We start from the raw sequence: 126993 nt of genomic DNA on the forward strand, positions 1-126993 counted from the left end.
AAAACTACGGTGACAACACAGAGCAGAAATCTACGTTCGTGTAAACAGTATCTCTTCTCATCGTGGCGCCGTTAACAATAGGCGAAGTCGTACGAATCCCCCTCCCGATTCGTTGATTGCTACTAAATGGCCTACGAAAAGCAGTATCCACCACCCACTGTAGGCGCCAGTTATTTTAACCAGACAACAGGCACTTACTGTACCCTGGTGGACATACTGGGGATAATCGCTAGCACTTCGAGGTGGGGTTACAGGTACGTACTATTGAACGCTCGTGCCTCTGTTACTGTACATAGCTGTTGTCCTGGTAATTTTTAATATCCTAGGCTCCACGGTGTTTTGCGGACCTATTCGTCCAGCGGCCACTACCACACGCATGTGTTCGGAATTTACATCATCATTCGCGACTTGGGCCGTTGTCTATCGGTTCGGACTATTGGATTCTGGCTGTGTAGCTAAGCTAACAAACGATGCATTCTCATCATTCTATGCCGCTGACCTAGTTGTCGAATGTTGTGAGGTTCGATGCGAAAAGGTGTTCCCTCTGATTGCAGCCGGGTGCAAGGCACTAAAAGTGCCCTATTGGAATTTGCATGGGGATGTTCAGTACTAAGTACTTGATAGCATGGAACAAGCACCAAGGATCAACTACTGTAGGTCAGCCCAGTCTGACTCAGTTGAGCCTCGCAAGCGTACTGGGCTTGACACTGGTCTTTCCTCAACACCACGACGCAGCCCACCATTTACTCTTGCGTAAAGATGGGTATCCTCTCACAGCCAGCCGGACTTTTACTTGAGTTCAGCCGTTTTCGTCAAGTTATTACCACACAGCTTCGACAGGGGATCAAACATTCGGATCAGCAATTGCCCTTGATTTACGAGGGCAAGCATCGGGACCCAGCCAAACGCAAGCCGCCGAACCTGCTAAAGTTCGTGGAAACACAAAACTCTCGTTGGACACCATTATTTCGACTCACCTAGAAAGCTTCCCTTCGAGATGGATTCAGAGATTGTAAAACAGAAGAATGGTAGATGCGTGGTGCATTTCTTACAGGAGCGATGCGACCATCTCCACGCGAACAGCCTTCAGCACCTCCTCGGCGGACTTATATTCATGGCTGAAGATGTCGGTTGCTGGTGTTGATTCCCATTTCATTCGGGGGTCAAAGAAGGGTGTGTCCGGCAAGTGACCGCCATCCAAACCAAGCCCCTCACACGTCGATCCACCAAAATCGCACAACCAAACGCTTAGAGATGAGGTATCGACTTGGTTAATTAAGATGTTCTCTAGCCGAAGATCTAAATGTATCACGCCCATCTTGTGTGTATGTACAATCGCGTCGGCTATTTGCTCGCAGATTCCAAAACGTTGCGAAGGGCTCAATTCTGCGTTGTGAGTGTCGATCAGATGAGCGGAGCTGGCCCGTTGTTGATCCTATCCAAAGCCACAAGGGAGCAGATGTGCTGACTGCCGCCAATGCCATACTTAAGCCTGGGAACTTTTTCCACGAAGGGCCAGAATTGTGACACCACAGCCCATCCTCCGAGATCGTCGGTTCCGGCACGACCCTCAAACTAAGGGAAACATTTGGATACTGCTAAAGCGTCCACGCCGTCCTTGGTCGTTTGGAAAGGCTCCAACGTGTGCGAGATCGCAAAAACTTGGGAGTCTTGTTTCGAAGACATTTCAGGTCCTCCCAGGCGTCACGCATGATCTCCCGTCCGGCATAGCATTAGAGACAGCGATGCATCGAATCGGACTATTGAGAAATTCCCTTGGTGGACGAGTGAAGTGGTCCAATGGAGGGAGGATGTCGGTAATCGTAGTAAAGTCAAGCCTAGACTTAGATCAAGCAAGTGGAAAGGGATTTTACAATTAGTCTCTTCTTATTTGCCGGTGTGCTGCTCAAAGTACTTGTGCTGGTGGATTATGCCCCGTTTTATATCACGTCGAGCTCTAATAATACAGATCTCATTCTCGAATTGTCCTCCGCGAAGGTTTCACCCTTATCTCTCTCACTTTCTAGCTTCTTAGTGGTTTTTCCGCTCGTCCTGCCAAGCCTGCGTTTCCGCTTGTTTGGCACCAACTGCGCTAGAGGAGGTCGAAGCGGTTGGAGCAATGAAGCACGCTCAAAGTCGATCAGCACGACCCCATTCGTCTCGGGATTGAACAACATGTTCGCCCATCGCACATCCTGGTGAACCACCCCCACGTGGTGTATAGCCTGCAGGGCCCGAAGAGCCTTATCTGGGAGGGATTTCTGCCCGTCGTTCACCCCCTGCGGAATACTAAGCCCACCCCAAGATAGAAATGTCATATGCACAACATAGACTCGATGGTCGTAATAATAAATCTTGTTCATGGATCGGAGGTCAATGGCGCCCAGGAACACGGGCACATACATACCTTGGACTGGCCTAAGCCGCTGATAGATGGCGGCCTCGTGCTCGAGGTCCTTGACAAAAGCCTGGATGGTGCCCTTGCTAACAAAGGTGTAGCCATAAGCAAGGAGGGTTACCTTAAAAAGTACACTCCTCGCACCACCATCGCCTAGTGGTGTGATCCCGTCGTCAAGAGACTGCTCTAGCTGCTCCTGGAGGAGGCGAATCCACGTTGCATGATCCACAGGATGACGCTCACAGTCGCTACCATCACCCTTGCGGTGAAGTATCACGTTCGGGCAACGCATATCCAGAAACAGCCCTTGGACCAGCCCCGAAAGGCATCTTTGTGAACAGTATCGCTGCTCCTGCACACCACTCTCCCACCGATACGCCAGACGCTGGCTACGCCGAGCCCCTCCTGTATTTCTCTCGGCAGGAGTGGGAGTATCCGGTGGTTTTGGTGCTGCTTCTTCATCATCGTCGGATGATCCTGACGAATCCTTTCTTGGCTGTTCCTTAGACACTCCATCAGTGGATCGGCGTCTCCTTCGACGGAGAAGGTGCGGTGAGCGATCGACCTTTTCGTAGGTTGTAGGTACATAGCAAGACGAATTTTCTGGCGATGCCGATCGTTCATTTTCTGGAACAGAACGTAGTGTCGTTTCGAAATCCTCAGCCCACTTCTGAAGGCCATTCATCGCTCTCCGGCGCTCCTCCTGCCCGTGCTGCCGACGTTCTCCAGATACCCCGAGCGCTATCAGTGTGAACGCTAAGTATTGACCAACAGCTGAACAGATGTTGGCATTGTTCGGATGAGCCAAAACCTCTGGACCAGGTTCCGCCAGATGATAGTACACGGTTTGGGGTTCGGCCCAATCGACTTTGAGAAACACAATCGTCTCGCCCGTAGTGAGCAGGCCATACTCGAGGCCGCTTTGCATCATGTAATGGTATGTCTGCGTGATGGCCGATGCCACCAACCGCTCAGCGTGGTACTGAAAGCGCGCGTCAGGATCTGCAGAGGTCGGTATTAACTTTCGGTTTACCACTTCCTCGTAGATGCTCATGGCCCGCAGCCCTACACGCAGGTGCGGAGCGGTCAGCTTGTGAGGCGGCTTGTACTCGCAAACATAGACCATGGTGCGTAGTGCCGACGTGGAGCTGTCGTCTCGGTAAACACAGATCTGGTCTGGCCGTAGCTGGTGGAGATCGCGTCGGTGGTTTGGCGTCTGCGGTCGTGATGCTGGAGTTTCCCTTGCCACAACCTCCTCAGCGATATCACTAATAGCGTGAGGGTGGTTCTCGAAAATGATGCCATCCCCAATTTGATAGACGCTGCCGACCTCTTCCACCTTGAGTTGTTCTAGGATGGCCCTGACCGGATCCTCCACGCTATTGTGTAGGAAATATTCGAGGGTCTTCTCGTCCGCGATCGGCCGCCGCGAAACCCTGTTCCCCAGGCCGGCCAGGAAGTTCCGGTTCTCGAAATAACGGCTCTCGGTAGGGAAGGTATCGTAGAGTGTGCCGAAGACGATTCTTTGCTGCTCGAGGAAGTCAGGCCACGGCCTCAGATTTTCCGGGCACCACTTATCGCGTGGATTGGTTATGGCACCCCTCGATGTCAGCTTCGGGTCTGGTTCGATGGCGAATTTAGAGAAGACGGAGGTATGGCAAGCGGCGATGTATTCGTCTAATGTTGTTCGTCGTGTCTGCTCTTCTGAGATATCGGCTCGTTGCTGCTCCCTCTCGGCGTGTTGTCGCTCCTCTTGTAGTTCTCTCTCTGCTTCTTCGGCGCGTTGCTGCTGCCTCTCGGCACGTCGCTGTTCCCTCTCGGCGCGCTGTCGCTCCTCCTGTCGTTCTCTCTCTGCTTCTTCGGCGCGTTGCTGCTGCCTCTCGGCACGTCGCTGTTCCCTCTCGGCGCGCTGTCGCTCCTCCTGTCGTTCTCTCTCTGCTTCTTCGGCGCGTCTTACGGCCTCTCGCAGTAAGTATTCCAGCTCGTTTACATTTCTTTGTCCAGCCATGGTGCGTGAATTGATGTCGTAGTGAACGATGAGTTATTGACTTCTACTTGTGCTGATATTTTGAGTGCGAGCCTAATTAAAATGGGTCCACTGAGCGTTGCGAGGGGTGACGACTATTAGTAATCCATCCTGCTAAGCAATGTGCAGTTACAAGTCTACAGCGCTCTAGTACATTCAGTCTGTGGATTCAGCACACTCCCCTCTAGCCCTCTTCATCCTGTAAGACAGGTATGCGAGGACAGCGTACATAGGCTCGCTTGAGAAGAAGCACATTTTCTTCGGTCCCCTACTGTGCATGTTGCTACATAGCCAGCAGAGAGGCCAAACTTAGTAGCAATACCCCATAAGGTTGCCGCTGAACTGGATGGACTGTTGGGGAAAACGAGGTTTTCATGCACATACTGACTATTTCTGGGCTGTTCAAAAGGGAACTACTTATTGCCTCGATTGGCCGAGATGGGCGTATTCACCCAAGAGCTGACTCCCGCAAGGGAAACACAGGCAGTGGCCTGTGTCGAAGCTTGCAAGGTAAAACAAACCTATTTAATGTTCATCTCTGCGCGACTTACTACGAAGTACATTTAGGCACCGAATTGTAGAGTCAATTTACTATAAAGAGCACCGTAACGTAATCAAGGTGACGTTTCTTATTACCATTAATAGCCAATATCGTTAATAAATGGACCCAGCTACGATTAAGAAGAACTGCCTGGCTATTTCTCATCATCCTGGTTGTGATGGTGGTGGTTCCACGAGGCATGAGTTTATTTTGAATGATTCGTTCATCACTTAAACAGCACCATGGGCATCCGGGTTGCGTGCCACGGTTCTTATATTTCAGGACCCCTCTGGTTGTGAATTATTGAAATCCAGGCCTGTACTATCTAAGTTAGGGCTGCGGGGTAGCTGACAGCCAGGTTGCTATAGTACGGTTTGGCAATGTGAGCTAGAGAGGAGTCACTTGTTTCTGCTAAGCTACACAGGCCGGGCTTTGTACATAAAAAGTTGGAAGGCACCCATCCTTTTCGGATGCTTAACTCGTCTGCGACAAATCGATCGCACTCGTTAACTGCAGCAGCTTCTTCTAGACGGATTGAAATCATTCCATGCTAGTCTCATAGCGCAAGATGACCATAGCCATGTCCCTAATGGCCATCCACTGTACTACGTCGAACATGGTCGGGGCTATGGCACCTTTGAAAGAGGCCAGTAATTAGGTCCAGTTGACGACGTAACTAACATTCCAGGTCGTACGGAGTACAAGACCAAGTTTTGAGGTGCAGCCTATTTAGAGTGGATCCACTGAGCGTTGCGAGGTGACCATAATGGCAGCCTATGCAGGAAGTGAAGAGCAATGGCGCGTGCAAAATTTGCGCAGCTTATTCATTTTCATTGCCGTTGGCAACCGGTAAAGTACAGTAAAATCCAGGTTCAGCGTCCGCCTCTCTGATGTCAAAAATAAGAACCCGAAGTACTGTGGGGCGCCTGCGCTGTGCGTAAGCGATGTGGGAGAAGTACCGGTCATCGCCAAGCAAGATTCTCGTAGGGCTGCATATTTGGTGCTGACATGTACCGCTACCGCTGAGCTCTGTACTCCGTCTGCCTTGGAGCCAACAGTGGATCAGTGTATTACACCTTGGACAGAAAGGCAGCTTTGAGCTGACTGGTCGTACTGTGTGTGCAATTGGACATACAATCGGATCTTCCCAAACCCCCAAGTGTCAAGACCCGTAAAAGGACTCGTGCAAATCTGAGGCATACATATATAGGGTGCACTCTGTTCACTCTTGCATCTGTTTCTAGCTACGATCTTGAATGTTTAGCACCATTTGCTAAATAATCAGGCAACTTCGCGGCTTTTGGGATGTAAACACTTGAAGTAAAGGAATTCCAAGTCACGTGATGTGAGTCATATCCTTTGTTGCGCGTCACCCCACTCATGGATTGTGTTTCTCGTCCGCCCCGAGTCTTCACTGGCCTCCTACGTTTCGCCACCTCCTGGTCGTAACAAGCTACGGTCTAGAATAATTCTAGCATAGCCATGGAAGACACGAACTTTGAGATCCCCTCTTTTCACTTTGAGGATGCTGGTCTTGATTTTAGCACTCCCGTTGTCAGCCCGAGCGGGAGTCTTACTCGCTTTGGCGGGCCGTGGAGGGGTGGACAAACGACCCCCGAGCCTGGTGCAAGTGCGCCTGACTCGATTCCTTTGCTTTACACCATTACGTGGAAGCTACAGCTACGGAAAGGAAGAATCACTAAACTTACTGAAGATACTATAGAGGATATCGAACTTGCGCCCGGTGCGTACTGGAACGAAGTCCTACAGTCCGAACTCGCGATCCTTGTGCAAAGCAAATTACCCGAGCCTCGATACCAACCTGACGAGACGTCGATTACCGTATCCAACTCCAAACGCGGCGAGCGACCATTCCAGAAGCGCTTTAATAAACTGTTAATCGATTGGACGGTTATAGAAAGCAAGCTAAGGTTCTGGAGAAACGAGGGCAACAATCTAAAAGTTGCCATCTCGTTTATCTATAAAGAGGCTCAGGCGGCAAAAGACGGCAAGACAGGACGTGGAGCTACTAAGAAACACACTGCTGCGTTAAACAACCTAGTTGCGCAGCAGGAAGCATCTGGTCATCGTCCCGTCTGGCGGGACGTTTACCAGCTTATGGAATGTGTTAGCGCCGCCTGCACGAATCGAGGGTTCTCTTGCTGGCGTAACAACGAGAAGCATTACAAACTTGACAGTGATATCATGGACCGGCTTGTCGATTTTGCCAAGGAAGGAAATAAGCTGGACACGCATGCCGATGTGCCGCAAAGGATTCGTGACGTGATCTGCACACGTACGGAGGAAGCAGAGGCGCGTAGACTGCGGAAAAGGAAGGCCTCTGATTCGTTGCCCGTCACTGTGCGCGTGCTCTGTCACGGGCACCGTGATGGTGCCTTAGCAGAGTGTTCCGGGGAAGGTCAGTCGGTAGAACTTGATATCACGGTGCCAAAGGACCAGGCCCCAGTTCAGTATAGCCATTGGCTTAGTGCAAGAGTCGACAATCAGAGATGGCGGGATGCATACACGCTAGCTGGCAAGGTTGCTGTGGATAAGGGTTACGATCTTCGTTGGTTGTTTACCCACCAGAAACTCGGCAGGGATATGCTGATCGAGAATGGAGTCTTGGAGGGCATTGCCGCCACGTTTGTAAGTGAGATTTTAGACTGGACAAGAGATTCCTGATAGATCGAGCTACAGTAGTGTGCCTTCTATTCTAATTCATGTAATGTTTCTTCTCGAGGTTGCTCAACATAAAGACCGGCATTCCGAAAATGACCCTCTGCACTGCTCTGTTGACTACCCACGGATTTGGCACATGACTTTACATAGCTTTCAAAGTCCCTCTGAATGAGGCTGCTATTGCCTTTGCGCTGTGACTTAATGCATGCCTTGACCTGCCCAAAGAACTCCTCAATAGGGTTGGTTCGTGGAGTGTATGGCGCGATGAAGTCCGTCTTCACACCGGCGTCGCGGCACATCTGCTGGACTTTTTCGGAATAATGAAACCCAACATTATCCATGATGAGCACCGTCTCAGGCTGCGGCCACTTACCACAGTGACAGAGTAACTGGTCGATGAAGTCTTCAAACGTGGTCTTGTCTACTGACCCGTAGAAGAAGCGGGACAGCTTCAGGCCGTTCTGTGTGTATGCAGCAAGCATTGACAGTCTATTGTCGCGTTGGAATCTGGCCTTCTGTACGGGCGTGATTCCTTTCGGAGCCCACCCCTTCCGCCGGAACATGCCAGGCTTGTCGAAGCCAGACTCATCAATAAACACTAAATGATACGATCGGCATCCCAGCATCTTGAGTCTGTACTGGTAGAAGTGTCGTAGCTCGGGTTTCTGTTGCTGGGCCACGCGGCGCATCACCTTAAGAGTCATTGTACGCTTATCCAAAGCTCGAGAAAGACTTGTCGCAGATACTTCTACATCAAACTCTCTACTAATAAAATCGATCATCTCACGTCGGTCCATATCAGGCTCTTTCGCAAGCTGATGGCAAAGTGCTATCTCCATAGTGGGAGTGATCTTGGGGTCGGGACCAGGACGGGTGGAAGGTACTGTCGTCGTTCCGTATCGTGCGTGCGTCAATCGTGCTCGGCGGACGGCGCGTTCGCTGCAAGGGATATCTTTGACAATTTCGTCATTATCCGATCCTCGAGTAATCATGGAGAGCATCTTCTCGTGCTGAGATTTCGACAGTCGGGGGGCCATATTGATGGTCTTGTTCGGGAGTTTGTTAGGAATCGAAATGTGAAGGGTTGCAGGTTGGAAATAGCGAGACAAGAGCGCCGCAGATAGGCCATTAGTCGAAGTCATGGTGCCTATGGAGCTTTGGTTTCCTCTCGGTTAGTGGCAGCAGGTCTAGCTTTTAGTGGACAACCAACTAGACCACGGGGCCCCATCTGCTAAAATAATGAACAGGGTGCCTGGACAGGGACAGTGCTCTTCACTACTTGGGTTGTCTGGTCGGGCTAAACTCTGTTCTGACGACGTACTCCATATTGAATAACGAAATGTCGAAAGAGAAATTCTCATCCAGCTTGATACCTGTCAGTAGCCAAACTGACTGTTTGACTCGATCACCACGCCCTGTATCCCCTCCTTCGAAGTCGGTCGCAGCACCTACCAGGCCATAATGCTGATTGGACGGAGACGCTCGCAAAGTCGCGCGGGGTTGTCCATCGCCGTCATGTCAGCCGCATCAGGCTGGCGCCTACAGCATCTGGGCCATCTCGAGACTCGACACACCCGACGACTTCACTACCCTAACGGAGACGCCAGAAGCATTGAAAGAATCAACCATTATACCTCTAGACCGACGTTGTACCAGCATAAACCCAATGGATTCGAGCAACATTCCTAGTCCGCCTCTGAGGATCCTTTCGCTCGGTACGTCTCCGGTGTTCGTATATGATGCACTTTCTAACAGTTCAAGATGGCGGCGGCATCCGGGGAAATCCAGCCTCCTGATCCTGGAGAACATTATGGAGCGCATTCGTGAATTGAAAGGCCTCGACCGAGTCCCTAGGCCATGCGAATACTTCGACCTAATCGGCGGCACGAGCACAGGCGGGTATGCTTCCCCTTTGCCCCATCCGCCTCACCTATTAATAACCCGACCAGGATCATTGCGATCATGCTTGGGAGACTAGGAATGACGATCGACGAATGCATACGAGCGTACGGGAATGTCGGCCGGGCCGCCTTCACCCCGAAACGGACACTCCTACCGATTGCCCCGCCGAAAGGTGCCTTCTCTGCTACAGCCCTCGAGGGTGCGATTAAACAGGTCGTTCGAGAACACTGTACGGAACCGACGTGTGTAACACAGCGAAGTCAAGGTCGGCCCACCGCCAACACCTGCCCCCATGACGATCTACGGTTGCGTGACGCAACATGTACAAAGACGTACGCTATTATATTATACTAGGAGGTGGCACTCCAGCAGGCAATGCTAACCTCCCGCAGTGTCGTTCTAGCGATCACGAAGGCGAACGTTGATACGGGCCCCACCCTCTTCACGACATACGACTCGTCTACGACTTTCCAAGACTGTACGATCTGGCAAGTTGCCCGTGCGACCTCGGCCGCGACGACGTTCTTCAAATCTATCGAACTTGGCCGAGACAAGGTCGAATTCATCGACGCCGGTTTCGGGTATAACAACCCATGCGAGGTTCTTGTCGGCGAGGCCAAGAAGCAGTTTCCCGACCGCAGCCAGTTACAAATCTTAAGTATCGGCACAGGGCTTGGGGATGTCCTCGACATCCATGACTCCCGACTGTCCATCCTGAAGGCGCTGCAAAGGATGGCGTCAAGTTCGACAGCAGTGGCAAACAGACTTGGCGACCAATATAGCGATGGAGGACAGTACCACAGATTCAACGTTGAGCGCGGATTGGTCGATGTTGCGTTATCCGATTGGCAACAGACGAGCAAAATATCGGCCCATACATATAACTACCTGCGGGAGAAAGAGCGGGAAATCCGGAGATTCGTACACACCCTTATCGGACCAGAGAACGTATCAAAGCAAACTTCTAGTTCTCCCCGTAAGTGGCTCTATCTCCATCTACTAAAAACAAACCATATTATTTTTGTCTAAGTTAATATTTCTACAGCACGCGTCATTTCCCTCCCATCTATTCGGAATAAGAACTTTACCGGTCGAGTCGCTATACTAGAAGAGCTCCAAGATAAGCTGTTCTTGCTTCGAGCCTGCCAGAAGCTTGCTATAGTCGGGCTCGGCGGTGTCGGGAAAACTCAACTCGCTTTACAGTTTGCGCATTGGGTGCGTGAGAAGTATCCTGACTATTCCATTTGCTGGTTGCCGGTCTTGAGCGTCGAGGGTTTCAATCAGGCCTACCTCGATATAGGGAAGAAGTTCGGCATTCATATCGATAGGGAGAAGGAGAATCCGAACGATACGATACGAAAGCATCTCAGCTCAGAAGAAGCAGGGAAATGGCTTCTGATAGTCGATAATGTGGATGACGCAGGGATGGTTCTCGACGCAGCCGGCGTACACGACTGCCTACCGGAGAGTGAGACTGGCCTTATGATCTTTACGACGCGGTCAACGAAGGTCGGTCTCGCAGTAGCGGGAACCGATCTGATTGAGCTCCACGAGATGAACGAAGCAGAAGCAAGGGATCTATTGGAGAAATCTCTTTTTCGAAAACAACCCAAGGACGAAGGGACAGTGGCCGAGTTTCTGCGTGAACTCGCCTATCTACCTCTGGCCATCACCCAAGCTGCTGCATACTTGAACCGAAACCAACTATCTATCAAGAGGTACCTCGAATTAGTACGTGGTACTGAGCAGGACCTAGTCGATCTAATGAGTAAAGAGTTTAGAGATCATACGCGGTATCGAGGGGCGCAGAACGCAGTGGCGACCACCTGGCTAGTATCTTTCGACCAGATACAGGCTTCCAACAGGACCGCAGCTGCACTGCTATCATTCATTTCGTGCGTCGAGCCGAAATCCATCCCACGCTCGCTCCTTTCAATATCATCTTCAGAGGTCGAAATAACCGAGGCGATCGGCACGTTGTTAGGATATGCATTCCTAGTCGATCGTGGGGATGGTGAGGTGTACGACATGCATAGTCTTATTCACTTAGCCACCAGAATCTGGCTTCAGAAAGATAAGCGCACCGAAGAGACGATACTAAGCGCACTTCAGCATCTCAACGCAATCTTTCCCTCGAGCGATTATACAAACCACCTAACGTGGCAAGCTTACTTGCCACACACCGCCAGGCTACTTGACATAAGTGCTATTTACCAGTTCGAAATCAGAGTGGATCTTCTGTATCAAGCTGGACTTTGTCTCTACACTGACAGACGGTTCAAAGAAGCTATCGAACATCTCCAAGAGGCCTATGTACGGCGGAGAGAAAGTCTACCTGAAATAGACAGCGACCGACTTGCATCAGAACACGCGCTCGCAAGCGCCTACCTCGACGACAGGCGGATACCCAACGCGATCGAGATGTTCGAGCACGTGGTTGAGGTGCGGAAAACAACGCTGGGCGAGAAGGATCACTCTCGACTCAATTCAGAACACGAGCTCGCAAGAGCCTACTCTAACGCCAGGCGGATCCCCGAGGCGATCAAGATACTGGAGCACGTGGTCGAGGTGCGGAAAACGACGCTAGACGAGAAGGATCACTCTCGACTCGCGTCAGAACACGAGCTCGCAAGGGTCTACTTTAACGCCAGACGGATTCCCGAGGCGATCGCGATATTAGAGCACGTTGTCGAGGTACGGAAAACGACGCTGGACGAGAAGGATCACTCTCGACTCAATTCAGAACACGAGCTCGCAAGAGCCTACTCTAGCGCCAGGCGGATCCCCGAGGCGATCAAAATACTGGAGCACGTGGTCCAAGTACGGAATATGACGCTGAACGAGAAGGATTACGAGCGACTCACGTCAGAACACAGCCTCGCAAGCACGTACCTCTCCGTCGGGCGGATTCCCGAGGCGATCGCGATACTGGAGCATGTGGTCGAGGTGTTAAAAGCGACGCTGGACGGAAAAGATCACTCTCGACTCGCGTCAGAGCATAACCTCGCCAGCGCCTACCTTAGCAATAGGCGGATCCCCGAGGCGGTTGAAATCCTGGAGCATGTGGTCGAGGTGCGAAAGACGATACTAGGCGAGAAAGATCACGATCGACTCGCGTCTGAACACGAACTTGCAAGCGCATACCTTAAAAACAAACGGATCCCCGAGGCGATCGCGATATTGGAGCACGTTGTCGAGGTGCGGAAGACGACACTGGACGAGGAGGATCGTGATCGGCTCGATTCGGAACACGAGCTCGCAAGGGTCTACTTTAACGCCAGACGGATCCCCGAGGCGATCGCGATATTGGAGCACGTTGTCGAGGTGCGGAAGGCGACACTGGACGAGGAGGATCGTGATCGGCTCGATTCGGAACACGAGCTCGCAAGGGTCTACTTTAACGCCAGACGGATCCCCGAGGCGATCGCGATATTGGAGCACGTTGTCGAGGTGCGGAAGACGACACTGGACGAGGAGGATCGTGATCGGCTCGATTCGGAACACGAGCTCGCAAGGGTCTACTCTAGCGTCAGGCGGATCCCCGAGGCGATCGAGATACTCGAGCATGTGGTCGAGGTGCGGAAGATGACACTAGGCGAGAAGGATCACGATCGACTCGCGTCTGAACATGAGCTCTCAAATGCTTACCTCGAAGCCGGCTATCAGATCCGAGACGCGGTCGAGGTCTCGGAGCATGTCAAGGCCGTCCATAGGGACCAATTGGTGGAAGATGATACAGACTACGAAAGTCTTGCTGATACTGTCTTCGATTCGGCACCGTCAATTGGAACGTCAGACTCTTCTGTTCAAACAGATGGATTTCGAGTCGCTATTACCCTAGTGACTAATGCTCTCCTCGATGATAGCGAACTACAAGACCTATTGACAACTGCTCATCGAAAAGCCCAGCGTCTAAAATTCAATAGGAAAGTGTCGAAGCTCCTGATTGAATTTGGAAAATCACTCCAAGACGAAAGGAAGGAAGTTTCCCAAAGTCGATTACCGAAGTTCGTAATACGACATGCAGTTGAAATATCTACGGGGCTACGGAATAGTCTAGCCAACAATGTCCCCAGGACCCTCAATCTCCAGGACCTCGGTCTCAACCCAAGTCAGGGGCAGCGCATGGAAAAGTGGGTGATTGACCAATTATCTTTCAGTCGCGCTACATTCAAAGGCGCCAGACACGTTGAACCCCCAGATGATACTTCACATACTGAGCCGTCCCCTGCTGGGCTGATCGATGAAACAACCCACAATTCGCCTGTCCAGAACCAAGATGACGATAATAGTGACACTTTGAGCGACGAATCAAACGTAGATATCCCGGCAGACGAGAGTATTCCGGCGGACGAGGGTTTTCGAGGAACTGATTTCCAGGCTCAAATTAAAGCCTCTAAGGATTTGATGCTTGCCTCAGACGCTACTTCGCAATTGCGTCGAAGCCTTAGGCAATGGCTGTATCCAGAGAATCAAGCCAAGAATAACATAGCCCCGATGATGGCAACCAGCACGACGTCCGTCAAGCACAGCAACCATGATGACAGGCTTTCTATCAATGTCACCCACCCTAACGAGGATCTAGCGCAACGATGCTACGAAAACGACAACTTCGTAGAAGTGCAGTCGCGGCTCGGTGCCGACGTCGAGGAGAGCCGCCCCTTGTTGGGTGTCGACATTGGGGAGAGTCGCGCGTTTCTCAGTAGCGATATTCACGAAAACCAAGTACGACCTCGGTTTTCTAACATCGCGAAAAGGCGAAGGTTTCCGGTTCTGTCTGCAAAAACCCGGGAATTAAGACTAAAGGTTTCTCAGTACATGCTTCCAAGCATGCCAATGTTCTTCGATAGTATTTTTGAATCATTCCCTCGATTTTTGGAATCATCAATTCGGCCCGGCACAACACGCATAAGATGGAAATGTGTAGGTTATTCATCTGTATGTTATCCCACAACCTGCCCTCAATTTCTAATACCGTTCACAGGATTGTGGGAAGTGGCTATCAGACGACATAGTCGAGCTTGAGCCTGGAGCTGCGGAGGGACTTGAACATGATCTCGAACAGCTGAGAAGCAATGTTCCTTCAGGGGATGATGGTCAAGATCAAACCACTTCCCCTAAGCCGCTCCGATCTATACTCAATTTATGCTCTTCGACAGGAGTATGGATTTGGAATCATGTCACCCACCTCTTCGGGAACAAGCAAGGCTTCACGAATATAGATTCCATGCTGCGCAGCGCTCGTCCACCGATGAGTGGTACACATACAATACCTCGAAACAACGAGACAACATTGCAAACTGTGGATACAGGAAGTTCGGATGCACCACTTCTACTACTGTGTGTCGGCCACAGAGCGTCAGCGGTACAATTGCATCATATATCCCTTAAGGACATCAATCATGACAGCAATCTCTTTGATCTTCTCCGCGACAGGTACGGAAGGCTTCACGGAGTCAGATCGTGGTTTACTTTGCGAGGCTTCAAAACAATGCATCTAGCAAAGGTATATTGATTTATACTCTCCTTTCTCTCTCGCTCATCCCTTTGGCTGCCTTTGGGTCTCCCTGTACTTAGCATTCGGACTAATAATGAAACACATAGTTTGAAGTGGATGATAACGGCATATCTTCTATATACCACCACGATGACTGCAGCCGGACAAAATGTGGTTGCCTCCCTCCAGAGGAAATGGTCGGCCCAGATCAAGCCTACCAATGCGAGCCAGCACCTAAGCAGCCACCACGAAGCCTCCCAGCCTTATCATCTGTCCACTTGAGTCACTATTTTCGTCAGAAGCACGCTTTCAAGAAACTGCAGACAAAAGTGTTCCGTCAGGTTCCAAAGCGAGTATCTGGAGAGTTTGAATTGACTTCACCCGATGTCCTAACCGAATATGGCTGGGGTATTTATATAGAGGAGGGTTGGCACTGGCTAACTATTAAGTTGCTTGTTGTTTTAGTGTTCATCGTAGGAAGTCTGCTCTTTGGGGTTACTTGGGCGGTCACTAAAGGGGACATCCAGAGTGGCTTCTCGATCACATCGGCTTGGATAGCAGTGGGAGCTATGCTGCTCGCCTACATGGCGCTGCGCGATGACTGAGGTTTACATCACCCTACGAAAGAGACGGTTTGGTGTTTGAACTGGCCACGAAGAGATTATGTAGTAACGCAGGGTGACTTAGATGAATCAGTCAGGATGTGGTTGGATCAGACGAGGCGAGTCAGCCGAAACAACGGCCTGGATGGCGACATCACGACCATGACTCGTCGTGGTGATTAGACGTGCAACGAGAACTGGTGTATATAGACAGACCAATGGCACCTAGATAGCCTCTTGGGTCCTTGATCAATAGGTAGCTCTAATCTACATGCTGCTACACCCCTCTGTGGTCACGACATATTAATTACATCAGAACCTAATAGAGCATACCATCTCCCAAACCAAGACTTATGGCATCATGTTTATGTACTTGACATTGCGAAGGCTTTTTATTACGAGATTTTATGTTGTGGCTCCAGGCCACCAGTCACCTGTGGCTGCCTGTTTCCCCATGGTAGATTAGCTAGCAAGCCAGAGTGGTTGTAGATAGAGCATGACAACATCATCATTGCATCTCCAGCCTTTTGGTCCCAACACACCACGGACCCAGGTCAATGGTGTCCTCAATGAGTTTCGCAAAGACATATGTGAGCATTCGGTCAGCGTGGTAGGGACTGAGATGGAGGGGGTTCAAAGCCTTGGTTTCAGCATCTATCTACCGGGCCTTTCTCATGTCATATATACAGGTCCTTGGTGCCTGAGCGCATACCAATTCATCCCTTCTGAACACGTGCTTACTATATGGGACGCACAAAACCTTGATGTGCCCTCCATTTCAAACTGGACAATGCTATAGTGTGCTGCCACATCAGATTGGTCGCTCATAACATATCTATTCGCACACTGGTTGCTAACAAGACACTCCTTCATATAACTGATCAATTGTACTATATGCGAAACGCGATACCAGAAGGAATAGGAGTCTGAGAGTAATGTTTTGGAACAAGATATAGTATGGGCGTCCAATTATAGCCGTTATTAGAGCCTTAAGTAATTTCGTTACTTGCCTGGTGGTAGCGGTACATGTAAGCGCCAGAAATGCATCGCTCGAGCGCTTTTGTGGGGCGCTGACGGGTACCTATAACTCACTAGGATACACGGTGCAGGAAGCCCCACAGTACTTTAAACGGATATTCTTCATATATCCATTGCGGACGCTGAACCTGGATTTTACTGTACGACAGAAGAATAAAAATAAGATTATAGGTTCATGCTACATCTTCAAGTCTACGTATCGCTCTCTTCTGGATTCACCCGTCCTGAATTACCTGGGGTCGGCTGTGGCCCACTTCTGTTCGGTATATTTTCTGGCCCGTAAATCAGCGGGGTTGGATACTGCTTGCCCTACGGCCGGCGCAATTAGCTAGGGCCACCTTCATATGCATCATGAGTGCCTACAATTTGACTGCGCTGTGGTGGCCAGCTTGGATTATCGGAAGAGGAATACTCAATCCACCGGGAGTTCATATACATGGCCATGTACATTTCAGCTCCACAGAGTTCATGGAATTCGTCCAGTTTTCTGATTATTGTAAGTCGCCGCCTACGGAGCCTTGCCATGTCCTGTTTGTGTTCTCTTTGCGCGCGCGTCGTCGTCGCTTTAGTAACTCGAATACATGAGTGAGTCTTGGGGTTCATGTTACTATAAGTTGAATGTTGATAATTACAGCAATGCCTTCTTGACAACCGTGTAGTATGTGAGTGGACAGGCGCTGATGAACTGCTTTCAGAGGCCTTGGAGAGAGCTATATACATGCCTCTGTGCGGCAGCAGTTCTGACGGACACTGTAACTATGCAGGATTGCTGCTATCACGTTTCAGGTTACGGTTTCTGGAAATCAGACATTACTAAATCTAGAAACTGGTATATTGTTCCTGGTTCTAAACAATCTACCCTACTTTAACCCAGCCATGTCTGCTCCTTCCATGCAGTCCCCGTGATCATCTCTCATTCCATGTAACTCTAAATTCGAGCGGGCAACTGCGGTAAATGTATTCGATGACGGCTTGGATCGTGAGCTGTGTATTCTCAGATAGCAATGTACCCTGACTTACTAGATGACCGACCTTAGCCTTGAGTTGCTGGAGCTCAGCGTTCGCCACTCGCAACTTTTCCTCTGATTCTGCTAGTCTTACTTGAGTGTCGAGGAGATCGGAGGAGGTAATCTCAGAAGCCACCTTCCATGCCGCACAGCAAACATTGGACTGGCTCAAGAGATATTTGGTGGTATTGTGGAACTCAATCTCATGACTGAGCATCATTGAAAGGACGGCATCACTGTTCGACTCCATGATGTCGGGACTTGTCAAGATAAGGTTGGAATAATTTACAAGATTTCAAGAAGCTATATATCTAAGCTATGCCTTCCGGGCGGCTGAGGTTGTACATGATTGGGTGATCAAAGAAGTAACCGTCTGCACTGCAGTAATGGTTGTGTACAGTGTACTAAGCGCTGAAGCGGCTGGAAGCATTGGTCCCGTGGAAGTGACTTTTGGACCCTCGGGAGATTTGATCGTTGTTTCTGGCGGCACTCGACTCGATGATTGGGTGGTCACGGTACTGAGCGTTGTCATAGACGCGCCGGGCTGGTTCCAAGAGGTGGAGTGAGCGTCTAGGGTGTTAGTTGCCTGGATTTGTGTGTCCAAGAAGGTTGTCGTCAGTGATTGGCGGGTCGAGACTACGGTTTCGACGAAAGTACTGGACCCGGAGATGGATGTGACTAGTGATGTAAGGCGCGATGACACCTCCTGGATGCAGCCGATCTTTCCTTCCTGGTCAGAAGTGATCAACTCAGGACTGTTGGTGCCGTTGGTGATGACTGCCTTCGTGCAGGTGGGGGGCGGGTTGCCCAGCGCACTTCCTGTATCTCGATTAGTGCTACCCTCCCCACAAAGTGTTGGTTTGGAAATGTCACCAAAATAGGTACGCATCCCCATTCGGTGCTTCGGTCGGCACGCCAAATGCTGCTACCTGTGTGCCCATACAGGGAAGCCGGCCGAACGAGAAAACGACGGGGGAGAAAGTTGTCATCAGTAAAGACGAGTCTGGCCTCACACGGCTTGCCGAGAACGTTGTTGATTCTGGGATCTGGTTAGCTCCAGACCATGCCGTTCTACATGACACCTACGAGACTTGCACCGGTGAACCCGCCACCAGTTGCATGGGCGGTTGTTCCAAGCATGCCCTTGGCGTGCTAATATTGGTGAAGCTCATGGCGGAAAGCGGCAAGAAGGTCTTCATGATGATAAGCGCGCGTGTCTAAGGAAAGGCCTCAGTGGTCAGACGCCAGCGTTTCTTGCTGTATATATCTAGTAGCTCCCAAATCCCGGAATCTATTTTGGGAAAACGAGCGGTCGTTTTCCAGAACGACACAGCTAGTTTACAGTAACCTGAAAATACACTTTCAAAGAGCCATAAGAAGCGCGCAAAAGACAGGCACCGAAAATACCCTGGAAGCCCCAACCAGATCGAATTCCAATTCACAGAACAAATCATGTTTTCAGACACGGAGTACAACATGACATTTGGAGAGGACGTTCTCAATACGCAGGAGATATTGGCGGGTCCCACTTCGTCAGAACTGGTGGCCCCGGCTCTTGAGTGCAGCAATTGTAAGATGTAAGTCTACTTTTTCGATGAGCATGCTCCTTACTCAACACTTCTAGCCTGTTCCGACACATCATGCAGAAACTCGAGCATCTAGAGGCCGAGTTGGGGAAAAACAACCACCTTGAGCGGCGGTTCGACCGTGTCGATCAGGAGCTATCTCGGAACAATAGATTAGAACGGATCGAGCGGGATCTGGTGAGAGTCGGGGACTCGACAGTTGCTTTAGCGAATGATCTACGGAACTTTTCCGTGGACGTTCATTCACGACTGAAAGATGGTGCCCACCAAGCATGTTAACAGGGTTGGGGCCCCTCATGTACCTCGTAAATGTAAGATAGCAATCAATTGAATCGATCCCTTGTGGATTGTTCGTCTAGCGCGATGCAGACTTGCAGTAATCTTCCATCACGTGGTGTGGTTTGGGTTACATCGTTCATCGCGGCGACGCCACAAAACAGCCCTCCAAGCAATCATGTGCATAGACCGTGCTAGCTACACTCCGCGGGGTTTGTCAAGGGTGTGTGCATAGCACTTGGGGGTTCTTCGAACCTGTCGCCTGGTTTCCGACAACGAGATCCTAGCCTACGGAACCCGGTATGTGACCCGCTTGGATCGGTCATATAACGGGGGTCTTTTGCTCGTAGAGGTGGAGCATTCTGTCAACATGGCGCCAAGACACGAAAAGGCTCTTCCCCCTACCCCAGACATGCCGGCAGCTGAGCAAGCAGCCGATGCGATGGACTCGGACAAAACTTACAGCCCCGAGACATACATATCATTACTTGAAGAGGAAAATGAGCAGCTTAGGCTCCGGAACCAGGAGCTCGTTCGCCAGCTGAGATCCCTGCAGTATAGGCTTGCTGATGAAACAGAGACCAGGAAGGATGTCAGTGAGAAGGCTGGGCAGTACAAAGCCGGCCTGGAAAAACGTGATGTACTGGTGGGTGACATCGCAAACGCGATCATACGCGAATTCGAACGGTATAAGGATGCCATTTCGGCTAGATCAGAAGAGCAAATTCGTGTATATTACAGAAGCAGTTTTGACCACAACTCGCCCGTGTGAGCATGGGGTAGCGAATGGATAGTTAGGTATGGAAGAGACCGCATAAGCGCGCGCTTCTCCATTTCAACATTTGCCCTATAAGTATGATGATCAAGATCAAATGATTGACAAGTCTGCGCATCCAAGCTATTGTACACCCTTTATCAAGCACAAGAGCACAGTGAGATTGTCATCATGTCCATTATCTGCCAAGTCATCCGCGATGAAGACGTACCCGTCCATGGTATGACTGTCATTCTTCATTGCGCCGATGCTGCGCTCCGTCCTTTTGAGGCCTCGACAGACATAGAGGGGAACGTCTTCCAGTGGCATCCAGCAGGAAGCACGCCGGTGAACGGTACTGGTGTTGTGGAACCCACCAGCGACACACGATGGCGTATGATCTTCGCCACGCACCCGTACATGGGGGCCGAGACTACGTTCCGAGAAATACCCGTCGAGTTCTACGTCACGTCCAGGGAGCATTATCGCATTATCCTCCTGCTCTCAGACGATAGTTACGGCGTTATTCAAGAGAGGAAGCCTATTGAAGCCCCTGAGGCTTTCGTTGATGGACTGCTCTCCCTCTCTCCCCGCCATGCCGAGGATGCACTGGATGCATACGCAGCTACGCAACAGGATGATTCTGAGCCTTGGAAGAAGGAGCCGTCACCCTACAGTCTCTACGAGGAAGTCCGCACTCAAGACAGTCATCGAGCCCAACGCCGACCTAAGGCCGCTGTTACAGAAAGACCACGGCGATCACAGAGAATCAAGATCATGGCGGAGAAGGAGGGATAAGCTTGAACTATCAGATGTACACAACTTGTAATATTATATGGTCTAATTAATCCCACCCTAATTATTGTGACTTGGTTCAATAAACGTTCTGCGAGTGCTCCGGGTTTCTCTGCTGGACGGAGAGATTGACCTTGCCGCATAGTCTGTTACATGCTCCCCATATGTAGGCGCTGGTCTCGGTGTCCAGGTCTCTACAGAGAAGGCTGCGGCGGATGAGTCGGTGTTGAAACTAGTTCTCAGAGCCGAGCTGATGGGTGCGTCACTGATCTGGTATGATATGTCTTGGTTACGATGCTGCCGGGCAGAGGCCCCAGCAGCCATCACCAGGGGGTGCCTATCCACTAGAGATCTTGAAGGCAGCTGCCCAGTCAGTTGCGAATTGAAGCTCGCCTCAGATCGAGATCTTGTCCAGCCCCGATCACCGAGTGACGGCGTCTCCAAGTGCGGGCCCAGATAGGACCTGGTATTACTCGTTCGCACACTTGATCTATCTCTGTCTCTTTCTGGCGGACTAAAATAAGATCTTGCGTCATCCTCATCCGCTAAGAGGCCAACATGGCGACTTGTGATCAGGGTGGAGTGTACTGACCCTGGTGGTTGTCCAGTAGAATAACGGTCAGTAGCTTGGCGATCCTGAGTAGCGCACGTTGTTGTTTGCCTGGCTGTCGGATCAGTGATTGTGAGTGATAAAGCCGAACCACAGCAATCGGGAAACTCGCCCAAAAAGGCCTGAAGTATGTCCTGCTGTACGAAAAGCGTTGTGGGGTGCAACGCATTCACGGCACCTTGAAGCTGTGGAATGAACAGGTGATTAACCATGTGCCGTAACGAGTTTATGAAAGGGCGACCGCAGCGTCTGCTCGGATCCTCCTCATTCTGTTCAGAGCTTTCGATCCTTTGCCCTTCCGCACCGTCCTGTAAAGACGAAAGTCTACAAATTTCAGAATCAATCCTTTCTGAAGTAAATCCTTGCATGCGAGCTCTTCGCAGGAGCTTCATCAAATACCGATCCTTCGACCCGGGAAGTCGCGTAGCCTTGTCTTTTCCACGACGATGCGAATCGTCAGAAAGCCAAGGTGAGTATCGCATTGCGGATATGAAAACCTCTTGATATGACCATCTTATATTTGGACTGGCTTGAATCTCACGAAAGTCATCCTCGCTATATTCGACCTGGCATCTGCTGGGACATCGCCAGATCTCATGCATCGCCTCGTAGAGCGACTGGTGTTTTTTCATTCTCGGAAAAATCGCCGATTTGAGTATGTCGGCACCAATGCTGAAGTATTTCATGTTCTCATGGAATGTTTTGATGCTGGGGATAATCACGTCTAGTCCAAGGATGGCAGACAGAATCCTCTCGCGACGGTCCACGTTGTTGATATCAGGAAAGAGATCTCCCGAATGCATTAGGTCTTTAATCACTTCACGATCTTTTCGGCTTGCGGAAGGAGCGCGCAGTTGCAAATGTTTGACCGTCTGCGGATTTGCGGCCAACCGGATCTCTTCATCTTGTAGCGATATCTTGTCCCACACCGTGAAACCACGCTCCAGGAACCGTTCCATCGACTCCCTACCGCGGGTTGCTAAGTGTTTCTCTACATTCCCAAGTTCAAATCCCTCCCTGTGTCCGGGAAAGGCCATGAGACTGTCGAGCTGTTTGATAAGTTCTAGTGATGATAGGTGGCGACGACCCTTGTGTTTTTCCGGTGCCAGCAGGCGTTTCAGAGCCTTCTGCTTGGATCCCGAAAGCCTGTCGGCCCATTCGGTTTCCAATCCCGTGTTACCATGGATCCGATATTGCCGCATCTTCCAGTATATATGTCCATCCGAATAAGGCGTCTCGTAATGATACTGCTCAGCATGCGTGCGAAGAAGGAGCAGAGGATCGCTGCTCTCGGGAATGCAAAATATCTTCACGGTCCACCATGCCTCTGCACCAAAAGTTCTGATAGCTGCCTCAAGACGCTGCCTCCCATGCACACATTCAATCTTTCGGGACGTTCGTATTCGCTGAAAAGGGGGCTGGGTTCGCATCAGGTCTTCAAGCGAGATGGCAGAGGAGGCTAGTACTTCCATTAATTCACTTGGCCATAATTTAACACTTATCTGATTGACGTTAGTCTCAGGCTCGCAGTGACGTTTAAATACTGCTTGCAACTTCTTAACCGCGCCCTCGTCTTTATCACGGCATAAGTTGACGGAGAGGTTGGCAAGCTGAATCTGGCCTGTGCCAATCAGGAACTCCTCCATAATGCTGTTGCATAGAGTGCATTAATCATTATCACGGCGATTCTGGTTATTTAAGTGAATATTGCTGGTCTATCTAGAAAACAGGATCTAGAAACAGAGAATATGCGGCCAGTAACTTGCATTTGGAAGTAAGAAATTATTTTGTTAGGAAAGGAATAATTACTCCCACCCAATTGCACTTATATCAATCTAAATATATATATTTCAATTTGACCAGTCTCGTCAGAATTAGTTTTATTCTTATAAGCATCATCATAGTAGTGGTAGGCAGGGTGAGAGTGCTACTGGTAGGTAGGGTGAGAATGCTACTGGTAGGTATGAATGCTACTGGTAGGCAGGGTGAGAATGCTACTGGTAGGTAGGGTGAGAATGCTACTGGTAGGTAGGGTGAGAATGCTACTGGTAGGTATAAATGCTACTAGTAGGTATAAATGCTACTAGTAGGCAGGGCATGAATACTACTAGTAGGCAGGGCATGAATGCTACTGGTAGGTATGAATGCTACTGGTAGGCAGGGTGAGAGTGCTACTGGTAGGCAGGGTATGAATGCTACTGGTAGGCAGGGTATGAATGCTACTAGTAGGCAGGGCATGAATGCTACTGGTAGGCAGGGTGAGAATGCTACTGGTAGGTAGGGTGAGAATGCTACTGGTAGGTATGAATGCTACTGGTAGGCAGGGTGAGAGTGCTACTGGTAGGTAGGGTGAGAATGCTACTGGTAGGTATGAATGCTACTGGTAGGCAGGGCATGAATGCTACTAGTAGGCAGGGCATGAATGCTACTGGTAGGTATGAATGCTACTGGTAGGCAGGGTGAGAGTGCTACTGGTAGGTAGGGTGAGAGTGCTACTGGTAGGTATGAATGCTACTGGTAGGCAGGGTGAGAGTGCTACTGGTAGCTATTGGAAAGGCAGCCGAGTTCTTCGAGCGAGATAGTTCACTCAGTCATAACTTAACCTCAATATGATTAATATCTACTCTAGTTCACGATTACGGCATAGACCGACCGAGGGATTCGCGATCTATATTTGGCCCATGACTATCAGAAACTCGTCCATTAGTGCGTAGGTAATTCGCCTCTATCCGTACCTCGACGAGTGCTACTTATCAGAGCTTCTATTATAGGCAAATCCGAGATCCAGAAATGGGAAATTGAGCGTCTGATAGCTCGATCGCGAAACATTACATCAAATCTATTATAAATGGCCAGACCTACGGTAGACAAGACACGCTGAGAGTAAGTAACAAAACGATTCAAAATGAAAGGCTCTCTAAAGATCGGTCTTATCCTTATGAGCATTGTAATGGTGGTGAACTACGTGTAAGAAACTGCAAGGAGAGAAATTGGACTACTGCTAACGTAAGTAGTTCGAAGAAGCACCCAAAACGTACTTCACGATCACATGAACAACGCAGGAGGAACACGAGATAGAGACAATTGTGCTAATAAGGTTGAGTGACTATTTAAATGCCTCTGCGGGGAAGTTCATAGATGTTGGGGTCTTCGGGCTAGGTGGATATGTAGTCTGGATTGATATGAGCTGGATCCTTTGAATACCACGTTCCTAATACTCTTACCATGGGTTTGGAGCCTTCGACTTGCTTCTTTGATAGTTCAGCTAACTGAGCCTGAGACTTCTTGTACATCTTGAACCAATAACCGGCTGCCACACGATACTCCGAGTCAGCTCCTAGAGTAGCTTCGACTGAAGGAGAAGGGGGAGGAAACGGTGGCAGGGTGTTGTTTCTATGCCATGGGGGAACTCCGAAAGAAGACATCGTGGGAGAAAGACCGCTGGTGCAAAGGGGGAAAATCTCGTCACGTGGAGCAGACTGTTGTGGCATTGTGTCTATTGGGACTGCCAGTGAGTGCAGCAATGTATAGCAACAGGAACGAGACAATGTTGATGAGACATGCGGGCTCTTTAAGTACTTGTGGAAGAGTGGGTCTTGAGATACTCTCCATGTCAAACATGGAATCAGGCCGGTATTCTTAGCGAGTCGATGCTCTCGACCTGGTCTTCCTGTCGTGTGTTGTACAGTACCTCTTGGCTGAACTCGCCGATAGAAGCGAGCTGGGAAGTTCTAAGCACCATTGCTTACCGGGCTTATAGAGATAATGATAGTAGTGCTGTAATAATCTAGTATTATAACGCATGTACTGCACGCGATCAACAGCTCTGTTTCTGCTATATAGAAACAGAAAACAAGAAAGTGAGACTTCAGTAATTGATATATATAGCTTTCTATCCTTCACGGAAGGATACGATAGTGGATATTGTATTCTTTTTATCATAAAGGGACTATCATTATGGATTCGTATCTCCTATATGCAATCGTCTCTGCGTCCCTAGCTATTTCCCTGATTACTTATACGAAGTACCACAAGCATCTCTATGCATTGGCGTTGAGATACGGATACTACTTGAAACTGCCATGGGTATTTCTTACTGTGGCTGAGGTACTCGCTATCACCACCTTGATGCTGGAAAACGCCATTCTAACTTTATTCCTACCCCGATTGACTGACGAGAGTCAGGCAATTGTATCGATCAAGCTTTCCTTGGTCCATTTGCTCCCGGTATTCTTGGGAGCAGGTACTCCCTTATTCCACTATGTACTTCCTGACACTCTTCGCATGATTCATACTTGGCTAGGAATCAGTGCAGTCGCACAGACGCTTTTCCACGGAGTTTCATTTGCGTCGGTGGCAAATAGAGAGCAAATCATATCGGGCAGCCTCGCAATATTTTGTTTCTTTGCAAGCTTAATCACTGGGATGAAGTTATGGCCCAGTATACGATACATATCCAAAAATTTACATGGGTTTCTGGCCGTGGCTGCCATGGGGTTTATGCTATGGCACACATGGGAAGTTTCGAGATCTTTTTCCTCAACGGCCTGGATCGCAGTCTTTCTTTGTGGCTTCTCCTTGTTCTTGTCGCAAGCCATAAAGATACGCCCCTTTCGTCGTTCAGCTTCCATTACCAGCGTGGAGGTGCGAGAACATATGGTTTACATGACCGTGGCCATAGGGAAAAAAGCAGAGGCCGGACCAAGCTATATTTTCCTGAATTCTCGAGATCTGCCATTACGACAGTGTTATAGGTCTGAACCAATACATATCTCCTGGTGGGAGGGAAGTCGGCTGGAAACGAACGAATTCGGACTACTCCTGCCGAAATGGATGTTTCACTCGGAAAAACTCACTTTCCAGGCCCAGAGGACAGGACGAGAGCCGATACGGGCATTTATCCGAGGACCGTACCGGGACACCCATAACTTAAGCTGCTATGAAACTGTGCTTCTCACGGCGCAAGGGATTGGCATTGCTGGCGTGTTGCCCTTGATACTGTCCCTGCTAGAGAGGAAGCACAACGATACGAGAAACAAGCGTACTGGATCCCTTACCATGTTAAACAACGATAAACTCCGGAAGCTGGATTTATACTGGCGACTAGACTCTGAGCATCAATACGATTCGGCGGTGGACTTGCTCGATCGTCTAAGCGGGGCCCAAAGCGAATCTTCTCGCTTGCAGGTATGGATAGCTTATAATACACACCGCAATATCAATTTTCCATCAAGAACCGGCTGGTCTAGACTCGAAGAACAGTCATACCTGGAGGAGACATCATCCGCTATCAAACGACAGTCTCAGTCTACCCCAGGGAAGAGCATCGTGATTGGTATGTGATCGCAGACCTTCTTGCAGTGGTTACTAACGAATACAGCCTGTGGTGATCCTAAGTTCTGCGATACGATGAGACAGATCACGCGTGATCATATATCGACCCACAACGTGATTCATTTCCGTGAAATCGTCGGCGCGCAATGTAGTCAAAGTGGGTAGATGAAGAGTTCCACGACATCAGTTACTTTTGGACATGAAGGAAATAATTCTGAGAAGGGGACTATTGGTAGTAGAACAGCTGCGACAGAATACCAAAAGGTCAATGGGTCGTTCAGCTAAACAACAAAGACTGAGATAGAATATTAATAGTACCAATATCATTATTCACGAATTAGGATTGCTCAAACTATTTAATTATGTATGAAGTAACTGATCTGCGGAGAAATCCACCAATAACCTGCGTTATGATAGTACCTCTGCCCAGCATGTTGCAAACAGTTCATCTTATTATCCACCAACACCGGCCGATCCTGTGGTGAACCAGTTATGAGCATGAGCTTGAGAGCGGAGAGAAATATCACGGTTCAGTGAACGGAATAGTCTTGTCTATGCGGAAGCGTCTCAACCCGAGGTAACAAGGATCCAACTGGATTCTTTCCATTTGGATATGGATAGCCACAGGACAACCCCATTCGAAGGCAATTATTACCTGTAATCGTCAGTCACATGAAGCTCACTTCTAATTTGCCCATTCTACTTACACACAGGCTTTCGTTCATCACACTTTTTCCTTCTCCCTCGGCAGGTTAAGCAGCCGGTTTTTGTCCTGTGGAACTTCGAGTTTTTCTTGTGATTCAATTGAGCAGTTAGACCGCCTTCAGGGCACTCGGCTTTGCTGCTGGAAGCTCGAGATGGATGAAAAATTCCCATTGGACGATTGTCTAGAGTTGCACCTTGGCGTAGGGAAGGGTTATAGGTCACACCGGAAGTGGCCGAATCAATACCGTGGTTAGCATGTGATTTTGGACGTAGCAATTCAAAGGCTTGATTCCCCACTGGTCCTGAACGACCCAGAAGCGAACCTGCTTCTTCCCTTAAGAACGCATGGGACGCATCGTTAAGTACATAGTTGAGGCCTGTTTTGGGGTTAACCAAGGCTGGTGATTTTTGTTGCGTTGAAACCCTCTCTAGGACCGTCGCTGCAGTGCGTGCCAGATTGTTTGAGATTCTGGGCTCGTGGTGGTTACTGCTGGATGTGTCATATTGGCCTGTTGCTACTGGTGGCTGCCGGTCAGTACCGAGACCTTCAGGCGCTATCGAAGGGCCCTACCAATAATGCTCTGTTCCACCAGCGAGTTGCGTCTATGGTGGGATCCGGAGATGGTGTTCGGGTTCATGACCATGTTGGGTTGACGAATGCAGCGTAAGTTCATGTTTGTGCAATCCCCATCTTCGCCCTCGCTGTTGTCTCTGGGAGATTCAATAGCAGTATCGGATACGATAGCAAGAACTCCCCCTGCTGAAGTACCGTCATCAGCTGACACGGACTTTTCATGTTCGTGCTCTTCACAAGTCGTATTTCCGCCGGCGAGTTCTCCTGAGGGCAACCCTATGAAGCGTCAGCATAGGCATAGAGTCGGTCAGGGGCAATCCACAAACCCGTTACCCCAGTTAGAGAGCCACCACAGCGAACCGTATGCCGTTGGCTGGCTGCCTTGATTCTTCCAACTTGCTTAGTATATTCAACTGCGCTGTTATAGCCGCGAATTAGATTATTCCCATCAGAAGCACAATCGGCGCTGAACGGCCGAAGATCAGGAGCTGGCAGCCAATTATACCAAGCCGGTGTTGGCATCATTAGGTCCTTGTGTAGAGGGAAGGTTTGGCCGTCATGTATCCACATAACCGGAAACTTGCGCTTGGTGACAAGACGCTCTCCATCGCGGTATCCCTCAGCCCATTGAAAAACAGTGCTATCATGGCGCTCGTAGCATGAAGGTATAGATTTCGCAAGGTCTGTCTCCAGAAAACTACCATGCAGTCCGATCGCATCAAAACTCCCGAGTGGCAGTACGATGAGTGCGTACCAGCCTTGGTCACGCGAACCAGAACGCCAGTATGCACGATATGGTTTCCCCTCGAGCGGATGCATAATCACTTCACGGTCATGCTCTTTTGGCTCCGCTCTGGTAACCAGCCTGGATGCGTCGGTTGCAACCTCTTCTTTCCATAATACTGGTCGGGGTCGAGAAAGGATCTGGGATGTCTCCCTAGGCGCGAACCACTGGTTTGGATCGGGTCTGAGGGGATTATAGCCAGCCTTTAACGCTTGGCTGAACGCCTCGTTATTCTTATGTGCCTTCGTCGTGTCACAGTTCAATACACACGGAGCCCCATCGTCTGAATGACTGAAGACCACCCGGCAGGCCACTCAGACATATCAATATCTAGGTGCCTCTTGGGTCCCTGATGCTCCGTTGATCGTAGGTGGTTCGCAGCCCCACAGAGCGGATTCTGATTGAAATGGAGCCCGTGAACGTCACATCGTAAGATATACCACTGATGACTTCCTGGCGGGTATTGTATGATTGTATGCTTGTGATGTGCGGAACCATCTTGGAACACATCGGTAAAATCGACGGTGTACAGTTCTTGCGCCGTCGCAGTCGTCTTTCTCCTTTTCTGTATATGTCCGGAAACCTCCTCAGGGTCTTCCTCACAGCGTTGCTGATTCCGTTTCGCGCGGCTATTGGTAGGAGCATTATCTGCTATAGTGCGGTGGCCGGGCTGGGATGATAACCGTCTCGCAGCTGCCATTACATTGTTCGTGGAGGCATTAGGCGAAGCACGGGTGGGATTGGTCGCGGGTGGAGTGGGAGAGTATCGAGGTGGGGGTTTGCTTATGCGACCAGTACGTGTTGCAGGCCCTGCTGCTGCATTTTCCTCCACCTCATTGGGCTGGGACTGCCTGGATTGCTGTGAGGGGTCTTGCACGTCTTCCGTCGACTTGTCGTTTGATGTTGGCAAAGAATTGGACGGATGCTGCGAGCTGGGACGACCGGCATTCCCGACAAACTTATGTGCATTAGGCTCAATTCGATCTTGAAACGAGGCGTCATGAAAACAGCGAAAGAAAGAAGGGGTTCAATCTAGGTTGATCGACCTACAATAATCCGCCAAGAGCGCTGAAGATCTGCCTCGTCCGACTCGCAATCCGTGCTGACTTGCGCGAGTTGCGCTTGCCGAGTCTTGCACTTGTCGTCGACAATGGGCCGCTTTTGGGCAATTCTAGCTGCTTCTTTGTCAAGTGCTTCCTTCTCTTCCTCAAGTGCCTCCAACTCTTTCACAAGGTCATCCTTCTTCTCGTACTTCGACTCGAGCGCACGCTTTCGGTTGTAGAGTGCCAATAAATCTGCGCTCCCAGGTACGTCTTGACCACCGCGCTCGGACATTCTTAGGTTGTATTCGAAGAGTTGTAGATCCGTTACGTGGGGTAATTAGACAGCAGGGTTATGAACAAAAATGTAAGCGTGGGGAGCAAGGCAAACTATCTATGCGGATTCTTGAACGCAAAGTGACTGGAATTAATCTAGCAGAAATACGCGCTGGATCTAGAAGGTTTTATAACACACATATTGCTTGATGTGCACGCAATGCAGCATGCCAGAGCCTTATTCGTGATGCCTTGCTGCCACAGACCAACCGTGCCTAGAGGTTAAACCTATCTGTGCCAGCTTCGGCGCGTCGGGGACGGCATAGATTATTCTAGGGAACCCGCATTAGGCGTCTTTCTTCAATGCACAGCTCTTCTTAGTCCGAAGACGTGGGTTACATCCATCAGATGGCATTGATCTTGATATCCTACTTACCACATATAGAGTACAAGACGAGAGGAGGGGCACGAGAGGGAATGGGTGAAGCGGGGCAGTTTAGCTGCTGTGACTGGCAATCCCAGAACTTCAATGCTTGGCCGCAGTCCCGCTAGCTAAAGCAGTCGGTTTCTAGCAGAGTCGCTGTTTCCAGACGCTGTTTGCAGACGTCGTTAAACCCCATCGGCAGGGCTACGACTTCTCTGTCATCGAATCTCTCCTGGAACGGAAGTGTCCCCATTGTGCTCAACCTCTACTGGTCTCAATATATGGATTTATGTATCCTGAGAGACTACTACAGCGGCACGATGGTTTATGTCTTGCGGGCTTTGTTCTTGGGGCAAGCTTTTAGTTGCCCCAGTGAGAATTGTTTCTGTGCTCCTAGGTAGAATGAATAACGCCGTTATCGATATCTCAACGAATCGTGCTCTTTGCTTCTTTCTCCTTGGGCATGTTTGGTTGTCCGACGAATAAGTAACCCAGCCCAAGATGGGCTGAAGGATACCAGGCAGCACGCTGCAGTCAGATCGCCTCTGATTCGCTCTAAGAACGCATCATGTGGTTCGTATGTGCACGTTGATTCACTCGTCGTGATTGGTTTGGTAGGGACAAGTTTTTGGTTTGCTCATGGGGGGCGAAACTACTGTACCAACGTCCTACATTCACTCACCTAAGGTCGCAGCCGCCGCATCACCTTCTTAGCTATTTCCTGTTCTACCTGCAACCCATTCTGCTAACAACCAGCGTCCGTGCCCCGCCCTCACTGTTCCTTCGATTCACTTCTCCTAGCCTTTTTTTCGCAGACCATTTCCGTTGACGTACATCTTTGGCGACCCTTGCTGGGCCCAGTTCTCATCTGATCACCGATTCAAGAAGCAAGCGCGGTGATCGGTAAGCGAGCGCTTGTGTGCTCTATTATGTACACCCGTTGCGCAAAGTGGAGACTGGCCGTACTTCTTTCCCACCCCTCAACTTTGGAGTCTCTTTCTCGATTGCCTCGGATATTTTGGCAGCACGACCATCCCTGAGTTCTCCTCCATCCCTTCTGCGTGCATCACCCCTTTGCCTACATCGATAACGGCGTTATTCATCTTCTGTTGTACTCTTCCACATATTCTTTGACCATTTCTTTCCATCAGTTGCGCTGTCGTCAAGGCCCTGGAACATACCCAGCCCATCTGGCTATAAACCTTGTAGCTCCTGTCGCCATGCTCGCCACTCTTCCTTCTAAGCTGCATGTACTATTGTGGTTTGACTACCCTCCTTTGCTCCACATTTAATCATGCACAATTGGAATCCTCGGTACACAAGTTGTCCCGCTGGCACGCGGTGGTATGTGTGTTCTAACAACAAATTCTCCGGTTGCTGTCCTATCGACCCCTGTGATCAGGAAGCTTGCCCAACGAATGCATTGACGACGACATTGCAAATTTCTTCACACTCGGATATTCTTTCTTCGACGACGACCTCTTCGAGCCATCGAGTTTCCCCAACAGCCACGTCGGATCCTGACAGATCCATAAGTCCGGACCCAGGTAAGACTACGGGTTTGCCTGTGCTTACAGCCGTCGGCCTCGCGCTCGGAGCTTTGGTCATTGGCAAAATACTGGGCATCCTCATGTGGATTCTAATCAGGAAGTATCTCTGGGTTCGTTGGGTACAGAAGCCGGACCTTGCGCCTGGTGGGGCCCATACAAGAGTGCAAGGTAGGTCATCTGATAATCCCGAAGACACTTTATTCCCACTAAAGCTTTCATGGTAGAGCCTGGCACCTCCATCCCGGAGCTAGAAGCCCTTCCATATTCCCAGCCTCCACAAAGCACGGCCTGTGAAATGCCAAACGAACCCCCGCATCCCCACCTCAGTTACTGTCCAGGACGGAGGCTTGCATCACGGACTGGACAAAACTTTGATCCCGATTTATTTCGGGATTATGAATGCGTTCAGCACGTCGCCATTTGCCCAGCCCTGAGATGACAGCGGCAATGACTCAGAGAGCATTTTCCCTTTGTAGACGATCAGTAGTCGAGAGCTTGGCTATAGTGTATTAGTGAGCGCCAACCGTTGCAGCATATGGCATACCATTAGGTCGAGCAGGTGCTCGGACTTTTTCTGATGGCTCTGACCGTGGCCCAACATTGCGCAGGCACTTGTATATCCCGATGCGTACAATCACTTGGGCGGACAACCACAACAATGTCGCGTGTAACTACAACTGGGACGAGGATGTAACAGCCTTGAACTTGCCTTGATGGTGGAGTAGACCCCATTCTGGATGATTGCAATGTGTTGGACAATAGGCGGTCGAGCATCCTGATGTAACTTATACAGTGCATAGCCCATTAAATACATTTCGACGTCGTTACCAAGCTTGGAGCGCGAGAAGACATGCTCGGTTGGGTGCCCATTCCGCGTACTCAACTCATGAGCCTTGCATTAACGTGCAGGGTAGAGGCATCAGGAGTGACCATGCTACGGTGCCATTGGCAGAAATGGTGGGAGGAAACAATGCTACTGCTAGGTGGAGTGGACATGTTACTGGCTACTCGGATTACCGCAATTCCGCTACTTACACCCAGGTGCTCGTCAGTCCCCAACGATGCGTTCTCCAACAGACTCTTTGTCATACGTATGCCACGGAGCGGTCAGGGCTCCAACAAACATTTTCTGTGTACCACGAAGTGCTGCGAACGGCGCAGCATAGACGCGATTTGTCTTAAAAGATCACTTGCATTGAACCTGCTCGTTGCGCACCAAAATGCTGAAATCGCGACGTGCAAATGAGGCTCTTTTATCAAGACGATGAGTTGGCACAGAAGATCTTCAGGGTTTTACATAACATAGTTTCGTCTTTGACTCACATCGGCAAGGAGTATCATATGTGTCAATCTGCTAAGTGCCGCTATATTTTCGTCATTGCAGCTGCACCTGCGCCACAGGCTCAAGTACAAATATGTCTGGTCCATACCAGTGTTTGAACGAAGTTTTGACCATGACGTCACCACAACCACTGATGTTCGGCTGATTTTAACTGTTTACGATCGTTAAGCCCACTCAGTTGCTGATGCAGATGGGGCCCATGATACTCAAGCGAAGACGTGCATGATACGGGCGGAACTAAGGGAGCGTGTTATATGAAACTCAAAATACACGATATGCCTGCATTGGCGACTTGGCGCATATGCCGCCCCTCACCCCGTTACCAGATTGTCTTCCAGCAATTGTGCTGCTTCCAGGCTCAACTCCTGTATCTCCCCGAACCTCTGGTATAAAAGTTCCAGGAACGCTACGAACTTCTCGCCCTTAAGCCTCTCGATCTTGCTCTGACAACCCGTAGGTATGAGAGCAAATGTCCCATTCCCAAATACACTGTCAAGCTTGCACCATACCCGGCCCGCGACAAGTTGCTGCCTGATCCCCGCGTATTTAGATTGGTATTCTTCCGTCGACTTGTTCACCGTTTCTTCGCCATGAATGTCCGGGTAAGCTAATGCCATAATGCGTTTGAGTGATAGTGACCTCAAAACCTTCGTTTTTATTTTGCGACCCGGATTCTCTTGTAGTATCTGAGCTTCGATGCTGCTTCTCAGGGAAACAAGCTGTTTGAGGAAATATCTGCGCAGTACGCCGTGTTTCAATGATTCCACCTCCAATGACTTGATCGCCAGGATCAGCTCAGGAATATTTTGAGGCTGAAGTGCGGGCTCGAGTGCAGGTGCAGAAGCTGCGCACTTATGCTTTACAGGCTGCAAAGCTCGTGATAGGTCGTCCAAGCGCTCCCGTTGAAGTGAGTCGGCTAGCTGCCGCATCGTCTCGTCAAGCTCAAGGCCCTGGCTACCAAGACCAGGCCCATGGTGAGACCCCGAATCGTTGCCAACGAACAAGTTGTCATCTTCTGCGTTAAGGCTCTCAGGGTTCATTTCGTTTGCATCAGGTTCGTTGGATTCGTCGGGTTCGCCATCTGCATCGGGTTCGCTGTGCTCGCTAGGATCGTAGCCTGCATCGGGCTCGCTGTGTTCATCAGACTCATCGCCTGTATCGGCTTCGCTATCTACCTCGACAATTCCTTCATCCGCTCGCGTGAGTCCTGCAGGACGCAGCATCGCCATGGGCATCCGCCCGCCGGTGCTGCTTTCTGGAGAGTCAGAGGGCCTACCGCCATCCATTTCTTCGTCGTCGGATGACTCGGCGAATTGCTGCCCTTGCAGTTGCGTTATTACAGTCGAGAACAAGTCCCCGATTGGTTCCATGTTATTGCTCCCCGTTTGCGAGTGTGACGAGAGGCAATATTGAACGTCCATCATCATCTCAAGACTTTGCAACATCGCGGTCTCCCGTTGAGTTGGTGTGGCCGCTGCCAAAAGCTCGATGAATCGGATCAAAGATGCCTTCATTGCAGCCAGCTCCTGCTCTAGAGACAGACGAGTTGCTTCAGAGCGCTGATCTGTTCTGATGCCGCCCTCCATTTTGACAGGACACGAACAAGTTGACGAAACACATGCAAGTTGGCATTGCGAGATTCCCACGTATTTCTAGGTTGGAAGCTGCCGTGTCTTCCACTGCCCATTGCGCCTGATTGGGTACCGTCCTGCTGGGTCATCACAAGATCTGGCCAAGCCATGATCCTTTGACTGCTGTTGGTTATCGAGGTTGAAAGACAAACGAACTGAGGAGGGGGCTTGAAGAGCAGTACAAACATACATTCGCACCTCCTGGCGGGGGGATTGAGCATATCCCCCGCCTGCATATGTTGCGTGAGGCAGTCTGGGGCTTCAATTCTCTCAAGTCTTTGCGATGTGATTAGCCCGCTGAATTGGTGCTAGTAGCCTGAGGAATCGGATCAAAGGTGCCTTCAATAAAACCACCTCTATCTAATGACATGTTCCATCGTGGCAGACTGGACCGTTGTGCAATTCCCGCGTATTTCCAAGCCAGATGTCGCCATGTCTCCCACTGCCCATTGTAAGTTGCTTGGGTACCTGGGCAGTGGGAGACATCTTCATGTCAGTGCAATCCACCTGTGGTATTCTAGGCATTGATCACTTGACAATACGTTGAACCGATTCAAACAGAGGTTTGCTAACCAACAATGAAGACAATCTGTCTAGCCAATGTGAGGCCGTGGCAGTACTGCGTTGCAGGAGGGAGTGTGGGTGGGAACAAGGAGCGCTGTTTCTCTTCGGACGCTCCGATTGGAGATCGAGCATCTTGGTAAGATCTTGCTCATGCTGGATCTAGCGATGCACCCTTGCATCTTGGTTCACTCTCGCTTCGCTGCAGACGCAATAAAGAACCTCGCCTTTATGGTAAAATGAATCTAATGACGCAACGTTACCATTAATCTATACATATATTTACTTGCTTTTCACTTCTGACCTGTGCAACTATCCCCGATGACACTTGGGTAGACGTTGTCGCGTCGAGCTACTAGTTTAATTGAAAGGATCAAGCTTCACGTAGGGGTGGTAAGACCCTATCACATGTACCAGTTCACCATCAATGGGTAACTTATAGCGGCCCAGCGTTGGCGCTTTTGGGTGGGGTCGGTTTTCAGTGATGCGCTTAGGTACTTTGCCCATCACTGGGGGTAATGCTCGACGCTACTAATGCGTTCGCCTCCTGCTGTATAATTTCCTAGCTGGCTGCACTCTTCAATGTCTTTATTGGGTACCGTCCTGATGGTTCTCACACCACTACTGCAAACAGGTCGCCGTCACGACTCGGGCTTGAGAACACTCACTCCATGCTCTCAAGTGATGCACTCATAGTGTTCATGGGCGGTAAGACAATCATAATCGGTCCTTGATGGAAACGCACTGCCTGGACATATCAGGATCGACGAACGTACCCACACTCCCTGATGCGCTTCAACGTGCCAAAGACACACGGAAGCTCGCACTGCCGCTGCCAGAAAAAAACCCAATCTATGAGACTACGAGGGCGTCGCGTCGAGCTTCTGATTCAATGGAAGAGGTTTGAGGCTTCTCGCGGAGAGTGGAAGCCCGTAAATGACCTCCAGGAATGCAGATCGCTGGTGAGAAAGTTTCTGCAAACTTGAGAATCAAGCGAGAATGATGTAGATAGACGGTGCATGGCGTACATGGTGAACTAGCAAAAGTGTCTGAGACGCCGGAGATGGAGCGCGAGTTCAGGGCATTCGGCCCAAGATGTAGAGGCTAGCACATGCAATGAAGGGCATAGGTAGTCTGTTGGTGGATACAAGTTGACGAGTATGATAATGATTGCTACTTGGCACTGGCCCTTTACCAGTAGCCACCCAACCATGGCCAAGTAGTAGTCGACCCATGTCGCTATCCACTAGCACATCCACCAGTGGCCACAGTACATAGCCCGCACACAGGCTGCATTGGCTGTCTACCAGTTTTCGCGCGACCAAATCTAGTTACCAGTTTGCTCAGCACCTGCCCGAGCCGTCTTATTTAAGCCAAATGGAGGAAGCGTCCAGCTTCCATGTCTTCATCAGAATAATCTGTAACGTACTGGATGCTCTGCAATGCTAGACGTGCACCATAATGGCCGCTGTACATTTTAAGCTCCCCACCTATGCTAAAAGTCGGAGACCACGGCCGATTGTTGTTGATTGTGGTATTCGGGACAGTCATCGTCCACCAACTCCTTATCCACAACTACCTGAACCGCTGCAGGTTGTACATCAACCGCCTCGCCAGCTGAACTATACCACGATACGAGAACGGCATCATCGAGGCAGCCACTGTATTGTCACACGGTCGTATACCCGCCATGAGTTCAGGCACACCAGTGACCCGAACTACACTGCTTATACTCGCCACGACTTCAGACGAACAGTCGAGCGTGAACGCTATGCCACCACGAGTCGAGCCGCACGATACGGTACCAAAAATGTAGGGAAACATGTGATGAGAAATCCCATCATAGAGCGAGAGGTATTTCACGCAGAGGATGAGCTGGCCTTAGAGATCCAAAAGATGAAGCTCGGAAGCCGGAAGTAAGAAATAGCTCCATAGACATGTACAAATATAAACCTGGTGCGTCTCCTGGATTTCCAAAAGTCTCGTGGTCTGAGTCATCATCATCATGGCAATTCCTTATGAAGAAATGGTTCTTGAATCCAATGCGGTGCCTTTAACTCATAATATAGCTGCTGCAACTTGTGCCTGGCTTCTACTCTCTGGGTTCTCCATCTTCCCTGCTACATTCACAGCTCTCCAGCAAACCAATGTCTACTCGCAATATCATGTCCTACTGAGCCACTCACTTCTTCCTTTTGTTGCCGTGTGCACGATGACAGGTGTCATTGGACTTGTATGGCTCTGGTACAAGTGGAAGCATAACTATATATGGCTGTTGAGCCATCTTTTCATGTACGAGTAGTCCGGAACTCTATTTCCTGACTGACCTAAGGAATAGGCCCTCCATGTTCAATTCTGCAAATGGGTTGATCACAGTTCTCATCAACGTTTACACCGCCCAAGGGGGCGTCTGGTCCACTACAGCGAAGGTCGCTTTAGCTTTGACAAGTGTGTTCACGTTTTTAACGATGCTTCTTTCAATATCATATAAGCTTTGGATAGAGGTTCTAAAAATAGGACAGCGGCGATAAGTATGTTGTGGTGGGGTTTTGATCGGGGCACAATATCTTGTTCTAGTTTCCGAATTCTCGAAAGGGGCCGTACCATATAAACGAACAAAATTCAGATTGGAGGCAGAAGAGCCACACTGTTCATGTATGCCCTCTATGCCTTCTTCATTGTGGTTGAATCTCCGCCGCGGGGCTCCAGGACTTGATGGCCCCTTCCTGGAAGAGATGTCTGGCCCATTTCAATGTTTGGATCAAGGACCTGACAAAGAGGTCGACGTGATTACCATCATCAGAGGGCCTCAGACGTGCGAACTACCAGGCCATGTACACATGTTTCACACTGACTCCTCCATCATCCTAGACTGTAGCCTGCACCTCCAGGCCTCTATGCCGGTGATCAAAGCTGGCTGGATCCCTCCCAACATCATTCGACATCCCGTCCAACGTGCACAGTCTTTGACTGGTCCTGAAATTGCACGCCGATTCTACTCGCGAACTCTTTTATCACTGACTAATGCTTGCATCTTCGTAGAAGCAGAGCATGGTGGCATTGTTGAGATTTTGGCGGAATTAGCAAGTTGGGTCTATCTCGCTCCTCCAGTATTGCGCCAAAAACCAGTCATCCTCATATTGACGGAGAGGGAGAGAAGCATGAGAATGTCTCTCAAGGATTTGGAGTGGACACTTACGACTGAGGTTCTAGCAAGGTGCAACGTACTGCGAGAACACAGTTTCAAAACCGCAGAAAATGCATGGCGCGATTGCTTTTCTGGGCTAAGGGTACAGGAAAAGCCAACCGAAAGGCAGACAGCGGTTGACTTCTCCACAGGAGCATATGTGAATGATGGTGCACATAGAGCTTTTACGCGGTCACAAGCCAAGACTTTGCTACGGGCAGCGTGCATACATTTTGCAGAGGCCACCACGGAAACCTTGAGTTTGGTTCGCGCATCACGAGCTACACAGCCTGTACCCGAGCTCTTTCCAAAACACATCGCCGAATTAGTTAAGGTAAGCTCCCGAGATCCTGCCTTAGCAGAATCGACATACCGCTTCATCGCATCCGTGCTTGTGTCCGACGCGTTTCGGAGCAAAATTTGTAGGTACTCGTTGTTCACTAAGTAGACATGGTACAGCTAACTTCCAGATAGGGCTACCACCTGAGCCGGTATTCACAGAAACCTATCGCTCGTTGATTGAGAACATCGAGGACCAGTCGAGGGCTAGTGCTCTCACCGCCGTACTGCAGGATCACTTTGTTAGGCTGGCCAGCCAGATCGTTACCAGCCAGGGCTATACTAGGAAACACATGGAGGTCATTAGGTCCATCCCTCCATCATTACAAGGAACTGGAGACTCCCAAATCTGTCTGGCATGTCTAGCTTGCATGTCCTCAAATACTTTATCGTGTGGGCACGAACTTTGCGATTCGTGCATTTCAAAATACGCGCAGAATAATGCGAATGCTCGTACTGTTCTTCTAGCCACATGTGTGTTTTGTGGACAACCAAACAACGTCACCTGTCGCCTCAAACCACGCAATGCAGGAGTCAGGGTTCTTGTCCTGAAAGGCGACGTGGAGAACGCCCAGTCGATGTCAATATACTTGAAAAGCATCCGCAGCATACTGGAAGCGCCAATGGGGTACTATTTCGATCTTGTGATCGGAAGCAATATCGGAATATTTTTCGTCGTCATGCTCTTCTGTCAAGGGGCTAGCGTTGAAGACTGCATACACCATCTCCGAGGACTTAAATGGGTCAAAATAAACAGAAACGAATTTCAATTTGGCCCAGGACTAAATTTCCCATTTAACGATATTCGTACCAAAGGGCCAAAATTGTGTTTATACTACAAAGGCCGCCTCGTCACAATGGCGGAAAAGCCAACTTCGTCCAGAACGGAAAAATGGCTCCGCAAAAGCTTCCGTCCGCGAACCGTGGATACTGGTTTTCAAGTAAACGCTTTAGTGTCACGTTTTTGGCCTGAAGCGTCGATTGATGTTTCACTTCAGTACTGCCCAGCTATCTCTTCCCACCTTGATGAGCAAGTCGATAGCCTCCTCGGATCTCTATTCTACATCGATATTGTTGAGCCCTTTCATTTCTATAGTGATACTCCCATCGAGATAGAGCTACAAATAGGGTGTCATATCGAGCCTGGGCCGTATCTGACTTCGCTTCTCATGACGCTCAGGATGAAGAAAGCTCGAATTCATTATCGTGGAGACGATTCATTGGTAGTGACAGAGTTATGCTCTGACCAAAGTTGGAGAGAGGCCAAAGAGGGAAAAGACTTCCTGACTTTGCTAACAGTCACTGCATCGTCTCCTTCGTCTACTATCATGATAATGATCGATGCAATGAGACACCAGGGGCAGGTAAACATTAGTAACTCGCCCTGCCGCTTAGAAAACTTGCAATGTTCTCACGAAGGAGGCATGGGCATATCACAAACACCTAGGATACGATCTGTCATGGCTACGATATCTTCTCTGCAGGAAACTCTACAGAATATAAATTGATGTCTATAGTGTTCAATTCTTTGGAATATTGAAGTATGTTCGATGTTGCGGCCTTTGATTGCCATTGATGTTAGCCGGCTCTTTCTGGAAGGCCTGACTGCTGACTGGCGAGGGCGAAAGGGGTTGGTCGCGTCGCCGTCTCTCAGCGACAGTGATGAAGTCATCAGGGGTCATTTTGTTAGATGCCAATACTGGGCCAGCTGGACAACTAGGAAAGTCGCCATGGGACTGGTACGAATATGGTATGCCATCTTTCTCCACATAGACATAAACTTTAGCGCCGAAAAGTTCATAGAGCTCATGCATCTTCTTCATACCATTTCTCTTTCTCCCTTTCCACGACTTCAATAGGGCGTATGATGCCTTCATGCTGTTAGAAACCACGTTGTAAATTGGTGATTTTCAGCTTCAAGCAAGTTGGATCTGAGTCTTTTGAATATTGTTCTAGATTTCGGCTTCTGATTGTCCTGCTTTATATTAATCTGAAGTACAGAATACAATTAAGCGCGCGGCAAAATCTCGAGTCGTTCTTTATAGAAATGCGGACTAAGATTCTAAATTTGGGTTCTTAGTTTCTGTAAAAGTGGGATGACTATTAACTCATATATACCTAAAGACATGCTCAGTCAAGCTTCATTATCAAACATCATGCAAACATGGATTCGAGCAACCCTATTCACAGAGCGGAAGCTCATCGGCGAGGGGACTCAACCATTGAGATCAAACATGCACTTGCCTATGCGAAGCTGTTCAAGAATGGCGACTTCCTTGACGCAGCTTCCGCAATCGGCTTCAACCCCTTTGTTATCGGCCATCCCAAAGATATGCGAAAATTCTACGATGGAGACACAAGCGATTGGATCAACCTGGTCTTTATCTCGAGTGACGGCACAGGTGAACTCCACGAAATAGCGAAAGGTACCGCGGAATTGAAGTCATGTCTTCAGGAACACACCTATAATGAGCAATTGTGCGAGGCACATCTTACGGACAGCAAGGTTATTTTGAACCTATGGGATTGGGAAAACGAAACAAACGTTGCTCTTTCACAACCCATATTGAATCTTTTCGAGCAACATCAAGGCTACTATTCCACATGTCTGCTTTACAGTTTGATTGATAACAGACACAGAGATAGTCTCGCACTCAAAGAGTGCAGAGTTGCTGAAGTTCCTCTCCAAAGCATTGGAATTCGATCCATGGTGAAAGAAGACTGGTTTCTATGCCACACTCCTGTATCAGCGGAATGGAGATCTGCCAATGACTGGGAGACCCTCATCCGACTTATGCGAGAATACGTGGAAGCTTTTGTAGCTGACGACGTTCTGTTACCGTGGCGCTGGCGATTATTTGAGGATCAGGGAGACCTTGATTTTGTTCCACTCCTACTCCGTCTCAACCAAGCAGGTGTTTTTACGATTCAACACAAGAGGACTTATCACATAACCGAAATAGCAGGGTGGAAGGAAGTTTCTGGCCTGAGAGAGTTCAAGCAGAACTCATCTCTAACATTTCTCCTGCCTTCCAAGCCCAGAACAGAAGAGTTCTGTCGAAGGATCTTAGAGGATGTGAGAATAACGGCAGCGGCAGTCACTTCTTCTGGCCCATTCATCATGCCCGGGAGCGCTTCTGGTCCAGTCATAACATCGTCGGAGCGCGTTGCTCCGTCTCGGGAGGAGCTAGAAAACGTGGTATGGGATCACAAGAATTACTTCCCACCTGTTGATGAAGCTTCGGCCAAGAAAACAATCGAAGAGCTTGAGATGGAATCATGCACAGCCTATACTGGGGACTTCGTATGGGTCACTGTTACCGCCACGTCCAACAATGCCGATGTTTTGACGTTTGTGGAGGAACATCTTCAAGGTTTCGAGCAGTATTTCTGCGACAATGTAAATGGTTAGAACGGTATAATGGAAATAGTTGTCCCTTCAAGGATCTATCATATACAGATTGGTTAATCGGAGCCCATAGTATACTCAGTGAAAATGTGGCTATGATCTTGCATAATAATTCTTACGTCCAGGTAAGCTCGGAGCCTCCAGGGCTTGGTGTCATTGGAATGAGGAAATACCAAGAGTTTCCGTAAACATGGATCTGCCAAAGATCGCAGGGGCTGTCTCATGGCAAACAATGCAAAGACGACAGCTCTTCTACGAACACAGGACAGTCCAGCTACAGTTCGTCCATTTTCTGAGCGCCTTTCTCTGATTCTGTAGCTGTATCCGAGGAGAAGCTCGTCTTTGGTTAGAAACAACCTCAAGCCTGTAACAAAATGCTCCCCTTTGAAGATTACCATGGAAGCAATTGTTTCATTCATGACCTCTCCAACCTATATCTCTCTAATATAGAGGACTTCACTTTTCCATGAATCGTGTTTAGCGAGAGCTATTGCCAGGGAAAATAACACCACAAGCTGCCCAATGTGCCGCGAACTCATTCAGCAGATGTTCACGACGAAAAGGTAGATCAATTCTCGCCGTTGGCAGACGACCAAAGATGATGCATTTTAAGTTGGTATTTGGTCAAGAGCAATACACTGCTGGATAGGATCTTTCCTATCTGACCATTATAACGAGCACCACATTGGCAGCCTTAAGTGATCAGACACTCTTTTTTATCATTAAATCATATCACTGATGGCATTGTCTTGGAAACAAGTCTGAAAGTGCACAGTGGTACGCTTGCTAGAATCAATACATGCTCTAACAAGGTAAAATAAAGTAGGAGATGACCCAACCCGTTCGCACCGTAGTGCCACTTATAAGGGTTTTTCTCAACTCTGGTAATGGGATCGAAAAGGGATTCACTACTGACTAGGATTAATTTTAATCCGATAACATATATCAAGAGGAGTATGCTTCCTCTTATTTATCTAAGGTGCCGCGCTAATGTTGGACTCTCCATATCGTTCCATGAACTTTTAGATCAAGAAGCAAATATATAATACCTTTTCGGATTAGTCGCTGCCTATTCCACTTCTTTATTTCCAAACCTTTGTGTCGTGATAGACATTGCTCACCCAGCAACCATCCGGGCACGAGAATTCTACTCGGGGGTAAATTAAAGCCTTTCGTCGCAAGATACTAATCGCGATTGAAATGCCAGATGAGGACTCCTCTCTGAGATCATATACCACTGCAGCAGAAACGCCATTTGAGTCGGAATCACTTGGACACGCCGAAACGGAGGCTAGGCATACCGGTTCCTTTCCGGGTACTTCCTTTGTGGACCTCCAGAACGAGGTTCATGTATTCACTACAAATGATGGTCCGAGTACCCGTAGCTCCCTACCTGCGAACATCCTCAGCCTACGCGGCCGGCTGTTTTACCAGAATTTCCGCTGCCCACAAACTCATACTATCGAGACGGCCCGCATAGAAGGCTCACCACCCTGGAAGAGCTTTGTACTTCTTACTCTTCCTCCCTTTAGTCGAGGCCAGCCTCGCCGCGGTTATACGTGCAAGAAAGAACAGCTGGGAATCCGGTCGTCCCGGTTCACTGCTCTACGCATGTTAACTGCACGACAACTGAAAGACTATATCCGTGACAACGACGTACCTGGAATCCATTGGATATGCCCATATATCGATCTTGATCCATTACTCAATAATGGCTTCGCCGGTTATTTACAAAGGAACACTTATACTTGGATGAAGCTTGATGGCCCCGAACCTCCATTTATCAGTTGTGGAGTGTGGAATAGCGTCCTTAGCATTCAAGGACAATGTCGTATTAATGCACATTATGAGATTACTGGCCAACACCTACCTATCGAGCCTTATCCATCCTCGGTCAGATCGAGCCTTCAAGTCGATAGTGCACGAGTTAGGAACCAGACGCCTATAGCCCCTGGCGTGACGCTAACCCCCTCAACCCAACTGGCACCGCGACAGGACAGAGTGCTAGTGACTCCGCAGACTGAGACCCAAGAGCAACAGCAGTGGCCTGTGCAGGCCCCACGAAGCCAGCCCCAGCCAACAATCGAAAGGCCTCAAAGCCCAAGACCAGCAAGTCTTTTCAGGCCAGCGCCATTGATCCAGTCGCCATCGGGTACAACTGGCATACCTAGATCAGATAATCCTACAGAGTCACGAAATAGACCTCCAGGTACCGCTGATCCGCTGGAAGATGTAAGACCCACCATAAGCTATATGGAGGACTCCCAGACTGACACTATGTCTAGTTTTTGGCCATATATAATGCACCTAATGGACAGGATATCACAGGAAGATGTCGTGTCTGCGTGGAAACGAGTTCTTCCAGGGAAGAATCGATAGACCAGCAGTCTATGGCTACTATGGTTATCCAGTGCGGCTGTGTATATTGCGATTACTGCACGCGGTTAGCAATCAACTTTGGAACGGACCGTATACTCTGCGGAAACAATAGCCGTCATGGAGAACTATCTGTGTCGACCTTCTTCACTGTTCGCTTTAATGAACGGTACAGCAAGGTCCGGATACCTGTACGCACTTTCAAACAACTTGGACTCCCATGGACTGTGGATCATACGCTGAAGCCTCAGTGGACGCGAAGGGCGCGAAGCCCAGTACTTCGAGTTGACGCCGAGGAAGACTGCACTATTTGCTACGAGGCCTTAGGGGGACGTCTTTCAAAACTGCTCCATTACGTGTGTCGGCGCGTCTGTCCATATATTTCACACCGCATGCTTGGCGCGTTACTTTCGTGATGCTGTGCGCCGCTCCCTGGACATGTCCTGCCCGCTGTGTCGGGCAGCCACACGGAGAGTTTTTACAACTGGCCAGTGGTTTTACAAGTCTCAGTGGTATATAGAAGAAGAATGTTTTGGAGACGATCAAGAATACTATGTGACATGGTTACAGTTCAATGAATTTCATCCTGTTGCCTATCCGAGAGTTACTCAGAGCCGACGGCAGGAAAGGGATGCTGAAATCGCATATCAGCAAATGAGTGAAGAGCAAGCCCAGGAAGAACTCAGGAGGCGAAACGACGAAATTGACGAGCAACAATCTGTGGCTGAGACGCTATAGCCCGGAACAATACGACGCGATACTGGAAAACGGAGGGAAACACAGGGAAGTCCAAGGCTCGGCGTTCGTTCTTCAATATTAAGGTTTTGTGTATTGGAGTAGAATTAGATCTTTGCACAAGTGCATATGCATCCTCGCGGAAGTAGTGGTCGGCGGCTCCAGCGACAGGTTATTGTGGTGTCCAGGAGAGGTCTTGATCATGGCCTGCCATCAGTTTTCTAAGCTCATGTTTCTTCAACAGCGCGCTAGGCGAGTGCGCGGTTAGTTCAGTTAGGATATCAACGTCACAATTAGTAAAATCCAGGTTTAGCGTTGCCCATTCAGGTGTCAAATTATTCGGCTGAGTACTATTGGGCTCATGCACCGTGCGTAAGTGATGTGGCAGAAGTACTGTCCAGTAGCCCATGGCTGTAGTGTTCCTAACACACACCACTGCTAGACCACAGAACGCTAATGCTTGAGCTTACTACTAGTTCGACGACAAACCCTGCCTTGACGCCATACTCCACGCTGAAGAAAGGGAGATCAATGATGGTAGGTGAGTTATTTTTTCGTTCGGGTACTTATTCTCCGCTGTAGGAGGGCTCGCCCTTAAATAAAATCCTGTCCCTGGAGACTCCTGTAAATTAGCGTTTGGGCGTTGGTAAGCCACGAAGTGCGTATACCGAGTTGGCGTAATTCTTTCATGTCCGCTTTCGCTTTCCAGATTAGGATGAAGTGGGTTGCTGCAAGTAATGTGGCATGGGCACATGCCTGTCAGAGTGCCACAAATCATTCCGGCGTTCCATGTACCGTTACGATCATGCAAGTCCCGAGATGACCTGAAGGCTGCAACAGTAACTATGAATGGATTACCATCCTATGTGCCGACTGTGTCAAGCATCACATTTACTCCTTCCTTTAACCACATGCATGATCCCCGGTACTCGTGAGAAGCTCAACATAAATTGAGCGGCCGGGATCATGATCTGCAAAATACAGTTCTGTGCTGCTTTGAATGAGTACCTGCCCAGCCAGATGCGGGGGGCTTTTAAAAATCTTGACTGATTGAAAGAACCAGAAAGGAGATACTATTTACAGGAACTTGTTCCGTAGCAACGAACTCTAGGAATCGGGTTTCGAATGTGCTCCGAGGATCTATCCCTCCAGTATATGTAGTTGCCTATCTTGTTCACGTCGCTAATCAAAACTTCCTACTCTTAGTTATTAACACACTTATTATCATGAATCGAGCAGACCGTCGAGCACTAGAGGAGTCACAAGAGGTAGTAGGAGGGCGCGTGTTAGGGAGGACCCGATCTACCCGCAACAGAGCACCGAACAACCCCGAACCTGGAGATGAGACACCTGGAGGCGAGATCCCAATTGCGATCGAAGTGTCGGAAGGGGACGTTTCTATGAGGTCACATACCACCACGGAAGCTGACGATGAACCATTTGGACAAACCACTAGCGAGGCACCTCCTGATCCTGAACCACTTGGACATGCCGAAACTGAGGCTAGACATACCGATTCTTTCCCCGATACTCCCTCTGTGGACCTCCAAAACGAGGTTGATGAATTTGCTACAGATGACGGCCCGAGTACCCATGGCACCCAACCTGCGAACATCCTCAGCGTACGCGGCCGGCTGTTTTACCAGAATTTCCGCTGCCCGCAAACTCATACAATCGAGACGGCCCGCATAGAAGGCTCACCACCCTGGAAGAGCTTTGTACTTCTTACTCTTCCTCCCTTTAGTCGAGGCCAGCCTCGCCGTGGTTATACGTGCAAGAAAGAACAGCTGGGAATCCGGTCGTCTCGATTTACCGCTCTACGCATGTTGACTGCACAGCTACTAAGGGACTATATCCGTGACCACGGAATCCCTGGGATCCACTGGATATGCCCATATGTTGATCTTGAACTCGACGATGATCGTGTTAATAATCCGCAAAGGAACACGTATAGTTGGATGAAGCTTGAAGGCCCCGACCCTTCATTTATAAGTCGTGGGGTATGGAATAGTGTCCTTAGAAGTGAAGGCCAAGGACGTATTGATGCGCATTATGCCGCCACTGGCCAAGACCCCCCATCGAGCCGTATCCATCCTCGACTAGAGCCAGCCTCCAAGCCGATGGTGCGCGGCTCAGAAGCCAGACGCCTGGGGAACTTGGGTCAAGGGACATCGGCGGAGTCTCGGCACCCACGCAATCTAATCAACCAGAAGCATCGCGGCGACTGCCACCGTCTGCGCAGGCTCCGCAAAGCCAGCAGCCTCGCCCGACAGTCGAAAGAACTCACGGACAACGACCTCGAGGCCAAACACGAACCAGGTTGACCGTTCGATCCCGGCCAGAGGATGATGTAGCCAGCATCCAACCATCACAAACTCTCAGCTCAGCCACCAGTCGTGCCCTACCCCGAGAGGCAACGACTACATCGCGGCAGAGGCCCCAAGGTTTATCTAACAGGAACAATACCCTACAAGATGTAAAACGTCACATGCCACTAATTAATAATTTACTGACTGACATTAGGATTAGTTTCTGGCCATATACAACACGGCCAATGGACAGAATATCGCAGGACGATGTCAGAACTGTATAAATACACGTGCCATGAGGGGGGAATCGATAGATCAACAGCCTGCGGCTTCCATTTTCGTCCAATGCGGCTGTGGATATTGCAATGATTGCATGCAGATGGCAGCTGATCGTAGAGAGGATGGTATTATGTACTGCCAGAACGATAACCATAACGGAGAAGCATCAACTTTCTTTACTATACGCTTTGATGACCGGTATAGCAACGTCCGGATACCTGCAAAGGCTTTCAATCAACATGGACTCCCATGGACTGAGGATCATACTCTGAAACACCAATGGGCGCAAAGCCCATTACTTCAAGTCAATAGCGTGGAAAACTGCGTCATTTGTTCTGAAAGACTGGGGGACATCTTCCAAGACTGTGCTATTGCGTGTGAAAGCTTACACCTGCTCCATACCACATGCTTGGCAATTCACTTTCGAACCCGCATGCGTCAAGGACTGGACGTGACATGCCCCCTATGTCGGCAAGCTAGTGGAAGAGTTTTTACAACTGGCCAATGGATCAACAAGTTCGACTGGTATACAGAAACGGAGCGTTTTGGAAGCGACCGAGACCCCTACGTAACATGGTTGCAGTTCAATAATTTTCATCGCGTCGACTATCCGAAAATTACACAAAGCCGAGCCCAAGAACGCCAGGCCGATTATGATCATGAGGATGTGAGTAACGACCAAGCACAAAGAGAACTCAGGAGGCGAGTCGCCCAGGTTGAGGGGAGGATGGTAGGCGAGAACCAGGATCCTGACGAGCACGTATGGTAGATTTGTACGCAGCGGCGTGTATTTTAATTTAGGTTCGGCCCTGTTCACAACACGAGCGACTAGGTAGATGTACGTAAGGTCTCTGGTCTACATAATAGTAATAATAATAAATCACTAGCCCAAACGCTACATTATCAACCGCTTCGAAATGACAAGCAAAGTATAACTGATATCATATAATATATCGCGGCATTAGTGCCTTGGTAAAGCAGTGTCGCAGGAACGAGAGCCAATGCAAAGACTGTTGCATGAAAGTTAGGGCAGAAGTATAGACGGCAACGAGCCAAGCGTGGCGCAGGCCATTCCCAAGCTATGACAATGATGGCAGCAACCAAATTCACAATCTGCAAATAAGGAAACGGCGAGACTGCTTTGTCTAGGGAATGCGTCGCAAAGTCCCAGAAAATCTTAGGCCATATAAACGCATGTAAAGAAGCTGCGATCTGGTCTTGGACTAGTTAGTAACCGTTGAAATGGCGGATGGTGAATCTCACAGTACGCAGCAGTCGAGCTGATCAGCCTTGCCAAGAATAGCTGAGTAGATGTTTCCATGATCTACAGGTGGCAAGTTCCGAACGGTCTGCACGTTTGGGATTAGCGTATATACGCTTGACGTATATACGAGAACGGAGTGGTGTATCTGGGATGGGGGTTTCCGGCAACGCGCGACGGATTTCTGCGAGCAGAAAAATGCGAATTGACCGAATCTGCGAAGTACCATAGGCTAACATTGTGCCCCACCTAGCGTTAGTGATTCCCTTCTCGTGCTTCCTTTGCCAGCGTACAATCCGCCAACGCCGCCGATACCAAGCAGTTCGCTCGGTATTGCGGTTTTCGGGCCTACAGTTCGCGCTTCCAACTACGGCGAATAGGTGTCTTGTTGTTGACATAAGGGGCAACTGGGGATTGCAAGGTAGTGCAGGTGCGGATGATGTTCGTCCTTGCCAGCTTTAAATTTTACATTCAGGTTATCAGGATAAAGCGAGGTACATGCATAAGTGTGCCTGCTCTTGTGCAGGTACTATGCGGTACTGCAGTTTTGAGCCTCAGCAGGATTCTTACTGTTTGACTTGCTTGTGCCATTGTGACGATCTGGGGCAACAGGCTCGTTGGCGTTATTGCTTATTAAGATGCCTTTTGCCAGGTACGAGTAGCACGGGCCCACATGGCCACATGGCCCTTGGCTCCGCAACTTTTCTTTGTCGTTTGTAGGCTCTCATGCGCGTTCCATAATACTTGATCTACGGGCCGAACCGCAGGTTATCTTGGAAGCAAGCCTAGCTGTTGTATTTCGTGATGCTAGAGCGGAACGGCGGCCGGTATGCAGGAATCTTTATCCTTCGTCTACTTGCTGTTCATGGCTTGCGGCTGAGCCATACCCCGCACCTGTAGCCTGATGTAGGTCCGGCTGATCGGTCCTCACAATGATGGAGATGTTGATATCGGTTTAACTTCTCGAAGCAAGGTCGCCACACTCCAGGCTCTCGTTCATTACGATAATGCGCCGAGCCGCATAGCTCCTGCACCCTACGATGCGGCTACTTCAACGCGACGATGCTGGCCGTTACAGCTTGGCCGACGACTTCGGTCCCGACAATGTGCCTCCTTACGCGATCCTTTTCCCACACGTGGGGCCCGAACGAGGTCGTCTATGCGGACCTGGCGAACACGCCAGCTACTTGGCAGCACAAAGCTGGCTATGACAAGATCAGGTTCTGTGCCGAACAAGCGAAGCAACACGGATTGCAATACTTCTGGGTCGATACCTGCTGCATCGACAAGTCTGACAGCATCGAGCTGCAGACTGCAATTAACAGCATGTTCCAATGGTACCGCGATGCGAAACGATGTTACGTCTATCTTGCCGATGTCTCCAGCGCTGCCGACACCGATGCGCGGGACAACGTGGCGCCTTGGGAAGGGACCTTCCGAAAAAGCAGATGGTTCACTCGCGGCTGGACGCTCCAAGAGCTCCTCGCGCCGTCGTCGGTAGAGTTCTATTCCAAAGAAGGCGCGTGGCTTGGCGACAAGCAATCCCTGGGTCCTCAGATACGCGACATCACGGGCATTCCTTCGAGTGCACTCTACGGTACTCCTTTATCCGACTTCCCCGTCTCGGAACGAGAAGCTTGGGTTCTCAACCGCCAAACAAAATACCCCGAGGACCTGGCGTACGCGCTGCTGGGAATATTCGACGTTCACTTGCCACTGATCTACGGCGAAGGGCGAGTAAATGCCCAGAAGCGGCTGCGGGAGGCGATTCAGAAAGCCGTGAAGGGTGGGTTTGATCCTTCCCAACAATGATGCTGAAAGATGGCTGACTGAAATAGGGACTCGAGCCAACGATTTCTCCGTTACCTTCAGCCTGTCGGACGTCCCCGAGACGCAATACTTCGTCGCAAGAGAAGCCGAATTGGCGGAGATACGTAGCAGCCTACGCTCGGATGGAAGCCGCCGCGTCGTTGTTCTCCACGGTCTCGGCGGTATTGGCAAGACACAAATTGCCATTACCTACGCAAAGCGATACAGAGACGAGTATTCCGCTGTATTCTGGCTTAGCATCAAGGACGAGGCCTCGATCCAGCAAAGCTTCATCAAAGTAGCGAGGCAGATCACGCAGCAGTACCCCAACGCCAGCCTCTTGAGCGCTGTAGGCAAACAGCAGAGTCAGGAGGAGTCAATCGAAGCCGTCAAGGCCTGGCTAAGCCTACCGAATAACACGAGGTGGCTTCTTATCTACGACAACCTCGACAATCCAAGATTGGCCAATAGTGCCGAAGACGCAGGAATTGACATCCATCAATTTCTTCCTACAGCGTATCAAGGCTCGATCATTATTACGACACGCTCGTCGCAAGTGGATCTTGGTAATATAATTCGAATTAGAAAGCTCATCTCTATAGAGAACAGTCTGGAAATTCTCTCGAAAACCTCAGGCAGAGATAATTTGCAACACGGTAAGAAGCTTGTCGCCAACTAAAGCATTGCTGATGATGTTGCAGACGTTGATGCTACGAGTCTCGTAAGGGAGCTTGATGGGCTACCCTTGCCCTTGCCACGGCTGGAGCTTACTTGAAGCGCGTCTCCATCGGCTTCGATCGGTACCTTCGCCTATACAGAGAATCATGGGCACAACTTCACACAAGCACCCCCAGCCTAGGATCCTACCAAGACCGCACACTATGCTCCACGTGGCAGCTCTCGTATGATCAATTGATGAGACAAAATCGACTCGCAGCCCACTTACTCCGATGGTGGGCCTATTTTGACAACGAAGATATCTGGCTTGAACTACTCCAGGCGGACGAAGAGGATGGTCCAGCCTGGATATACGAGCTGAATGATGAGTTGAGTTTCAATGCCGCTATGGGTACGCTGCATGATTATGGACTGGTCGACGTACACATCGGTACTACGGGCTCAACCGAGTCAAGGGGGTACAGCATCCATTCCTGCGTGCACAGTTGGACAATGCACATTTTGAATCAAAACTGGGATGCCGACTTGGCTAGGCTCTCGATAGGCTGCGTCGCGTCGCTGGTCCCATCAGAAACCAAACCCCAATTTTGGAATCTTCAGAGACGGCTTCTATCACACGCCATCAGATGCCACGCTACGATTCGAATTAGCGATCATGATATGCCATGGGCTTTTCACAGCCTAGGAAACCTCTACTTCGACCAGGGCAAGATGGACGAGGCCGAGGCGATGTACCAGCGGGCACTGCAAGGATACGAGAAGGCATGGGGTCCAGACCACACATCCACACTCTCCACTGTCAACAACTTAGGCCTCCTCTACAAAGCCCAGGGCAAGATGGACGAGGCCGAGGCGATGTACCAGCGGGCACTGCAAGGAAAGGAGAAGGCATGGGGTCCAGACCATACCTCTACATTCGACACAGTCAACAACTTAGCAAACCTCTATAAAGCCCAGGGCAAGATGGACGAGGCCGAAGCGATGTACCAGCGGGCACTGCAAGGAATGGAGAAGGCATGGGGTCCAGACCACACATCCACACTCTCCACGGTCAACAACTTAGCAAACCTCTACACAGCCCAGGGCAAGATGGACGAGGCCGAAGCGATGTACCAGCGGGCACTGCAAGGAATGGAGAAGGCATGGGGTCCAGACCACACATCCACACTCTCCACGGTCAACAACTTAGCAAACCTCTACTCCGACCAGGGCAAGATGGACGAGGCCGAGGCGATGTACCAGCGGGCACTGCAAGGATACGAGAAGGCTTTAGGGGCCGAGACCTTTACTCGACATAGACCGGCACTCAATACCATGCAAAATCTCGCAGATCTCAGACTCCGTCGAGGCCAGCGAATCGCAGCTAGGGAACTCTATATAAAAGCCTGCAGCGGACTCGAACTACTTCTTGGCCCACAAAACGCCAGTGTCCAATCCCTTCATCATACTATATCTCATTTGGAGAGATCGGGTGGTAAGTTAAGCAATTACTCCTATACTTACGATGCCTTAACTTGTTAATTTCCGGAAACAGATCCAATCCTGTCGCCTACGGACAAGCGGGACAAGCAGGAAAAGCGCTAGTCTGGCATAAGACGACTCATCAAAAGGTTCCGAAAATAGATCGTTGAGAAGGAATAGAAATGTGTTGTTTGTTAATCTAACTGCTAGGCGCAATGAGCCGGTAACAACGTCTTCACTATAGACAAATGACAATGGTAGTGAAGATGGATGAAACAATGAGAAACCGGAGCGTTAGCTTTCTAAGAGATGCACTCGGAGGGCCCGGGGTGAAACAACTAGTATTAGCTAACTCATAATCATCAGAGGTTACCCAATCAGCGTCATTTGAGTTTTCATACAAATGAAATCCCATTCCGACTGGCCTCCTTTCAAATCCATGCCAACCTAGCATACTGTAGTGAATCACCCCATCGAAATCCTAGGTCTGAGCCAAACACCGTGGACAGTCTGTACATGGTTTCGAAAGTGGTCCAAATCGTCCAGCTTGACGCCCTCTTCTACACACGTGGGATGCTCGCAGAAGATGAGTTTGTCCGGCTCGAGGTCTCTGATCTCCTTGACGTGTGCGCGCTCGAAATGGTCGTTCATCACCGCTGGACGGCTGTATGCGAAGGTTCGCTCTTCGTACGAGAGGCGGCCATCCCCAATACATCGTGGACATTGTGTCTTCAGCATGAGCAATGGGAAAAGTGGACGTTCAGGAGGGTTTGGATCGTTCATACGCGGCTGAGCCTGTACACGCTTCTGTATATGAGTACGTCTAGGCGTCTCCCGCTTCTGGCAAAGTCGGAACATGACGTCGACAGAATGAAGGCACGCCTCCCGCATATCCTCAAAGGTCAGCAGTTCCGGTTGATGAAGAAAGATCTCAGCGAGCGCTGCTCGTTCGGGGATTTGGAGGTCAACCTCTGGTTGCCACAGTTCTTCTGGCTCCTCCAGCTCTTCCAGAGCGGCCTGCCTCTCGATATCCCACGTGGGCCTGTTGTAGAAGAAGTATTGCCGGTACTGCTCTTCAACGTTGCTCACGCGTTGCGCTTGTTTCGTTCTGATGCTCCCTGACAGAATCCGTATTTCCTCCTCATTCCCTTTTCCTTTGTATCGATACCGACCGGCTTTGAGTATCTCTCGTCGTTGTTTTAGCGCTTCAATCTCGGGGTCCGGTGGCAAGGTCTCCCAAACTTGCTTGGGGACCATCTTTCTTCGAGCCCGTGGGTCACACGTCATCCCGACATGGGTGAATAGGTTGATCAGAGCATCTTCTGTTGGCTCGTCCAGAAAGGCGTTCTGTGTGTCAAATTCGATGTTCTCGTTGATATACGCACTATTGAACGTAGCCCACTTGGGATCATGGCGTAGCGCCTGGTCACGCACAGCGTCAGGAGCCTTTCCTGACTAATGTTAACATGGACAGTAGATCAACAGTGAACTGGGACTTACTGTTCATAGCGTTGGCATTGCCTCTTCGGAAGGCCTTTGGCGTGATAGGTTCTTCATTCCCCATGTCAAGACTTTGTCGTTTCAGGTCATCACGAAGCTTGTGATACCGAACAACCTCGTCTCCCACACGGAAAACCGGTCGCTTCAGCCACTCTTTCTTCCATCGAAGGGCTGTGCACTTGACCGGGCCCACGTTCTTGACTTGGAAGACCCGTCGGACAGTCGTCAAACTTGGGGCATCAAAGGCGTCGTCGCAAAGGGCCAAGCAGATGATCACATTAATGAAATTGAAGATCAGTCTGCGCGTCATGGTAAACCAGAAGATCGTGCTACAAGAAAAGTCAGGAATGATTCCAAAATAATATTAATAATTGACACTCACGGCTTCGGGTTATTATCCATTCCTTTGTGGTGTATGAATTTCACAGCCATAGAAACCATGTCTTGGCCGGTCTCTGGGTGGCGTACCACCATAAGTCGAATATCTTCGTAGCACAACGCTTTAGGGCGACCACGATCGGTAGTCTCACGGGCCAAGATGTTGTCGAGCAGCTGGAACTCGTCTGGTGCCTGGTTGTTGTCCTGACTCGAGTGGGTTGAGCATTTGGAGGCAAATAGGTCTTCCCAAGATCCATCCGATGGCTTGGATGTCTCGTTATCCACGAGCTCACCGGGCCGTGCTCCTGTGTATGCCAGGGCTTGGTATATACCAAGGAGATTGATACGTTGACGCTCACTTGCGAAAATGCCGTCGTCATAGGCGATGTTAAAGACAAGAAGAGCGAAAACACCGTCAGAATTCACGACTGGTTTACCATCAACATTTGGAGGACGGAGCTTGAAGAGAGGTACCAGGGTAGCATCATGCCACTACAAAACTGTTAATGACTAGAAGCGCTTGTTTGTAATTAACATACCTTAAGGATCTCCTTGTTATCATTTGTGTCAATATGGCAGCCATTGATGCTAGCATAGAGCTGCTTGTACTGACGATGGTACTCCCAAGATGTGCCCGATGACTTGATCTGGTATGTCTCACACATATGTAACAGAAAGTCCATTGCGGTAGCTCGATTAGCTTGTTCGAGGACGGCTTTCCATGGCCCGCCCACAACATCACGACAGAAGCTATGTCCATTAGTCAAGGCTATGTGGCCTGTTGGAGGAAGGGACGAGTCTCACATTTTCCATTTCCGCAAAATCCTTGCCACATTAATCTTGGTTTTATCAGCCCATGCCGGCTTCAGAAAACGGACTTCTTGCAGTTGCTCCCGAAGTGCTGCATGCTGCGTCGCCGTCAAGGGCTTTGGGCCTTTCGAAACTCGGCTCTGCTGTTCTCGGTGGATGAACTCATTCACAAAACCTTGGTGAGGGCCTTGTAGAACGGGCCGAGAACGAGTTGGCGCCATCCTTGGACGCAATATTTTACTGGAGAATGACCAGCTGGGGCTTGGTAGCCTGGAATGCGGACTCCTGGCTCATTCTTATAAGCCGACTGGGTGGAAAGCAAGTAACAGGAAGGGGATTACTCGAACTTGCCCTATTGGCAAGTGGGGCACAAGCTGAGCGGCTACGTCTATCCAATCAGCCCAGGCCTTGTGAAGTGGGGCTATGTACTCAGTACACAGGAGCAACCACCATCCACTCTGCTACCTAGCTGTTATGCCATCATAAAATGGGATCCCACGCTTGCCGAATTTGGGCCCCAGAACAGCGCTTTCTCTCTTTAATGTGTAAAGTATCTAGCTGTGACTCCCGGTTTATAGCGCTCAAGGAGGAGGTCATCATCCCTATCAAAAGTGGCTCCATGCATACAGGCATGTCGTTGTCGCAAAACTAGATAGGCCACATCGGATTGTACTGATATCGTCAATTGAGCCTCTATTCACTTTTGATATGTCCATGCTGACTTTCGTGACATGCCTGACTGCCGTCGTTCAGCACCAATCCCAAGTAGCACCTTTATTTCATTGGTCTGACAGCTCAAGAAGTAGATTAGAAGGAACCAGCTACCCTCCCACCATGTCCCTGGAAGTGGGAACTAGGTAAGGTAACGTTATTCGTACGAAGCTAGGCAGGGACGGGTTTGCATTGTATGCAATAATAATTCACCCATCCATCTAACCCGATCGCTCTTCACCAATGAGCAGGCAGTGCAGAGTACATTGCCTTTTACCCGCTCGCTCGATGCACGGGGGCTTAGTCAGATAACTAACACCTTCCTACATGGTAAGGGCTTTTTATGGACATAACAGCTGGTGCTTCTCACCTGCTCGGCCCATGTAGCCTACGGTGGCAAATAATAGGGGCTGGGCGTGTCGGGAAATAAATGTACGCCACTTTCGCTTGGTAGAGACTACCTGGCTTTGCTTTATTCCAATCCTTTTCTGGCTGAACTTTGATTGTTTGTTATCCTTGCGAATTTTGCCTAGATCAACTTCCAGAAAACGTTTTCCGCAAACTTCACCTTTATACTCTGAGGCTGATTAACTATTTTTATTTATTCTTTTGATTATCTGTTGCCCACAAAATCCAGCGAAACAAGTGACCAAGTTAGTGGTAACAGGATGGGAGGAAACAAACCACGACAACGCCCGCAATCTAGTCTAGATGCACGTGAGACCTGGGATCTGGGGCCGAGAGCAGAGCCATCGTGTCTGGAAGCAAAGAAGCTGAGCCAATCTTGCCAGAACAACCACCACCCTGGAATGGCTTCAGGGAACCCGTTGACAGACTTGTACAGATCGCACAATGCAAGTCCGCCGGTAACGAAAGCCAAATTGAGCGAGTTGGACATCGACAAGATCCCCAACAATCATAGACTACGTCATGACCTTAATTTCGACCGGGACCTGCAATTGCGACCCAACTGGGATGGCGAGAAGGGCAGGAAGAAGCAGGCCAAGGTGGATGAATTTTGGGCAAATCTTCGTGACCAATTGCACGAGTTCGTTACAGCTCCGGTATCATCCCAGCAACGCCTCGGAATGGACCGCGACTGGTGTCTTCCAATCTTGTTGAAGGAAGTGAAGGAGATTCTTCACACTCTTGTCTCCTCTCAGGATCGAGTATACATTGATGAGGGGTTCATTGTGGAGCTGATCATGCAGCAGTTCTACAAAGGGACCACCGACCTGGAGAAATTAGCGTCCTGGCTTTCCAGCCTGCTCAAAACCTACTGTGCTCCTGGGAGGGATAAGCTGGTGGATGAAATGTACAACAAGCTGGCAAACGGTAACCGAAGGAACGACATGGGAGATTTGATTCAGGGACTGCGTAGTCTCTTGAACCTACTGGAAGGGATGAAGCTCGACCTTGCAAACCATTTTATTCGCTGCTGGAAACCCACTCTGATCGAGGACACTGTAAATTTCGAAAAGCGCTTCTTCTGTAAGAAGATCCAGACCGGCAGGCTCGACCCTCATCCAGGAAGCCAATGGTATGTCACAGCTATTAGGGATATTGGCCTCAGCCCCGGATCCGCGTCTGCTTTCGGCGATATGGCAGTGTTTTTCGAGGCTTTATCCAGGTTGATCCTTCCTTCCAGCTCCCAGCAACTCCCAAATACGTTCGCCTTTGACGAGAAGCAGATAACAAAGCTGCGCAGCGACGTACTCAATGGCATCCACCTGGAAATATGCATGCGCCTGTCCAGCAAGCTCGAGAGTATGTACCGAGATTCGAGAGGAGCAGGTACCCTCATCCCTACCTCTGTCCCTACCCCAACCTTAATCACATCGAGTCCAGCCACTCCTGGCTCCACCTACGCCAGGAGCCACGGGCAAGATACTGGTTTCGGCTCCATTACGAGTTCATTGGGTTCACTCTCCGTGGCGGCACCCGAGACGATAAGGTCGCCTTGCCGCTCATCAAATCATATGTTACGCCAAGATATCTTAGATGCGCAAGACACGGAAAGGAGCAAATATAACCTCTACATCGCCCTCGCGGAGCTCCTGTCGACAGCCCCAGCTAGTGCCGGGACTGCTAGCGAAAGGAAGCTGATAAGGGATTCTTTCGCAGTTGAGATCTTCCGCTTCACGAATGCGCCTACAGAGGCGCTTCGTAAAGTCGAGGAAGAGCTTGGCCAACATCTCTACCAGCCCCATTCGCAGCTCTTCCAAGAGGTTGAATCGCACTTCTGGATCCGTCTCATCGCGGAGCTTCAAGAATGTGTCAGGACGCTCAAACCCCTTGGCAGTCTCGGCCTCTTCTCGGCAGCTGTAGGTCGCCGTAACTATGGGCCATGGGGAGGGCCAAGCGCTCATCCTATGTCCAGTAATGCAATAGGTATCTCAACCCAAGAAGCCCGCGCGAAAAGAGGAATAGAAGACATAGCCGCCAGGCTGGCGCATCTTGGCCTTCTTCATTGGAGAGTGTGGTCGCCGCTAATCTATCTTGGCGGTGACAATGGCGGTGACAATGGCATGGAGTTAAGTCAGGCAGTGGGTATCTGAGGCGTGCACAGCTTCTTCTACGACGGCATTCGACGATTGAATCAGCCACCGAAGCGAATTCAAAACACCTCGCTAGTGACCTAGCTGAATAGATACCTGTGATTATCCAGAAGTTAGCCGCTTTCTGGCGATTCTCTTCAGACACCGTTCCTGTAACTTTTCCTTTTGTTCTAAGCACAAGATGCCTGAGATGCAGTAAGATGGCCGTAAGATAGGGGGAGCTGCCTCCATACGTTGGTGGTACGTAGGCTTTGAGCCGCAAGGCAAAAAAAGTCGGAGCATACCTCGCTACAATGCATTAAACTGTGATCACGATTATCAAGATTATTCCTTCAATTCACCGATACGACAAGCGCAGAGTAAGCTAGGGATCGAGCAGCACGTCACCGATCCCAGTTTACAGCTGAGTTCCACGGCTCATATTGTTTATATTATACAATTAGTATGAGACTATCACTGCCTCCCAAGCACTGCTTTCCGATTGGTGACTAGGTTCCCATTCACTGGAGACTGGGATGAAGACGTGATTACATTCCGTTTGCCCTCCGTTTCCATGGCATCCACCACGAGTTGCTCTATCTCGGCCTGCCCGCCCTGATCAGGGCCAGACCTGCCCTCTGTCTTCAGTTCGTCCTCTATCTCTGCTTTCCCACACTGCTGTGCCCTGAGCATTCTCCTCTGGAAGAGCATCGAGCAAAGGCCGTTATTTCCGGCGAAGTTCGCGCCTTTTTCGGAAGGATATGTAATAAAGAGCCAAGAAACACAGCTGTATGATGAGCAGAATTACGAAAGCCTTACAGTTCCTAGCAAGGTAGTCCTCCCCGCTACCAGCGAGCCAGTGCCACCAATCCCGACAGTACTTTGCCGTGAAGCCGGTCAAGATGACGACGACGACAATGTAGATAGCTTCTATAACCGAGCATCCAATGGCGATATAGATCAGGGTGTCGCTGTTGCTTTCCATACCGAAATAGAGGACGCTGTAGGATGCCAAAACCAGCAAGCCAGAGAGGATTGCGCCCAGACAGCAGAGCGCCACGACGAGCCGGGTATGCTTAGCATCAGTGGGCATTCTGCGTCCTACGGTCCTCCATTCGAGAGCCAGATCAGCAGAACGAGGTCGACCGGGGCTAGGATCAAGTTCTGGATTGGCTGCTCCCCACCCCCGAACTGCTCTAGCAGCGCATCCGCCCCCGCGCATGAACGGCCCTTCCGGTGCTGGTTCTGGCTCGCCGATTTAGACGTTGGATTAAATCGGCGCGCCGCTGACTGTCCCGTTCCTGAGCCAGTCTAAATGCCTGCAGAATTGCATGGGCGACATTGTGACCAAGGACCGGAAAGAGCGCGTGAGGGTGTTCGTACCCTTGGAGAGGCGAAGCAGCAAGGTCTCGCATCGCCCTGGACCAGTTCTGGGGTGCGTCCATTCTGGGGTGCGTCAATACGACTTTTCTGCTTGCGCAGAGCCAACTGCAGTCGTTTTCGGGTCATGCTATAAAGAGCCGCTCTAGACACTCATGCAGTCACCACCCGGAAGTACTGCCGATTGGTGCTTATCGTTCGAACTTTCTTTCGTACTTTTCTCTACCAAAGTATCTTGCTTTTGCCCTGAGGGAAGTTTCAAGGTTGAAGTGGTTATATCTGTAACATCGTGTCGTCCAGAACCAGGTTCATGAACACCGCGACTGGTGTGAAGAGAGAACCTGCGTCGCGAAGGATGCTTAACGTCATTATAATAACCTTTAATGATTTTTCGTTGCCGAAAAGGATATAACTGGTTATCGTTTGTTGGACTCCTAAGCATTCGACTTATATACAGGCGTGCATCTGTAATGTCGGAGGTTGGACTAACTACTAAAACGGACGTTAGGTAATTGGATAGATTGCCGTCCTGTCCCGTGAGACACGCATGTGGTAGGCTAGAGATAGACCTAATGTGATGCATGCAAGCAATACATCCGAAAGTGATTACGATTGGGCTTTCATTAGTTTCTTCGATATGCCTGGCTACTGGGTAAAACAATCTCGAGCTTACTTTCTCCATGCCTTCCTTCTTCGCATCCGAAGCCACCAGTCCTGCTTAGCCCCAAGCCCTGGGAATCTGAGTTGTTGCGCCCGTGCCGGGCCCTGGCGGTGTTCTCGAACTTGAGGCGGCGGAAGTAGCCCTGGTGGAGTAGCCGTCGTTCACGAAGAAGTGCAAATACACGTTCGAGCACAGCGCTTCCCACGGTCTAGAGGTTGGCGACCGCCCTGCGAGGCCGTTATGCGTGTCCTGCACGGCGCGGTCGACCTTGTCGAAATTCGAGGAGACCCAGAAGCTGTAGTCGTACTCGAGGATGATGTGGTCGACGGCGGTCGACGGCGTCGTCCAGGTCGATCATGTTGCCGCCCTTGGCCGCGAGACACTTGGGCAGGGGCTCGAACCACACGCTGTCGGCTAGGCCGTCACATGGAGCACCCCGCAGAGCCCGTTATTTCGACGCTGTGCTTCTTGCTTGGCAGCAGTGTAGTCGCAGTGCCGATGTAGTCGCCGCGCAGCACGGCCCAGTTGTTGCCCGTAAGGAGTTTCGCGTAGCTACGCTTTGTCAGATTCTTGACGAGGGGCACACTGTCGGTAAAGTTACTAAAGATGCCGGTGGCGGACTCGGGCCCGCTGTAGTAGACAACGAGGATCCCGATGGCGATCTCAGCCGTCAGGATGGTGTCCGCCTTCTCATCCGGGTAGTCCTCGGCGAAGTCGCGGACGGCGGCCATCAGCTTCTTGTCGTTTTGCTCAGTCGCGTTGAAGGTGCAGCTACCGCCCCAGACCTCGCCTGCGGGTAGACCTTGAACGCGTACGCTACTACGTTCTTAAACGGGTTTCCGCAGGGGCGGTTGCCGTGCCGGCCCCCGCCGACGCTAGCGAAGTAGTGTTTGGGGTTTTGCCCGCCGGGCTTACGAAGGTCTCGGTGTTGCCGCACAGGATGGACATCTGGCCTCGTTCGGGGAAAGAGATGCACAAGGGCTGAAGCGCGTTGGTGTAGTCGACGGAGAAGCACTTGTTGACCTGGATGCTGGTCGTGTCTTTGACCGTGTCGAACGCGTAACGTGGTTTATCAGCGAGCGACGCATATCAGCGAGCGACGCACGTCCTTTACTTTCCTCTTTAATTAAACTTCAACGCGTAAGTATTCCGCAACCACAATGCCTAATCCTTCTCAAGAGGAGCGGATCGTTTTAGCGATCAAAGCGACACGAGATTTATCGAAAAAAAAAACAGCCTAAGATCAATAGCGAAGGCATATAACGTACCCGAATCAACACTACGCCATTGAATCAAAGGCCGAGTCCCACGACGCGAAATCCGAAACCCAGCACACAAATTGAATACACTTGAAGAGGAGGTGCTCCGAGAATACATAATTGATCTGGATGCCCGAGGGATGCCTCCCAATATCGCTGGCGTGGAAGATATGGCCAATCTCCTCACCGCGTCGCGCGGCGGCGAACGCGTCGGTAAGCACTGGGTCAGGCGCTTTATCGACCGGAACCGGGACCTCAAACCCAGAATGAATCGCCGGTACGATTACCAGAGGGCTCTCTGTGAAGATCCAGACGTTATTTCAGGTTGGTTTGGGCTGGTTGCGAATATCAAAGCCAAATACGGTATCGTCGATGAAGACATGTACAATTTCGACGAGACCGGCTTTATGATGGGCATGATCGGATCAACCCTCGTCGTAACACGCGCCGACCGGCATGGGAAGGCCAAGTCGGTCCAGCCTGGCAATCGGGAATGGTCAACGGCAATTGAATGCATCAATTCGCAAGGCTGGTGCATCCCGCCGTTCTTGATCGTTCGGGGCCAATATCACCTCTCGAGCTGGGCGAGCGAATGCGACCTACCGCGCAATTGGGTAATCAAACCGACTTTAAACGGCTGGACCGATAATGAGACAGGCCCGGAATGGATCAAGCACTTTGACGAGCATACCAAAGGCCATAGGAAGGGTCGATACCGCCTCTTGATTCTCGACGGCCACGAGAGTCATATTTCGGCCGAATTCGAGGCATACTGCAAGAACAACGACATTATCACCATTAGTATGCCTCCGCATTCATCTCATCTGCTCCAGCCACTCGATGTAGCACTTTATTCGCCTTTAAAACGTGCTTAGTCGAAGGAAATCGAGCTGTTTATCAAGGCCTCGATAAACCACATTATGAAGCTCGAATTCTTTATCGCGTTCAAAGCCGCGCATTTCGCGATCTTCACGGAAACAAACATTAGATCTGGATTCAGCGCATCCGGTTTAGTCCCTCACAATCCAGACGAAGTGATTGGCAAGCTGGATGTGCGTCTTCGGACGCCTACGCCTGTCTCGTCGCGTCGGGGGACGGCTAGTACCTACGTCTCCCAGACGCCGTTCAACCCGCAACAGACGACTAAGCACTCTTCTTTTATTAAAAGCAAGGTCTCTGCCCACCAAGGAAGCTCTCCGACGCCGATTTTAGAGGCTGTGGACCAGATGGCGAAGGGTATGACCAAAATGGCCCATGAAATGACCCTTATGCGTGATCGGATACGTACTTTAGAAGAGGCCAGTTTCGCCCTTTCAAAGCGCCGGAGAGCCAAAAAGTCGCGAGTCCAGCTTGGAGGAGCCCTAACTACTAAGGAATCTTAAGTGTTACAGGATGCGAAGGATAAGGGTAAACGTTTAGCGACTGATAAAGCTGAGAATGGGGGTCCATCGAAGCGGCGCGTAGCTGGCGTTAGGCGCTATAGTACGTGCGGTAAAACAGGTCATAATATACAGTCTTGTGGAATTGTTATAGAACTAGGTAGCGAGCTAGAAAGCGATTGATTTTAATTAATTTTAAGCGTTATGGTTAAGATATTTCGTTATAAAATAGTATAAAGTGGTAATAGTGCGTCGCTCGCTGATAAACCACGTTAACTTATAAATCATTGGAGTTTTGGGATTGATGTCATTGAGTTTCTTTCAATTTGAGTTAGTTAAATAATTAAATTTTAAGTAGAGTAAGTATATTGTCTCCAACTCCTTCAACACAATTCCATCAGCCTTCTTCCTCCTAGCCAGTATCTAAGGGCGAAGAAAGGCCAACGGCGATGTGATTTTGAGGAGCTGCGTCACGGCCATCCCGAGTTTTCTCCTCCGCTCCCCGCGTCCCTGTTCGATGATCCAAGCCGTCTCATTGTTGTGGGGGAACCGCTCCGACGGCGCCTTACGCAGAAACTTGGCCAGAGGTTCCCACCCATCGCCCATGCGGTATTCGAGCAGCCAGCCCGACGGGACCATGCGTCGCACCAGCTCGTGGTGCTCGTCGTACCGCCGCCGCGCGTTGGCCCACACGTCGTGGCGATTTTCCGCCTCAAGCCAGCCCTCGAACACGGTCCGCATCCCGCCCACCATGTGGCCGCCGCAGAGGGGGTCCAAGATGTAGCGGCGCAGGGCGTAGTCCCAGGCGTAGGTGAACTTTAGTAGGGTGTGGGACACGGTCTGGAGCCAAGAGTCGAAGGGGCGGATAATCAGGATCACTTGAGCGCCCGGGTAGGTCGAGATGAGCTGGGGCGCGAAGACCCCGGCAAAGTCGGTCACGGCCTGGAACTGTCCCATCCACACGTCCCATTCCGCCTTGGACCAGGGCCTCGCTGGATCCTGTTGTGGGAAGTGGGCGTCGGCCGCGGCCCGCCACCGCGCCCATTCCTCGTCAGCTTGGTACTTGAGGCCGTGGTGCATGTGTCGGTAGCCCAACTTCTCGAGCGCTATGGTCATGGAGAGGGTGCCGGTGCGGGGGAGTCCTATGCAGAGAAGGCCGAGCCGGAGGCCAGACTGCCCTGCAGCAGGTCTGGAGGCGGGACAGGACCATGAGCCATTGTACAGACCCGAATAGATAGGAAGGTGGATTTGGCATTGAAGCAAAGTGGCCAAATACTAAAGAATTAGTAGACAAATGGTTGAAAAGGAATGTCGGATGAAGATAGCTAACCTAAGCAATAAGGAAATTAGTATATTACGCTTCTCACTGTGAGTTATAATCTGAAGACGGAACACTGGTTGACTGATCCTCGTCGTTAGTCGTCGCTCATTACGTCGGGCTCGTCCGTGCCTCTCCTCTTAGTGCTGTCGTTCGTTATTATTTTGCTGTCTCAAACACCACCTGTACTCTACATCCAAAACTTAAAATCAGAGACACACACGTGCCTCTTCCCAAGTTGCCAAACACCGCTTTTACATGGCGACATGCACCTTCGGCATTGCTCTATCGACCAATGTTGTAGGTCAAGACGAGCCAGTAGGGGTTGTTGCTCGGTATGGCAACGAAAGAAGATCGGGGCTATCATACCGGATGCAGCGAGATCCGAGCGGTGCACTGGCGTTCACCCAGATGATTGAGTATGATTTTACGCTTGGACCAGGGATAGTATATATCGTATCAGAGCACTATAACCATCTGTGGACAATGAGGTAATCAAAGGAGACTGGTAAACATCATATCTTCAGGTCACAAGTGGGGATCGGACTCTCTAGCTCTATCAAATCATAGTGTTAAATATCTCCCCCAGTGGCTGAACCGGACTTACTGCATTATATGTATAGGGAACGTTTCCCTTGCTATGGGCTCTGTATATGCACATCGAATTGAACTGGCAACGTACAATAGCCAAACTCGGCACTGTTTGATCTGCGAATCAAAGCAAAGTTTCAAAACGACCAGCAATTGTTAAACAGGTGCTGCGGACAAAACTCTGAGTCTCCCAGCAATTGCATTGTGAAATTCCACGGAGTGCGATAGCATGCGTTCAGAGCCAATAGCGAGACATGTGGGGGTGATCATCATGGACAAGTTCACTTAGTAAGGTCCATGGTGATAGCTTCAGAAGCAACTGCCGCACACTACCTAAATAAGGGTAGTCTCCTACAACACCAAATTACATTTAGGAGAAATCCCGGACCACTGCAACCGATTAGACTCGAATCTAAATAATATCGCTTGTCCCAGGGTTTCACAATTGCGCCCCCTTCCCATCCAGAATCCCCGCTAAAAAAAAAAAAGTTACCAAAAGAGAAGAAAAACCGTCGTTCTCACCCCCCCAGCGGACCTCAACCTCCTCTACGCGACGCTTCAGACAACTCCCTCCCAGCACATTTTTAGCACGCGGACCATACCTTGTCCATCAATTAGTGGCGATTTGTGATCCATTTAAGATTTAGAAAACCTTGCAGGACTCCACAGATTATGTCTTATTGGTAGGTTACAAGCAGGCCGCCCGCCTTGAACCGCTGCAATATCACTTGGTCCTTAACTAAGCCTTTTTCTGATTATTTTTCCTTAACTTCAATTTGAATCTAAGTCAGCCTGGCAAAACAGTATGAACCACATCGATCAAGCTACCTAAGTATATGTATAGAATAGCCACCATACATCTCTTTTTCTTCTTTTGCATCGAGGTCACCTTCCTAATCCAGTAATTTCTACCACTATCACGGGAGCTTTCCAGCCTCACCAGCGACGGTGATGCCGCCAGTTCGTAACAGAGCTGCTCGGTTGTCACCATGGCCGACAACTCCAAGAAGGAGTACGCGGTCACCAACACCGGTCCCTTTAATAGACGAAGGCCCGACCATTGTCGTCCGTGCGGACTGTGGCAACGTGCCCACACCTAGCCCCATCGAATCGCCCAGAAAGAACACGATCAAAGACAGACCCGCCGAACAGAAGGCCAAAGCATGCCATCTGCTCCAAGAAGCCCTCCGGCTCGTACAAGAGGCCATGGAGTCCTACTTGTCAGATGGAAGGTATCGGTACCTTGGAGGCCGACGATCCGACCAGGACCCACTAAGGGAAATATGTACTGGAACAACCGCGTTGTACCACAGACAGAGAGTTCAACTAGACACAACCAATCACGCGTCTGACAAATCGCCCAGAAAGAACACGATCGAAGACAGACTCGCCCAACAGAAGGCCAAAGCATGCCATCTGCTCCAAGAAGCCCTCCGGCTCGTAGAGGAGGCCAAGGACTCCTACTCTGGCTTTGATTACACCGCGGCGACCCAGAACTTGGAAGCGCTGGCCACAGACAAGACGCCGATCCAAGACCCACAAAGCCCCAACAGAATAATCGACTGCTGCAACGCGCTACAAGAACTTGCCAACCTCCGAAAAGAGGTACACGAGCTAAAGGAGCTGCTGATCTTGACTGCCAAATCAACAGGCCCAACCCAAAAGGGGAATACCTACAGCGAAGTCCTCAATAAGGGACAAGCTACAACCAAACCCCAACACGCCTCTGTACCTGGACAACAGAAAGAAAACGACCGAAAGGAGCACACTCTTGTTCTTCTCAAAGACAAAGACCAAGCACTTCCTCGCTTCGACCCCGTGCTGATTCGGGACCGGATCAACGCCAGACTCCAGTGCAATGCAATCAAGGGCGTACACGCCTCCCCGAAAGGGAACGTCGTCCTGACCTCGCTCTCTCTCACGGCCTCGCAACTGCTGCAGGAGCAACAGAGATGGCAAGAGGTCTTCCAGGGCTGGCCGATCACGGCAGCCGAAAAGCCAGATACCTGGCCTAAGCTGGTGGCCCACTTCGTCCCGACATCGCTAAGTCCGACCTCCTTCGCCGAGGAGGTGAAGCGGTTCAACGACATCGAAATTCAGGGGAATGTCTGATGGTTGTCCAAACCGGAAGGCAAAGCTCACTCGTCCATGGTCTTCGCCGTCCAGGAGGGAGACAGAACCGAATGCCTGAAGAACGGAATCTGGATCCAGGGCCAGCACCTCCAGGTCGTCCGCTTCAAGTCATTCACGCCAAAGACACAATGCCACAGATGTTTAAAGCTGGGCCACGACCCTGCGCTCTGTAGAAGGCGGTACATCTGCGGCTACTGCGCTGGGAAACATCCGACCAAGGAGCACAGCTGCAAGGACTGCAATAGCAAGGTCCCTTGCACACACGCGCCTGCAAAATGCGCCAATTGCAGCCAGACTGGACACACGGCCTTTGACAAAGAGAAGTGCGAAGTGTACAAAGCGCTATGCTAGAGGCGATCTCGCTGGTACAGCACAACCTGAATCGGGGGCTTCATAGCTTGCAATCCCTATTCCAGATTGCCCTCGAGCACCAATCACACATCCTCTGCCTTCAAGAACCCTATCTTTTCCAAGACAAGGGTCCTCAGGGAAGCGGCTTGTACAGCTGTATCTCCCATCCGTCGTTCCGACCGCTCGTACCACAAGAGTCCACGGACCTTTCTAGCATACAGAATCGCCCCAGAGTCATGACTTACATCCGAAAGTCCTTTCCCTTTGAAGTGAACCCCCGGTTCGACCTCGTTTCCGATCCCTACATGCAGGTCCTGGAGGTAATCACGCCCATAGAGAACTTCTACATCGTGAACATCTACAACCAGACAGATGAGAAGGGTTCCTTGACAGTGCAGAGATTTCTCGACCTCAACCCGCTAGTGCGCCATTGCTACTCTTCCGACGCTGCACTCCAACAGTAGGGCCAACAGGTTTGCAGGCAACTATGAAGCCAGGACCGGAAACAGCGCGCGAGGATCTTCGAGCTCTCGACGGATGCAGCGAAAGGAGGATGCATTGCTGGATGATTCAGGTCCGAGGCGATCGGCCTCTAGGTCGGAATGGGACAAGAGGAGCGGGAGAAATATCAGGCTCCTCTGTCCTGCGCACCAGAACATGGGTTGCATCACAAGCTGTCCGTCCGTCGTCCATTCCATCTCTCAGTGCCACTTGCGCAACGGCTCCCATTCTGCTTCACAGTAAGGGCCCACCAAACTCAGGACCGAAAACAGCCCGTGAGACTCTTCGAGCTTACCAGCTGTTCTGAACATATTACAGAATTGCTCTTGAGAATAGTGCTTAGTTGCGCAAACGCGCTATCGATCAAAGAAGGGTCGTGTCCGCCTGGAACGTAGAGCTTGTGGGTTTCGCGTGGGCTGAACGACCAAAGACAGAATATTTGATGGAGAACGACGAAGAAAGCATCAGCATCTTCACATGCATTCTTCAGAAGTTCGTATCATGGTCTTTCTACGCTCTGCTCCAGAGCTTCGACTCCGCCACTCTGTCGTATTTACACTTCGAGGACTGGGAGAGCCTGGCCCCGCAGAAGAGTCAGCATTCTAGTAGCTAGCTATGTCTTTGGTTTGTAGGAAGTATATTATATAGAGAATGGCTGCAGCAATCGAGTGATTAATGGCAAAGTCGCAGGGCGATTCGGAAGAGCGCAGCATCTCCAGCACTACGATGTGGATATAAGAGGGAAATGCAGCTTGGCCTTTGTCCAGGCGGGGTGTTGGTCCGAATTGGCGTGGGGTCGCGCGCTTCTCGCTCCCCGATTGGTAAGGCTGAAATCCGACCCGCATGGCAGCGAGCAACAGGTCGGGGGACAAGCTCCCGACTTGGTCAAATACAATCCCTATCCGTTGAATAAACCACTTGGATCCTGCAGAATATGAAGTTCGAAACGAGATGCAGTGGAAGGCAGAGTAGATATTGCGGACTGAATTGAATATCCTCGCCACGTTCCGTCGCTGGTAAGCATTGACTGACTTGAAATCCCCTGAATGTTGAGGACTCCGCGTACCAGTGACATTTCCTGTCAATACCAATTAATTGGTACCAGCGCCAAATGATGGCAATGAGCCATTGACTTAGAAAAACAGAGAGACCCTATTCGTCCATCTACCCGGCCAGACGTACTCAGAGTGGCCGACTAGTTCGTGTACTTGCGAAGTGGAAACGCATCTCCGGGCATTGGCTCGAGGTGCCATGCCTTTGTGGCGGTGCTTTCGAATGCATCCTGCCAATCGCTTCGGAGCTCCTCTGGGATATCCCAACCCAAGTCCGAGCTGCGAAGTCTCATGCGAACCAAATGTCGCTTCTCTCTTCCCGTAGCACCATTGATGAAGCCTTCACGCCGATGCAGCACTGCCATGTTATTGATGAAATGCATGTCGCCTGCCTGCATCGTGATCTCGAGTTGCGTAGCTTGTGCAATGGCTTCGATGGCATCAAGTGCTTCGCGCTGCCGCTCATTCACTTGCGGCAAGCTAGAAGGCCGAGGATGAGTGGTATTTCCAAGCAAAGGAGTGCGGCCAAAGTTCATGATCAACTTGGAGTTGTGGTAGAAGACAACCGGGCGGCATTGGAACTTGGGACTAGGAATAAGTTAGCAAACCCAAGCAGTAATGATAATTTTGACAAGCTCGTACATGGCAAAGGGCCAGTCTGATTTGGCCAGAGTCCGGATCATATCTGGGCGGTAAGCTGCAAGCACGTTGTAAACGTGGTATGCGGATGAGATGATACATCTGCCGCCTGAGGCCGGAGTGGTTCTCGTCAACCAGCCAACGCAGTCACCGGCTTCTTCGTTGTGGAAACTCTGTAGAGGGGTGAATCAGCTGTGGCGCTTATAAATCTGGAACGAATTGGGCGCGCTCACAATAGAAGATGTCGAATGCCGGTGATGGCCCATCATATCTGCCGAGGAATTGTCGGCAATGATATGGACTGAGATTGTGTGTTAGTATGCGACTGGCTGACAAGCAGAACGCCATGGAACCTCACCTAGAATGTTGCCCTTGTGGTCTTGGCGGCCACGCTGATCGACAACGTGCGCTTGGATTCCCAGCCACACCATGGTGAGTTCCTCAACCGAGAAGTCACTGGGCTTGATGCCTCTGATGACAGAGAATCCCTTGCCATTGTGCAATTCCTGGCCTACACCAGAAAGCTTGGCAGCTAGAGTGGGAAGGGAGAAGTTCTCAACATTGACCAAGTCACCATCGAGTTCCAGAGCTAATAAAAGCATTAAAATCCCAATGATCAAAGAATAGCACGTGACGCTGACTCACCCTTGAACTTTTCCAACGTGGATTTGATCTCGGCAATGTCTTCGTCGGTCAGTTGACAGACGTAAGAATCTTCGTTCTTGAAAATAGATCCCTTCCAGGCGAGTTTGCTGTACAAGGTGGAGGGAAACCCAGAGGGTAAGCCCAAGGGCTCTTCACATCCGCTGTGTCCACATCCAGCGGGCACTTGTGTGTCCCGAGCTGGTTGAGGGACAGCGACAGGGCCGTTGGCGATGTGGTACTCCATGGCTTAGTTCACATCAAGGATGAGCCACAAGAGAGCGATTTATTGGGATCTGTATATATCTTTATTCGGGAATAAAACAGCGTAAAGCGGTGGTTCTCAGAGTCAAAATGGCAATGTCTTGTAGTTTTGGGTCTTGTCAAAGTGACCAAAGCAATGGGATCGAACGATTCTGGAAAGGTGCCAAGGACGGGCAAAGTCAAAGGGAAGAGCCGGCGTTTAATACAACGGAAGGTCTGCCGAAGGGGGGAGAGAGATTCGTGCAAGTGTCACGAAAAGCATTTTGGACAGCGGAATGAGCGGTCTATTTCTTGGCTCACGTAGCCGGATATGCGCGTTTCGCAGCAGCCGATGTAGGGGTTGGCCGTTGCTGGCGAGAAAAAGAATGCATCAATGCATAAGAAGACCATTACGGTTGTACAACATGACAGATGGTTGAATCACCGACAATCTGCCTGCCGACGGCAGCAGCCGGGATAGCGACCTACTAGTCTTGTCGTATGCACTCATGCCGCATGCCGTCATGACTCTTCTGCGAAACGATTGTTTGGCTGCAGGCCGCGGAAATGCAGACCTTGCAACCCGTGGTTGAACTAGAGCTAGCAACCATGATCTTATATGAGCTATTATTCCAACGCGGACTGGAAAAATTCCCAAATTTGCCACACCTATTATACATCCCGACCTATTAAAATTGCAGCCGCATCGCATCACTTGCATCGATATCCCAGCACCTACATCATAGTCCGAGACGAGGCGGATCTGGAAGCTTCTGCAGGACACGCCTGGGCCCAAAGATTACCATTGCTGCGGTATTTGCGGCGGGAACATGCTGCAGACGAGCCCGGCCCACACCTTTGTGCAACCCAGGGCATGCAGTTTGGTGGCTTCGGAACGCCCTCAAGTTCCCCGACACACGGTTCTCTGTTGCTGCCATGTACGGGTGAGCCAAAACAGGCTTGTGAGGTCTAGCCAACTGCAGTCAACTCAGGTACACGAAAGCAAACATTGGTACATCCAATCGGAACAGTAGCCAATTGTATCGGAGCCGGGTATCCTGCATAAGCGTTGTCTACTGACGGGACATAACAAGCCACCACGATGACTCCCAATCCTGGCTGATTCTCGTGTTTTTGATCCGTCGCCCGCTCATCTCCGAATGCGCGAAGTTGTATGAGCAGTTCTCACTACGCCAGATCACATCTTCCTTCCAACTTATGTTCCACCACATGCGGGTTTCCATCCAAACCAAGGCATACTCAAATCGAGCCGACGGTCGACGTGGGCTCTTCATACCCCTCTATACCACATGAAAATATATGTCCAGTAAAGTAGTGATTGTAGTATAGTACTGTAGAACTTCACAAGGCTTCTGTCCCTCCACCCCTTCTTCCTATCAGCCTTCGTCGGATCAGACTGTACATTGAATCTCTCCTTAATCATGCCACATCAGAACAATCCAAGCTACTAGCCTTACCGTTCTAGACCTTGACCCCTATGCCCGGATTCTCTAGCATCTTGACGATCAGGTCTGTTGTGATCTGGAGTATCTTTCCACTTATGTGGTCAACCCCGCTAAACGTTCGCATATGCTCGTTCCAAAACACCTTGACAGCTATTGGGCACCATCAATGGGGCAGGTGCAATCCGTCGGAACGGGCCCCAGCCCATCCTTGCAGGGGCCGGAGAGGGTGTGGCGGGTTCGCAAGTCCCCGTGGCCAGGTTTCAGTCGGGACCATACTCTGGAGTGAGCAGGGTCACCATAACCAGTGGCAGCCGTCAAAATTCCGACCTGGTGGCAACGCCGGCCCGTCAGGTGATCCTTTCCAATCGTACGATATCTCTTCACGCTGCAATCCTGGATCTTGCGGTTACTTTGGTGTCTTTCACGTCAACCTGTGCTGATAGAAATCACAGGGCCTTTGAAGATATATTCAGTCACGGACCGTCTGTCCCCCGCCCCCCAACCGTCCAAACCCACGCTTGGATTACCAAGAATGACTCGGCGGTCCGAGGTTCCCGGGTCGTATTATGTCACACGCATACCAACGCAGGCATGTGTACCGGCCCAACGAATAACCACATTCCTGAAGGATATGGCGTTTAAGGGACAAAAGGACGTCTGAAGGATGCCAGACAAGGTGTATATAAACCTGACGAACCACCCTCCTGGAAGGAGAGGGAAGAGGGACAGACAGACAGAGCCCCTAGAAGTGCCATAGTCAATTATTAGCTGAACCAGAACCAAGCCCTCACTGCCCTTGTCACATATTAGCAGTCCTGGCGATGTTGGAATGGCCCTCTCTGCTATTCTACGCCATCTGCTTTTGACAGTGCACAGCCCGAATGCTATCCATAGCGATGCAGCGCATTTCCTGGAGGCCTTGGATCGTATCATCACGAATCTTATGGAGGCGAATCTTCAGTCGAACGCAGCGCCTCCTGCATCCAACGAGACGATCTTGGTCACCGTGGGCCAAGATGATCGTGAAAAGCCAATGGATCAACGAATATAAGCACAATGCTATTCCCCCCAAGCAGCCAGCCTATGCAGCTATATTACCACAGGCCGCCCGTTACGCCGCCAAAGATTGGGACCCGTTCATACAGAGCACGCAACGGATCGATAACCCGTTGCCGGCGGAACTTGGTGATGAGTGGGATGCCTGGATGGCTGAGTTGCCTGACCCCAATGACCAGTACGTCACGGATCCCATCGTTTACTGGTTTGTACGTCAATTCAAGTATTCCAGACTCTCGCAGATGGCGCTGGATACACTTACTATCCCTGCTATGTCTGCTGAGTGCGAGCGCTTATTTTCAGCCGCTGGGAGGCTTCTCAATTCGTCACGTAGCAGCCTGGATATCGTCATTGCCAGCATGTGTATGGCGTTGCGGTCTTGGCTACGGGCGGACAACCTGCATGACGAAGAGGTCGACCAGACAATTATCTCGGTAGCTGAACGCGTGGAACAGGATGCCTTAGAACAGCTGGCATACGCGTTCAGAGAAGAAAAAGCCTGGGAAGTGCCTGAAAAGAGCGTCCTCGTGGCCTTGGTTCGTTATCGGAATGAAATCGGCAGCGGCACGGTAAATAGGCATCTTAAGGGCATTGACGAGCGTAGTAGAGCGGCGTGTGTGGAGTAGGGAGAGGGCTGGTAAGTACAGAAAGATTAAACTAGGCAGCGTGCTAACATCAATTTTAACTAGAGTACCACCAAAATCAAGGGATCTAGTTTCGGCATTTTCCGTGTTACCCCTGAATACGAGTACAAGATTGCCCTCTGCCCCCAAAACAGTTGGAAACACCATAAAATCATCGTCAACTACAGCGACATACTTACAAATCCACTTATTTACACCAATGGGAAGCGCTGGTTTGGGAGATGAGTCATCAACCGGGCGCGTTGTGGATTGATTTACGGTGTCGTGGCTTACACCATGGGATTTATAAAGGTGTAGATCGTGAGGTTGTCTCCAGCCTTGAACGGGGGTGCGCCGAACCCGATACAAGTCTCAGCCGTTTTTAACTTTGGATGGGGCGTCCAGCCTTAGGGGGACTTGAGATGTGACCATCCGAGATGCAGAATTGGGTGCCCTGGCCTTCGATGGTTTCATTGCCGTGGCTCTTGAACATACTGACGTCGTTGTCCTTCTGGAACTTTATGATAGCGCCACTCTCGGCAGCTGATTTCTGCTCCCTTTCCACCTGGGCGAGACGAAGTCTCTCACGAGCGCTCTCCCGCGCTTTCTGTATTTCCTCCGCCACTTTTCGTCTTTCCTCCTCCGCCGCCTTTCGATGCTCTTCCTCTTTTTGCGCCTTCTCTTGAAAATGTTGATTGACAGCTGTGTTATTTCCGGGACCCTTCCGTCCCGCCTTGTCTTCAGACCTCCATTTCCCGTTGTCTGGCGTAGAATAGCAGCTCCAATATTGTTTGGAGGTTTTATTTGTTCGGCCTTGGGGTTGGTCTACACCTATCTTCTCCAAGGCTAACTTCCATCGGTGTACCGTGCCATCTATTTGACCCTGGTGTAGGTGACATAGCGTGTGAATAGCTGCCGTCTTTAAGCTGCGCGACGATGTAGCGGCTGGCTTGGTGTTGGCGAGGGTGCAGAGGATGTCGAAACCGTGCCTGAAGGACCCCACGGAATTCATGCATCTAGGGTTTCCACGAGATTTAGTATAGCCTGTGCAACTGTACACACCTTTCTTCGGATGCTTTAAATCCAGTATTGTGTCAGGATCCCATATTCTGGATCGAGACTGGGGTCGGGGCTGATGCTGTAGTCGGGACTGATACCTCATAGTGGCGGTGGAAGAAATGAGAAAGCTGGAGAACTGTGGCAAAATAGGCCCTAAGAACTGCGTTGACGGAGGTTGCGCGAGCCAGCAGGACCCGGACACCTCAGAGCAGTCATTCGCTTCGAAGACGTGCGTGACCGAGACACATACCGAGTGTCAACCGACGTGTACAGCATCGCCTTGCTCTACAGTCTGTCTTGGCTCGTTGGCTCCTGAGGGGTGCGCCCGTTCAAACTCCTGAAGCTCCTCAGCGACATTCTTCAGGAGTTTCCTAGGTTCCCAGGTGTTGCCTTCCGGTGGGTAACCCTTCCACTCATCGATATAGAATTTTACGCTCACTAGCCCACTCCAGGGGCAAAAGTTCAAATATGTAAAGGTTGGAACCAAGTCTATTTATCACAAGAGGACCAATGACTTCAACCTAGATTATTGCTTTAACAAGGCTATATTTCCTCATCCCCCCTTATGTTGAATAGGGGCAGTAGATGGGGTCAACGAATGTATAGAATTCTTCAACTCCAAAATCTTCACACCTAGTTTCAAGTCCTGCACCGTTGACTGTATATTACAATCCATTCGGTAAAAGCAGTCGTCCGTGTCCCATTTTCAACTTTTAGCCTGCGCGGCCAGGGCAGATCGCATAAGCATTTCCATTGCCGAAGTCGTGGACGCGGCACGTCTTTCCATCGCCGCCGCCACTTTGCGCAGTCTGGTTTCGTGAGAGAATAGGTTAGTATAGACCGTGAGACGGAATTTGATTGCCTCCAGCGGCTCGTAGCAACGGAGCGAAGGTTCGATGATTCTTGGTAAATACGTTGAACGGGAAGACCTACGCACTATGGCACGAAAAAGCAACTTATGTTAGTGACCATCATTCTTCTCGTTGTATGATTCGGTGGATCGCGGAGGGTTGGGCTTGTGCTCCCACTTACGCTGGTTCCCTGAGTGCACGCGATGTTTTGGAAGAACAAGTAGCAACTTGTGCCGTTGCATTCCTGTTAATCTCGGAATAGTTAGTAAGCAACAAAAATATATTATACCCAAGTTCATGGCTGATCAAAGCCTGAATAGGAAACTCGCGTACGCCGTCGTAGTCTTCCTGGGTTGCCCTTTTGTCTTCGATCTTGGCCTTGGTCGTTCCCGAAGCGGGTAAGGCGCACACAGCAGAAGTGCTGGCAATGGCAGCGATGACGAGCTTGATGATTTGCATCTTGATTTTGATACGTGTGTATATAATGATGTGGATATTAGAAGTCTGAATGCTTTGTTTGTAAGTTTGATGTCTTTTGAGGGAGGAATGAGAAAGAGAACGTAAATGTCGAGCGTCGACTTGGCCCCTTTTGTAATAACTCAGACTGTTACAGTGCTGTATAATTTCTGGACTTACTCCATTTACTATGCCACTTTTGTCTCTCAATACACTAATATCTCCTTTACTAATATTAGAAACAGGCTGACGTCTGTATCGTTGCAGGTCCTATCGTGTCCGTCACTACCTCGTGAAGATCCCTCAATGCGTTCTTCGGGATGAGACATTTCGACCCTACAAGCCAATGGGATACGCTTAGTAACCGTATTCTAGTTTTTCTTTTTGGTAATATACGGCGCCGGAAGGGAAACATGATGGTATAAGCCTGCGAGGAAGGTTGAGAGGGGTGGTAAATCATTGTAGATGCTTCCCGTGGAGTCAGCCCAATGACGTCGCGTATCTGCCGTCCCCGCTACGTGAGCCTGACTCTTCTCATAGTATAGGGTTGAGGTCACGAACATCATGGTAAGTATTGAAGCATCTTTGATTTAATGAGGGGGCTTTGGGCGCGGCCGTTATGCATTTCGTCTCTGCGCTCTGGAATGCACCCTCATGCAGGTAAGACGCATGAGGTGGCCATGCGGTTCACACACCGACTGAAGTCAACACGGTATTATCATGTGTGGCCTGCGGCACAAGTAGTGTCCGGCATCAACCGAAGTTGTGTATTTGCTCAAGGCTAAAATATTATATTGGATGTGTAAATGTGGTAAGACGGGCTGTACTTTGTTCTCTTCCGGCTGTTATGATGACGGCATGGCAATTCCCTGCGAAGATTCTGACAAGCCATTAGCTAAATAGTCACCCTTCAGCCTGTAACATGTAGCAACTAAAGTATGTCAGCTATCCGGCTTACCCCTCCTACATATCACCCGTCCATGACCAATAACATTATAGCATGAGTCATTATAGCTAAGGCGAGTGAAAGATGGACAGCGGCAAGGTCTCCATGTTTGCCCGCGAAACTAATTATTATAAATCAATATGTATACGACCTTTCGAGAAAGTACATCCTACACAGTCGACGCATTCAGTGAGAGACAAGTACCGTTGTTTTAAAGTTACAGGGAGCTTTTGCCAGCTGAGATAAGCAGAGTGAATACAACATGATCAGTGCCACAATGAGGGGCTTTCGGGTCATGCTCTGACATCTACGAGCACCTTTATGGTTCTGCATTTCTCTTTCGGTGATTGGGGTTTAACTCATCTGCCGCAGTCTTTTCTCTCCCAAACCATAGCAATATCGTGTCAATGGGGACCGGCTCATCCCAAAGGGCGACGTTGACGATCGACCCCTTCGTTCAGACCGCCCGGCAAGCTGCGTTGATACTGACGGGTACGCCAGCGCATTCCAGTACAAGAACAGGCCCCTTCCCGCCATCAGGCTCCTACGTCTTGGAGGCACGCCTTCTTTCCGAGGGTCAATGACCAATGGTCATTGACCATAGTCACTCCACATTGCCGCGCAAACTCCTTCCGTTTGGTGGATAGCTCCACCACGATGATATGTCCACCAATGTGTCAGGTATTGAGACATTTTATGACCGCGAGGCTGATGGGACCCGTGCCTATGACTAGGACGTCGTCACCCGGCTTAATCGCAGCTTGCTCCACGGCGTGTCAGACGACCAAGAGCGGCTTTACCAGGGCTTCCATGGTTTGTCAGTGACGCTTTCCTAGCAATAACCTGGTGCTGAAGGCGTTCGGGCTCGCACATGTCGTGTTGCAGGTGGAGGCCACCCTGGCCGTGGTATCTCAGTGCACGCATAGCTTTCTCTGTTTTCTTATGATTGGGTAGATGTCGTTGCTGTTACGGAAAGAACCAGCAATAAATCAATGATTTTGCTTGCTTTATGTTGTCAGAACGAGCAGTCAATCCAAATCTCCGTTGCACTAAATCGTATGGCTGCCAAGTACCTTTTTTTTCTTTTTTTTTTGAATCAAGTTTATTGTCCGTATGCAGCTATCTAGCTATGACAGACATTATGACAAACCTAGTCCTGATGAGGGCTTACTCCTTTCAAGCCAGGAGAGTCCAGATCCAGAAATTCCATCGCTCAACTTGCTGTCCATGCACAGCCTGCTCGGTGAACTTAGCAAAAGGGAAGCTTTGTTTCCCGTAGAAACGAGAGCAGAGCCCTCTTTCCACGCATGGTAGTGAAAAGAACGCTAGTCGTGAGAGGGAGCCCCATGAGCTGCCTCTGTAAATGCTGTCGCTGCCTGCTGAAGTGCCGACAGTAGAGGAGGAGATGCGTTGTCGTCTGCCTCGTTCTGGCACAATACCTACAGACGTCTGAGTCGGTTTTCCCTATGAGACGTAGGTACGTTGCTATGTGTCCTATGCCTGTGCGTAGCTGGATATACGCGGACGTGACACTCCGAGGAAATCCAGAGTAGTCGAAGGGCTTCATTGCAAACTTTGGCGTCTTTCTAGTCAGCAATCGGTACTGCTTCCCCAGGCCGTGAGCGCGTCGGCCATGGTCTTCATTCTGTTCTTCGAGGTCCCACAGTGCGCCGGGCACCAATGGAGCTGGACAGGATGTTGGAGAGATTCTGCAATGCTGTTCACTTGCCTGGCCAGATAGCTAGTTCCTTGCGTCTGCCGGAGCGCGACCTGGCTGTCGGTAAAGATATAGCAGGGAGTGTTCCATGATCGGGCAATTCGCAGGGCTTTGTGTATGCATGTGAGCTCTGCGTCCGCAATCCGGAGGCCTGGGCCCAGATTCCAGGAGTAGCATTTGGCTGCTCTCGTGTGCGGAGTGAGGGAACAGAGGCCCGCTGCAGCCCTCGTCGTGTCCTCTCGGGTGTCGAAGGAGCCGTCCGTGTAGATGATGGCTGTGTGCTGCGGGATCGTTCGGAGGAGTTCACGATGTCTCTTCGCTGCCTCCTCTTTCCCCACGATGAGAATAACCGGGCGCAGGAGCCGGCTATACCATGGCGGGAACCAAGATTGGTTCGTCCTCTCTATGTTCTGTGACTTCGAGAGACTCATCAGCAAGAAAATGAGGGACTGAAGTTGTGTGAGGAAGGGCGTTGAGGGTTGAGAAAGGCCGTGGTTGTAGTTCCCCAGAGCGGGTTGGTTTCGTGGTCCGTTGGTAAAGCCTTGTTTGACGGGGTGGTTGTGGGGTAGCTTGATGAAGCGAAGTGCATACTGGTATGCGAGCTTCATGTGCCTGCATTCCGGCGGGAGGAGGGCAGCTTCGACCTCCAGTGCTTTGGTCGGTGACCTGGGGAAAGCTCCCACGATCGTGGCCAGTGCTTGGTTCTGGAGCTTCTGGTACTGCCCCCACAGGGACTGGCAGCCTCTTCGTCCGAACCAGAGCAGGGATCCATAGTCAGCCACCGAGCTTACACAGGCCACGTATAACTGGCGCAGGGCATTCAGCCCGAGCCCTCTTCGCTGGCGGGCGATGCGCTGGATGCCTTGGAGAGCTCTGTTGGCTAGGGTCAGTCGCTTTTCCACGTGGGTCCGAAACGTCAGCCTAGAATCGAACTAGATGCCGAGCTAGCGAACCACGGGCTTGGGTATCACCTCGGCGTCCTGGATCGTTATGGTGTCTAGCAGGGGTTTTCTGCCACGGTGGAAGTGAATCAGCTCTGTTTTTTCCACTTCGAAGGTCGCGCCCGCCTTGTCGGCCTTGTCGAACAGTTCTCTCAGGGCGTCATGAAGCATCCGGCAGTTCTTCTTTGCCGACGTCGAGCTTGCTGCGAGGGCAAAGTCGTCCATGTACGACAGCTGCAGCGTGCCATTCTGTGCGCTAACAAAGCGGACATACAGCAAGAAGAGGATCGGGGAAACAGGGGAACCCTGTGGCAGCCCCGAAACTGCGTAGGATTTGGAAAGCTGGCCGTTGAACAGCAGTCTGATTTTGCGCCCGCAGAGAAAGTGAGTGGCCCAGCGGCTCAGCTCGTCGGGCAGATGGAGCTTCCGGAGGGCCTGGACCAGCTTTTCCGGTTGGACCAAGTCGAATGCGCCCAGTATGTCGAGGAAGATCACGGTGGTGATCTTCTTTTCCTGGAGGCGCCGCTCGATGTAGTGTTGTAAGAGTAGGGCAGCGTCGATGGCCGAACGCTGTTTCCTGCCGCCGATCTGCGAGCTCTCTAGAAGGTCCGGCTCGACGTTTGCCAAGTACGCTAGCCGATTGACAAAAAGCTTTTCGAGGAGTTTGCTTAGACAAGGGAGGAGCGAGATGGGCCGGTGGGCCTTTGCTCTGGAATAGTCGGGCTTGTTACGCTTCGGCAAGACGACCCCGATCGCGGTCTTCCACGCTGCAGGGTGGTAGCCGCTGTGGAACAAGGCTTTGTAGGCTTTATAGAACACGTGCGGGGTGGCCGCGTACGCCTCGCGGATGATCCGCCAGTTGATGCGATCCTCCCCTGGGGCTGTGTCCTTCTGCGGAATAGCCTTTTCGATCTCGATCGCTGCTAGGGTAGGCCATTGCCAATCGCCTTTGCTGTTAGATCGAGCCCGGCTTCTGGGGCCGGCAGGTGATGGATGCGGCAGTGGAGGTAGTGTTGGTGGCGATGGAGGGTGATCCGACTGCTGTATTCCCTTGAACAGGGTGGAGACTAGGGCCTCGCATTTTCCCGAGAACGAGTTGACGATCTCTTCTTTCCCGCTCACCTCGTAGCGTAGGGCGGGTATGAATGGGTCTGTTCTTGGTTTGGTGTAACTATACGCAGTGAATATCTCCTTGCCATTGGCCTCCGCCAGAAACGTAAACCAGTGGTCTGTTTTGGCCCGGTCGATAGCCTGGAAGTAGCTGTTCCTAGCCTCCTTGCAAGCTGTTTCCATATCCCGGCTCGGATCCCTTTTGTATCGTCGGAAGGCTCGATGATAACGCATCCGCTGGACGGTTAGGTCTGGGCACCACCAGGCTTTGGACCTGTCGCATGGTCGCTTCACTGGGATCGATCTATTTGTGGCTTCTTCGATGGACTGTTGAAGCGATAAAGCGACGCTCTCGAAGTCGCCTCGATCGGCTGCAGCATCTATGGTGGACTCGAGAGAGACAGCAACCTCCCTGAGTTGTCTTCGAAACCTTTCCCAGTCGGCCTTTTTGGTGCAGAACTGGGGCGGAAGCGGTCTTGCTGTCTGGTATGCTGGGAGGAACGCTCGGAGGCTGACGGCCTCGTGGTCAGATCCCGTACCTGGGAGGTACGACCAGTCCTGCCAGTGGAGGCACCGGAAGCCGATGGAGAAGGCCAGGTCTATCACCGACGTTCTCTTCGAGTTCGGCCTGTGGAATGTCCCACCATGCGACTCTATGGCAGCATGATCGATAAGTAGTGTGGCCTGGACCGACTGGAGATGACATGTAAGACGCTCGGCGAGTGGGGAGCTTTTAGCCAACGGGTTCCACCATGGGTGGTGGAGGTTGAGATCGCCTACGATTAGTACAGGCGTGATGGGCAAGTGGAGATCGAGAAACCTCTGTACTGTCAAGGAACCCTTCTCATCGGCCTGGTTGTAGATGTTCACGATGTAGAAGTTCTCTATGGGCGTGATTACCTCCAGGACCTGCATGTAGGGATCGGAAACGAGGTCGAACCGGGGGTTCACTTCAAAGGGAAAGGACTTTCGGATGTAAGTCATGACTCTGGGGCGATTCTGTATGCTAGAAAGGTCCGTGGACTCTTGTGGTACGAGCGGTCGGAACGACGGATGGGAGATACAGCTGTACAAGCCGCTTCCCTGAGGACCCTTGTCTTGGAAAAGATAGGGTTCTTGAAGGCAGAGGATGTGTGATTGGTGCTCGAGGGCAATCTGGAATAGGGATTGCAAGCTATGAAGCCCCCGATTCAGGTTGTGCTGTACCAGCGAGATCGCCTCTAGCATAGCGCTTTGTACACTTCGCACTTCTCTTTGTCAAAGGCCGTGTGTCCAGTCTGGCTGCAATTGGCGCATTTTGCAGGCGCGTGTGTGCAAGGGACCTTGCTATTGCAGTCCTTGCAGCTGTGCTCCTTGGTCGGATGTTTCCCAGCGCAGTAGCCGCAGATGTACCGCCTTCTACAGAGCGCAGGGTCGTGGCCCAGCTTTAAACATCTGTGGCATTGTGTCTTTGGCGTGAATGACTTGAAGCGGACGACCTGGAGGTGCTGGCCCTGGATCCAGATTCCGTTCTTCAGGCATTCGGTTCTGTCTCCCTCCTGGACGGCGAAGACCATGGACGAGTGAGCTTTGCCTTCCGGTTTGGACAACCATCAGACATTCCCCTGAATTTCGATGTCGTTGAACCGCTTCACCTCCTCGGCGAAGGAGGTCGGACTTAGCGATGTCGGGACGAAGTGGGCCACCAGCTTAGGCCAGGTATCTGGCTTTTCGGCTGCCGTGATCGGCCAGCCCTGGAAGACCTCTTGCCATCTCTGTTGCTCCTGCAGCAGTTGCGAGGCCGTGAGAGAGAGCGAGGTCAGGACGACGTTCCCTTTCGGGGAGGCGTGTACGCCCTTGATTGCATTGCACTGGAGTCTGGCGTTGATCCGGTCCCGAATCAGCACGGGGTCGAAGCGAGGAAGTGCTTGGTCTTTGTCTTTGAGAAGAACAAGAGTGTGCTCCTTTCGGTCGTTTTCTTTCTGTTGTCCAGGTACAGAGGCGTGTGGGGGTTTGGTTGTAGCTTGTCCCTTATTGAGGACTTCGCTGTAGGTATTCCCCTTTTGGGTTGGGCCTGTTGATTTGGCAGTCAAGATCAGCAGCTCCTTTAGCTCGTGTACCTCTTTTCGGAGGTTGGCAAGTTCTTGTAGCGCGTTGCAGCAGTCGATTATTCTGTTGGGGCTTTGTGGGTCTTGGATCGGCGTCTTGTCTGTGGCCAGCGCTTCCAAGTTCTGGGTCGCCGCGGTGTAATCAAAGCCAGAGTAGGACTCCCTGGCCTCTTGTACGAGCCGGAGGGCTTCTTGAAGCAGATGGCATGCTTTGGCCTTCTGTTGGGCGGGTCTGTCTTCGATCGTGTTCTTTCTGGGCGGTTCGGTGGGGCTAGGTGTGGGCACGTTGCTGCAGTCCGCACGGACGACGATGGTTGGGCCTTCGTCTATTAAATGGTCTGGTGTTCGTGACCGCGTACTCCTTCTTGGAGTTGTCGGCCATGGTGACGACCGAGCAGCTCTGTTACGAACTGGCGGCATCACCGTCGCTGGTGAGGCTGGAAAGCGCCCATGATAGTGGTAGAAATTACTGAATTAGGAAGGTACCCTCGATGCAAAAGAAGAAAAGGAGGTGGGTTGGGTTTTGAGCTCTGATCTCGTTCCTACGGGAAACAAAGCTTCCCTTTTGCTAACTACAACGAACAGGCTGTGCATGGGCAGCAAGTTGAGCGATGGAATTTCCGGATTTTACTCTCCTGGGTTTAAAGGAGTAAGCCCTCTTCAGGGCTAGGCTTGTCATAGTGTCTGTCATAGCTAGGTAGCTGCATACGGACAATAAACTTGATTCAAAAAAATCAAAAAAAACGTGGATTGACAATAGGTCAGTTGTTCGTCAGTCTAGCCAGATCGTTCCAGCATGCCTCCGGCTGTGTTTTTTTGACATTTTGAAATGTATGTGTATGTGTATGTGCGGCCGAGTACAACTCTATAAGGCTTCATTTCCTTTCACTATTCACCTAACGCCATGTACGTAAGACATCTGTCACTGCTAGCCGGTGCACCCCAAACGCAGTTCATGCACTGTCTCTGCTCGAACGGCAGCAGAAAACTTCGCTTGGCTTCTTTGCGTGATTACTAATAAGCTCTCTCCCAAACGCGCCAGGTTCGAAAAGCCTATTGAGCCTCTCCTCCGCCACATTCACGGTAGGTAGATTCAATGCATGAAAGCAACATCGTCAAAGTTTCGATGTCGCCTCTCTAGACCACGATACACGCGATACACAGTTCACCCAGCCGTAGACATCCATCAACTCGAGCTTTACCTTATGCAGCAATGGACATCCTACAACATACATCAAACATACACACAAGCCTCTTCCCAAAAACGTGGTTTAATGTCGTTTATTTTAGCCCACTTCTCGATGACTGAGTCACACAGTGTTGCATATGTGTGTTGTTGAATTGAGGCTTTACACTTCTCGCAATCCCACACAGGATACCGTTACTGAAGCTTGCACCACAATCATGACCTCGAAAAGGCTCCACATGAGATTCCAAAGTAACGAGCAATTGCCTCATGCCTATAGCAGGCGCCAGCATTATACGATTCTCTTCCTTGGGGATGGGCCACAGGCACGATTCGTGCAATCCTCGTATGATGGTGCCTAGCATATTAGCCTCGCACCGATTAACCTGGCCGACCTTGGGGCTGATACAGCTCAGGACGCCCGGTCTTTTCTCTATGAGCGCTTGCACAGCATCATGAAGATGATCCAGAAAGGTTTTGATCCAGTGAAGTCGTATTGACGCCACTACTTCTGAAGAACAAGTTAGGAGCCTTTCTTCGAACAACTAAGGGGCTCTCCTTACCTTTCAGATCAGCTGGCGGCATTACTTCTTGGAATCTGAGACGACATGCCTCGCCTTCCTTAGTCTCCTCCTTTACGAGATCGCCATTTGTGTTAGAACGACTGTAGTATGCTATGTCGGTAGCGAATTTGCACACGAGGTCGTAATCGCCCAATTCCCAAGCTATCCAGAGGCCCTTTTCGATCTTTTCATCTGATTTTGACCACTTGCAGTATCCATCAATGAGAAATATTCTCCACTGGCTGGCCCACGGCCTCAGCCAACGGACTAGGTCGTATTTGTCGCTCAAGACGGTGATTTGGTAGAGGAGGTCAAGGTCAATGTCCTCGGCGCTCGATGGAACCTTCTCAAAATTACCATGAATGATGTGGCAAAACACGGCGAACGCCTCATGGTCATCGTCGGGTAGCTCGACTGCCCATTGTCTGCCGTTCTCCCGCGTTTGGGACTCAGCGAACCCACCACTAAACATCCGTTTGAACACAGGGGATGCTCGGCACAATGTTCTTGAACACACTTGGAAAGTCCGCGCGACGCGGGTGTAAACCGACGTCCCGCCGGCTGCATCGCCCTTGTGCTCACATATGATTTCGCCCACCTCTAGGATCAGGTCGCCGTCGCAATCAAAGGTTATTAGCTCTGGAGGCTCACATTGATCGCAGCACTCCCAGTCGACTTTTTCTGCGTGCTCCGCCTTATGAACCTCGGTATTTGTTGCTGTGGCAGCGGCGCCATCCAGTGCTGTTTTCTCTTGACATAGACTGCCTGTGACTATGTCTTCAGTGCCTATGGTTATGCCTTTAACAGATTCCGGAACTGTCATTGTGAAGTCAGTAGTGGTCTTCGTCATAACCACAAGGTGCTGAATATCAGGTAGGTCGATTCTGGCGCATTGGAACCACTGAATCTTATATATGTCTCTGATGCTAGGTTCCAGCTTCCTCTTGAAACATCTATAGGTTTCTACTCCACAAGTTGGTACAGCCCCTGTCCTCTCCCCACCTACCACCCACCACACAGGCCACCTACGGTACGACAAGGTCTTGTAATGCAGTGCCGCCATGCGGTTGAAAAACGGAGACGTTCTACATATTATGGGGAGGAACCGTTAAATATTTTTGGTAGAATTTTGAAAATCAAGGTTTGCTACCTGTATTCAAAATTGACCATCGCATGGAAGTTATTGTCGCTCGGCCCAAGTGCAAAAAAGCGCTGAAGCTTGGAGGTGGAAGAAGCGGGCTAAAGGAGTGGCTGCTTTCGTCAGCCACAGGAGAAGGCGGCTGTGCTACGTGGGGCCGGACTATTACAGGCAGAGCTTGAAACAACAACAAATGCCATGGCTAGCTTTTATCCGACATAATGGAGCAGTCACGAAAATGACAATTCTCATTAAACGCGCCGACAACACAGTGTAGCATCCGCTTGACCATCGCCAACATGACCGCAGTCCGATACGGCACTTCCTGGCACTCCGCTCAGGACACGGAGACTTCGACTGATACCACCGGAAGTTCCGGTACCCGCAGAACGAGCGGTGCATCTGCCGAATGCTGCGGACGCCAGAACACATAGTACACTGCCGAAAAACGAGACGGTACCAGGCCCGATGGCCGATGTTCGACCCCGAACCGAGAACTTTACAAGAATACTTGCAATGGATGAATCGATATGGCAAGCCTATAAGGGAGCGTTGGGTCCCATGACTTGCTGCCTCTCGTCGGTGGCCGGTCTAAGGAATGGTGTATTGATGATACGACGGTTCGCTCCAGTTGTTACGAGCCCTGTTGAGGCGTGCAGGGATCTAACCGAATGATACCCTCGTCTCGATTCCTTCGTGGTAAAATGGCTTGTTACTCTGTGTGCAATTGAGTCAAATTCGGTAATACTCGTTTTTAATGCTTGTTGCGGCAATGTGGACTTTGGTGGAAGCAGACCACGACTAGGATAGAACTTGAAACGGTATGATGATATATAACTTTCAACGGAATCATTCTAAGTTGGCAAACCAACTAAGGACTGGCATGCGACTGACTAAGCCGCGCCAAAGATGTACGGGAGACTAGGAGTTGCGATGATCAGAACCATGACAAAAGAGGCCTCGTAACCGTAGTCTCCCAATGTATAATCGACGTATTCGCAATAGAACCAGAATTTTCCAGTGGCAAATCATACTCTCTTTTTGCTGCATCAGATCGAAGAGTCTCACTGGCTGTTTCTGGTCCTGAGTTCTGTTTGCCTTTACTGTGATGCATAACCGGAACCGCTGCTCAAGTGGTATTGAGAGACAGGCATGAACGCCCGACGGATAGCTTGTGATGCTTCCCATACCTGTTCTCGTGCGCAGGACAGAGCCTGATGTTTCCCCCGCTCCGCTTGTACCATTCCGATAGACGTCGGTCGCCTCGGAGCCTGAATCACCCAGCAGCGTATTCTCCTTTCGCTGCATCCGTCGAGAGCTCGAAGTTCCTCGCGCGCTGTTTCTGGTCCTGGCTTCATAGTTGCTGCAGACCTGTTGGCCTAGCAATGGCGCACTAGCGCCCTAGCTCAGCAAGCGGGCCAGGTCTAGAACCCACCGTTATTAGCCCGCATTATTTCAGAACCAACTCCCGAATCCTCCTGAACTGCGCAAGAACCTCTCTTCCTCAAGACACGCTCGAGTCGAACAACAGGAACAAAGGAAGGTAATGATAACCCGCTGCAGCCCTGTATTTGTGTCATTGTACTGTAAAATTCAGGTTCAGCGTCCGGATTTCAGTCCGCACTTTCTTCTCGATTGACCGCGCGCACCTCTAGCTTTAATCTTCCCGAACCGCGCCAAACGCCCCGGTGAACCGGCAACCCAATTGGCCCGAATCGCATCGCTTGAGCCTTATGTAAGCAATGCATGACACCTATGCTGGTCGCATCAGCCTTGTCTCCCTAATGAAGTTTTGACCTACATCTGAGCGAGATCCTTTTTACGAACTAGTCGATGATGTAGTTACGAGGAGCGCAGCTGGTTCCATCCAAGATCTAGACCCCTTGTCCACTGTTGGTCTCAGCGGCAGTACATACGCCTTTTCGTGGCGCCATAACCGACATTCGCCGCTCCTGCTTTGTCGTATATGGCCTCTAATACGGAATGCTGCCCAAATGCTGCTGTTGTTCTTGCGCAGTTATTCTTGCGCAGTTCAGGAGGATTGGGCAGTTGGTTTTCAAATGACGCGGATTCGCGAACCAGCTCTACGCTAATAACGGTGGGTTCTAGACTTGGCCCGCTGGTTGCGCTAGTGCACCATTGCTACCTTCCGACTCTGCGCCCCTACAGCAGCAAGGACTAACAGTAGTCAGGACCGGAAACAGCCCGTGAGACTCTTCGAGCTGATGCAGCAGAAAGACAGTACTATATGTTACTGGATGATTCTCGCTCCATTCGAATCGGCACACCACGTCGAAAAGGGTGCAATTGGAGACTACTGTCGTGCGGACCAGAATGGTTGTTTCGGCCCCCACAATCACTTAAAAATTGGAGGGACCCGAAAGTGAGCATCGACCCATCTACGCTAACAACGGTGGGTTTTAGGATGGAAGCAACAGGTGAATACAGAAAGTTAGAGGTGGATGAGAGCAAGGCGACGAAAGATAATGGAATCTGCAACTCACTGATGGAGCCTCGACCCCATAAGTGGTATTTGTTTGGCCAAATTCGTGCGGTACTGTAATGGGGCTTTCCAGTTGGGAAGTACTGGTCCATAACTTACACCCCTGGGGAGAGGCGAAGTTCTGGACGAAGCACGACTTGTGAGGCATAGCCATGCAAGAGCCTATTAGCAGCATCTGACTGGGAGCAGACATGGCGGAGGGTCGAAGTGAGCCTGCACCGAAGGCGGCCGACAGCATGTGATTTCAGATCTTTGGCCTATTCGTGAGCAAGCGGCTCATCTGCAGCTGCCGTCAGTCCGGACTCTACGTGCGGGACGTACCACCGTGTCCTAGCGTAGATTCTGGCTCAGAGGCATTCTACGTCCTACAGTCCTCCATTCGGAGCCAGGTCAGCAGAACGAGGTCGACCGGGGCTAGGATCAAGTTCTGGATTGGCTGCTCCCCACCCCCGAACTGCTCTAGCAGCGCATCCGCCCCCGCGCGTGAACAGCCCTCCTTTCGGTGCTGGTTCTGGCTCGCCAATTTAGACGCTGGATGGTTTCGGTGCGCTACTGACTGTCCCGTTCCTGAGCCAGTCTAGATGCCTGCAGAATTGCATGGGCGACTTCGCATGCATTCAAACCTTTCCTGGAGATATTGCCGGACGAAGGATATCAGATGAGTACACAGCCTGGTGCATACGTGTTTGATCGACTACTCGAATCCAAAAAAGCATCTATTGTATTGGAATACACCAGCAGCACCTCTCCCCAAGCAGACCTTATTCGAACCTCCTTGACCACCGAAGATTTATGCTTCATGACTGCACACCTTGACTTCCTATCACTCGTCGAGAAAAGGCGACAGACGGATCGCGATGCAGCCGTCCAGACATCCCAATTAGAAATGTTAAAAGAAGAAGGATGGGTAGTATTCGATAGTCCTAATTCGGATTTCTTCAGATGCATTTCTTCGCGCGACACTCGCAGACCGTATGCGCGTTTAAAAGGGCCATTGAATGGTTCACGTCTAGGCAGCGAAAGACCGCCAGTGGCTCTACAATACCACACATCCTTCAGCAATGAAACGGTCCAGTGTAGAACTGAATGAGAAACTTTCAGCTAAGGAACCCACTATTCTGGCCCACTCAGAAAGTACCTGACCTACGCAGGCCGGAACTCTTAACTAAACAGGTTCAACCGGTAATAGCGGGCTCCATAACGACGACCCTGACGGTGGTGTCTTCGACCTTATACGAACGGGCTCTTTGACTGCTGCCAATTTCCGCCAAGTTGTAGCTTTCCGGGTTTTTTTTTGGTTGCCTATATACTTGCTCTGTGACAATATAGGATCATGTCTCGCCTATATCCGGCTAATGTGTTGGGACATTACCCCGCATTTTACGACCGGTTCAGCCGGAATCTGTCATGTGTGAAAGAAAATGAGACCCGCTTAAAGCATCATTACTATCTACAGCAGTTTCTGTCTTTCCAGCCACTTGCGTTATTCAACAATTTGTGTTATGTTTCCCTGAAGTCGTCTAAGCTTCGACCGCAAGTTGATATAGCGGCAGCGCACTCTCTTGCATCCTTTGTGTTTCTCACTAGTTACACATTCATCCCACTCCCGCCCTCCCATATTGCTGGGCATTATGGAGCAGGCATCGAGTCGGATCTCTACGCTAGAAAGTTCGTCACTCGAAGGTCCCCAACCAGTCTGGCAACCTTGCTATTACCCTACCAACGAAGTGTCATCGCTCAAAGAGACATTTGGGAGCCGCCATGGCGTTCATTTCATAGGATTTACAGCAAACTTTCGCTTCTGCAAGCTGGCTGTAACGACTGAAGCTGCGGATGTATTTCGCGAAGGATCTGTCCAAATTCAATGGGAGGACCAAGACGCCGCGGTAGCGAAGCCGCTAGTAACTTTCGCCTCCATCCAGGGAGAATTAGGAGTGAAGACAAAAGCACTACACAGCTTCCGGACCAATGCTATTTGGGGCATTGAGAAGTACGGCAGACAATTAGCACCGATCTACCGAAGCGACCCGGGGTTTTCGCAAGTTCAGCTTCAACTCGAGAGTAGTATTTTGGTCAGCGACATCAAGGTAAGTCTGGCCCCCGAGGCCTACAGTTGATCAAACAGCTCACCAGTGATAGCGGTCATCTTCAGGAATACAGGAATTGTTTGCGCAACTCCTGATCCAGGCTTGCTTGTATTTAGAAGAGGCAACAGATTTCGTCCGTGTAATTACGGCTGAGCGCATTGTTGGACAATGCCAAGTGTTATTTATTGACAAGCCAGACACCCTGGATAAAGAAGGGCAAAAGGCCAGGCTCTACCAAGTGGCCTTGCTTCGCCGTCTCTTCCAGATGGCTGGAGGCCAGGAAGATGAGCTGTTGTCTCAAACTTATCCACCCCCGGCCGGGAATCCCTATAAAAGCCTTCAGTTGCTGGGTATAGTAGTTGGAGTTCCCGAGGGTTCCTTTCGCAAAGCCAGTGGCTTGAGCAATATGCTTCCACTGCTGTCCCGCTGCGAAGCTTTCAGGAACGGGCTCCCAACAGAAGAGGATTTAGAACTAAGGGCTCAACAGCTACGTGAACGGGTGCTCGGATTGCCGCCAATTGTGAGGTTTTCCCAAGTCGGGTTGAATTCTGACTTGTCGCCTGCAGAGTCTACTCGCAGCGAGAACAGATGAATTCTGTTTTATCTTCAATCCGTTAACCGCATCTGCAAGCTAGCGGCTTACGTATACCTTCCGATACGAGAGGATCAGCTTAGGGGAGGCACCTAATGTTTCTTTTCTAGCCCATCTTTACGAACTTTCCCGCTTTTGTTATGTAGTTATGCAAAGCCACGATGAGTCGCTTCATCTCGCAATCTTTTATCGGCCGTTTCCAGTTCACAAGGCTGTCGTATTTGGCCACTGACTTACTAACAGCTCCTTCATCTATGGCTGAGACAGTGCGTCTTTTCAATAACGCTGGCAAGATGATCACGCTGTTAAGGAGTCGTATGAAGAGGGCTATAGCAGGTATGGCCCAAAGCATTAGATGTTGGAGCATGACAGGCGCATACACACCAAATATTCCACTGAGTCTATGTAGTCATCAAACTGGAGGCAGTTCCAAGGTTTTCTGGGAATCAATCCAGAGTCTGTTTGGATTTCCACAACACAGAACAGCCATCTTGGGATTGAAGATATTACAATTACCCGCCTCGTAAGATACTCTTTTAGCTAACAGGACAACAGGCCTCTGCGTGATGTATCGTGGCCTTGACCGTAAGCTCATGTAAAACTGCATGCAAAACCGCAGTGGATAGAGATCTCGGCAAGCTGGCACTGAGACATCCTACAGAGCACGGGAAAGAAACCTCGTGGCCTTGGCAGTAAAATTGCGGTTAGAATATAGAAAATGAAGGTCTAATACCTGTATTGAAGGTAGATTGTTGTGACTGTGACCATTGTATGGAAGCTATGGTTGTTCGGCTCGGGTGCCAAAAGAGCATGAATATTGCAGTGGTAGAAGCGGGTTAAGGGGGTGGCTGCTCTCGTCAGCCACAGGAGAAGATGGCTGTGCTGCGTGCACACTTCCGTCCATTACGCACTTCATCGACGGTATCAATGGGGGAACTACCCCGGAGAGGAAACATTTTATTCGTCTGTGAACTACGACTGCATGTAGGAAGTGCGCTTAGAGCTTGAGAGACAACATATTCTGTACCCGCTCATTGTCTTGAAAGACCATATACTCACCTAAGCAAGGCTGGAAACAACCACACCAACGTACACCAAGGGTTCAAGGTGGATTTGGTTGATTCTGACTAATAAAAATCGAAGCTGGGTGGGTGTACGTGTATTAGGTGTAAATCAGGAGTACACCAGGTGGATTTGGTGTGCGTCAATGAAGCTATTCAGGGCTATCGTCAACCTCGTCGTTACCCCTATTACGTGATCCGGGCCGCGGTTCCCCTTCCGCTAACCGTTGCGTAACACGTGCGACTTGGTCACTGTATGCCAGCTGTTCTAAGGCATCCTGTTCCACGCGTTCAGCTACCGTCATACACATGCTGACAATGACTATATCCAGGCTGCTACGTGATGAATTGAGAAGCCTCCCAGCGGCTGAAAATAAGCGTTCGCACTCAGCAGACATAGCAGGGATAGTTAGTGTATCCAGCGCCATCTGCGATAGTCTGGGATACTTGAATCGTCGTACAAACCAGTAAACGATGGGATCCGTGACGTACTGGTCATTGGGGTCAGGCAACTCAGCCATCCAGGCATCCCACTCGTCACCAATTTCCGCCGGCAACGGGTTATCGATCCGTTGCGTGCTCTGTATGAACGCATTCCAATCGTTGGCGGCGTAACGGCCTTCCCGACGGGCGGCCTGTGGTAATATAGCTGTATGGGCTGGCTGCTTGGGAGGTCCAGTCGTTCCAGGTCTCGATCGAATCGCTCGATCGCACTGGTGAGAGCCTCATCAAAAGCTTCGCCGAGAAGATCCCCATTTTCAATGAAGCTAGAATCTGCAATAACACCACGACATACGTGCTCGATCTCGGTACGTTAGTTGATCATTGATGCTGAGGAAGAAGACAATGATGGGAATAGCGACCTTTCTTGGGGATGGGACAAAGAATTCTGACCGTCGATGTTACAGATACCCAAGTAAATGCTTTGATGGCAGCAGTAGAGGCCAAGGGTGGCCGCGACACTTCTGGCTCTATGTCCTCCTTTAGCCAGCTCTTCTAATGGTCTGATAGGTGGCCCACGCAGCAATGGTACTTTTGCTCAAGGCGGCACTCAGAATTAGCCAGATCCCGTTGAGCAGTACATAAGCAAAGCACCCCCTCCGGGACCACCTCTTCACGAGCGCATTTTTCCACCGTGGACCTAAACGTAATAATATTGATTTATATTATAACTCCCGATTCCGGGTACTATATAATATCTTGATTCCGTTCGTTTTCCTTTGATAATCTCTGAAGGCCTCATTGGAGACATAAAGCGCGCACAGGCTAAGCTTCAAGCGAGGTAGAGGACTGTATGGTTCCAGACATGTATCGAAGAAGACAAAGACAGCCGTCGCGACTCAAGAACGCCACACCGTTGGTTTTGCTGTGCTCGGCTTGCGGATATGAAATGTTGATGACATTGATGACATGATGAGCTCGAGTTGAGCGACCCTCGCTAGGGTAGCTGCTGATCCGGTTCCAGAACCCATGTTGGCAAGATGGATTTCGTGCCTAGCCTCTCTTCGACGTGTTTGCCCGAGAATAATTTCTTGCGTAGCAGGAGGATTGGGCAATTGGCCCTAATCGCGAACCGGCTCCACGCTAATGGTAGGGACCTGGCTCCCTACAGTAGGATCGCTAGTGCGCCATAGCTACTCTTTTAATGTATTACATCCCTCCAGTAGGGACCAAACAGAAATTGAGAGGTTTTGAGCTGATGTACCATACAGTACTGTCTTTCTGCCGCACCAGCTCGAATACTCTCACGGGTTGTTTCCGGTCCTGAGTGCTGTTGGCCCTACTGTTGGACTACAGCGTCGGAAGAGGAGCAATGGCGCACTAGCACGACTAGCGGGCCAAATCCATAGCCTCATTGGACTGCGCAAGAATTTATCCTCGTCAAGACGCGCTGAAGGCTAGCTGGGCCATAAGTCATTCTCGCTAAAATGCGTTCTAGTATCAGAACAGCAGCTACCCAGGCGAGGCCATCTTCACCCAACCGGCATCTGCAATCACGCCCCATGGGCGCCGGGAGCGGTGCAGCTGGTGCAGCCCTTCGGTTCCCACCTGGAAATCCAATATCTCCCGTGTGCTGTTTCTATCGCCGTGATCCAATTCCACATTGATCCGCAATAGAAGCAAGGCGAAAGCCGCGCGCTAGAACATGGTTTACTCTCAAGCACCGCAGCTGGCAAGACAGAAGGACTCAAAAATACGTATATAGGACAGCATTTTCGTTCGCGTACCTTTGATTGGCGCGACTGTACAGTATCACGCCGTCTTTGTGATACTCTTCAGTGATCCCCTCGCTCAAATCTACTCCGATGGCATCTGCCGAAGCTCAAAGGAGATGCTCATTTCCCTCCGAGAGCCTACACAAGGTACAACAAATTAACACGAATGTTGCTTTGGGAGACTACAAGAAGAAACTAGACGCATTTCTTGAAGATACACAGGTACGGCTGCCACATTAGTAGCACTGCATGTCCTCTAACGAGACGTTCGCAGAAGATGGACGAGGACGAGAGAGGGTGGACGAACTCTAGTCATAAGCCGTTGCAAGGTAACGCAGTCGCTCTACTGGACCACTTGCCAAAAGTGCGAAAGGAGCTGACTGTCGATGTGCCTAGAGGAGCCGGGACCTGCTGAGTGTGGCTCGGCTAGGGAAGTATTGCGAAGTAGATCCCGGGCAGACCAACCACGTAAAGATTTATGCAGCAAGTATCTCCAGTAGCTCTCTCCTCTCTATTCCAAAAACCAAAGGCGTGCAGCGTGTCATCCGCGTCATCGGGTTGAAAAAGCCATGACAGAAGCAGGTCGCCCCCAGGAGACGGCTGATAAAACACCGACCGATGATCGCCCTGGCGCAACAGGCTATGCGGCAAAGGGGACGGCGGTAGAAAGCACGCGGCCTCTAAGGCACTGGCGCCAACTTGTGTTTCATATTTCACATCGCACGTGATAAAGGTACCAAAATGTATTGAGTTTATTTCTTTGTTCGCAGCTCGACATACGCCCCGAAGCTTCCTTCTGCGCCATCTACGCCGGCTGCGACGATTGTAGAGCAGGCCACGCTTCCGAGAACAACCCTCGAGCCGATCCGCACCATGCTTCCTCTTCGTCCTGACCGCAGACACCTGCCGGTGTTTGGGCGCTGGCCGGACGACGGCTTGGTCAAAGTCAATCACCATAACACGCCCGCGCTCCACGTTCCACAGCAGGTTGGCATCGCGCAGGTCGCCGTGGTCCACCCCCGCCGCCCACACAGCCCCCGACGAGCGACGCCTCTGTGCCTCCAGCTCCGCCGCCTCCATGCCCGCGTCCGCCGCTCTCTCGCTGCCCCATGGCATGAACATCATGTGCACCACCCTCCTCCCGCCCGGTAGCACATAGCCCCGATCCAGGTGCACCAGGCCCAGATGCACAGGCACCACCCAGCCCTCGAGCGTCGCCAGCCGCGCGTAGACCTGGCACTCGTGCTGCAGCCGCTCGAGGCTACCCGACAGTGTGCCCTTGTCAACAAAGGTGTAGCCGTATGGTTGAAGTTCCAGTTTGAACAGCACGCCTGTCGCACCCCTCTTACCCCATCTACCTAATCCTAAGCAACCTCTGTATGGATTGTCGCGTAGCTGCTGACTGACCCGGCGCGTGAACTCGTCGGCCGTGGCAGGGTGCCGCAAAGCCATCTCCGCCCGCGACACGATGCGTCTGCACATTCGGACAACCGTCGTCGAGGTCCCAGCCCCTCTTGAGGCCTAACAGGCACGCCTGCGAGCAGTATAGCCGGGTAGGCGCCGAGTGGCGGGTCTCATCTTCCTCGGAGCTGCTATACGATGGGCCGCCCTTCCGTTTCTCCACCGGCCTTGTCCACGGCGGCGGCAAGCCATCTTCCCGCCCGTCCTCGCCCTCGTCATCCCGGTGAGACGACGCCGGTGGCCTACAGGACGGCCCCGACTGGAGGCCGCACTACTCCCGCCGGAATGCAGGCATACGAAGCTCGCATACCAGTATGCACTTCGCTTCACCAAGCTACCCCACAACCACCCCGTCAAGCAAGCCTTTACCAACGGACCACGAAACCAACCCGCTCTGGGGAACAACTGCAACTAAGGGTCTTTCTCAAGCCCTAATGTCCTACCCCACACAGTTCCAATCCCTCATTGTCTTACTGAGGAGTCTTTCAAAATCACAGAATATAGAGATGACAGACCAATCTTGGTTCTCACCATGGTATAGCCCACCCCTGCGCCCGGTTATACTCAGCGTAGGGAAAGAGGAGGCAGCGAAGAGACACCGTGAACTCCATCGAACCACCCCGCAGCTCACAGCCATCATCTACATGGACAAAGACAGAATATTCGATGAAGAACGACGAGGATATCAGCATCTTCACACGCCTTCCTCAGAAGTTCGAATCGTGGTCTTTCTACGCTCGGCTCCAGAGCTTCGACCCCGCCACTCTGTCGTATTCGCGCTTCGAGAACTGGGAGAGCCTGGTCTCGCAGAAGAGCCAATATTATAATAGTTAACCATGTCTTTGGTTTGCAGGGGGTGACCAGGATTCTCCCATCCATTGGAAAGACTGGAGGGTCATAGTGCATCTGATATACTCTAACAGGTCCAGAGTGGAGATACACTCTATACCAGGTTTGAGCAAAAAAATGTGCTTGAGTTGGTTTTAGATCGGTCCGTCGGCTTGGACCTGCCAGCGACTCGTTGCTGCTTGCTGCGCCGCGGTGGAGGATGGCTCGCGAATGCTTCTTTCGTCGCGGTTAGAGTCGACGTGCGTCGCATGTTAGGTCTTCGCAGCAGTGGAGGAGCTGCAGCGATGTGGAAATGTAACGCGTCGTGCTCGACGTTCGGGTCCGGTACGCAGAGACAATCGAGGGTGCAACGTAGCGGCGGGATGCTATCAGGCCCACGAGAACAGAGACGTCGGCGGATCGCTGTGGTAGGATACTGTATAGAACCTAAGCTTCTCTTGCGGATTAGTACACTAAGGTAGCATAGCCAACAAAAGTCCGCTAGCTCTTGAATACGATCATGTAGAGCTGTTTTGGGTGCTAAGCCACTACAGTTGCTCACCATTGGTGGTATATACGTGTAGAAAAAGACTGCAGCAATTGAGAGGCTAACGGGAAGGCCGCAGGACTGTCCGGAAGAGAAGCAGCATCTCCTTCGTTCTAGTTTCTGTCTTGCAGCTCTATGGTGTACCGCTGTGTATGTACGAGGGAAATGCAACTTAGCACATTGAATGCCTTTAGAAGTTGGTCCTAGTTAGCGCGGGGTCGCAAACTAGCCTCGCTAATGACGGTACGTTCTAGAGGGGACCTGGCCCACTAGTCGCGCTACTAGCCACCCTGCAGTAGGGACCAACAAATGTTAGGACCGGAAACAGCCCATGAGAGTCTTCGAGCTGATGCGGCAGCAAAAGGAGAGTGCAGTATGCCACTGTATTTCTGGTTCCATTGCGAATACGTCGAAAACGGTTCAATTTCGGTCTACGGTCGGCCGAACCAGAACAGTTGTTTCGGTCTCCCAGTGCCACTTTGAACCGGCAAGTGCGCCACGACCAACAATGTGACGCGACTGGCGCGCGGGAGCGTGAATTGGCTCTGCTCCTCGCCCGTAGCTTTCCGTAGTCCTGCTCCTTGGTCCTGCGCTGAGTGGCCCAAGGGACGCTGTCAGTCGCAACGGCTTGCCTTGTTCCTCCGTATCTTGGATCGGACTGTATGGTGCTGTAGTCTGCCGTGCCGCAGAAGCCTCTCGGTACATTTAAAAGCCCAGGATGCGGCGTTTCTCAACATGATTGCCGTGAGGGCACGGCGCTCGCCAACGAGCGGACAGGACAGAGTATCGGAATAGAGCGTGATGATGTCCAACGGAGTAAACCACAAGGCAGCAGATGCTCTTGCGTGTACATATATAGTATACTATACAGAGCACGTCCCATACCCCTCGGGAGGTCGGGGCGACTTCGCCGCTCCCTAGGCGTTAAAGAATATAACAACAACAACACCGTGTCGCGACTAAAGCAATAGTGTTTTGCAGCAGAATGGAGGGACCAGCCTGATGGTGTCGTCCATGCGTTTATCTGGGAATTGAGGTATTTTGAAGATAGAGAAAAAGAAGATGAAGAGATTGCACTCACGAATATTCCCACATGATACGTGGCTGTTGAGATATTTATAAGTGACTGTTCTGGAGTGAAGCTCACGATGTTCTCTCTCTGGTGGCGCGTGGGCCGGTAAGCCTGCTCAGTGACAGAGTCAGCTGACCAGTCCCAAAAATGAAACACACTTGGCTAATTTAGGGAACGCAAGGGAGCAAAGACCCTTTTACTACAAAGCGCCCGAAAACGTTCTCCACCGCAAGCATCACCATCCCCATCATTTCCTACCAATCTAAGCATCATCATGTCCGGTCGGTTGGAGGAAGTCAGTGGCGCACAGCTGGGCGAGGCCATCGACAAGCTAGACTTGCAGACGCTCCGAAAGGTCGTCAAAGAGATGTGCGCCAGCTCCAAAGAATGCCACCAGGAAGCGGTGCTACGCTTGATCATTCGGGAGGCCGCCAGGCCCTCTCAAAAAGCGTGCCACCGATGGCAGCGCCGGGACACGCTTGGGAAACAAGAAACAGAAGCGAGAAGGGCCCAGGGTCTGGGCGAAATATGAGAAATGTACGACGTGTGGAGAAACGTTTGATGTAATCACCAACAAAGTGACATCTTGCAAATTACATGATGGTAAGTCAGCTCCAATCCATGGGCTCGAGTGCCTGCTAAATGAGCCACCAGATATACTGGAGCTGGATCCAGATGCCTTCCCTGACGACGACCAGGTTGAGTTGGACCCTCATAGTATCGATGTCATGACGGACTGGCGTCGTGAGGATTGCCCAGAAGGGTTTGTCTGGCGGTGCTGCGACCAAGACTGCAATGCTGAGGGATGTGTTGTCCAAAAACATATTGCTGAGAAGAAGGATTCCTTTCTTCTCGACGTCTACGGGGATAACTAGGCCTTACATTGGCTGTTCCGGCGCGCGACGAATGACTTGAACTGTAAGGGTTCACGTGCTTTATTCAACGGACTTGATGCTGCTACATACGGTTATTCTAATCTTGAGGAACGAAAAGGAATGAACCCCCTTTGGGAGTGATATGACAGTCGTGGAGAAACAATTTCGTAGGCTATCTAGGTCTTGGCTCGTGCGTACCGATGATAGAGAGGGAGAAGTTGCGGCAAGGTCATGACGGGTGGGTCGTGTGCTTCACGAGCAGCGTAAGCCCTCATCAAGGTTAGGTTTCTCTCATCATATGCCATAGATTGATTGATAGCTGCACATTGACAGTAAAATCGATTCAGAAAAAACACCATACTAAAATTTTGCGTGAATTCACCCGGAGCGGCGCTGAACAAGCTAAAGTCTGTCAGTGCTGTGGAACCCTTTCTGGGACGAACGTAGACTCCAGTCAGGTGAAGATGCTTTGCTTCCGCCCTCTCTTATACGTACTGTGCGATACTGACAAGTCCCAGCTACCCCACCTCTTATCCTCCAAGGTACTAACAAGCTGAATCGTGAGACTAGGCATCGCTTTAGAAAGCTCCCGCATAACATTCATAAAGACTTTGTTATCCGCTCGGTCCACAACGCGCAACGTCTTCAGTTTAGGTGCCCAGTTCACGTTCGCCCGGAGCGCTTCGAATGCCGCTCCTTCTACCTTAGATCCTCCGTTCCGCGAGGCGTCCGTGATCTCAAGGTAAGTTAGCTTGAAGCAGTTCGAGAAGAAGGCCAGCAGTGACTCGTCCCCTAGGTTGGATGTTCCGGGGAGTGCGACTCGGGTAAGGTTGGGACACGCCGAGGCGAGGCTGCCGATGGCACGCTCGGTCAGAGCCTCAGCGTTGTTATGCGCGCCGTAATCAACGTCCTGGTAGATGAATTCGAAGTGGGTGAGGCTTCGGCAAACCCTAGGACCTAAGGCTATAACCTGGTCGATATGTTCACTAGCAACGTTAAACTACCTCGTCAGGCTCGAGACACAGATGTATACTTACTCGGTTAGGACGAAGCTGCTGCCAAAAACCAGTCTCCTTGTCGAGGTGCCAATTAGGAAATAGTATTTTCCTTCCCAATCCTGTCTGTCATCGTGGAATTGCGCAGCTATATGGCCTTTTGGGATAGGTTTGATAGGGTGTAAAGGATGAGCAGGTGGAGGCCAGATTGGGTCAGTAAGCGGAGGAGCGGTAACAGGTTCCAGTTTACCTGCATGTCCGGAGGCGCAGGACCCGCACGACGCAGCATCCCTGCCACCATCAATCCCATCCACTTGAAACAGCCGCCCTCGTACTGAGACCTTGCCGCGAATCGTAATAAGGATAACATTTCACGCTCCAACTATGCCTCCTGTAGTTTCTGGTCTGTCGCCTTCCGGATGAACAAGTCCTGTCTGGCTAATTGTCGGCGCAGTTTCATTGGCGACATGTTCATCGTTCGCGCTACCCAGGACCTGGCCTCAGGTACACGGAGCTCGAGATCAACTACCACATAGGCTCAATAGGGCCAACGACCACGAACCTGGAACAAACCAAGACTACGTAGGGTTTCGCTTGCGAGTGTAGACAGTGCATAAGAGGCTCAGCATTCCAACTAGTCTCTTTGGGCAAAGCCGCGGGCCATACTTGACAGGCTACTCATACTGATGCCCTTGGCTGATCTACCCTTCATCGGTAATATCTTCTCTTGTCAGTGCTAGAGGCCCTATGGAATACAGAGAGATCAAACGTCTTGAATCGTCAATAATTGCTCTGGGGCGTGGTGACTGATTCGGAATTGGACACCTTTCTGCTTCTTGCCAAGGGGTATATGAGAAGCAAACAAACGCAGATGAATTCACGGGCTTGTTATTGGGGCCTTGTCCTCCTTGCATCATGGCTAAGGTATCCTTGGTTGTGTGATCTGGCGTCCAAATGAGACACGCATCTCAGATACTGACAAGTAATTCAACGTTCCTTATACGAAATGGCGATGCTCTGCGACGGAGCATGAGGCGGGGAGTGCAATCTTATTTTGCTAGCCATAAAGTAAGAAAGCACGGTCGACACATCAGGCTCCGCTGATCAGTCGCCGTGAAATAAGATTGTACCCTTGCTTCGTTGGGTTTTTCTTAGACTATGCTCATTTTGGCATTGCAAATTACTCCTTTATGATGCTAAGCACAAAATTAGATCTTCTATAAGCTTCGCCTCAACACTCAGACATGTTCTCTCTCAGGAGCCATGGACATTTCCCTGCTGTCACCTGTTTCTCCAGCAACACTGGGAGCTTCAACAAGACCCCAAGATCCTGCGGCGAGAGCTTTCCCTTTGTACTTCAATATCATGCCTACGGCAACAGGCCCAATAATGGTGTTAAGCAGGATGGCCCATACGCCCGTAAGAAAGGCCGCCTTGGACACGTAGGATGTGTTGTATCCGATTTCGATGATGAGGAGGCCGATTTCTCCGCGCGCCACTATGGCCATTCCCAGGAGCGAGGCCGGCACGAGATGCAACTGGGCCGCGCCTCTCTCGGCCGCCGGGTCCGCCTTGTGGTCCACGGCCGACGGGCCTCCCCCTTGGGCCGCCGGCGCCGGGAGTGGAGGGCGTGCAGCCAATCGTGCGCGGGCACGACAGTGCCGACGAGGGCCTTGCAGTGCCAGATAGCCTGGCCTTGCCACAGGCCGAGGAAGGGGATGGCAAAGCCGATGCTGGAGAAGAAGAGGGGTTCTAGGACGTACTGCTGGAAGTCGAGGCAGTAGTACTCGAAGGTGTGGACGAAGGTGGGGCTCTTATCCTTCTCGCGCTCGCCCTCCTCGCGGCTTAACACAACGAAGGGGCCCGTGGGGTGCTTCGAGGGGAGGTAGGACAGGAAGGCGCCGGCGAGGAAAGCGCCGAACAGAATCGAGGTGCCCGCGTACGAGGCGATGGCCAGGAAGGCGCAGAGAACGAGGATCATGAGGCCAATGTTGGAGTAGTGGTCGAACTTGGCGAAGTGGTGCTCGACGAGGCCGCGGAAGGCGGGAGCGAAGACGAACTTGCCGAGCAGCGGCGTCAGCACCGTCATGGCCGCTGAGGCCACAATGGGCCGGCCGATGAGCCAGCCAAGGTTGACGCCGCCGCCCCCCTCTAGCTCCCCAGGTCGTGGATCACGCTCAGCATGACAAGGCCCATAACGTCGTCGATGACGGCGGCGCTGGCCAGCACGGCGCCGATCTTGGTTTGAGACAGGTTCACAGCGTCGGCGGCGCCGGCCATGACGGCGAAGGTGGTGCCGAGGCTGGTAGTGGAAAGGGCGGCGCCCAGGATGAAGGCCGTAGCCGAAGCCGAGGAAGCAGAGGTAGCTAAAGGCGATGGGTAGAATAACGCCGATGGCGGCGCCGACGAGGCTCAGGGTGAAGTTGGCGCGCAAGAGGTCGAGGCGCGCGGTCAGGCCGCCCTCAAAGATGATAAGGATCAGGCCGATGAAGCCTAGGTATAGGAACGTGTCTTGCCATTCCGAATGGAGGATGTTCGCGAGGGGCGGCCCGTATATGATGCCCGTGACAATGGGGCCTATGATGCTGGCATGGATAAGTCTGCCGGATATCTTGCTGGACAGCCAGAGGAAGGTGAAGAACGAGATCAGGATGAGGATGGATACGACTAAAGACGGTTAGCCAGCGCCCCAGAGGCGGGAGGGAATAGAAACACCTACTTCCAGGCTCATGGTACTGCAAGAATCCGCCGGCCATTTGCACTGCAGATGCACCACCTAAACAGTGCTGGTGAGAAAACCAGAAACAACCCCGCGACACCTACTTCTTAGTCTGGGAAAGGATGGCGGCACGTCCAACGCACTATCGTTGTGCCGGACAACTAGCGCGGATGGGCGCGCAGGTAACAAAACAGTAAATAACATCAGGCCTGCGTGGCGATGACCGCCATGGAGACAAGGCCAAGAAAGTGTGGGGGGAAAGAAAAAGGTCAGGTTACCCTTATGTGGACGCCTCATCATCGGGCCTCGGCGGGCGGCTTGGCGGGCATGGACGAGAGAACCCGCCAGCCCGCCACTGGTGTTGGTACGAGAGTCCTGTATGGTCGCTGAGAGGATGCAGAGCACGCTGGCACGGGGCAGTGGAACGAGAACACGGCACGCTGCATCCAACGCTTTTCTACGTTTTGTCCATCGTTAACCATGCAAAATCGAATGTCTCGCCGACGCCATTCTACTACGTCATCGCAGGCAAGCTTATGATACGAAACACCCTGGTGGAGTCCTGTGAACACGCCGCATACACGTACTCCGCGCGAACAGCTAATTCCTCACCAGGTTTGCACATGTCATCGTTTGTTCTGGCTAGGGGTTTTTGGCGCTGTCAAGCTTGATGGTGAGGGTACACCAGGTTGAGGGCCGGGATCGAGAGGCCATGCACCACGATGGAGAAGAGGACGGGCCAGTAAACCACTGCCCGTTCCGTTAGTCGGGCGGTCTGGGGGAGACGGGTCGGGGGCGGAGGAAGTGGGGAGGTTGTGGTGAAATCCTACCGGGACCGATAGCACGCAGCAGATTGGTTTCCCCTTCGTCGGCTTTCTCGATCTTGGGGAATAGATGGCGGGTATGCTCCAGGTAGAAGACGGCACCGGCTCCGATGGGGCCGAAGTAGCCCATAAAAAGCGCCTCCTTGATGTTCTTGCATACACGGGGCATGCACTTATAGAAGACGAGAATGGCCAGGATGCGGCGCAGTACGAGCACGAGGAAGCCGAGCCCGACCAGGCACGGATACGTGATGCCCGTCAGCTCGGGTTGGTGGAACTCGCTCCAGGGTAGTGAATCCACATCGTCTGTCTTTTTTTTGATATTTAAATTGGTAGGTTTAAAGGTAATAAAGGTCGTATAAGAGAATAGTTCCAAGTCTAAAACGACCCATTGCTGAATCGGGATGACTTGGAGCTGATGGCCCCTTTTGGGCTCAGATCGACCATCCGGACCAGGCTGGCCTCGTCGTTATCCTTCTGGTACTCGATCGTGTAGGACTGGGAGTAGATGATGTCGCCGTCTCCTTGGCTCTGCGACTGGGTCGCGTTCTTAGTCCCGCTCTTGGGGTTGGTGCGGTTGTATTCGGCGTTGCTCGCATAGTACTGACTTTTCCCGTTGGTGGATCCACCAAGGACCTTGGGGAAGAGCCTGACGAGCAGAAGGCGGATTGAGGGCATGCAAGCACATATGATACCTTTTATTTGTGAAACCACAGTCAGTAATGATTAATAGAGAAAGGGGGAGGTAGGGGGTTTTCGTTAGGGGGTTGTCCGTACCTGTGTTGATCTCAATCGTTGACCAGTTGGCCACGTCAAACTGATCCCAGGTAGGGTTGCGGGATTCGGCGAAGTGGACGAGCGATCGGAGACGAAGGATGCTGACGATGGTGACGCTGTGCGAAATGTTGTGTCAGTTCCCCCTTTCACAAGATAGAGCATTCGAAAGAGGATCGGGTGATGAAGCAACTTACAAGGTGCCGACGCTGAACATGGCAGCGACGCCAATTTTCTTCTTCCAGTGAAGTTTTAGCGACCTCAGCTGCCATAGAGGGATCGCGAGCATCCAAATGTCGAGGGAGATGGAGATGGCGGCGTTGGACCACCCCATGGCGTTGATGTCGAAGCACGTGCCCTGATGGAGCCCGTCCCATTTCTCCCAGTAGAAGGGGATGGGCGAACACTGGAAGACTGCGACGAGGGAGAAAGACATGCCGAAAAGGCAGTTGAGCACCACGGTGGTCCAGAGAAGCCGGCGGGTCTCCCGCCCGGGGAAGATGCGCATGTAGAAGAACAAGAGCGACAGCTTCACCAGCGAGACCTGGGAGAAGTACAGGATCTCCAAGATGTAGAAGAGCTTGCCGAAATTGGTGATCTGGTCGTCGCGGAGCGTCCAGACGTCCTTGCCCAGCCCGTTTGGCACGACGCCGTGCGTGTTGATGACGGAGCTCGGGATGCCAGCCATGACGGTGGCCAGGACGGCCCAGTCGTCCATACCAATGTCGGTCTTGAGGACAAACAGCTTGAAGGCCAGTCGCACCAGGACGAAGAAGCCGGACAGCGACCCGAAGGTGATGGAGATGGTGTTGTACATTTCGCTCTTGTCGCGGACCGGCGCGTGGCAGTTGGTCGCCGTCAGGTTCTTGGTGAACAGGGCCTCCTTGATGGTACAGCTAATCGTCACACAGGCCTCGACGTTGCTTTGCAGCGGCACGTTGGTGCAGAAACATGTCTGGTTCCCAGGAGCGCATGTTGATTGCACAATGGCGGCGCGAAGGCAGTTTTGCTAGGGAGTCGTGTATAAGCGAGACTTCATCGCACACTGACAGGCCAACCTTTGACATAGGTATCGAGAGAACCAAGACTTACAGCACAAAGCGGCAACGCTGCCAGGGGATTGGCGGCGCCTGACGAGCCAGTAGCTTGCTGTGCCTGGGCGGCGGCACACGCGAGGCTCACGAGTAGGGCAATTCCAGTAGACAACCTCATGTTGCAGATCCCATTAAAAGGCAAGGGAGGATCGAGTTGAACCAAATGTTTTCGGAGAGAAACAAACACTTTAGACCCTTCTCTTCCAAGAGTGAGGCCCACAGCAGCAGGGAGGGATCGAAATATACTTCAGATCTACGCCGGCGTAGAGATTTTCAACTTTTATCTCAGGCGATCTTCTAGACTGAACTGTGCAGGTTTGCATTTGAATACAACATCGTCTACAGGGGGGAACGAGAAGGGGTATCTGATCGTTGAGTAGTATTATTACGCCGCTATTAACATAAGAATGCTACTAACTCTCCGTCCTTGATAGTTTTGTGGCACCTGGGTTCCATGCTGTTAGGGCGATTGGAGATGGATCTCCACCTGGAGGAGAGCTATCCATGTATATAGGTAGGTAGCATGGACCCCTAGCACGCCACATAGAGGGGCAGGGAAAAGGGGAATGGATCACAGAAGGTCGAGGCCCTGACTGGCCAGATCCCTGTGTTCATCGCGGATATTTCACACGTGGTGGAGATTCGCGTGTGTGTGCCATGCCCGATGCAGGTGTTTCGCTTTATCGGTGCGAACGACTGGTGACGAGTGAGGGCTCACGCTGAAGAAGTGCCACCATTCATGGCGTGCATAAATAGTGGACGTCCAAAAGACTCGGCGGGGCTAATGAAGGTTGCAGTGGTCGGACACCGTCCGGTCGCCCAAAAGGTCGCCCGAATGTTTGGGGAGGGTTGGTTTCGTATTTCATTGACCAATTCCAAGAAGGCGAGGGAGGTTGGAAGCGCGAAAGAGAGGGAAAAAAACTAAGAAGCAATGTAAACCACCGAGGAGTTCAGCCGGGATCGCCAACATGAATTAAGTGGTGAGCGGGCTGTTTAAGTGCCGAGTCATGAGATGTTGAACAAGCTGGAGAAACTAGCTGCCGGTTCCTGGCTGCTGGCTCGATTTGAAGAGGCTCCGAGGGGATCAAGAGCGAAAGCAAATAGTAGTAGGCCGCCTCCGCTCGATTCGAAAGTTGACAGGTAGGACAGGTAGGACAGGTAGGACAGGTAACGTTAACATGTCTTGGCGCGCCATGATGAATGGAGGACAAGGTCTACTTAGTTTTGAGGGCGGCTTCCTTGGAAAGAGGGGCAGGATGACCTTAAGGCTTATGTGACAGGGACTATCGTGTCAACGAGGTCCAAACGTCTGACGTCCAAAAAGTCCGAACTTGAGACTGCGCTCGACAGGGAAACACGCTTGGCCATACAAACTGTGGATGATTCGGCTATCAATAAAGACATACATATAGGCCTATATTATATCATATGTGGTGATTGAGATATAATACGTAGAAAAGAGTGTCTGGCGTTGATATGACAAAGTGGAACAATTGATGGAACAGGCCCATATGTCAGAGCAGACAGATTCGAGATGGACCGGTATTGCTTCCGCAGTGGCCACAATTGGATGGATTATTAAAAGCCCCCCCAATTTTCAATTTTACACCTTGACTCCCCTCCCCCTTCACCTCGTATCATGTCTGCAGTTCCTGATATTAAACATTGCGGAGGCGAACCGACAATTATTGAGATGTGGATGGAGTCAAGTTGGGAACCAATCTAAGTTTTTTTCTTCTTCTCTTTCTCTGTTGCTGCATCAGGCAAGGCAATCTGCAGGCACGATGGCTTAGATGTTCCAGGAAGCGGAAGCTCTTTCCGTTCAACTCTATTCTCTGGGCGAGCACTACTTCGCTTCCTTGCTCCCGTCAGAGGGTCAATGCGTTAGAGGCTGCTGTAGTGCTTGAGCCTATTTTAGGCTGGGTGGGTGTGGCAGTGTTTTAGCCCCAAACACCTAACATGAGTTCGCCAACGAGCACTTATTACATCAATTACCTTACCTACTTCGCTTCTTCGCTGCTTCGCAGTTCCGCTGTGTGACCGAATGATACAGGAGACTCTTCTTCCTATGCATTCCGATATCAACAAGCCTGTTTATGACGACTCGATGTGGGAGTGGGAGTGGGAGGGCTTGACACATCGGGCCATGATTCCATGGTGGGAAGGTATGTTTTTAGGCGCAACTCCCCAAAGCAGTTCCAACAACCCTTCACCCGCATTGCATGTTTTAGTATTGCCCAGTTGGGATGTCTCTCCTGCCATTTTAGACTAGGAATCTACCGGGAAGACAACGATGCTACCCAGCTGCGAACTATTGCAAAGCCTAGAATGACATGGCTAGTTGTGACTCGGCGAATCTTCCCAATCTGCTGGCCCGCCCAGCTGTGGCTACACCGTCAAACGGAAGACGGGGGCCCTTTCAGCCTCTTGCCGAAGGGTTGTTGATCTGCCGCTTCACGAACTTGGAGCATGGATCAATTGTCCGATCCAAGGCCCGTCTCCCCTTGTGTCTTCTTGTATCGGCCGGTTGTACAGTAAACTACGCCTTAGTAGAGGTATCCTCTAATCTCACTAGCCAAACCGAGCTGGCCCTATCGATCTTACTTCTCTCTACCCCCCTCCCCCGGACCCTCAATTCTCAAGTACGATTGCGGCACATTTGGCTACGGTATTGGTTCCAGGTTGGGATAGACAGTCCGGCGCTCAATCTTACCTGTGTGCTGTACGCTGTGCCTCGCTGTCGCTGTGCCTCGCTGTCGCTGTCAGGGCAGATGTCAACTGTAATGTCAACTCTTCCCTCCACACTCCTCCCCACGTTCCCCATCGTTTGGCTGCTTGTAGGTATCGCGATAAATATGACGATAATATCACACCAGATCGAATCTGAGCTGTCACTGCCTAACGTTAGCTGCGGATAAAGTTCCTTTTGACCAGCGTCCAGTCTCCCTGAGGTTGCACCTCCGTGCTGTGCCGTTGGCTATCGTCGTTCCGAGTCCCGAGCACATGGTTTGGTAGATCTTCCGAATGGCGGCGCTCTCACAGATAGGCGTCCCGCCACGAAAACGAGGATTTGTACTTCGCCCTGAGCGGTGGCGGCCCGGGCACCTTCGGCGTCGTCACCTCGATGGCGGTGCGCGCGCACCCGGACGTGAACGTGGGCGGCGCCACGCTGCAGATGGGCGCCGCCGCCACGACGCAGGACAAGTTCTACGAGGCCGTGTCGCGCTTCCACGCGCTAGTCCCCAACATGACGGACCAGGGCGCCATGGTGGTCTACTACGTCGCCAGCAGTGTGCTAATGGTGAACCCCGTGACCGTCTACAACGCGACGGGCGACTACGTCCGGGACACGGTGCTGGCCCCCTTCATCGCCGCCCTGACGGAGCTGGGCATCGCGCACAAGGTCAGCTACTCGACCCTGAGCTACCGTGACCACATCGACCTCTACATGGGCCCTCTGCCCTACGACCACGTGGCAGTCGAGGGAGTACAACTTTGGCAGCCGCATGATCCCGCGTGACGTGCTGCTGAACGACAACGACGCCCTGCAGGCCGTGCTGAAGAACCTGACGCTGCACGGCGTGCTGGCGGTCGGCGACGCGCTCAACGCGACGGCGCCCTTCCCCGTGGCCAACGCGGTGAACCCGGCGTGGCGCCGGGCGGGCGTGCATATGCAGTTGACGACGGCGTGGGACGACGCGGCGCCATGGGCGGACATGGTGGCGGCGCAGAAGCGTATCACGGACGAGTTCGTGCCGCAGATGGAGGCGGTGACGCCCGGGTCGGGCGCCTACGTCAACGAGGCCGATTTCCGCCAGCCCAACTGGCAGCAGCATTTCTTCGGGCCCAACTACGACCGCCTGCTGCAGATCAAGCGCAAGTGGGACCCCGAGGGCCGCTTCTACGCCATCCGCACCGTCGGCAGCGATGCTTGGGGCGTGGCGGCGGATGGGCGCATGTGCCGAACTTCGTAGAGATGAATGACAAGTGGGCAGCTGTAGAGAAAGGAGGGTTTGACGAGGCGGATGAACCCATTGACCAACTGATATAAAGATATACATACACATTTAGGTACAAGATTGATTCAGGGTCTCTTACTACTGGCTATTGCTTGGCGTTGGCTTAATCTCTATGTGATCCTTATTATCTTGGCTTGTATACATTCCTTCTGCATCGTAAAGGTGAGTCGGAGATGAACGATGTCGGCAGCAGTCCGCTTGTACACGCTGGAAGTAGAAGCTATCTGTGGGCCGCAATCCAAGAATGCGCTGAAACGATATCATGCTCATCATTGGTCTTGGGAGTGAGGTATGGATGCGATGGACCGCACCTGGTTTCCACCAGGCAGTTCACGTCGGCAGCCACACAATGACCTTGAACAGACATCGGACAGGTACCGAACCCACGACGAATTGATGGAGACGAGTTCAACCAGCGTATTAATTAGTATTGGGCGTGGCGCACTTGCTGGCTCCCAAGAGGCATTCTTGGGGTCCCTCAATTCCCACCGAGTAGTATGCAGAAATGATACTGGGAGGCCAAACTACCATTCCGGTCCGCACAACCGTAGTCTCTCATTGTACCCTTATCGAAGTGCGCCGAGTCCAAATGGAACCAGATTTATCCAGTAATATACAGTAGTGTCTTTCTGCTGCATCAGCTCGAATACGCCCACGGGCTGTTTCCGGTCCTGACTACTGTTAGTCCCTGCTGCTGTAGGGGCGCAGAGTCGGAAGAGTAGCAATGGCGCACTAGCGCAATAGTGGGCAACGTAAGCTCAGAGCCAATTCGCGACCCCGCGCCATGAGGGCCAACTGCACAACCTCCCCAGACCGCGCAAGAACTTCTCCTCGTCGAGACACGCCGAAGAGAAGCTGGGCCCGAAATCCATCTTGCCAACATGGGTTCTGGAACCAGATCAGCAGGTGCCCTGGCGAGGTCCCTGGCGAGGTCCGCTTCACCCGACTCGAGCGCATCATGTCATTAGCATTCCATACCCGCAATCTAAGCGCGACTATATCTAGGCCTCGACGTGCGGAAGACTCGAGCCCGTTGTGTCACGCGAGCCTGGCGGCCGCGCAGGCTCCGGAACCTAGTATGCTCAGTCAGCGCGGGACATGCCCCGTCTCTGGTGCAGCCTCCATCACTTCCTCCGTCACATCCTCCGTCACTTTCCCCAGCACTGCGTGAGACCCTGGCTGTCGCGGAGATGGCGGTCGGGGGTCGGGGTTCCGATGGCGGCTGTGGCAGGCACACCTCCACCCCCTCCATCCTCCCCATCGTTGCGGACGCGAGCTCTTCCAGCACCTGTCCCTTGGCCATGTACAGCTCCTGCGTCATCTCGTTCTTCATGTCTTGTAACTCATCACAGCTACGGCTCTTCTCCCACTGGTATAACCGCAAGTCTTCCTGAAAGCCCTCGAGCTTTTGCATCAAGATCGCGCTGATTTCATCGGTTGTGTCGAGAACGTGTCGAGCGTCATGATGGTGCGGAAGGCGTGACTCTGACAGAGGCTTTGGAGTGACGCACACCCTCTTCCTCGCTAGCATCGTATTCGTAACAACTGTCGGCCATGCCGTAGACTGCCATGAATCGCATCTACTTGTTTTCTGAATGGCGATTTCGGGTGCGTAGAACGAGGGCGATGAGTCTGATTGCCTTGAACCGGACGAGGTCCTGCGTTTGGGCTTTATAATCGGCGTAAAAGTATACCCAGCGTAGGGCATTCATTGCCGGCGTGCGTGCCAGCTCATAATCGACCCCTGAAATCATTTGAGCCGCTTTGCGCGCTCGGCAGCGCAATTGCCATGCATCGTAACTGGACGCTCGTACTGCATCTCTGTTTGGGTTGCGCAGGCGTATTCAGGGATGCTTTGGAGAAGGTGTAGGTCGAGGGCCATCGATGTGATGTGTCGGGTGTGAGAATAGTCGAGCCGGTGGGGGCGCAGATGTGTCGGCACTCTCGTGTATCAAATTCGACTTTTAGGATGAAGGAGTCGACTCCGCATGAGTCTGGGCTTTCGGTGTCTGTGCCCATTGTGCGGTTGTCAATATGGCTAATGTTTGCGATGGTAAGTGTTGTTAAAAGTGATAAGAAGAGCGTTCGAACGGGCTCGATCGCGCAATCCCGCATAGGACAGGTCGGCACTCTTGACAGGCAGTGGTTAACGCTTAAAATTTAGTGGGTTGATTGACTGAGGCCATGATCCTAGGCTCTGACAGGATTCCATTCAACTGACTATGCAACATGTCGAGTTTGTATTCTAGCTCCTTCATCTGGTTCACCGTTCTGGATTAACGTTAATGTACTTGATCGGCTCAAAACGGGGCACGAAGAGCATGGATGTTCTAAGGATTGCGTAGGGTCAATGATCGTAGCAGTTCGCTGGACCTCTATGCGGGCTCTTAGACCTATACGTACCATCTATGTTGCACGTCACTCAATCCTCTAGCAAGTACCCTGGCGAGCTGTACTTCCGACGGTGATTGGTTGTATCTGGTTGAACTGTTTGTTCGTGGCACACGGTTGTCCCAGTACATTTTCCCTTGAGTGGGTCCTGGTCGGTTCTGGGCCCCTAAGGAACTCGATACCTTCCATCTGACAGTACCCAGGCGCAAGCCGTCGAGCAACTGCTAGATTATGTACCACCTCTGCGACTGTCCCTTAACCCGAACGAACCCATGCTCCAAGGACGTGTTTCCCTACCGACTCAGCATGCCGAGCATGCTTGAATTCATTCCAGCCATGGAATTTTCAGTAGCGGTGCTGCGTGATTAGAAGCATCGAAATGTCTACTGGCGCGCCGAGGTCGGCATGCGTGAAACTACAAAGTACTTTATTAGTGTTGATTAGTATTATTCTAAAATCCTGCCGTTCCCCAATAACCGTGGCTCCACCTCTCAGCTTACTCTCCCGGAGTTAGTGTGCCAGTCAATGGCCCAGAAAACCGGACTTATCAGGTCAACTCCGACTAGGCTCCTGACTCTGCGATCTCCTATGTTACCACCACAAAAGGAGGCTGGAAATGAAATTGATAATTTGAAACCCGGGACTGGTTTGGTATCAGTGACCGCTCAAATACTGTTTCTTAAATTACCGGTCCTCCTCCCTCGATGGCTGTCTTTCTCAGCTTTTCATGCCCCTCTATCCTCTGTCGCATCAATCGTATTCTCTCATATACACGACGACTTGTCCCAGCCGAGCCTAAAGGCTACCATGGAGCAGGAAGACTTCCACAGACACGGAGCGGTATTCCTCGGAGATATGAATCACCGGGGCTCGTATGATGGTGTGCCACGCCGCGTAGCTTCCTGCCACCCGTACTCGTTTCCTGATTGGGCCTTACGCCAAAGGGTGAAGTGAATGCTCAATGTCATCCTCAATACCCGCATAGTCAATTTCGACGCATGCGAAGTCGGGACCTGGGAAACTCGAGACATCGGGCCCGTGATCTGGTTCGGCGTCGCCCACGTCAAACACTTCATCATCATCCGGTGATTATGAGTCATCAGAATCGTTGGCTTCGGCGACGTAACGCTGGGGTCGTGGTATACTGCGGGTGATGAAAGTAGTGCCGAGATGTGCTCACACGCCGTTGTGATGTTTGCGGTGGGCAACCTTACGAAGAAGGGAAAAAAGCTGGCCCGAATAAGATAGAACGCAGCGGTTGCGCTTTTGAGGCAACTCTTGGGGCTATAATGATAGAGCTGACGCGATTGAAATAAAGATAATGAAGGCTTTTCGGATACTGCTGAGCAGAATCTGACGGCTAAGGGACAATAGATCCCTGTCGACAAGGCAGATTGCTGTGTCTGGGTATTGAGTGTACCATGCCGGCCTGGGTGCATGACCTGCAGCTTCGCCGCTCTGACTGAACCCGTCACTTTTGGAATATGGAGATGGCGGCAACGATCAGGCGCATCAAATGTCGATGATCAAGTCGCCCTGGAGGCCATTAGTAGTAAGAGCGAAACCTAAGTATTGTAGCATGTATAAGTGTCTCAATGAAACTCTAAGAGCCGAAAATAAGCATTAGGCGCAGACTGGGAAGCCATAGTATGTCTTATTTTATATGATAAGAGCATTCATGCGTATTATTCAATTAGACATATCGTCAAGATTTCAAACAAGAAATCGTTATGGTGGATAGCCCTATGTCCGGTCGCTCAGGTACAACCGCCAATACAATTAACCGTGCCATCGTATCCATTCAGACAATGGTGAGGTAGCGCAGCAAACGTGGGTGACTCGTCGCCATTCTATTGCCCGTACAACCTTGCTGTGAACACATACGTACCTCTCCGTAATCTTTTCGCGGAGTCATCCTTACACTTGTCCGAGAATACATAGGATCATTTACATTTCTTCGTGCCTGTTTGGTGTATATTGCGGCGTTTCACAGCACTCAGGTTGTGTAACCCCTCATGCGATCCAGTACTGCTAGTGCGTCGACTGCCATAGGCTATCCCAATGCGCATCAGCCGCAGGTGTTTAAAACCATTTGACAGTGTGTCCTTGTCGACGAATGTGTAGTCGTATGGTGTTGCTGCTATTGATGACGGCATTGGCATATGTTTGCCATTTTCCTCCAAACTTTTGATATCATCTTCGACGTACGTTGGGAAATTGCTTCCAGCCGCTAGGGAGGAAAGCCGCCCTCGTACTTTTGGAGGCATCTGAGTGGGCTATCAGCATGCACGACAGAGTCTGCCGTGTGGGGTTCCACTGATCCTTTTTGGGAGTGTGTCAATTTCTCCGAATATGGTGAGGAGCCTAACAACCACGAGACAGGGGAGCATACGATGATGCGACTGGGATGGATTAAACCAAAAGCCGCGAATGAGAATGGCCATTACCAGGATGAATTCAAAATGTTGAGGAGCCATGGTGAGTACAGCGCAAGACGCCAGGCAGGAGGGTTGTCACCCAAAGACTCTGGGCCCGGCAAATTCCTTGGATCGTCTTAGCGTCTGCCCTGCGACGCCACTCGGGATGGGATTCGCCATGCTATAATTGTCAAGATCGCTGGACCAGGTGAGATGCAGGGCAATGGCTACATTCGGGACGCATAACCTAACCACGTCGGACACATCTCCTTGATGCGACTCCAGTGGTACTGCTTAGCGATGACAGCTGTCGTCTTGTTGATGCCTGAGTGCTTTCCAATCTCGTGCATCCGCTTGGCAATCTCCATCGATGCACCTGGTCGCTGATGACTTCCTTTCCCTTGAGCATGAGTACACCGTTGTCAAGAAACCCATAGTGTGTCGCGGCGCTCCGTAGCCTACTTTTGACGGCACGGGTTGACCCCTTTGGATATCGACCATGCTTAAGGTAGAACTTGATCTTGTCGAAACGATCTTCCTTGCAGGCCCCTCGGCGTCTTCTGCTGCCAGCAAATCTCGCCCGTATATGATGGCATCCACGAGGCGATCGGGATATGATTTGAGTCTGCCACAGCCCCCTTTACTCGGCCTATGCGCTCGGAAACCGAGTGCATCCCCAGATTGTGCACGATGCAATATTCGTTTCGTAGACGAGATTGAAAACTGAGTAGGGTAGCCAAGTTTGGGAGCCCGGTCGATGTAGCTCTCACAAAGTCGATCCACGTCGTGGTTACGCGAGGCATCCATGAACAAGAAGCCGCCATTGCAGACATGACTACTTCGCCCGGGGTAATTTGGTTTGATATGGAAAGCGCCCAGGCATTCCTTGGACCAATCCTTTCCTTCAACCATCATATTCTCAGGGCTTTTGATGTCGCCAAGAAGCATAATAGCAGCGAAATCCTGGAACCAGTACGATGAAAAATCATCTAGGGACATTGGCTCAAGCATGGGATATGTATCACCATCATTAATTTCTTTGGCGAATCGATCTGAAAGGCATCGAAGTAAAGTGGGCGGACTTGATCTTTGGACACAAGAGGAATAATACTAGCAATGGTCTGGCGGTCTCGCAATATTCCGACGAGGACGCATCTCGAGAGGCAGTTTCGGAATTGCACTCGTGGGGTTACCCATGGTAGCCGACATTGTGTCTTCTAAGACCCCAACTCCAGAGTCAAGCGACCAGATACAACTGAGAATTTGTGTCAGCATCAATGTTTCCTTCCTCTTGGCAACAGTAGCATTTACCTGGTACTGGACCAATAGTCAAGGAAGAATCCGAAGAACTCCGCGTTTCGTTGGTGCTTGTGAGGTTTTAAGGAGGCTAGCTCAACGACTGACTGGCTAATAACACTGCCTGTTGTGTTGGTGAACTGGGTGCTGTGCGATGACTATGAGCTTGCCGCCACGTAGCCATTTCCAAGGAACTAACCAATTACGTTTAAAATGCCGAGAACCCACAGTAGACACGTTTAATCCAAGGGGGTCCCCAGAAAGAACAACCACAAAGCGAGAACGAAGTTTTGGAAAACAGCAGTCTAAAACACTCAAAAGAACCTCAAAAGGACAACTGAACAAGCCTGATATCGAATGGATAGCCCAATCCAGCGCGGGACATTATGACGGCGCCATGGGACGCAAAGAAGTCGCATGGCCTGCCGGATACCACGAAGCACGCCGCGCAGCTAGGCAGCTCCTCAGTGAGGCAGCCATAACAAGCTCGCAGAGGATCTCGAAGCTGGAAGAGAGGCAAAGGAGGCCGGAGAGAGGCCGGCAAATTGTAGGCAGACAAGCGGCGGAGATGACGTGGAAGATGAAAACGCAGGGCCGGCAATACCAGAGTGTTATGCCTCGGACATACACTGTGATCGCTGTTAGAGGCGCACCAGTCATGGATATACAGAATCAACAGATCCACAGACTATCGCATCTACCTGAACATCCGAGACCTCTAACGATAGCCAACTTCCGAGTCATGAACCCCCGCAGCATCAAGGCCCACATAGGCCGCGCAATAGAACAAACTCTGGACAACATATACATTAAAGTATTAGAACCGCGTCGATGAACCAGCTTAGGAGCGGCAACCTCCACATCACGATGGCCAGCAATAATGTACATGGAACCTTAGGACGATTCCCGGAAAACTCGGAAGAGAATCCCGTGCGGGGCATTGCCGGATATGACGTGTGTTATCCGCCCCACTACCCGCATGGACAGCTTCTTTGCTTCGTAAACTATAATCAAACTACCATTAAAACGAGGCAGAGTATGTAACCAGAACGAAACAACAATGGAATTGATGCAGAACATGTCGTGGACGGAGCCCTTTCCCTTTGCAGTTCTATTGCGGATCTCAGCGGACTGGACCTTCCAGAAATCTTCAACGAGCAAGTTTGTGCTACGACTACTCAATACACGGCGCCTTTTATACCCTCGGCAGCGCAAATAACCATTACGCGTTACCTGAGGTGAGCTTTTTCTATGAACTGGAAGCTACTGGGCCGTCACGTACTTACTCCGGTCGCCCGAAGTCGGTAGTTTCTTCCATCAAAGCTCAATCCAACGACTTAGGGACGACGAGCAAGGACACCAAAGCTAGGATTGCTCGACTACCCAACTGACTTTTGCGCAGGAAACAATCAAGTCTTTCGGTTCTCACACTCTTCTCTTCAATTCACAATGCGGCCAGAATCAACATCCCCCTGGCCCCATGGTCACAATCTGTCCGCCTTGCCGACGCACACAAATCAATACCGACACAGACCTTACTTAGAATGAGCTACGGTGCATGCTCCTCACAACAGACAACGATTGATACGAGTTCAGAATATAGTACGTCTCGACTCGAGAGGCCCCAGTCTGTTCCCGCCGTTGGAAGCTCGTCACTCCCGACAACGGCACATCCTAAACGAACACCAGCCTCCGCTCTTTCTTCAACCGATCCTTCATTAACATCGAATAACCGCCGATTGTGTTCAGCCCCGCAAGAACGAGTTCTACAGGCAGAAAATATGCCTGGAAAGCGCGGCATGGGGCATATCAAAACGGCACCGTCAATCAAGGTTGCACCCAACCGCAAACCAGTTTTCGCGCACTTACTTTGCGTACAAACAAGATGGAAGAGATACTCCTAAGACGACGCAAAAGGAAGGCTAGGGCATCCGCCGATGTCTCAATGAAGCCTGCTTTGGATAGGCTTCAAGGCTTGGAGAAACAACTGAAGTACGCGACGCCGGAACAATCTAAGCTTGCTCAAGCGACCTTGCGTCAGTGGGAGCAAGCTGGGCGGCTGTAACACGACAATGAAATGAGCGGAACGCATAGCCCGCCTTTGTTGGCTCGTGTGATGCAGACGGACAGGTGAGTGTGGTTCCGACTTCTTCTTTCGGTAGTACGTTGTTTTTAAGGGTTTCGTAAGTTCTATGGTAGGATTTCCGCGGTAAAAGCATGAACCTATACCCAAGTTAGCGGCCTCATTAAAGCCAGACTATGCCATAGCGAGCCCATTTCAGTAGCATGTTACGCTGTTGGGTCGCTGGAAAGGTGTTGGTATCTGCAACCACAGATTGCTGGCCGGCCATGGGAGACCGTAGTCCCTCATTGTAACCCTTTTCGAAGTGCGTCGATTCCGAATGGGGACCAAATCATCCAGTAACATACAGTACTGTCTTTTTGCTGCTTAAGCCCGAAGAGTCTCACGGGCCGTTTTCGGTCCTGAGTTTTGTTAGCCCTACTGCCGTCAGAGCTTGAAGATCCTCGCGTGCTGTTTCCGGTCGCGATGGCGCACTGGCGCAACCAGCGGGCTGGAGTCTAGAACCGACCGTTATTAGCGTAGAGCTGGTTCGCGACCCCGCGTCATTTGGACCAACTGCCCAACCCTCCTGAGACTGCGCAGAACTTCTCCTCCTCAACCTCTCGCCAACATGGGTTCCGGAACCGGATCAGCAGCTGCATTGGCGACGATCACCAACTCGAGCTCATCATGTTATCAACATTTCGCACCCGTAAAACCAGCACTTGCTATATCTACCGTTACGTGGGACGCTATTGAAGCTCAATGGACGCTCCAGGAATATGCCCCCAGGAGGTTCCAGCAAGTTGCCCGAACCGTATTACGTAGCTAGGCCTCCGTCATGGCGCCACCAAGGCGCAGGAAGATAGGTTCGAAAGAGCGGTTTGTCGCTGCAAAACAAAACACGCGAGCTCGGGCAGTACGTGCGACGTCTTCAGCGCGCTTGCGTACTGGAACCCGACGCACGAACGGATGGAGACGGCGATGCACGTCCCACGCGGGCAGCGCGTGCCGGACCTGGCACTTGATTGTCTGTCCCCATGTTCCAGTTACTGTTCCATCGAGTTCCTCCTACTCCGTTGCTGACAGCCATGGTTTCGTCAACCACTCGCGAGACCGAGCCACGGGCGAGCGACACGACAAGCGGCGAGTCGAAGACCATCAATTTCGAGGCTCAGTCGGGCAGCGGCGACGACGCGAAATGCTGTAGCCGATATGGATATCGACGCGGATGCCGAAGTACGAAACCGACCCCGAGTATATTGCAGCAGTTCCCGCTGCCACGGCAAGAGCCTCTGTCTGTCTACGACGTCATCCCCGACGAGGATGGCGGGATTGTCATTCAACAGTCCGATGAGACAGAAGGGTCAGGCAGCTGCCTTCGCCGCGAAGGCCGCCGGTAAAGCATGATTCTCGTCTATTGACTGCATGGTCGACTGACCGTTGACGCTCATCGCCACAGCAGGCGCTCCAGGTTCCCAGCCGACGGTGGAGCGGCAGCCCGGCCGTACCGAGCCTAGCTCCACAACGAACACTGCGCCAACCGCCGTGACGAATGCAGGCGGCCGCAGCATCCACAAGATACCTGACCACGGCGCGATAGATGCGTCGCTGCGGGAGAACTATACGTTGGGACAGCTGGGTGCCAGCTAGAAGACCCATGGCGCCGTCATGTCGACTCAACCACGGCGGTGCACTACCAGAATGGTGGGAAACGGTGTAAAGCTGTCACGGGCATGCCGTCAAGAGGGTCTGTACAGAATGAGACAAGCGCACGCCAGACTACTACAAGGACCACAGGCGCAAATTGTAGCAGGACACCTTGGCAAAGAGATGGTGGGAATGCTGGAGGTCCTTCGGACGAGTCTCAGCGGTATGCAGTTTAGGTGAAGACGCGGCACATGTTAATGCGCCAAATATCACAAGGCAGCTCTGTGTATGCTTATGTTGAGGATGGCTTTCCAGCTCTAGTTCAGTAACCAACAACCTAACACTACTGTCGTCCCTTCTGCGCTCCCGTGACCCCCTGGTCGTGAGGACAGAAGCTTCGAGTACTGGATATATTAGCGAACCTAAGCCGGTTAATAAACTCAGCAAGGACATCGCCGCGTGGGGAAACCCGATCGGTGTCTGGCGTGTTGAACCAAACTGTGTCTCCTGTGTCAGTGGCACGACTCGGTTCTCGTGGACCAGGTTCGCGTTTGCTTGTCGCGTGTCGTGTCACGGCCGCCTAGATTGCTTCCATTGACACAAGGTCGCTTGAACAAGTCTTTTTGCGCCTGCGTTGCGCACCTGCCGTCACGTTCCTCCAAGACTTGGAGCTCATCCAAAGCAGGCTTCATCAAGAACATTGGCGGACATCCTAGCCTCCTTTTGCGTCGCCGCATGAAGTCTCTCTTCCATCTTGTTTGTACGCAAAGTAAATGATTTGCGAAAACTGGGTTGCGGTTGGGTGTAGCGCACTATTGGGGTGCCATTTCGATATGCCTCAGGTTGTGCTTGCAAGCGCGTATTTTCTGCTTATAAAGCTTCTTCTTGGCGGGCCGAACACAATCGGTTGTTATTCGGAGTCGATGAAGGATAGGTTGAATAGAGACTCGAGTCCGGTGCTGGTTTTTATTATGTGCTCGCCATCGTGACTGACATGGTTTCCAATGGTGGGAAGCTGCTGGGGCCCCGAGTTGGGACGTACTATATTCTGAACTCGTATGAATTATTGCCTGCTGTAAGGAGCATGCATCGTAGCTCATTCTAGACGAGGTCTGTGTCGGTATAGAATACGTATGCCGTCGGCAGGGCGGATAGATTGTGGACATAGTACTACAGGATGTTGATTCTGGCCGTATTGTGCATTGAAGAAGAGCACTCTGAGAACGGAAAACTGGATGGAACGTTCCCTGCGCATTGATCAGTTGGGAGTCGAGCAACCTTAGCTTTGGTGTTTCGCTGGTCGTCCTAAGTCGTTGGATTGAGCTTGATAAATTAAAATTATAGACTTCGGACTAACAGGGTACAGGACAGGCCGATAGCTTCCAGTTCATAGAAAAAGCTCACCTCAGATATCCCGTGGTGGTGAGATAATGCTGCTGAGGGTATAAAAAGGCGCTGTGTATTGACTAGTCGTAGCCGAAGCTTGCTCGATGAAGATATCTGGTAAGGTCAGTCCACTAAAATCCGCTATAGAACAGCGGGAGGAGAAGTCTCCGTCGACGACACGTTTATGAACAGATCCCATTGTTGTTTCGTTCTAGGTACAGACCTTCCCTCATTTGAATGATGGTTTAATGATAGTTTGCGAACGAAGCAAAAGAGGCTGCTGGACTCTGTCCATACGTTAGTAAAGCCCGGATGATATACGTCTATCCACAATGCCCCGCTCAGGGGCTAGCTAAGCTCAATCGCCAAACATCTAAGTACATAGCATGATACGATCGGTTGAGTTCTATCAGCCTCCACCCCTGTTTAAGCACCTGTGACATGGTTCACTTGGCGGGGAAAGGGTGGAACGTCCTCGAAATCGGACTGAAAGCTCCAGCTTGTAGTCAAAAGACCTAGATCCGTGAGCAAAGCCAATGCAGACGCAATAGACCAGTACACCAGTACCACGAAATGTAGTCCCTGTCTTGTGCTCATTGATCGAATCGGCGATTAATTGCCGCTGGCCGTAGGGTTCCGTAGTCGCGCGTTTCTAGACTCATTCACTCTCACAGTCGCCGTATGCTGTATAGGATATCCGTTGAGGTGTAATATGGGGTGGATACAAGTAGAATGCATGGTCTCTTCAACCCTAGCCGTTGCCAGAAACCCTCGAGCTCGTTCGCCTATGCAATCCAGCCTGCGTGCATTCAGTGTTCCACTTTGACAGTAGCAGGACAAGCTGTACAGTATTGTAGCATTGGAGAGGCCGGAGGTCAGTTCGACGCACACCAGAACCCTAGTTGAGCAAAACATGTGGGGTTACCGCTGCCGAACTGATGCCATCTGTCTGGTGGTAACGTTAGGGCTGTCTCAAAAGGTTCGGCCGTACTGTACTGCAACAACCGGACCCCACAAGTCCGGCATAATGTATGATTCACATTTGGACGCGTTTCGTTATTTACGAAGGGTGTACTTCCTTTACATTGCTGGTTATTGGCACGATCTGTTTTCATTGCCTGAGATATCATGACATCAACCTGTTTGTGGATCTAAACTCACCCTGCTATACTAAAGGTCAAGAGAGCACCCATTCTCATACAAAACACGCATCCGTTTCTGGATCAATGCCCAAACAAATCCAGACAGTCTTAAGGGGAATCCGAGAGCCAAATCGATTGATAGAGCTGCCAGCATGGACACCTACCAATACCCACCTAGCCAAACGGGCTCCTGTGAACTGGTATCAGCACTTCCACTAAGCTTGTGGGCATCCGACATCAAGTAACGAAGGATATGCTAACGCAGTATTTGGAAAATAGCCATTCGACCTAAAAGCGCCCTTGTCCGGAAACTGGCAGAAAACCTGGGGACATCGGCAGGCTTCATTCATGGGGTTGTTGACATTATGTGTAAGTACACACACACACACACAATTTATTAACGCCCGACGGCAGCCGAAAGGGCAACTATCGCTAATCTACAGTACATTCGTGAATCGCTTCTACATCACCAAAAGCCCCATACATGCTCCATTTTCAGTTGGTCACTCCATTTCCGTCACACTTTCCTGTTTAGGATCCCGTGTTAGTAGTATTTTCTGGCAGGCCAACGAAGGTCCTTCTCCACATAGTTTCCGTTCTGGATCCACTTTGCAGGGTAGCTGCTGATACCATATACCCCGACGTGCTCGTAAGTACAGAGCCAAATTCTGCCTTGCTCATATTACCTTGTGCATCCATAAATCGACTACTATGCTCTTGAATTAGTTTTTATGCTCCAAGTCCTGTCAGCGTCCGCAAACGAGAGCTTGTGACCTAAACCGGTCAGCGTTGTCTTCGGCGCGCATTTCACTCCCTGTTATTACAATATGGGCGAGTTCCCAGCCGTGAGGCACTCGCAACTTTCATTCGTTCGGTCTTATAGGTTTTCCTCTGGATGGTATTCACCAGCGACAAAGATCCGGAATACCGATAAGACGGCAGACCATCCGGCCACAAGGTCTCTTACTACTGTAGCGCAACGAGGTGCACCCAAGCAGTTATTCTGCCGGAAACTGTAGTTTTCGCACCTCTCCATGATAGCCAAGAACTCGTTGGGGCGTACTCACTCTAGCTTGTTTGATGGACTGCAGGTCTTTAGCATCGCCTTCGAATCCTTACTCAATGCTTCATTGAAAACATTATAAAGTTCTAGTTAGCTCAATTTTGATCCGTCAAGCAGATCAAGCCCACTGCAACGGTGGATAGCGCCTTATATAGGGCTCTTCATTTCTAAGCTAGCTGGCTGCCAACATCTAGCGGATTCAAAGCACTGGTGCCAAGCAGCGCTATGATGACTTAACTGCTCGGCCACAGTGGCTGCCACAGGCTCTCTCAAAAAGATGGGTTCCCCGACAAAATGACTCCCCTAGTTCCTTTGGCTTCTTTCCTTCCTTCCTCAACACCTCTGCGGTCGAAACAGGCAGCCGAACAACCATGTTTCCACATCGACTCGCAGAGCTCACTAAGCAAAGATGACGACTGGTTATCGCCCCGATTAGCCGATTCGCAAAATGCAAGACTGTTTTGACGGCCAAAGCCCCGCACCCGATTCACCTGGCGTGATTCAGACCCAACCCTAGCAATCGATCCGGTCGGAGTGCGAAGACTTCTCAGCAAGGAGCCACTTACATTCGCGTCATCCAACGGGACTAGAGATACATCCAACCGACGAAGCCGATCAGATCACATCCGATATGACGTCAAATGGAAGGGTTACTCTAAATCGTAGAAGTAAAGCCGAAGACACGGAGCAAGACGTCGCTGCTTTCGCCGCGGGAACTTTGAGTCCGGTCTACAGCGAAAACTCGAGAATGTCGTCGAAGAAGCTCCCGGCAATGGATCCCGCCAAGTGGAAGATATTAGGATGGTCGAGTCCGTGACTGGAAGCGAAAACTGGAAGGAAACGTTACGACGGACTGGATGTTAACTGGGCTACTTTAGAGAAACAGCTTCGAAGTTGGAGCTATCTGCTTGCGCGTCGGAAACAGCTTTGTATTACCATCTCTTTCAATTATAGGAGACAACAGCCGAAGCAGGTCCATCACAGCAGACCACGCGGCCGAGGACGTATCGAAATGGATCGTCGTCCAACGATCTCGAACTCGACGGGCACGGGCGTTGATTCTTCAGGCGAGCCTCAGCACGTGGCGTCATTGGTACCTTATGCGATGCCCGGGCCCCTTGCCTATTAGGCCCATACTGCTGGCGGGACAGTGGAAACAAAGAAGAGATACAAACTGGGGGCGCCTCCTCTTCGGCGTCTCGCTGAGTACATGCAAGACGAAGTAACGCGTTAGAGACGCATGACGATGTGCCTCAAGATATGCACGTGACCTGCTCTACGTGGAGGATCAACAGAAGATGGAGCAACAGAGTAAACCTATACAAGGAAGTGCCCACCTAACTAACATCACCAATGTGCTGCCTGGTACAACTGTTGGTGGCCCATCGCGTCAGAGTCTCGCCCAGGCTCATCGTCCGGGCAACCCCCACCAACTTTAAGATTCCTGGTCCTATAGATGAGTCCGTCCAGGAGTATTGCAACTGGCTTGGTTCAAGGGTGACGCGGATGGATCTCAAACTAGAATATCAGAAGATCTGTGACATCACTTTAAAGGAAGGCAGTCTTGAGTTGGTATACGAAGCCCAGGACGCTACATTGTATGAACAGAAAGGCATCAAGATGGGTGCTGCGCGACGTTTCGTATACCAACATGTCGAAAATGACCCTGTACTACGCTCTCTGCCACCCACTGCCTGAACACACCAGTCTAGGAATGCCATAAAAGTTTAGCTCTCTAGCGCATCCGCAAACTCTTGCCAGTGACGCTTAATGAATCGCTTCAGCTCGGCGAAGTACTCTTCAGTAGGGTTGAGATCGGGTGAGTACGGCGGGAGGTACAATAAGACCACGCCGGCTTCGTCGCGCATCCGCTCAATTCCTATCGGATCGGTAGAATCGAGCATTGTCCATAATCAGAACCGACTTGAGCGGGCCACCGGCACACAATATAGCAACGGCTCCTCAAGGAAGCTCTCCGAAGACGTCGCCATCGGTAGAGGTGCAGATCCCTGCTCTGGTTCGGACGAAGAGGCTGCCAATCCCTGTGGAAGCAGTACCAGAGGCTACAGAACAAGCACTGGCCACGATCACGGGAGCTTTCCCAGGTCACCGACCAAGGCACTGGAAGTCAGAAGCTGCTCTCCTCCACACGCCGGAATGCAGGCACATGAAGCTCGCATGCCGGTAAGTAAACTTCGCTTCATCAAGCTGCCACAACCACCCCCGTCAAGCAAACCCTTACCAACGGACCACAGGGCCAATACGCTATGCTTTAGGCGATTACCATGATAGTTTGCCTGCTCCAGCAAAAGTCAGAAGGAAACTAAGGGCAACCATGATGCGGGAAGATGGTCAGTTGGACCGTGGGTTATGTTAATCCTGTTCTCTAGTTGGTTCCTGGTTACAGTATATACAACTTCTCTTACTGTCCATTTCTTAAGAATCGGTGTATTACTCTCCGTTCTCTACCATAATTCCCAAAATATTCCTTTGTTCATTTCCTCATCTTCTTGATTCTGCAACAGACCAATACTGCCTCAAATAGCCCCGCTACTCATGATCCCCACCTTAACGAAATCCGACAATAAATTGTCTTGCAGATTCCGGGTGCCTTTTGTGCATAGAGAGAATCGAGCATAGGCCACAGCAGTTATTCATGGCGCTGGCCCTTGGCACTCTTCCGCCTTTGGTACTCTGCTGGGCTGCCGCCTTGACGATAGGAGGTGTAATATACTGGCTGGTACGGTTCTCGGAGTCGGCTCGAAAGGTAAAAAGTTACAGATGATTGCCCTACGGGGCACGGGGCGAACAACTACTAATGCCACGGTTAAGCTGGAAAGTTTGTCAGTGCTTGTCT

At 51.1% G+C, this 126993-nt stretch overlaps 31 protein-coding genes across 31 annotated transcripts; 15 read left to right on the forward strand and 16 right to left on the reverse strand.

The window, feature by feature from the left end:
* Positions 1–3393: 3393 nt before the first annotated feature.
* Positions 3394–4406, reverse strand: PG998_015156 (uncharacterized protein; the record flags this gene model as incomplete). Its single annotated transcript, XM_066881972.1, has 2 exons — positions 3394–3400; positions 3421–4406. The coding sequence occupies 2 exons, from the start codon at positions 4404–4406 to the stop codon at positions 3394–3396; spliced, it is 993 nt and encodes a 330-aa protein (XP_066722989.1).
* A 2041-nt stretch (positions 4407–6447) lies between these two features.
* PG998_015157 (uncharacterized protein) lies at positions 6448–7650 on the forward strand (the record flags this gene model as incomplete). The annotated part of the gene is made up of 1 exon (XM_066881973.1): positions 6448–7650. One exon carries the CDS (start codon positions 6448–6450, stop codon positions 7648–7650), a length of 1203 nt encoding a protein of 400 aa, XP_066722990.1.
* Positions 7651–7676: 26 nt separating this feature from the next.
* PG998_015158 (uncharacterized protein) lies at positions 7677–8684 on the reverse strand (the record flags this gene model as incomplete). Its single annotated transcript, XM_066881974.1, has 1 exon — positions 7677–8684. One exon carries the CDS (start codon positions 8682–8684, stop codon positions 7677–7679), a length of 1008 nt encoding a protein of 335 aa, XP_066722991.1.
* Positions 8685–9457: 773 nt separating this feature from the next.
* Positions 9458–15651, forward strand: PG998_015159 (FabD/lysophospholipase-like protein; the record flags this gene model as incomplete). The annotated part of the gene is made up of 6 exons (XM_066881975.1): positions 9458–9546; positions 9597–9881; positions 9942–10525; positions 10595–14274; positions 14534–14710; positions 15154–15651. 6 exons carry the CDS (start codon positions 9458–9460, stop codon positions 15649–15651), a joined length of 5313 nt encoding a protein of 1770 aa, XP_066722992.1.
* Positions 15652–17592: 1941 nt separating this feature from the next.
* PG998_015160 (uncharacterized protein) lies at positions 17593–17943 on the reverse strand (the record flags this gene model as incomplete). Its single annotated transcript, XM_066881976.1, has 2 exons — positions 17593–17670; positions 17707–17943. 2 exons carry the CDS (start codon positions 17941–17943, stop codon positions 17593–17595), a joined length of 315 nt encoding a protein of 104 aa, XP_066722993.1.
* Positions 17944–18079: 136 nt separating this feature from the next.
* PG998_015161 (uncharacterized protein) lies at positions 18080–19558 on the forward strand (the record flags this gene model as incomplete). The annotated part of the gene is made up of 4 exons (XM_066881977.1): positions 18080–18255; positions 18575–18884; positions 19062–19270; positions 19318–19558. The coding sequence occupies 4 exons, from the start codon at positions 18080–18082 to the stop codon at positions 19556–19558; spliced, it is 936 nt and encodes a 311-aa protein (XP_066722994.1).
* A 367-nt stretch (positions 19559–19925) lies between these two features.
* On the forward strand, positions 19926–20327 carry PG998_015162 (uncharacterized protein; the record flags this gene model as incomplete). The annotated part of the gene is made up of 1 exon (XM_066881978.1): positions 19926–20327. The coding sequence occupies one exon, from the start codon at positions 19926–19928 to the stop codon at positions 20325–20327; it is 402 nt and encodes a 133-aa protein (XP_066722995.1).
* Positions 20328–20501: 174 nt separating this feature from the next.
* PG998_015163 (uncharacterized protein) lies at positions 20502–21107 on the forward strand (the record flags this gene model as incomplete). Its single annotated transcript, XM_066881979.1, has 1 exon — positions 20502–21107. The coding sequence occupies one exon, from the start codon at positions 20502–20504 to the stop codon at positions 21105–21107; it is 606 nt and encodes a 201-aa protein (XP_066722996.1).
* Positions 21108–21164: 57 nt separating this feature from the next.
* On the reverse strand, positions 21165–23360 carry PG998_015164 (uncharacterized protein; the record flags this gene model as incomplete). The annotated part of the gene is made up of 2 exons (XM_066881980.1): positions 21165–21567; positions 21697–23360. 2 exons carry the CDS (start codon positions 23358–23360, stop codon positions 21165–21167), a joined length of 2067 nt encoding a protein of 688 aa, XP_066722997.1.
* A 1464-nt stretch (positions 23361–24824) lies between these two features.
* PG998_015165 (uncharacterized protein) lies at positions 24825–25205 on the reverse strand (the record flags this gene model as incomplete). Its single annotated transcript, XM_066881981.1, has 2 exons — positions 24825–24869; positions 24939–25205. 2 exons carry the CDS (start codon positions 25203–25205, stop codon positions 24825–24827), a joined length of 312 nt encoding a protein of 103 aa, XP_066722998.1.
* A 2998-nt stretch (positions 25206–28203) lies between these two features.
* PG998_015166 (uncharacterized protein) lies at positions 28204–30482 on the reverse strand. The gene is made up of 4 exons (XM_066881982.1): positions 30162–30482; positions 29552–30069; positions 28654–29294; positions 28204–28603 (listed from the first exon to the last, which is right to left on the reverse strand). Coding segments are annotated over exons 1-3 (804 nt in total). The 5' UTR covers positions 30447–30482; the 3' UTR covers positions 28204–28603; positions 28654–29293.
* A 3572-nt stretch (positions 30483–34054) lies between these two features.
* Positions 34055–35329, reverse strand: PG998_015167 (uncharacterized protein; the record flags this gene model as incomplete). The annotated part of the gene is made up of 1 exon (XM_066881983.1): positions 34055–35329. The coding sequence occupies one exon, from the start codon at positions 35327–35329 to the stop codon at positions 34055–34057; it is 1275 nt and encodes a 424-aa protein (XP_066723000.1).
* Positions 35330–38601: 3272 nt separating this feature from the next.
* PG998_015168 (uncharacterized protein) lies at positions 38602–39903 on the forward strand (the record flags this gene model as incomplete). The annotated part of the gene is made up of 3 exons (XM_066881984.1): positions 38602–39544; positions 39597–39768; positions 39828–39903. 3 exons carry the CDS (start codon positions 38602–38604, stop codon positions 39901–39903), a joined length of 1191 nt encoding a protein of 396 aa, XP_066723001.1.
* A 1722-nt stretch (positions 39904–41625) lies between these two features.
* On the forward strand, positions 41626–42873 carry PG998_015169 (uncharacterized protein; the record flags this gene model as incomplete). Its single annotated transcript, XM_066881985.1, has 1 exon — positions 41626–42873. One exon carries the CDS (start codon positions 41626–41628, stop codon positions 42871–42873), a length of 1248 nt encoding a protein of 415 aa, XP_066723002.1.
* Positions 42874–44070: 1197 nt separating this feature from the next.
* Positions 44071–45984, forward strand: PG998_015170 (uncharacterized protein; the record flags this gene model as incomplete). The annotated part of the gene is made up of 3 exons (XM_066881986.1): positions 44071–45102; positions 45156–45602; positions 45817–45984. 3 exons carry the CDS (start codon positions 44071–44073, stop codon positions 45982–45984), a joined length of 1647 nt encoding a protein of 548 aa, XP_066723003.1.
* A 1223-nt stretch (positions 45985–47207) lies between these two features.
* PG998_015171 (uncharacterized protein) lies at positions 47208–48305 on the forward strand (the record flags this gene model as incomplete). The annotated part of the gene is made up of 1 exon (XM_066881987.1): positions 47208–48305. One exon carries the CDS (start codon positions 47208–47210, stop codon positions 48303–48305), a length of 1098 nt encoding a protein of 365 aa, XP_066723004.1.
* A 2198-nt stretch (positions 48306–50503) lies between these two features.
* On the forward strand, positions 50504–52318 carry PG998_015172 (kinesin light chain 1; the record flags this gene model as incomplete). Its single annotated transcript, XM_066881988.1, has 2 exons — positions 50504–50546; positions 51669–52318. 2 exons carry the CDS (start codon positions 50504–50506, stop codon positions 52316–52318), a joined length of 693 nt encoding a protein of 230 aa, XP_066723005.1.
* Positions 52319–52977: 659 nt separating this feature from the next.
* Positions 52978–53901, forward strand: PG998_015173 (uncharacterized protein; the record flags this gene model as incomplete). The annotated part of the gene is made up of 2 exons (XM_066881989.1): positions 52978–53791; positions 53852–53901. The coding sequence occupies 2 exons, from the start codon at positions 52978–52980 to the stop codon at positions 53899–53901; spliced, it is 864 nt and encodes a 287-aa protein (XP_066723006.1).
* Positions 53902–54243: 342 nt separating this feature from the next.
* Positions 54244–56687, reverse strand: PG998_015174 (FluG domain-containing protein; the record flags this gene model as incomplete). Its single annotated transcript, XM_066881990.1, has 5 exons — positions 54244–55229; positions 55279–55607; positions 55661–56148; positions 56196–56406; positions 56461–56687. 5 exons carry the CDS (start codon positions 56685–56687, stop codon positions 54244–54246), a joined length of 2241 nt encoding a protein of 746 aa, XP_066723007.1.
* A 5490-nt stretch (positions 56688–62177) lies between these two features.
* PG998_015175 (FAD binding domain-containing protein) lies at positions 62178–62486 on the reverse strand (the record flags this gene model as incomplete). Its single annotated transcript, XM_066881991.1, has 1 exon — positions 62178–62486. The coding sequence occupies one exon, from the start codon at positions 62484–62486 to the stop codon at positions 62178–62180; it is 309 nt and encodes a 102-aa protein (XP_066723008.1).
* A 698-nt stretch (positions 62487–63184) lies between these two features.
* PG998_015176 (uncharacterized protein) lies at positions 63185–63889 on the forward strand (the record flags this gene model as incomplete). Its single annotated transcript, XM_066881992.1, has 1 exon — positions 63185–63889. One exon carries the CDS (start codon positions 63185–63187, stop codon positions 63887–63889), a length of 705 nt encoding a protein of 234 aa, XP_066723009.1.
* Positions 63890–64816: 927 nt separating this feature from the next.
* On the reverse strand, positions 64817–65648 carry PG998_015177 (uncharacterized protein; the record flags this gene model as incomplete). The annotated part of the gene is made up of 2 exons (XM_066881993.1): positions 64817–65582; positions 65620–65648. 2 exons carry the CDS (start codon positions 65646–65648, stop codon positions 64817–64819), a joined length of 795 nt encoding a protein of 264 aa, XP_066723010.1.
* Positions 65649–67291: 1643 nt separating this feature from the next.
* On the forward strand, positions 67292–68414 carry PG998_015178 (uncharacterized protein; the record flags this gene model as incomplete). The annotated part of the gene is made up of 2 exons (XM_066881994.1): positions 67292–67334; positions 67732–68414. 2 exons carry the CDS (start codon positions 67292–67294, stop codon positions 68412–68414), a joined length of 726 nt encoding a protein of 241 aa, XP_066723011.1.
* Positions 68415–70482: 2068 nt separating this feature from the next.
* Positions 70483–71867, reverse strand: PG998_015179 (uncharacterized protein; the record flags this gene model as incomplete). The annotated part of the gene is made up of 5 exons (XM_066881995.1): positions 70483–70927; positions 70982–71151; positions 71212–71279; positions 71337–71567; positions 71624–71867. 5 exons carry the CDS (start codon positions 71865–71867, stop codon positions 70483–70485), a joined length of 1158 nt encoding a protein of 385 aa, XP_066723012.1.
* A 2877-nt stretch (positions 71868–74744) lies between these two features.
* Positions 74745–75254, forward strand: PG998_015180 (uncharacterized protein; the record flags this gene model as incomplete). Its single annotated transcript, XM_066881996.1, has 2 exons — positions 74745–74954; positions 75075–75254. 2 exons carry the CDS (start codon positions 74745–74747, stop codon positions 75252–75254), a joined length of 390 nt encoding a protein of 129 aa, XP_066723013.1.
* A 136-nt stretch (positions 75255–75390) lies between these two features.
* Positions 75391–76170, reverse strand: PG998_015181 (uncharacterized protein; the record flags this gene model as incomplete). The annotated part of the gene is made up of 1 exon (XM_066881997.1): positions 75391–76170. The coding sequence occupies one exon, from the start codon at positions 76168–76170 to the stop codon at positions 75391–75393; it is 780 nt and encodes a 259-aa protein (XP_066723014.1).
* Positions 76171–76780: 610 nt separating this feature from the next.
* On the reverse strand, positions 76781–77377 carry PG998_015182 (uncharacterized protein; the record flags this gene model as incomplete). Its single annotated transcript, XM_066881998.1, has 3 exons — positions 76781–76876; positions 77100–77162; positions 77252–77377. 3 exons carry the CDS (start codon positions 77375–77377, stop codon positions 76781–76783), a joined length of 285 nt encoding a protein of 94 aa, XP_066723015.1.
* A 4719-nt stretch (positions 77378–82096) lies between these two features.
* On the reverse strand, positions 82097–83072 carry PG998_015183 (reverse transcriptase; the record flags this gene model as incomplete). The annotated part of the gene is made up of 2 exons (XM_066881999.1): positions 82097–82100; positions 82156–83072. 2 exons carry the CDS (start codon positions 83070–83072, stop codon positions 82097–82099), a joined length of 921 nt encoding a protein of 306 aa, XP_066723016.1.
* A 608-nt stretch (positions 83073–83680) lies between these two features.
* Positions 83681–84557, reverse strand: PG998_015184 (uncharacterized protein; the record flags this gene model as incomplete). Its single annotated transcript, XM_066882000.1, has 2 exons — positions 83681–84446; positions 84535–84557. The coding sequence occupies 2 exons, from the start codon at positions 84555–84557 to the stop codon at positions 83681–83683; spliced, it is 789 nt and encodes a 262-aa protein (XP_066723017.1).
* Positions 84558–85884: 1327 nt separating this feature from the next.
* Positions 85885–86747, reverse strand: PG998_015185 (uncharacterized protein; the record flags this gene model as incomplete). The annotated part of the gene is made up of 2 exons (XM_066882001.1): positions 85885–85892; positions 85925–86747. 2 exons carry the CDS (start codon positions 86745–86747, stop codon positions 85885–85887), a joined length of 831 nt encoding a protein of 276 aa, XP_066723018.1.
* A 4449-nt stretch (positions 86748–91196) lies between these two features.
* Positions 91197–92244, forward strand: PG998_015186 (uncharacterized protein; the record flags this gene model as incomplete). The annotated part of the gene is made up of 2 exons (XM_066882002.1): positions 91197–91652; positions 91705–92244. 2 exons carry the CDS (start codon positions 91197–91199, stop codon positions 92242–92244), a joined length of 996 nt encoding a protein of 331 aa, XP_066723019.1.
* Positions 92245–126993: the final 34749 nt, after the last annotated feature.

The sequence above is a fragment of the Apiospora kogelbergensis genome (assembly GCF_038363985.1).
Source record: "Apiospora kogelbergensis strain CBS 113332 chromosome Unknown utg000020l_segment0_segment0, whole genome shotgun sequence".
NCBI classification, from domain to species: domain Eukaryota; kingdom Fungi; phylum Ascomycota; class Sordariomycetes; order Amphisphaeriales; family Apiosporaceae; genus Apiospora; species Apiospora kogelbergensis.

Excerpts from the sequence above, each read along its gene's own strand:
- PG998_015166 (XM_066881982.1), bottom strand. The coding sequence starts at position 30,446 with ATGTCCGAGCGCGGTGGTCAAGACGTACCTGGGAGCGCAGATTTATTG. Across the intron at positions 30,070-30,161 it reads AGCGCTCTTGGCGGATTATT|TTTGTCGGGAATGCCGGTCG; the intron begins GTAGGTCGATCA and ends AATGCACATAAG.